The sequence below is a fragment of the Jaculus jaculus genome, chromosome 5 (assembly GCF_020740685.1).
Source record: "Jaculus jaculus isolate mJacJac1 chromosome 5, mJacJac1.mat.Y.cur, whole genome shotgun sequence".
Classification (NCBI taxonomy): domain Eukaryota; kingdom Metazoa; phylum Chordata; class Mammalia; order Rodentia; family Dipodidae; genus Jaculus; species Jaculus jaculus.
Window position 1 is genome coordinate 137,791,894 of NC_059106.1, and position 138,885 is coordinate 137,930,778.

At 48.5% G+C, this 138,885-nt stretch overlaps 7 protein-coding genes and 1 pseudogene across 15 annotated transcripts in view; 3 read left to right on the top strand and 5 right to left on the bottom strand.

The window, feature by feature from the left end:
* Positions 1–1,018: 1,018 nt before the first annotated feature.
* On the bottom strand, positions 1,019–55,023 carry LOC101593771 (endothelin-converting enzyme 2). 6 transcript variants are annotated; one of them, XM_004654330.2, is made up of 20 exons: positions 54,740–55,023; positions 42,494–42,777; positions 18,454–18,537; positions 17,974–18,109; positions 17,579–17,794; positions 16,776–16,900; positions 16,537–16,683; positions 16,314–16,379; positions 11,862–12,050; positions 10,315–10,457; positions 9,820–9,934; positions 8,510–8,620; positions 4,305–4,403; positions 4,129–4,206; positions 3,569–3,672; positions 3,311–3,421; positions 3,122–3,189; positions 2,750–2,940; positions 2,560–2,655; positions 1,019–1,882 (listed from the first exon to the last, which is right to left on the bottom strand). In XM_004654330.2, the coding sequence occupies exons 1-20, from the start codon at positions 54,921–54,923 to the stop codon at positions 1,706–1,708; spliced, it is 2,724 nt and encodes a 907-aa protein (XP_004654387.2). In that variant the 5' UTR covers positions 54,924–55,023; the 3' UTR covers positions 1,019–1,705. The 6 variants fall into 6 exon arrangements, with proteins under 6 accessions (XP_004654387.2, XP_045006761.1, XP_045006762.1 ...); XM_045150826.1 differs by lacking the exons at positions 42,494–42,777; positions 54,740–55,023 and adding an exon at positions 19,179–19,439 and having other exon boundaries at positions 2,750–2,955; XM_045150827.1 differs by lacking the exons at positions 42,494–42,777; positions 54,740–55,023 and adding an exon at positions 18,797–18,918 and having other exon boundaries at positions 2,750–2,955; positions 10,315–10,397.
* LOC123460935 lies at positions 33,931–34,969 on the top strand (annotated as a pseudogene).
* Camk2n2 (calcium/calmodulin dependent protein kinase II inhibitor 2) lies at positions 38,916–40,221 on the top strand. The gene is made up of 2 exons (XM_004654332.2): positions 38,916–39,238; positions 40,103–40,221. The coding sequence occupies exons 1-2, from the start codon at positions 39,070–39,072 to the stop codon at positions 40,171–40,173; spliced, it is 240 nt and encodes a 79-aa protein (XP_004654389.1). The 5' UTR covers positions 38,916–39,069; the 3' UTR covers positions 40,174–40,221.
* Positions 55,024–55,372: 349 nt separating the features above from the next.
* On the top strand, positions 55,373–63,870 carry Alg3 (ALG3 alpha-1,3- mannosyltransferase). Of its 2 annotated transcripts, none has more exons than XM_004654333.2 (9): positions 55,373–55,772; positions 58,555–58,654; positions 58,750–58,897; positions 59,011–59,171; positions 59,615–59,735; positions 60,496–60,701; positions 60,853–60,929; positions 63,382–63,526; positions 63,624–63,870. In XM_004654333.2, exons 1-9 carry the CDS (start codon positions 55,577–55,579, stop codon positions 63,784–63,786), a joined length of 1,317 nt encoding a protein of 438 aa, XP_004654390.1. In that variant the 5' UTR covers positions 55,373–55,576; the 3' UTR covers positions 63,787–63,870. The 2 variants fall into 2 exon arrangements, with proteins under 2 accessions (XP_004654390.1, XP_004654391.2); XM_004654334.3 differs by having other exon boundaries at positions 55,381–55,735.
* A 77-nt stretch (positions 63,871–63,947) lies between these two features.
* Vwa5b2 (von Willebrand factor A domain containing 5B2) lies at positions 63,948–75,677 on the bottom strand. Its single transcript, XM_045150824.1, has 17 exons — positions 75,259–75,677; positions 74,935–75,092; positions 73,392–73,523; positions 73,095–73,219; positions 72,118–72,282; positions 71,196–71,306; positions 70,908–71,116; positions 70,715–70,826; positions 69,877–70,062; positions 68,227–68,398; positions 67,832–68,133; positions 67,251–67,428; positions 66,811–67,164; positions 65,302–65,439; positions 65,125–65,205; positions 64,871–65,031; positions 63,948–64,784 (listed from the first exon to the last, which is right to left on the bottom strand). Exons 1-17 carry the CDS (start codon positions 75,399–75,401, stop codon positions 64,236–64,238), a joined length of 3,276 nt encoding a protein of 1,091 aa, XP_045006759.1. The 5' UTR covers positions 75,402–75,677; the 3' UTR covers positions 63,948–64,235.
* A 22,636-nt stretch (positions 75,678–98,313) lies between these two features.
* On the bottom strand, positions 98,314–109,231 carry Abcf3 (ATP binding cassette subfamily F member 3). Of its 3 annotated transcripts, none has more exons than XM_045150686.1 (22): positions 109,095–109,231; positions 108,731–108,878; positions 108,507–108,586; positions 107,599–107,645; positions 107,291–107,388; positions 107,077–107,199; positions 106,668–106,934; positions 105,942–106,022; positions 105,791–105,850; positions 105,641–105,697; positions 105,508–105,530; positions 105,339–105,394; positions 105,021–105,221; positions 104,852–104,928; positions 100,889–100,933; positions 100,677–100,809; positions 100,027–100,115; positions 99,834–99,925; positions 99,521–99,653; positions 99,290–99,377; positions 99,028–99,200; positions 98,314–98,656 (listed from the first exon to the last, which is right to left on the bottom strand). In XM_045150686.1, the coding sequence occupies exons 1-21, from the start codon at positions 109,165–109,167 to the stop codon at positions 99,042–99,044; spliced, it is 2,130 nt and encodes a 709-aa protein (XP_045006621.1). In that variant the 5' UTR covers positions 109,168–109,231; the 3' UTR covers positions 98,314–98,656; positions 99,028–99,041. The 3 variants fall into 3 exon arrangements, with proteins under 3 accessions (XP_045006621.1, XP_045006620.1, XP_004654394.1); XM_045150685.1 differs by having other exon boundaries at positions 98,314–98,720; XM_004654337.2 differs by having other exon boundaries at positions 98,314–99,200.
* Positions 109,232–112,909: 3,678 nt separating this feature from the next.
* Ap2m1 (adaptor related protein complex 2 subunit mu 1) lies at positions 112,910–122,138 on the bottom strand. The gene is made up of 12 exons (XM_004654339.2): positions 122,015–122,138; positions 119,962–120,078; positions 118,118–118,383; positions 117,094–117,176; positions 116,712–116,717; positions 116,408–116,543; positions 116,172–116,313; positions 115,136–115,255; positions 114,909–115,044; positions 114,716–114,813; positions 114,123–114,234; positions 112,910–113,500 (listed from the first exon to the last, which is right to left on the bottom strand). Exons 2-12 carry the CDS (start codon positions 120,033–120,035, stop codon positions 113,366–113,368), a joined length of 1,308 nt encoding a protein of 435 aa, XP_004654396.1. The 5' UTR covers positions 120,036–120,078; positions 122,015–122,138; the 3' UTR covers positions 112,910–113,365.
* Positions 122,139–123,352: 1,214 nt separating this feature from the next.
* The window catches only part of Dvl3 (dishevelled segment polarity protein 3), a 21,546-nt gene continuing 6,013 nt past the window's right edge, over positions 123,353–138,885 (bottom strand). The window contains exons 2-16 of the mRNA XM_004654341.2: positions 136,728–136,797; positions 135,525–135,646; positions 135,286–135,404; positions 135,031–135,166; positions 134,774–134,867; positions 134,546–134,615; positions 132,742–132,881; positions 132,517–132,593; positions 132,335–132,402; positions 132,029–132,178; positions 131,195–131,326; positions 130,853–131,020; positions 126,380–126,595; positions 125,886–126,293; positions 123,353–125,143 (exon numbers count right to left, since the gene is read on the bottom strand). Coding sequence (XP_004654398.1) covers positions 125,112–125,143; positions 125,886–126,293; positions 126,380–126,595; positions 130,853–131,020; positions 131,195–131,326; positions 132,029–132,178; positions 132,335–132,402; positions 132,517–132,593; positions 132,742–132,881; positions 134,546–134,615; positions 134,774–134,867; positions 135,031–135,166; positions 135,286–135,404; positions 135,525–135,646; positions 136,728–136,797 — 2,002 coding nt within the window. The 3' untranslated portion in view covers positions 123,353–125,111. The remainder of the gene's footprint in view (positions 125,144–125,885; positions 126,294–126,379; positions 126,596–130,852; positions 131,021–131,194; positions 131,327–132,028; positions 132,179–132,334; positions 132,403–132,516; positions 132,594–132,741; positions 132,882–134,545; positions 134,616–134,773; positions 134,868–135,030; positions 135,167–135,285; positions 135,405–135,524; positions 135,647–136,727; positions 136,798–138,885) is intronic.

Genomic DNA, 138,885 nt, shown 5'->3' on the forward strand with positions numbered 1-138,885 from the left:
TCAGCCTCCTGAGTGCTGGTGTTAATGACATGAACTACCTGGCTTTCATTATTCATCTTTTTATCCCCAGTGCCTGACTCATTATCAATGACCAACGTGCCTTCCAAAAAGTAGAATTTTGAATGTATAAATTAGTGAATGGATGAATGAATAAAGAAATGAACCACCTACCACAAATGTCTGGAACATAAGAGGCATTCAATAAATGATCCTTTCTCCTTCCTCACTGTGGAATGAGGAGTTCACATTTGTAGTTTATGCCTGGCACTTAGTAGGCCTCAATGAGCGTGTGTAGGTGAAATGGCTGACCCTCAGGAACTCTGAGCCTTTGAAGCCATGAAGAAACCCTTGTCTTGGGCTGGAGAGATGGCTTAGTGGTTATACACTTGCCTGTGAAACCTAAGGACCCTGGTTCGAGGCTCGATTCCCCAGGACCCACGTTAGCCAGATACACAAGGGGCGCATGCATCTGGAGTTTGTTTGCAGTGGCTGGAGGCCCTGGTGCGCCCATTCTCTCCCTCTCTCTCTCTCTGTCTCTCTTCCTCTCTCTCTCTCTGTTGCTCTCAAATAAATAAAAATAAACAAAAATATTTTAAAAAGAAGAAGAAAGAAACTCTTGTCTTTGCCACCGCAGAGGCTGATGCTCATTTCATGAAGTTAGTCTGCTCTCTGGCCAAAGGCTTCCCTTCACTACCGGGTGAGAACCACCCGTCTTCTAAGCTGACTTGATCCACCTTCTACCCGGACTCAGTGTTGAGGCAGCTGCACACACAGTGGAAGGAAGCTGCAAATCCTTCCAGCTGGAGAACAGGGAATGTACTGAAACCAGCCAGACTCAACTGAATTCCATTCCTCCACCTCTTTCTGTCTTCTCAGGGCTTCAAAGCTCAGTGTCCTGGATCTGGTGAGTGAATAAATTCAGTGTCTAAAGAATTTCTAGCACATTGTAGTATCTCAATAAACATTGGAGGGATGAATAAACGAATAAAGGAAAACAGGACTGAAGGACGAGACAAGCTGACTGATGTGGGTCTATTTATTGGCAAAAAGTCCTATAGGGTCAAGATCACACCCTCCCCATCCTCTTCCCTGTAAAAATAAACTGTCTTTCCCTCTCCCTGCTGTATTTGCTTTCCTATTTGGTCCAGAGAGAATCAGTCACCCCCCTAAGAGCTGTGTCCTGAGACATAGGAACCAGCACCCCCACCCCAGACAGACAAGGCAGCAGGAAGGCTTTTCAAGCCCTTGGCCTTACACTTGGAGTTCAGTTGCTCTGTCCATGAAAGGGTTGGTAGCAGAACTAGGAGCAGCAGCACAAGGAGTATGGGTGAGAGGCACCCCTGAGGGTGGCCCTGAAGGGAGATGAGTTAGCCTGGGGAGAGACAGGGAGGCACAGCCCCATTCCTGTCCCCGTGGCCCCTAAACTCAGTGAGTTTGGAGACAAAAGAGGCAGACTCCTTCCTATGGAATAGCACCCCCACTTAGACTTCCTCCAGGCAAGGTGAAATATGGAAGGATGTCACAGTGAATGGTGGGGCTCTGCTGGAGGTAGGGGCACCCCAAAAGCAGAGGCACTATGTGGTGGTAGAGAAGGGGCTAGACTCATGTCATCTGTGGTGTGGAGAGACTGGGCCCGGCTCAGTTCACCTCTGCTTTCTCCTATCTTGGGAGCCCCAGGCCCAGTCACTTCTTTCCTGACCCAGGTCTACCACACCTCACATTGCTGCCCTGGGTTCATGGGTGAGCCGACAGGGCAGCCGAAGTGGTGCAGGAAGTCGCGGGAGTTGGAGAGAGTGCCCAGCACGCGGAAGCGGGCAGGGCTGTGGGGGTCGGTCACCAGCCCCTCGTGAGAGCTCTCTGGTGTGCGGACCGAGCACCACACCTGCGGGCCAGGACAGACACGGGGACATATGGTGTCTAGTGTGGAGCTCAGTGAGCTGGACCATAACCTTGGCTACAGCAGAGCCACCTTGGGGACACAAACCACCACTGCCCAGCTCCTGAGCTCAGGAGGCCTCAGGAACACTGTAAGAAGCTCAGCCAGCCAGCTACAAGGGTGCAGCACATGCCCTCCTGCCCCAGGTCCTTGAAGCCCTTCTAAACAACCTTGGACATTAGGGTGTCTGGCATGTTTGTGGCTGAGGGAAAAAGGCAAAGCCCTTTAAAGTTGCTTGCTAGGGTGCAAAGCACCTCAAGGAAATCCTGACTGAGTCCTCACTCTGCCCCTTAACTTCACTCTGTGTAGCTCTGAATAATCTACTTTATGTCCCCAAACTATAGCTTCTTCCATGTTCCCCCAGAGGTACGCGCAGGACCACTGCCCACTCCAGTCCCTCCAGCAGGCAGTCCTTCCCCGTGAGATCTGCAAAGTTTCCCTGAAGACTGTCTTCTCAGGCAGCTGTCATGGGCTCTGGGCACAAAGCTTACTCAGTATATTTCCCACACACCAATGGTGACCCCATTCCCCAGCCCCTTTCCTGCATGACTCCAACTTCTTCTAATGACTTCCTTTGGAGGAAGGATGTTGGGGGTACACTCAACTCTCCCAGGGGACCATACCTGGGCAAATCCCACGAAGAAGAGCTGGTGGTTGGTAAGGCCCACAGCAGGCAGCTGCTGCTCCTCCCCGTGCTTCCTCAGCCACATTTTATAAGCCTGGGGGAGTGGGTGGGTAGCAAGTCCACCGGGGCCTCCCCACCTCCCCCAGCACCCCTCCTTCCACAAAGCTGGGGAAGCCTTGGCCCCTCACATTGTAGGCTGCCTTCAGCCCCCCGTTGTCAGCGATGTTCTCCCCCAGCGTCTGGCGGCCGTTGAGCCTCTCCCCGTTGACCTGGTACTGGTTGTACTGTTCTTCCATGCAGGCTGTATGGTTCCGGAAGGCTGCCAGGGATTCATTCTGCCACCACGGTCGCAGGTTCCCTTCCTTGTCATACTCACGTCCTGAAAAGAACTCACCTTCGCACCCCATCAAGCAGACAGGTCACCCCTTGCCAGAAGGAGTGCCCCCACCAGCCCTGTCCCAGAGACCCCAGCGTCTCTAAGGCCTGCCCCCAACCTCCCAAGGCACTGAAGGAGCCACTGGAAATTCTAGACTGAAGGGGATGATCCTATAGGTCCCTACCTTGGTCATCAAAGGCATGTGTCAACTCATGGCCCATCACCACACCAATGCCACCAAAGTTCAGGGCCCTGGTAGATGAGGAATTCTGAGTGAGGATACGGCAGGGGAGCTTGTGAGTCTTCCCCTCCAGTGCTGCTCCCAGCTCACCCACACACCCAGGGCCCCAGCCCCCTCCTGCCCCCAACACACTTGGGGTGGTTGCGGGCATAGAAGGGGGCCTGCAGGATGCCGGCGGGGAAGACAATTTCATTTTTGGTCGGAAGATAGTACGCGTTCACCGTCTGGGGGGTCATGCTCCATCTGAAGAGGGAAGAGGGCAAGGCTGAGGCTCTTTCCTCTCCGGATGCCCCACCAGTACATCTCCTCGCCCCACGCCATTCCTTGCCCATCCCAAGAAACCTCTGTCTACCTCCCCCGCTGCCCCAGTGTCTGGCCTCCCATTCTCACTGGTCTCGGCTGGGAGGCTTACGGAGCTGGTCAGCCATCACCTTAGCAGAGAAGTTATACAGATTCAACATATTTTGGAAGAAAGAATCTTCGGAGACTTCATACTATGGGAATGGTGAGAGATAGAAAGCAAGTTAAAACGTGCTGGAGAAAAGAATATTGCCAGCTTGGCTAATCAGGACCTTTCCAAGCCTCATTTTCCTCTACTGTAAAATGGGAGTGAAACAGCTAGTAAATCACTACCAAAATTTAAAAAAAAAAAAAAACACTTATGCTGCAGGTGTGTATTCTTTCTCCACACTATCTTCTTTTGTTCTCACAACAAGCCTGTGAGGTGGGTGCTATTAGGGGTCCCATTTTTCAGGTGAAAAAAAAAAAACCTGAAGCCCAAAAGAGGTCTTGTCCAAGGCTGTTAGACAGTTGGAGGTAGAAACATAATTGAATCAGGATTGATTCAAATCCCTGTTCACTGGATAACACTGTATTGTTCTGCCGTCTGGCCCATAGGCAGGCATAGAACCAAAGACCAGTGGACCCCGACAAGGAGCCATGGTACTCACCCCATCGTAAACAGCATCTAGCTCTTTGGGCTCCAGGATGAAGTCTGGGAAACCAATCATATCATAGATGGTGTCTGCCTGAAGAGATCAATTTCAGGGTTTCCTCTCTCCTCCCAGCCAAATTGTTCCCTGTATGTTCACCTCCAGGTGGCGTCCCAACCCCAACCACGGCTCACTTTCTCCTTGGCCGCCTGTCGGGTCTTTTCATCCATCCAAACCAGGTCTCCCAGGGCCTCCTCAAAAGCAGACCGGATCTCGCTGATCATCCCCTCTGCCTGAGAGGGAGGACCCACGTCAGCCTCCTCTGGCAAGTACAGCCTCCGCGCTCCCCCATCCACCCGGGCCTTCCCGGCCTCATGAGCACGTCCAGACTCAGAGAGGCTGCATAAGCAGGAAGGGCGAGAAGGCAGCGCCGGCCCTTGCTGTCAGGACTGCTACTGTGGGTGGCTTTTTTCTAATTAATTAAACATCTTCAGCAACACTGAGTTAATTAAATTTAGTATAACTTTTTACAGTGCATTGATTTTTATCTATGAAATTAATGCACTAACAGAGAATTTGCAAAATTGAAAAGAATTAAAGAAAGCAAAACATTATGTAATGTGACAATGCAGATTGCTTCTTTTAATAGTCTGACGAGTAGTGTTTTTCCTGCCCAGATATCCAAATAAAATATAGAATTATGTTGTATAACATGTATGTATTTTTGCAACCTACTTGTTTCTAGTTAAAAATATATCTTCAGCTGAGCGTGGCTGTGCAAGCCTTTAGTCCCAGCACTCGGAAGGATCAGGAGGAGTATTGCCATGAGTTTGAGGTCAGCCTGGGGCTACAAAGTGAGTTCCATGTCAGCCTGGGCTAGAGTGAGACCCTGTCTCAAAAACAAAAATCCCCTTCTGAGATTACACATACACACACACACACATCTATGTATCCATACATTTATATACACAAACATAACTTCAGGGCTGGGGAGGTAGCTTGGTGGTAGAACACTTACTTCCCTATCATGTGCAAGACTCATTCAATTTCCAGCCCCACCAATTTTTAAATAATATATTGAAATATTTATTTATTTGTGGGGTTTCCAGGTTGGGTTTCATTCTAGCCCATGCTGACCTGGAATTCACTATATAGTCTAAGGTGGCCTCACACTCTACCTTCTAAGTGCTGGGATTAAAGGCAAGCATCACACCTGCCAACAAATTTTTTTTATTTGCATGTGTGCGTGCGTGCATGCATAAACCAAGACCTCTTGCTTCTTCAAACAAACACCAGATGCATGCATTACTTTTTGCATATGGGGATATGTGAATATTAGGAATTTGAACCTGGTAGGCTTTGGAAGCAAGCACCATCTCCCAAGCTCACTTTGTTGCTGTTGTTGTTTGTTTTTGGAGGCAGGGTTCACTTTAGCCCAGTCTGACCTGAAACTCTGTAGCCCAGGCTGGCCTCAAACTCATAGTAATCCTCCTACCTCAGCCTCCTGAGTTCTGGGATTAAAGACATGCACCACCATGCCTGGTAAAAAAAGATTTTTGTGGTGGGGGGGAGGTTCAAGATAGGGTCTCACTCTAGTTCAGGCTGTTCTGGAATTTACTATGTAGTCTCAGGGTGGCCTGGAACTCACAGTGATCCTCCTGCCTCTGCCTCCCAAGTGCTGGGATCAAAGGCGTGTGCCACAATGCCCCACTTAAATTTTTTTTAATAAAAAAAAAAAAACAGGCATGGCAGTGCACACTTGTATTCTCAGCACTTAGGAGGCTGAAGCAGGAGGACAGTAAGTTCAAGGCCAGCCTGGTCTTTATACTAAGTTCCAGGCCAACCTAAAGTACATAATGAGTCTATCTCAAAATCAAATATAAGGGCTGGGAAATTAGTTCAGCAGTTAAAGGTGCTTGCTTGCAAAGCCTGCTAGCCTGGGTTCAATTTCCCAGTACCTACATAAAGCCAGATACACAAAGTGGTACATGCATCTGGAGTTTGTTTGCCATGATAAAAGGCCCTGAAGCACCCATATTCTCTCTTTTTCACTCACACACATTCAAATAGAAAGAGAGAGAGAGGCAGATAGAGAGAACGGGTGCACCAGGGCCCCTCGCCACTGAAAACGAATTCCAGACGCATGCACCCCCTTGTGCATCTGGCTTACGTGGGTCCTGGGGAAATCAAACCATGGTCTTTAGGCTTCACAGGCAAATGCCTTAATTGCTAAGCCATTTCCCCAGCCCTAAATATTCTTTTATATATATATATATATATGGTATTTTGAGGCAGGGTCTCACTCTAGCTCAGGCTGACCTGGAATTCACTATGTAGTCTCCATTTCCCCAGCCCTAAATATTCATATATATATATATGGTATTTTGAGGCAGGGTCTCACTCTAGCTCAGGCTGACCTGGAATTCACTATGTAGTCTCAGGGTGGCCTCAAACTCACAGCAATCCTCCTACCTCTGCTTCCCAAATGCTGGGATTAAAGGTGTGCACCACCAAGCCCAGCTGAATATCTTTGTTTTGTTTTGTTTTTCAAGGTAGGGTCTCACTCTAGCCCAGGCTGACCTGAAATTCACAATGGAGTCTCAGGTTGGCCTCGAACTCACGGCGATCCTCCTACCTCTGCCTCCCAACTGCTGGGATTAAAGGTGTGCGCCACCACAACCAATCCTAGCTATTTTTTTTTTAAATAAGATTTTTAGGGCTAGACAGATGGCTTAGTGGTTAAGGAGTTTGTTTGCAAAGCCTACGGACCCATGTTCCATTCTCCAGATCCTACATAAGCCACACGCACAAAGGTGAGGCAAGTGCAAGGTGGCACATTCCCACTAGGGGATGCAAGTATCTGGAGTTTGATTGCAGTGGTTGAGGCCCTGGCGTGCCAATTCTTTCTCTCTCTAAAAAAAATATTAAAATAAGATTTTACAATTTTTATTTATTTACACGTGGAGGTGGGCATGCCAGAGCCTCTTGCCACTGCAAGAACATGAGATGTTTACACTACTTATTGCATTTGGCTTTATGTGGATGGCTTTGAAAGCAAGTGCCTTTAACCACTGACAATCTTCTCAGGTTTAAAAAGATAGACTTTTTTTTTTTTTTTTAGGGTTAGGGAGATGGCTCAAATGGTAAAATAAATAAAAGTTTTATTTAGCCGGGCATGGTGGTGCACGCCTTTGATCCCAGCACTTGGGAGGCAGAGATAGGAGGATCACCGTGAGTTTGAGGCCACCCTGAGACTACATAGTGAATTCCAGGTCAGCCTGGGCTAGAGTGAGACCCTACCTCAGGAAAAAAAAAAAAAGTTTTATTTATTTATTTATTTGCACATGTGTTCATGCATGTGTGTGTACAGGCACATGCATGTCATGGTGCACATGTGAAGGTTAGAGGACGACCGCCTTTACCACTGTCGTTGAGACAGGGTCTATTCCACTGCAAACGAATGCAAGTCTGGCTGGCCTGTGAGCTTTGGATTCTTCTGGCTCTGCCTCTCACTTTCACGTGGGATCACAGACCCACGTGCTACTTTGTGTCTAGCTTCATGTTGGTGCTGGGGAATGGAGTCCAGGTCAGCAGGCTTTGCTGAACCATCTCCCCAGCCCACCCTCTACTTTTTTTTTTTTTTTTTTGAGGTATTTGAGGTAAGCCCAACAGAATGGCCTTTTCTTTTTTTCTGAGAGATCAAGAGCAAGAGTGAATGTGTGTGAGAGAGAACTGGTGCGCCAGGGCCTCCAGCCACTGCAACTGAACTCCAGACGCGCGCACCACCTTGTGCACATATGCAACCTTGCGCTTGCATCACCTTGTACATCTGGCTTATGTGGGATCTGGAGAGTCAAACATGGGTCCATAGGCTTCACAGGCAAGCACCTTAATCACTAAGCCATCTCTCCAGCCCCCACCCTTTTTCAAAAAAAAAATTTTTTTTTATTTGCACTCAGAGATAGAGAGAAGAGAAACAGAGAGAAATGGGTGCACCAGAGCCTTCAGCTGCTGCAAACGAACTCCAGACGCATACTCCACCTTACATATCTGGCTTTACATGGGTACTAGGGAACTGAACCCAGGTCATTAGGCTTTGCAGGCAAGCTTCTTAACTACTGAGCCATCTCTCTAGCCCCCTCACCCTTTGTGTGTGTGTGTGTGTGTGTGTGAGACAGGGCCTCAATTTCACTATGTAGCTCAGAATTACCTTGAACTTTTGATCCTCCTACAGTGACCTACTATGTACTGGGGTTCCAGGGGTGAGCCACCACACCATCGTTTATGGGTCTTATGTTGTCTTGCTGGGCTAGGCATCAAACCCAGGTCTCCGTCCCCAGCTGAACAGTGAATTTTAAGCAAATAAAAAGGTGGTTTTGAAAGAATCCTGGAGACTCACAATTTCCTTGCTTTGTCGGTCAAATGTAGCCTTCACAAAGAGGGAGCCTAAAGCAAAGCCAAGGGCGTCGTCTGTATTGGAGATGCAGGTCTGCCACCTTGGTGTGCAGGACTGTAAAGGAACAAAGAGGCAAGGCCCTAGAGAGAGCTCTGTTTCCAGGGCTGGGCCTTCTCAGCTTCACGACAGAGATCCAGGCTTGGGTGCCATTCTTCCCTCCAACTCCAGGAAAAATTCAGGGTAGTATCTCACACTGCACCAACCCCAAGCAGCAAAACCTCAGTGGGAACATACATGCAACTCACCTGCTTCTCACCACTCTCCTCCTGTGTCCCTAACAGGCCTCCTTACAGTGCAGAAGTCTTTCAGCTCAGCTCTAGAACTGGGGCTCATATCTAATCAGTCTACCACACCAGAAACCCGAGCATCATCCCAATATCCTCCACCTCCTCACCTCTAATTCAATCTCACTCGTTTTTCCTGGCTCTTCTTTATCATCTATCCACCACATTGCTGCTTTCCTGTCCTACAACACTAGTTGCTCCTCTATTTGGATGCCCCCTCCCTGAAAAAAACCACTTAACACATCTCCCATGGCTTCACTTGTGAAAGAATCAGATGAGACTTCTGAATACAAAAGCAGTTCCCTTCATGCCCATTTTACCAAATTCCGTCTCTTGCTGCCCTGGTCTCAAGCTTCTGTCAGAATCCATGCAAGCCCACCAAAGCTCCTTGACACCTCAAGAACTTGCATGTGCTTTTCTTCTGCCTGGATGCCCTTCTCCCTGCTTTTTCAAGGAATTCGTTCCTCAAATGGCACCTCCTCAGAAGAGACTTTCCTGATGCCTCCCCCACTGCTCCTCACATACAGTATACTGCCTCCACCTCTGCTCAGTTACACAAAGGAAGAACCCTTATAACCAACAATATATGTGTTTGTCTACAGGCTTTCTCTGCCTGCTTAAATACAGCATCTTGAAATCATCAAAGCTGAGTGCCTTCATATACTACACAGGATAGGTATTTCACTTACATTAACTCAGTTCGTCTCCATGACAGCCTTGCAAGTTAGTCCTATTTTACAGACCAGTAAGTGGAGAACCAAAGAAACTAGGTAACATGCCCAAGGCGTGACAAGCTAATTTAAAAAAAAAAAAATGAAGGAGCTGGACTTGGAACCTAGAACAGCTTCATTCCAACTTCTGTTCCACACTGGGTACCCAAGTACCACGAGGTGAATGTGACTGGCACACTGTGAGCATGCAACCATCAGCTAGGTTGGGTCAGAAAGGTGGCAGAGCCAGGGAGCCCACCTTTTTGGTACCATAAAGGGTCTCTAGCAGCTTCTCCTGGGCCGACTCAAAGCGCTGGTCCAGGCTTGAGGTTGTCTTCTGTACCAGGTTCCAAATCAGGTAATTGTTCAGGATGCTGTGTCCAGACCAGAAAGCAAGGAGGGGCAGGTGAGGTGCTTATCCCCTCCCCCAGACATTCTCGAGGACTGTGCAGGCAGCAGGCGTCCTGAGAGGCCAGAGGGGGAAGCTACAATCCCTCTCTGGGACACACCTGCTCACAGAAGTCAGCATGGAGCAAGGGATGGGAATGAAGGTCACAAACGAACACCCTAAAACACAGCCCAAAGAAAGAGCCTAGAAGTGCTATCTTAAGGTTTGGAAGGCCCAAGACCTTACCACTCAGTCTGGCTGTGCCAGTTCGCTGTGCCTGGTCCCTGCTAGAGATCACCTCAGAACCCTAAGTGTTCTCTCCACCACCAGCACCTCAGCACGCTCCCCGCCAAACCACACACACACCTTGGTTCCGTGCGGTTGATGAGTTCTGACACTTGCTGCAGATAGTCCGTCCCATACACCACCACAGGTTCAGAGTCACTCAACTCCAGCGGTGACAGCAAGAAAGAAAGGAACTCAAGCCAGTCCATGGAGGGAGCCAGAGTCTGAAAGTAAGAACCCCTAAGGCTTCCTTGCCTTCTCATCTGGCTTCCAACAGACTCCTCTCCCTCTGAGGGGTCCTTCCCATTGCCAGGGCAAAGGTCCTGACTGCCTGGGGACCCATTCCTGCAACAAGCCCTTTTCTAGGCCTGAGCACTCCTCATTCTGGGACCACAACCACCTATCATGCAAGGAAAAACACCTTGTGTGGGACTCAGCTGGGGCCCCAAGATTCAAATGTTCTCCTAACAATTGATAAAATACCAGGTACCTAACACTCCCCCATGTAGGTAGTCTTTACGCTAGATCCTCTGCTTCCCTAATGGCTCCGTAATGGAACACTGACAGAGCTGACCTAGCAGGGGCCTCAGGAGATGCGTCCATGGCCATCTTGACTGTTTTGTGAACATCTCATCCAAGTGGTTAGACTTGTTTGCTCCTTCTTTCTTTCTTTCTTTCTTTCTTTCTTTCTTTCTTTCTTTCCTTCCTTCCTTCCTTCCTTCTTCCTTCCCACCGTCTTCCTTCCTTCCTTCCTTCCTTCCTTCCTTCCTTCCTTCCTTCCTTCCTTCCTTCCTTCCTTCCTTCTTTCTTTCTTTCTTTCTTTCTTTCTTTCTGATTTTTGAGATACGGTCTCGTTCTAGCCCAGGCTGACCTGGAATTAACTATGGAGTCTCAGGTTGGCCTCAAATGCACAGCAATCCTCCTACCTCTGTCTCCTGAGTGCTGGGATTAAAGATGCATGCCACCACATCCAGCAAACTCTTTTTTTTTTTTTTTTTTTAATGGCAGGGTCTCACACTGTAGTCTAGACTGACCTAGAACTCACTACTATGTAGCCAGCATGGCCTTGAACTTGCAGAAATCCGCTTGCGTCCAAATGTTGGGATTACAGGCATAAACTTCCATGCTTGGCTAAATAGTTGAGTGTTTATTTGAGTGAGAGTATGTGTGTGTGTGTGTGTGTGTGTGTGTGTGTGTGTGCGCGCGCGCGCACGCGCAGACAAGGGCCTCCTGCCACGGCAAATGAACTCCAGGTGCATATACCACTTTGTGCATCTGGCTTTACACGGGTATTGGGGAAATGAATCTAGGCTATCAGGCTTTACAAGCAAGCGCCTTTAACCACTGAACCAGCTCTCCAGCTCCTGGCTAAATATTTCAAACCCAATCACTCCATCTATCCCCAGACAACAAGAAAGGGACTGAAGGATGCCCTGAGAGGGATGCTTAAAATGTTCACCAGTTTACTTTCCAGGACAGCGACAGTGCATTGGGAAAGCTCAGAAAAGCAAGGAAAGGGAAAAAAAAAAAAAAAACTGGCTGCTTCAGAAGAGACCATGAAGAGAGGTGGGTAGTCTATATGAGGGGCTGGCTCCTCCCAAATGTCTCTAGTCCCCTGCCTACCCCACCTGCAGCTCCGAGATGCTCATCTTGTGGTAGATCTTCTCCTCATCACGCCGCTGGTCCTGGGGCACTGTGATGTTGGCCAGTTGGATCTCCAGCTCCAGTACCTGCTGCATCTGCTCCCGGGTGGAGGCTGGCCGTCCACCCAGCAGCATTCCCAGCTCCTCCATGTAGTCCAGGTAGGCGGTGAGCACCTGTGAAGACCCCAGTTATCCTCAAAGCCAGCTAACAAGTCCTGCCCAAGCCTGGGATCTGCCCCGTCTTCCACCTCTGCCCATTGTCTCTTCTGCCCAATGCATATTATAGATGTCTGTCCGGGTGACACTGTTTTATTCTAACACAGTGCTCACCACTGTCTGCTCTGACTCATTCATCTACCTGGGCACTTGCCTGTCATCTGCACAGTGGATGCTCTTCAAGTTACAGCAGCTGTTCCCCACTGAACCCCAAGGACCTCAATCAGGGCTGAGCACAGAACCGGTTCTATAAATGTTTGTCCAGTGGATGGTATTCTTCCCATAGTGCCTTGCCCTCTCATGTCCCAAAGCCCTGCTAAGTGTCCTAGGCCATCAGGGGTCATGTGCCTTCACTTTGAACAGCTGACTGAACCCCATGGGGAATATGCCCCTTCGAGTCACTTCTGCTTGTCAACCCGCCAGTCCTAAAACTTTCTCCTTGCTCCACTGCCACCCCCTCCCACAAGTTCAGGTCTCCAAGGTAGAGAAAAGCTATAAAAAAGAGAAGAAAAAAAACAAAAGAAAGAGAAATATGTATGAGCCGGGACAAGTGGAGCATGCCTTTAATTCCAGCACTCAGGAGCATCGCTGTGAGTCTGAGGTCACCCTGAGACTACAAAGGGAATTCCAGGTCAGCCTGGGCTACAGTGAGACCTACCTCAAAAAAAAAAAAAAAAAAAGAGGAAGAAGAAGAAGGAAGAAAGAAATGTGTACACTGATCACTTGTGAATTTAGATATTACTTTGCTAGGGGATTTACATATCATGTCGCCTCCACCACACCCTCACAGCAACTCCCTAAAGTAGACGTTAGTCCTATTTCACATAAATGGAACAAACCTGAAAAGGTGACATGCTGACTCTTATCAGCAACTACCACAGCATGTGGCCCAGACCTGAGCACTACCTGTGCCTAACGCAAACTCAGATTGCCTCATGCCCAGCTGCCGCTTGAGCTTCATGAGGACAGAAGCTGCTGGCTTTGTTTGCCATTGGCATTGTGGGCTCTTGCACAATGTCTGCAATGTAAGTGCTCGTAAGTACTTATCGAGGAAAGGGAAGAAAACATGCCAAGACATCCTCAGCTCTGCTCAGCAGCAACCCTCTCTCTGTGCCCAACTCCCAGAAACCACTTCTTATGTTGTATGTGTGTGTGTGCATGTGTGTGTGTGTAAGACAAGCTCTTACTATGTAGCCTAAGCTGGCTTTGAACTCACAATCCTGCTGCTTCAGCTTCCCAAGTGTGGAATTACAAGCATGTACCACCATGCTGGCCTTCTTCCCTGACTCGACTTGAAGCCCTATCCTGGGCTCACTTAATTGCTAACACCCATCACTTTTCTCCACTGAAAAGTTTAGATCCCTGAATATCCATTCTCTGCACTGAAAATGTTCTCCTTTCCCCCACTCTCTTTTTCATTGCTGCTGGTGTGAGAAGAGGTTTAAGTACTAACCCATCACCTAGCTTTTTTTTTTTTTTTTTTGGTTTTCCAAGGTAGGGTCTCACTGTATCCCAGGCTGACCTGGAATTCACTCTGTAGTCTCAGGGTGGCCTCGAACTCACAGCATTCCTCCTACCTCTGCCTCCCGAGTGCTGGGATTAAAGGCGTACGCCACCATGCCCGGCTTCCACCACCTAGCTTTTAAGAGGTATAGTTAGCTCAGCCAAGTGATCTCACATTACCCCTTCCTCTCCCTGCCTCCTTACCCTCAGCATAAGGACTACGTCTGACACTTGTTTGTACCTGCTATACTCCTGGTTTTTATCTGTTTTTTATTTTTTAACCCTAGCCTTCTGAACTGAATCCCCCGCCAGGTTCTGGGGAGGACTTCCAGATGGAGACAACCAATGACATGTCCAAGCCTCTTCCAAGCCACGGGCAACATGGTTCTCTGCGCTCTCAAGGTTCTCTTCTCTCCTAACTCAGGTGATGCCAAAATCACATGTCTATGCACATCACTTTGGAGTTTCCCTTTCCCTTCTTTTGAGAGGAAGCCCAAACTTATCAGCTGTGGTAATATGTGCCAATTGCCCTACAATCTGGGAGGCTGTGGCAAGAGTGCCACTTGAGTCCAGGAGGTAAGAGCAGCCTAGACTACACAGTGAGACCCTGTGTCACCAAAAAAAGTACTATGACCCTTGGGCTGGAGGGATGGCTTAGCGGTTAAGGGATTTGCCTGCAAAGCCAAAGGACCTTGGTTTGATTCCCCAGGATCCACGTAAGCCAGATGTACAAGGGAGCTCATGCATCTAGAGTTCTTTTGCAGTGGCTGGATGCCCTGACACACCCATATTCTCTCTCTCTCTCTCTCTCTCTCAACTTGCCCATTTCTGTATCTCTCTCTCTCAAATTAATAAGTGAAAATATTATTTTTAAAAGGTACCACATCCCTAAACATCCCTAAATCCTCAACTTGACCTACATATATATCTACCCAGACGGACTGGGTAACTCTCACCTCCTATTGCCTCTGTTCTTGAGTGTCGTAGGTCGTCTGCCTCGTCTCCCCTCAGCCTGTCTGAACTGCTCTCTGTACAGAGCACTGGCCCTTAGCTTCTGCCTCCCCTCCCCCTCACTCAGCTCTCTTCTGTGGCTGCCCCAACAACTACGAAGAGGACACTGTGTCACCAGCCATTTCAGGCCTTTACCATATAGAGGGCAGTGGCAATGTCATATTCACACATGTCTGCAGGTGGGTCTAGCTGAGAACTGCTCAGAAAATGTTTGTGAATGACAAGACACAGGACTCTCCAGGCTGCCCTGCTCCCCAGGATGCTCTTTTTCCCACTGCCCTGAACACCCAAGCATCTTTTTTGCCTGTCTTCTTTCTCCCACCTCTCCAACACCTTTGTCTAGATTTCTTTTTCCTTTTTACCCCCCTTTGTCTAGATTTTTAAAAAAAAAAATTTTTTTTTCATTTATTTGAGAGATAGAGAGACCGAGAGAAGAGAGAGAATGGGTGCACCAGGGCCTCTAGCCACTGCAAACAAACTCCAGACACATGTGCCACCATGTGCATCTGGCTTACATGGGTTCTGAGGAATGGAGCCTGGGTCCTTAGGCTTCACAGGCAAGAGCCTTAACCACTAAGCCAATTCTCCAGTCCGTTTGTCTGGATTTGTAAGAAGTTCCTAGAGCATCTGGCTCCCTTCGTACTGTCCTCTCTCCTGCTCTCTGCCAACTTTTAGTCTCATAAAGAAGGTGCCCACGTCCTTCAAACTTACATATCTAAAATGAGAAGCCCCCACACCCTGACTTTCTGCTACATACAGAAGCATAAGCTTGTAGCCCCACACCCCAAACCTTATAGGATCTACAGGCTATGCTTCCCCTCTCACAGATGAGGAAACAGCCTCAGAGAGACCAGTAAGTTGTAACAAGCAGCAAAGCCAAGACTGAAATCCAGGTCTGCCTCAGAAATCTCTCCTTGTCCTGTGATAACTGGTTCTTCCTACAGATCCTTGATTCCCTAAGGTCCTGTCCATTCCACCATCATTCAGGCTTAGACCTTCAATTTACTTTACCTCTTCCCTCTCTAACACCCATTTACTGAAACTCATGATTCTGCTTGATTATGCTCCTTCTTTTGTTTGTTTATTTTTGTTCTGTTTGTTTTGTTTTTTTTTTTCGAGGTAGGGTCTCACTCTGGTCCAGGCTGACCTGGAATTCACTATGTAGTCTCGGGGTGGCCTTGAACTCATGGCGATCCTCCTACCTCTGCCTCCCGAGTGTTGGGATTAAAGGCATGTACCATCATGCCTGGCTTTTTTTTTTTTTTTTTTTTTTTGAGGTAAGTTCTTGCTCAAGTCCAGGCTGATCTGGAATTCACTACATAGTCTCAGGCTGGCCTTGAACTCATGACAATCCTCTTACCTCTGCTTCCAGAGTGCTGGAATTAAAGGCATGCGCCACCACACCCAGCTTCAATATGTCTCTTGCAGCCTTAGCTTCCTAACATTCCTCTGCCATTCCCTTACCTGAGCTCTTACTGACTCAAAGCCTGGGTCCTGCAGAGACTCTTAAGTTGTCTCTAGGAAAAGTAGGAAGAAAGAACAAGGAGGACAGGGAAGGGGGAACGGAAAAGGGAAGGGAGAGGAAATAAAGGGCAGTTGGCTCACTAGGCAACTTGCCTTCCCTACTCTGACCCTGTTCACAAAAGGAAAGTCTGTGGATCAGTCAACACAGCAGGATAGGGTGTGAGTTCTGTGAATGCTTCTTACTTTCTCATTGGCAGTTCTATTTAGGTAGTAATCCCGTGAGGGCAGGAACAGCCCAGACTGGTCCACCTGCAACAGCAAGAGTTAAAGTTAAGTCTCCCTCCCTCTTAGAACCTGGGACTCCTGTACAGAGGGGACCCGGCCTGGCTTGCCTGTCTCGGGAGAGGGGAGTTTGAGCCCAGCAAAGAGTCCATGAGTCGCTCCCTCCCCTTCCCCAGCCAGGCACCTGGATGACATTGCTGTTGGAACTCTTGGAATCAGCACTGACATAGACGGTGAAGAAGGGAGTGGCTCTATAGGTCCCTGCGACTGCCTTTAGCACTTCCATGAAGTTGTTCTCATCCCAGGGCCCCGTAATGTTCCAACCACCGATCTGAGTAGAGAGCATAGGTAAGAGTCGCTGACACAGAGTCCCCCAGAGCTCCCTTCCCATCCTCTCCCAGCGTTCCCGGTGTCTGTCCCTGCCTTGTCAATGAGGTCCCGCAGTGGCTGGGCGCCCAGGGCCTCAATGCGCTCCACCTGCAGGCAGGACAGGTAGAAACGCTGTGTCTTCTGCTCAGCTTCACTGCTGGAGTTGAAAGTGGTATTCTCTGTGGGGACAGAACACACCGTCCGGGTAGCAATTAGAATGACTGCCCACAGGAGTCCCTGGCCTCACTCTGTCTCCTTTTCCATTTATACATGTGTGTGCAGATGGATGGATGTGCTTTGGGGTACTAGGACTGAACCTTCCAAGCACTCTACTACTAAGTTAAATCCCCAGCCCTCTTTCACATTTGATTTTGAGACAGTCTCACTAAATTGGCCAAGATGTCCTTTATTCTATACCCCAGGCTGTCCTTGACCCTTTGATCTTCCTGTCTCAGTCTCCCAAGTAGCTGGGATTATAAGGCTAGATTACTAGGGAGGCAGAGGTAGGAGGATCACTGCGAGTTCAAAGCCACACCACTCTGAGACCACATAGTGAATTCAGGTCTGACTGGGCTAGAGTGAGATACTACCTCAAAACATAAAACAAAAAAAACAGACAAAGAATACTGAAACAATTGTGCCTTCCCCTTTCTGTCTGTGGAGATCCTTGAAGAGGACCCTCATAATACTTAAAAGTCTACCCACTGAAACCCACGTCCAGTTTTCAGGAGCCCCCACTCTCTCTATGCATCCCTGAAGAGGTTCACCAAGCAATCTTCTTCGTTTGCGGACATTCATTGCCACTAGTAACAGGCCCTATGCCGCACACTGGCACAGCGCCTCCGACAGCGACTCACCAAGCAGGAGCTTCAGGATGGCCTGGTTCTGGTCCCAGAGGCTGTTGAAAGTGTTCCAGCGAGAATGCCCATCGGGCAGAGGGTTCCTCCGGATCCAGCCCCCACAGGAGAATTGGTAAAAGTCTTGACAGGGGCTCACCCCACGATCCAGGGACTCCAGGATTTTCCCAGCCACTTGAATGCAGGCCTCGGTGAGGCAGGTGCTACGCGATGGGTCTGTGGCAGGGGACATAATGGAAGGTAGGGATCGTCAGGGTCGAAGGGGCCCTTCTTTGGGAAGGCCATGACAGCAGGAAGTTGGGAAGGCTAGCTCCAACCAAAGAAAATCTTAGAGATCCTTCAGCCTCCAGAGCCCCACAACTATTGAGGCTGCTGACAGGTGTGGACCCACCTACCTCTATGGTACTGTATCCCCAGGGCCACAAAACAGCCCAAAAGCAGTACAGCCAGCACTATAGAGACACCTGCCAGGACCAGCTCCAGCTGTGTGTGTGAGCCAAAGAGTTGCCTTTCACTCTTCCGGAATCCCACCTGGGGAACACAGGAGGACAGAGGGCAATTGGGCTACATGACAGGGATCCACGATGACCAAAGTCCTCTCAAATCGTGAAGGAGGGATGGTTTCCACAGCCGTACAGCCAGCGGGCTAGCGGAGCTAACGCTGAGCCCAGCGTTAGCGAGGCAGGTGGGCTTGAGCCCCGAGCCTGTTTTGTGCAACGTCATGCCTTAGGATCGCCTACAGTCCTGGCACCGAGAGCAGAGATGGAGTAGAAGTGGGGACATGTGACTCTCCAGGACAGCCCACAGCTCATGGGTATGATAAACATCATGCCAGGGTTGGGGTTTGATTGGAATAGGGGAGCCCCCTGGCACACCTCCACAGCCAGAGAAGCTTCACCCTCTGCGGGGGTCTCAGGTGCCTCTTCATCGCGAAGCTTGGCCCGTTTGTACTCCATCATCTACAAGACAGTCCAGGGCACCAACCAAGGTCAGGAAGGGAGGGCTGCTGGCCCCTCGCCCATCAGGCCCCCACCCCAGAGGGCCTGCCAGGGGTCATCTGGCACCGTCTCCTGCTAGCCCCACCCCCACAAGAAGCCCATCTCGCCAAGCCCCTCCCTGCTCAACGCCACCTGTTCCCTGCGGCCGACCCCGCCGTCACCTCCTGGCCCCGTCCACCCCAGGGGGGCTCTCTCTTGGGGCTCAAGGCCCCCCACTCACATTGCCGCCGCCGCCGCCGCCGCCCAGCTCCTGCAGCGCGACGTTCATGATGGAGTTGGGCCGGGCGGCGCTTTAGGGCTCCGGAAGGCTGTCCCTCCCCGGGGCGGAGGCCCCGGCCACCCCGCAGGCTCGGCCAGCGCCCGCCATCGCCACCTCTGCCGCAGCCCCTCGACCGGGCGCGGCGGCCCCCGCCTTCCCAGGCCCCCGCCACCCCCACCCCGCGGCGGCGCCTCCCGGGGCGGGGGCGGGGGCGGGGGCGGGGGGAGGGCGGAGCGCGCGCAGCTCCCGGCCCCACCCGACCGCCGGGGACCCCAAGTCCACGGTTAGACGCCCCCCCCCCGCACCCCCAGGAGCGCTCTCCCGCAAGCCACCCATAACTTACTTTCCTTCCATCCAGGCCCCAATCCCTGCTTGCAGCTGGCTGGGTTCTCCAAATTTCAGGCCCTTTACACACACCTTAGAGAGATCATGCTTCTTGAGCTAGATTCACCCTCAAACGGGGGTCCACAGCACACAGAGCCCAGGCACACAGGCAGACAGACACACAGCCGGCCGCGGCCCACACGTACAGACACTCAGAAGCAACAGCATCTCATGCTCCCAGGAATCTAAACACGCACAAGGCACTTCAAAGTCCACTGTCGTTGAAGACACACACACACACACACACACACACACACACACACACACACACAAGCGCACACCGACGGCTGAGGCAGCACACACGCTACACACACAGCCCACACTGGTGGCACTCTTACAGGTTGCTTTAAGATGGCATTTTTACTCTCCAAGATAATTGCTGTCATCACATCATCTCTTAAAGGGAGGGTTACAGATGGTGACAAATTGGCAGGGAAAAAAACAGCCATGCACAGATATTTAAAGAAAAGACATGCTAACACTTCTAACTTGAGGAAAGCAAACGACTTTATTTGGGAGGTTTGCAGGGGGTGGGGGGGGAATTACACCAAGCAATATTTAACTGAAACTCAATAGTGTGGCATCCATGCGTATGCCATCTGCTTTCCATATTGTCATTGCTTAATCAGGCCTAGTGTGATGAGTCTGCTGCATTGAACAACGCCTACTGCCTTTTACAATTTGGAGCAGGGAGAACTGCCTCATCCTCCTCTCCCTAACCCACCCATCACAAGAGAGTACAAGAATTTGATCTCAGGCTTAAAGTAGGGTCAAACAGATAATCCATTTCTTGACTCTTGCCTCAGTTCTCAGACATCTTGCTGCAAGTGGTTCTTGCCTGGAATATTTTTTGTTTAATATTTTATTTTTATTTATTTATTTGAGAGAGAGAAAGAAAGAAAGAAGAAGGAAGAAAGGAAGGAAAGAGAGAGAGAAAGGAAGGAAGGCAGGAAGGAAGGAAGGGAGGGAGAAAGGAAAGAAGGAAGGACACAAAGAGCAAACAGAGAGGGAGAGAAAATAGGCACACAGCCACTGTAGATGAACACCACATGGATGCACCACCATATGCATCTAGCTTTACATGGGCACTGGCGAATCAAACCTGGGTCCTTAGGCTTCATAGGCAAGCATCTTAACTGCTAAGTCATTTCTCCAACCCTAGTCTGAAATATTCTTAACTTTTTAAAAAAATTTTTATTTTATTTATTTATTTGAGAGAGAGTGAATGGGCATGCCAGGGCCTCCAACCACTACAAAAGAACTCCAGAAACAGGTGCCACCTTGTCATCTGGCTTACATGGGTGCTGGGGAAATGAACCTGGGTCCTTAGGCTTCACAGGCAAGTGCCTTAAACGCTAAGCCATTTCTCCAGCCTTTTTTTTTTTTTTAAAAAAAAAAACTATTTTTGGTTTTATGAGGTAGGGTCTCATTCTAGCCCAGGCTGACCTGGAATTTACTATGTAGTCTCAGGCTGGCCTCAAACTCACAGTGATCCTCCTACCTCCGCCTCCTGAGTACTGGAATTTAAGGTATGTGTCACCATGCCTGGCTAAACTATTTTTTTATTGACAACTTCCATAATTATAAACAATGAATCATGATAATTCTCTCCCCTCCCTCGTTTTCCCCTTCACAAATCCACCCTCCATCATATCCTCTCTCCCTCTCAATTAATCTCTCTTTTATTTTGATGTCATCATCTTTTCCTCCTATTATGAGGGTATTGTGTAGGTAGTGCCAGGCACTGTGAGGTCATGGATATCCAGACCATTTTGTTTCTGGAAGATTGCATTGTGAGCAGTCCTACCCTTCCTTTGGCTCTTACATTCTTTCTGCCACCTCTTCTGCAATGCATCCTGAGCCTGAAAGGCGTGATAGAGATGTTTCAGTGCTGAGCACTCCTCTGTCACTTCTCAGCACTATGGGGCCTTTTGGGTCACTCCATAGGTCAGCACCATCTGAAAAGAGAAACTTCTCTAACCAAAAGTGAGAGTAGCATTAATATAAGGGTATGAACATTAAGAGAAGTGCTTACAGGGCAGTTGGGTGAGCATAATATATACATTTAGCCAGATGAGAGAACCCATTACATTCTTGGGGTTCATGACTTCCCCCACCATAGACTCTTTTACAAAATATTTATTTATTTGAGAGAAAGAGAGAGAGAGAGAGAGAGAGAGGGAGAGAGAAAGAGAATGGGGTGCACCAGGGCCTCCAGCCACTGCAAGCTCCAGACACATATGCCACCTTGTGCATCTGGCTTATGTGGGTCCTGGGGAATCAAACCTGGGTCCATAGGCTTCACAGGCAAGCACCTTAACCCCTAGGCCATCTCTCCATCCCACCATAGGTTTTTGATTAGGTTTTCAGTACCAGGTATGTATTCCCTCCCATGGAGCAGGCCTCCAATCCAATTAGAGAGCAGCTGGTTTTCCCCATAACAAATATGCCACTATTGCACCATTTGGCTCATCTGGCATGACTGGCCAAACTTAAGGCTTGCAGTGTCTGCTGTTGTTTATCACCACTGATGACTTCTCTTTCCCATAGGGCTGCATCAGCATAGCTTTTTCCAGCTTTCTGTCTGCTGATCCACAGGGAGGAGGTTTTCAGGTAACCACTGGCTTGATTTCACAGTGACCTTGCAGCCAAAGCATATGGAGGTGTTTTGTGTGTGTGTGTGTGTGTGTTTTGATTTTTCAAGGTAGGATCTCACTCTAGCCCAGGCTGACCTGGAATTCACTATGTAGTTTCAGGGTGGCTCGAACTCATGGCCATCCTCCTTCCTCTGCCTCCCAAGTGCTGGGATTAAACACATGTGCCACCTCCAGTGGCAGCAATGGAAAACAAGAGCCTTGGCAATGGCCCATAGTGTTTTAAGGGCTCCAGGAACCTCCCTGGCCAAGAACTCACTCACTGAAAGTTATCCCATCTCTGGCACTAAAATTTTTCTAGTAACAGTCTGTGGCTTCTTGGTGAACCATTATCCAGAAAAGTAGGTTTCCATATGCTTATTTATAAAGTCTTGACTTTTAATTAACCCTCCTCCCACCCTTCTTTTCCCCTGCCTTGTTGCCATCTGCTGCTTATACTGGGGAATCAAACTAGGGACATCAGGCTATGCAAGCAAGCACCTTTAATTGCTGAGCCATTTCTCCAGCCATGAGATGGATTTTATTTATTTATTTACTTATTAATATTTTATTTGCTTGCACACAGAGAGAAGAAAGACAGAGGAGAGACAGAATGGGCACAACAGGGTCTCTAGTCACTGCAAACAAACTCCAGATAATGCACCATTTTGTGCATCTGGCTTTACATAGGTACTGGAGAATCAAACTCAGACCAGCAGGCTTTGAAAGCAAGCTCATTGAACAGCTGAGCCATCACTCCAGCCTCAAGTGGTAGATTAGTCCTAGAACTAAAAATGAGTTCAGGCATATTAAATGTTCTATGCAAAGTCACCTATGCACATATGAAATTCATGGATTTTAAATGTTTAATGTGGGTGGGGGTTGAGAGCTGGTTCAGTGTCTAAAGTTACTTGTTTCAAAACCTAATGACCTGGGTTCAATTCCCCAGTACCCATGGAAAGCTGGATACACAAAGTGGCATGTGTGTCTGGAGTTTGCAGTGGCAGAAGGCCCTGGAACATCCATACTGACACTCTCTGTCTTTCTTTTCCTCTGTCTCTATCTCTCTCAAATAAATAAAATATTTTTTCTTTTGTTTTGATTTTTTTTTTGTTTTTCAAGGTAGGGTCTTGCTCTAGCCTAGGGTGACCTGGAATTCACTATGTAGTCTTGAACCCACAGTGTTCCTCCTCCCGCAGCCTCCCAAGTGCTGAGATTAAAGCGTGTGCCATCACAGCCGTCACACCAGCTTAAAGAAATTTTTTTAGGTATTTTATTTATTTGCAAAGAGAGAGAGAAGGGGAGAGAGAGGAAAGAAAGAGCATGGGCATGCCAGGGCCGCCAGCCACTGCAAATGAACTCCAGATGCATGTGCCACCTGTGCATCTGGCATATGTGGGTACAGAGGAATTGAACCTGGGTCCTTAGCATTTGCAGGCATTTGCCTTAACCGATAAGCCATGTCTCCCATCCTGGACTGTCTCTTTAAATAAATCTTGTTGCTTTGCTATTTGTGTTTGCTTATTCAGCTCTTCAAATAATACCTTAAGAACCTGAAAATAAAGCCGGGCGTGGTGGCGCACGCCTTTAATCCCAGCACTCGGGAGGCAGAGGTAGGAGGATCGCCATGAGTTCAAGGCCACCCTGAGACTACAGAGTTAATTCCAGGTCAGCCTGGACCAGAGTGAGACCCTACCTCGAAAAACCAAAAAAAAAAAAAAAAAAAAAAAAAAAAGAACCTGAAAATATTCAGTCCAGAGAAGACTACTGGCAACAAAACCACTTGGTTATAGCTTTTTTTCATCTTGTTTTCCCCCTTTTTCCTGGGAGCTCACTGTGGAAAGACTCTAACCAAATTTAATGTTTTAGTTGTGCTTAATAGCCTTATAATAGTATGTTTACCTTTATTTTATTTATTTATTTTGGTTTTTCAAGGTGAGGTCTCACTCTATGTCAGGCTGACTTGGAATTCACTATGTAATCTCAGGGTGGCCTCAAACTCACGGTGGTCCTCCTACTTCTTCCTCCCAAGTGCTGGGATTAAAGGCATGCGCCACCATGCCCAGCTTCTGTTTACCTTTAATAGAGATGGTTCATGTACTTCAAAAAATTTTTATACGGGCTGGAGTTATGGCTTAATGGTTAAGCACTTGCCTGTGAAGCCTAAGGACCCCAATTCAGGGTTCGATTCCCCATGACCCACATAAGCCAGATGTACAAGGAAGTACATGCATATGGAGTTCATTTGCAGTGGCTGGAGGCCTTGGCATGTCCATTCTCTATCTATCTTCCACTTTCTCTCTCTGTCCTGTTGCTCTCAAATAAATAAAAATAAGCAATTTTTTTCTTTAAATTATAGGATCCTATTGCTTATTTTATAAGGAGATAATTGAATTTTTACAAAATTGTTTCAGAAGAACTAATGGGAGTATCTCTGGCTAAAGAAGTGAAAACTTTAGTTAACTTCAGAAGCTAGTATCATTTACTCACTAACCATCAATCCAGAGGTTTGAAAATTACAGGGATAATGAAAATGCTGCACAATAGGCCTTAATTTATTTTGAGACAAACCCAACAGACTAGCCTTTAAAATTTTTTAAATTTTTCATTATTGACAACTTCCATAATTACAGACAATAAAACATAATTCCCTCCCCCCTCACTTTCCTTTTCACAACTCCACTCTCCATCATATCCTCTCCCCTTCTCAATCAGTCTCTCTTTTATTTTGATGTCATCATCTTTTCCTCCTATTATACTAATCTTCTGTAGATTGTGCTAAGCACTGTGATGTCATGGATATCCTTGTGTCTGGAAGAGTGCATTGTGAGCAGTCCTACACTTCCTTTGGCTCTTACATTCTTCCTGCTACCTCTTCTGCAATGGACCCTGATCCTTGGAAGGTGTGATAGAGATGTGTCAGTGCTGAGCACTCCTCTGTCACTTCTTCTCAGAACTATGTCACCTTTTGAGTCATCCCAGAGGTCAATGCCATCTGAAAAGAGAAGCTTCTCTAGCCAAAAGTGAGAGTACCATTAATAGGTGGGTATGAATGTTAAGAAAAGTGCTTACTGAGGAGTTTGGGGAGCATAACATATGCATTTAGCTAGATACCAGCAGGAGTTACACCCCCGAGGGCTCATGACATCCCCTATCATAGGTTTTCAGTACCAGGCATGTATTCCCTCCCATAGAGCAGGCGTCCAGTCCAATTAGAGAGTGGTTGGTTTTCCCCATAACAGACATGCCACTATTGCACCTGTTGGTTCATTTGGCCTGGCTGGTCAAACTTAAGACTTGCAATGTCCACTGTTGTTTATCTCCACTGATGACTTCTCTCCCATGAAGTTCCATGCAGCATAGCTTTTTCCAGCTTTCTGTCAGCTGGTCTACACAGAGGAGGTTTCAGCTCACCTCCAGCAAGATTTCTCAGTGGGGCTGGAGAGATAGCTTAGTAGTTAAGACACCTGCCTGCAAAGCCAAAGGACCCAGGACCCACATAAGCCAGATGCACAAAGTGGCACATGCATCTGGAGTTAATTTGCGGTGGCTGAATGCCCTGGTGTGCCTATCCCCTCTCCCTCTTTCTCTCTCAAATAGAAATAAAATATTTTAAAAAAGATTTCTCAGTGACCTTGCAGCCCAAGCACATGGAGTCTTTAGCAATAGGGTCTTACCATCCACTCATAGTGGGAAATCAAGAGCCCCAGCAATGGCTAGTAATGTTTTGGGGGAATTAGGGACCTCCCTGGCCAATAACACACTGGAAGGTATCCCATGCCTGGCACTGAAAATTTTCTAGTAACAATCTATGGCTTCTGCATATGCCACTATCCGAAAAAGTAGGTTTCCATATGACATATTCATACCCTCTTACATTTTGATTAACCTTCCCCCTTCCCTTACTCAGTCTCTTTCCCTGACCTTACTTAGGTGTTTATGCCTCCAGAAATCTGTTCTTCTACTTACATATATGCAATAGAATTCTCTTAAATCCTCTCTTCTCTTCCCTCCCTTATAGCCCCTTTCTAGCTTACTGGCCTCTACTACTGAGCTTTTTTTTTTTTTTACTTCTTTGTTTATCTTGGATATTAATCCTGTTAGGTGAATAGCTGGCAACAATTTTCTCCCATTCTGTAGGTTGCCTCTTTGCTCCATTCACAGTGTCTTTTGCTCTACAGAAACTTTTTAATTTCATGAGGTCCCAGGGGTTGATTAATGGCTTTATTTCCTGAGCAACTGGGGTTATATTCAGAAAGTCTTTGCCAATACCAATATGTTGAAGGGTTTCCCCTACATTTTCCTTTAGCAGTTTCAGAGTCTCAGGTCTGATATTAAGGTTTTTGATCCATTTGGATGGACTTGATTCTTGTGCATGGAGAGAGATAAAGATCTATTTTCATCCTCGTTCATATAGATACCTAGTTTTCCCAGTATCATTTTTTAAAGAGGCTATCTTTCACCAGTGAATATTTTTGGCATTTAAAAAAATATTTTATATGAGTCAGGTATGGTGCCGCATGGCTTTAATTCCAGCACTTGGAAGGCAGAGGTAGGAGGATCGCCATGAGTTCGAGGCCACCCTGAGACTACATAGTGAATTCCAGGTCATCCTGAGCTAGAGTGAGACCCTACCTTGAACAAAAACAAAAAACAAATATTTTTTTTTATTTATTTGAGAGTTAGAGAGAAAGAAAATGGACACACCAGGGCCCTCTACCCACTGCAAATGAACTCCACACACATGTGCCACTTTGTGCACCTGGCTTACATGGGTACTGGGGAATTGAACAGGGGTCCTTAGGCTTTGTAAGCAAGTGCCTTAACTGTTAAGCCATCTCTACAGCCCCTAATTTTGGCATTTTTGGTCAAAAATCAAATGGCTGTTAGCTGCCCAGGTTTACATCTGGGTCCTCTATTCTGTTCCATTGATCTGTGTCTGATTTTGTGCCCATGCCATGCTGTTTTGTTTTGTTTTGTTTTTCCCCTATGGCCCTGTAATATATCTTAAAATCAGGTATGTTTTGGCTATTCAAGGGTTTTTGTGCTTCCAAATGAATTTTAGAATTTTTTTTTTCTATTTCAGTGAAGAATGCCATTGGAATTTTTGTTGTTGTTTTTTCAAGGTAGGGTCTTGTTGTAGTCCAGACTGACATGGAATTCACTATGTAGTCTCAGGGTGACCTCAAACTCAAGCAATCCTCCTACCTCTGCTTCTCAAGTGAGATTAAAGACCTGCACCACCACATCTGGTTCTCAAGTTTTCATTGTGGAGTTGGAATGCTCTGTGGCTGAGAAAACGGTGGATAACGAACAGATTATGTTAGAAGCGGTGGATTGTTTTCGTAGGCATTTTTTCCACCCCCAACTTGAATATTCTCCAACAAGACACAGTACGGTGACACTATGGAAATGAACAATTCTGGATTGAGACTCAATTTTCCCATCTATAAAATGGGAACAAGGGTAGTTTCTACCTGGTGGGCTGGGGAGATAGCTCAGTGGACAAAGGTACTTGCTTGCAAAGCTGCTTATCCAGGTATGACTCCCCAGCACCCATGTAAAGCCAGACACAAAAATGGCACACGTGGAGGCTGGAGAGATGGATCAGCAGTTAAAGGTGCTTGCTTTCAAAGCCTTCTGGCCTGGGTTCAAGTCCCCAGCTCCCACATTAAACCAGGTGCACAAAGTGGTGAATGCATCTAGTTTGTTTGCAGCAGCAAGAGGCCCTGGCACTCTCATTCTCTCTCTCCTCGCAAATAAATACATGAAAGTTTTAAATTTTTTTTTAAAAGAACAGAAAAAAAAATCTTCTTTTAAATTTATTTTCATTTATTTATTTAAGAAAGAGAAGGAGAGAGAGAGAAAGAGGTGGAGAGAGAGAATGGGTGTGTCTGGGTCTCCAGCTGCTGCAAACGAACTCCAGATACACGTGCCACCTTGTGCATCTGGCTTACATGGGTTCTGGGGAGTTGAAACTGGGTCTTTTGGCTTTTCAGGCAAGTGCCTTAACCACTAAGCCATCTCTCCAGCCCTAGATAAAATCTTAAACATGTTAAAAACAAATGGTACATGTAGCTGGTGTTTGTTTGCAGCAGGAACAGGCCATGGCATGCCCATACACACATGTGCACACACAAATAAGTAAAAGAATATTTTTAAAGCTAGGTGTGGTGACACATGCCTTTAATCTCAGCACTTGGGAGGTAGAGGTAGGAGGATCACCATGAGTTCAAGGCCACCATGAGACTACCTAGTGAATTCTAGGTCAGTCTGGGCTTGAACAAAACCCTACCTTGAAAAAAAAAAAATATATATATATATATATACACACACACACACACACACACACACATACATATACATATTTAAGAATAGTCCTTACTTCAAAGGGTGGTTCTAGAAATAAATAAAACATTATATGTAAAGTGCTTAAAACAATGCCTGGCACATAAAGGGTATGTTATAATTTAATTTGTTTTTTTTGTTAATTTTTATTTATTCATTTGAGAGTGACAGAGAGAGAGAAAGAGGCAGAGAGAGAGAGAGAATGGGCACGCCAGGGCCTCCAGACACTGCAAATGAATTCCAGACGCGTGCACCCCCTTGTGCATCTGGCTAACATGGGTCCTGAGGAATTGAGCCTTGAACCAGGGTCCTTAGGCTTCACAGGCAAGCGCTTAACTGATAAGCCATCTCTCCAACTCTTAATTTGATTTTTCTTAAACATGTTATTTATTTATTTGAGAGTGACAGAGAGAAGGAGAGAGATTGAGAGAGAGAAAGAGAGAGAGAGAGAATGGGCATGCCAGGGCCTCCAGCCACTGCAAACGAACTCCAGATACATGTGCTCCCTTGTGCATCTGGCTAATGTGGGTCCTGGAGAGTTGAGCCTGGAACCGGGGTCCTTAGGCTTCACAGGCAAGCGCTTAACCACTAAGCCATCTCTCCAACCCCCTTAATTTGATTTTTAAGGTACTATATTTTGAATCTAGTGCCTTGCATATGCTAGGCAAGTGCTTTGGACTATATCTCCATTACCCCCCTTTATTTATTTGAGAGAGAAAAAGAATGAACATACCAGGGCCTTTTGCCACTGCAAATAAACTCGGGATGCATAAGCCACTTTGTGAATCTGGCTTTCCATGGGTACCAGAGAATCATACGTGGGCCAGCAAGCTTTGCAAGCAAGTGCCTTTAACCACTGATCCATCCTTCCAGCCCTTTAAAAAGATGTTTTGAGGATGTGCTGGAGAGATGGCTTAGCAGTTAAGCCACTTGTCTGTGAAGCCTAAGGACCAGGTTACATTCCCCAGTGCCCACATAAGCCAGATGCACAAGGTGGTGCATGTGTCTGGAATTTGTTTACAGTGGCTGAAAGCCCTGGTGTGCCCATTCTCTCTCTCTCTCTCTTTCTCTTTCTTAAATAAATAAATGTAAAATATTTAAGAGCCGGGGGTGGTGGCACATGCCTTTAATCCCAGCACTTGGGAGGCAGAGGTAGGTGGATTGCTGTGACTTCAAGGCCACTCTGAGACTGCAGAGTGAATTCTAGGTTACCCTTGGCTACAGTGAGACCCTACCTTAAAAAACAAAACAAAACAAAACAAAACAAAAATTTAAATGTTTTGTAGAGTGCTCTGCAATACTGTCTTCCAGACACACAGTGCTGTAGTATGCGTGATCTCACAGTGGCTGATGCTACCTACACAAGACCTGCATAAGAGGGGAAATTGATTATATCAAAATAGAAGAGAGACTACTTAGAAAGAATAAGAGATTCAGGGGAGAGCAAATTTGGGAGGAGGAAAAGGAAGACTAGTGGGAGGGGTTTATGATCATGGCATATTGTTTAAATGTACCAAAGTTGCCATAAAAACTTTAAAAATGGGCTGGAGATATGGCTTAGCAGTTAAGCTGCTTGCCTGCAAAGCCTAGGACCCATGTTCAACTCCCCAGAACCCATGTAGGCCAGATGCACATGGTGGTATATGCATCTGGAGTTCATTTGCAGTGGCTAGAGGCCCTGGAAGACCCATTCTCATTCTCTCTCTCTCTCTCTCTCTCTCTCTCTCTCTCTCTTCCCCCTTCTCTGACTCATAAATAAATAAGTGAATAAACAAAATATTTTAAAAAACATTTTTGAGACAAGATCTCACTAAATTGTCCAAGCTGCCTGTAAACTTGCAATCCTCCTACCTCAGCTCCTCAGCAGCTGGGATTACAGGCTTGCACCATCAGACCCAGGTGATTTTAAATAAATTTTTTGTTTATTTTTATTTATTTATTTGAGAGTGACAGACAGAGAGAGAAAGAGGGAGAGAGAGAGAGAATAGGCGCACCAGAGCCTCCAGCCACTGCAAACTCCAGACACACGCACCCCCTTGTGCATCTTACGTGGGTCCTGGGGAATTGAGCCTCGAACTGGGGTCCTTAGGTTTCATAGGCAAGTGCTTAACTACCAAGCCATCTCTCCAGCCCCATTTTTAAAATAATTTTTTTTTGTTTATCCAGTTGATTTTATTTTTGTTTTTTGGAGACAAGGTCTCATGATATAGCTCTGCTGGCCTAGAAGTCACTATATTGCTCTGGCTGGTCTCAAATTTGTAGCAACTCCCTACCTCTGCCTCCTACATGCTAGAATTATAGCTATGCATCACCATGTTCAGCTATTTTATTTTAATTATAACCATTCAAACCCTGTAACTAAGAGTGAGAATTGTAAGGCTGAAGAAAGTGTGTTCTACTTTTTTGATGGCAGAGCAGACAGATGGGCGCTAGATTAGTCAGGGGTTCCCTAAGAAAAGAGCTTTCACATCCAGTCCTGCCAGATCTGAAGCCTCAGGAAATCTACTTGGCATAAGTCTTAGGAGTTGTTCGTGTTCACTTTGATGTCAACATGACATCATAGCATTTGCTTCTTTCCCTTTGCTGTCCCCAAGACTAGATGAATGAAAACATGGCATGAGCCACACCTCAGGAGGCTGGGGCTGAAGACTTCCACGTGGAAGGCCTGCATGGGCAACTTAGTGAGACCCTGTCTCAAAATCAAAAGTAAAGCTGGGCATGGTGATGCACACCTTTAATCCCAGCACTCGGGAGGCAGAGGTAGGAGGATCACCATGAGTTCGAGGCTATCCTGAGACTACATAGTGAATTCCAGGTCAGCCTGGGCTAGAGTGAAATCCTATTTTGAAAAACCAAAGCAACAACAACAAACCCTCAAATAGAGGGCTGAAGAAATGGCTTAGTGGTTAAGGTGCTTGCTAGCAAAGCCAAATGTCTAGATTCATCCTCAGTACCAACATTAAGCCAGATGCACAAGGTGGCACATGTATCTTGAGTTCCTTTACAGTGGCTAGAGACCCTGGTGTGCCTATTCTCTCTCTATCTGCTTATCTCTCTCTCTCTTAAATAAATTTTTTAAAGTATTTTTAAAAAACTCAAATAGGGCTGGAGGGATTGCTTAGTGGTTAAGGCATTTGCCTACCAAGCCAAAGGACCCAGGTTTGATTCCCCAGGATCCAAGTTAGCCAGATGCACAAGGGGGCGCAAGCGTCTGGAGTTCCTTTACAGTGGCTGGAAGCCCTGGCGCACCCACTGTCTCTCTCCCTCCCTCTTTCTCTCTTTCCTTCTTTCTTTGTCAAATAAATAAATAAATATAAAATATTTAAAAAGAAAAACTCAAATAGAAGCCAGGCATGGTGGCACACACCTTTAATCTCCAGTACTCGGGAGGCAGATGTAGGAGGAACACCGTGAGTTTGAGACCACCTTGAGACTACATAGAGAATTCCAGGTCAGCCTGGGCTAGCGTGAGACCCTATCTTGAAAAAAACCACAAACAAACCATCAAATCTCAAATAGAGCTGAGTGTGGTGGCATGTGTCTTTAATCCCAGCACTCTGAAGGCCAAGGTAAGAGAATCACTGTGAGTTCAAGGCCAGGCTGGAGCTAAAGAGTGAGTTCTGGGCTGGAGAGATGGCTTAGCGGTTAAGCGCTCGCCTGTGAAGCCTATGGAGCCGGGTTGTAGGCTCAGTTCCCCAGGTCCCACGTTAGCCAGATGCACAAGAGGGCGCACGCGCCTGGAGTTTGTTTGCAGTGGCTGGAAGCCCTGGCGCGCCCATTCTCTCTCTCTCTCCCTCTATCTGTCTTTCTCTCTGTGTCTGTCGCTCTCAAATAAATAAATAAAAAAGAACAACAACAAAAAAAAAAAGAGTGAGTTCTGAGGCTGGGCATGGTGGCACACGCCTTTAATCCCAGCACTTGGGATGCAGAGGTAGGAGGATCGTTGTGAGCTCGAGGCCACCCTACCTCTGGAAAACAAAAAACAAATAAAAATTTAAATAGTCCTAGTTTATAATTTTATTATATGTTTTGTATTTATCACTTGATTCTGGTGGGGGGGGGAGTTGTTTGTTTTGCTTTTTTTTTTTTTTTTTTTTTTGGCTTTTCAAGGTAGGGTCTCACTTTGGCTCAGGATGACCTGGAATTCACTATGTAGTCTCAGGGTGGCCTCGAACTCACGGCAATTCTCCTACCTCTGCCTCCCGAGGGCTGGGATTAAAGGCGTGCGCCACCACGCCCGGCTTTGCTTTTTTTTTTTTTTTTTTTGAGGCAGGGTTTCACTCTAGTCCAGGCTGATCTGGAACTTACTCTGCAAATCTAGGCTGGCCTCAGATTCACAGTGATCCTCCTACCCTGGCCTCTGTAGTACTTCAATTAAAAACATGCATCAAGCCGGGCGTGGTGGCGCATGCCTTTAATCCCAGCACTCGGGAGGCAGAGGTAGGAGGATTGCCATGAGTTCGAGGCCACCCTGAGACTCCATAGTGAATTCCAGGTCAGCCTGGGCTAGAGCGAGACCTTCCCTCGAAAAACCAAAAAAAAAAAAAAAAACATGCATCAGCCGGGCGTGGTGGTGCACACCTTTAATCCCAGCACTCGGGAGGCAGAGGTAGGAGGATCACCGTGAGTTCGAGGCCACCCTGAGACTACATAGTGAATTCCAGGTCAGTCTGGGCTAGAGTGAGACCCTACCTCAAAAAAAAAAAAAAAAAAAAAACAACAACCCATGCATCAGGGCTGGAGAGATGGCTCAGCTGTTAAGGCGCTTGCCTGTGAAGCCTAAAGACCTGGGTTCAATTCCCCAGTACCCATGGTTTTATACAAGATGCACAAAGTGGAATGTTCACCTGGAATTTGTTTGCAGTGGCTGGAAGACCTGGTGTGCCATTCTCTCCATCACTCTTCTCTCTTTCTCTGCTTAAAAATAAATAAAAATATTTTTTTAAAAAAACATACATCATGGGGCTGGAGAGATGGCTTAGTGGTTAAGGCTCTTGCCTGAGAAACCTAAGAACCCATGTTAAACTCTTCAGATCCCACGTAAACCGGATAGATGTACAAGGTGACACAAGCAGCAAGGTCTCACATGCACACAAGGGGGCGCACGCGTCTGGAGTGCTACTGCAGTGGCTGGAGGCCCTGGCGTGCAAATTGCCTCTCTTGCTCCCATTCTCTCGCGTAAAAAAAGGCCAGGCTGGGGGGAGGAAGGGAATTACTATGGATATTGTTTATAATTATGGGAGCTGTCAATAAAAAAGAAATTTTTAAAAAGGCCAGCCTGTTGAACTTGCCTTAATTTTTTGTTTTGTTTTGTTTTTTGTTTTTTGAGGTAGGGTCTCGCTCTAGCCCAGGCTGACCTGGAATTCACTGTGGAGTCTCAGGGTGGCCTCAAACTCACTAAGATCCTCCTACCTCTGCCTCCCAAGTGCTGGGATTAAAGGCATGCACCACTATGCCCAGTTTGATTACTTCTTAAAATTACAAGCACGTGGAGCTGGAGAGATGGCTCAGCAGTTAAAAGCACTTGTTTGCAAAGCCTACAATCTGGGTTCGATTCCCCAATACCCATGTAAAGCCAGGTGTACAAAGTGGTGCATACATCTGGAGTCCATGTGCCATGGCAAGAGGCCCTAGCATGCCCATTCTGTCTCATTCTCTCTCTTTCTTTAATACATAAAAATAAAAAACTGTACAAGTACAATGCCGTCATGATGATAAGAAGAAACATTAATGGTCAGTACTGACAATGATAGGGAAGGTCTGGAGGAGCTTCTGGAAGGTAATGCTTGCTGGGAGATGGAGCGTCATATGCTCCAGTGGGGTAGCACTGCTAAATTGCCCATACTCCAGTAGATAACCTCCCACACATGCTCATGTAAACAACCCTAGTTAAACTCAGTGAGACACGCAAGCGCACGTGCGCGCACACACACAGACATGAACATAGGAGACTAGCTGGGAAGAAGGGGTTTAATGGAGCCGAGTGTGGTGGCTCACACCTTTAATCCCTGCTCTCTGGGAGGCAGAGGTAGGAGGACGTGGATTTGAGGCCAATCTGGGGCTTCAGGTCATCCTGGGATAGGGTTGAGAGTCTACCTCAGTAAAAACACACACACACACACACACACACACACACAAGAATAGGTTTTCAGAAAACTCTAAGGCTGAGGAGGAATTTATGGAGAAGACCATGGGCAGCCTTTAAACAGCACAGATGCAGTGTCTGTGGACAACTGCATGAACCTGGTGGTAGAGGCCACCATGGAGAATCTGAAGGAGTTCTTCCAAAGGCTGGACAGCGTCACTGCTGAACACACTAGCTTTGCTAACAACACTTCTGCTTTGTAGATCACAAGCATAGCCAGTGCCTCCACCAGACAAGACCAATTTGCTGGTCTCCATTTCTTCAACCCTGTGCCCATGATGAAGGAGACAAAGTCTCGGGAAAGCATTCTGTTACTAAGGATACTCCTGGGTATATTGAGAACCATCTCTTGCTGCCATACCTTGAGGGAGCTACCAAGATGCATGAACAAAGTGATGAATCCGGGGAAGTCACTGACATGGAGAAGTTGGGGAGCTGAGTACCCCATGGGTCTATTTGAGCTTCTTGACTATGTTGGACTGGACATTTCAAAGTTCATCTTGGACAGGTGGCATGGAATGGATGTGAAGAACTCTGTTTCTGCCCATTTCTTCCCTGAAGAGTCTGGTAGCTGAGGGGACGCGGGGCAAGACTACGGGAAAAGGACTTTCTAAATACAAATGATGTGGAAAGAGCCTGACTGGCACCTCCAGTCAATGGTGAGCCGCGGATGAACATGGCCTAGACCTCCTGGCTGAGGGGTGCCCCATGCTGCCCAGTGAGCCTGCCATTGCAGTGTATCTGATGTAATTGTTTTACTAGTTGCAGTAATAAGAAATTCCTCCACTGAAGACTAGTTCCCTTGTTTAGCCTGTTCTTTTCTGAGTGTTCTCTCAAAAGCTCTACCGCCTTGGTGCCTTGCAGCAAACATTTTTTATGAACTGTTTTGTAGAGCACTAGCTAAAGTCATTCACTGGTGTCATCTGAGAAAGTACGCCTGTGGTTGTCAGGTTTATGCTGGGCATCATACCCCTTAGGCACCTAAGGGGCAGCAGCCAGCAACTCTGAGTGTTGCTTTTCTCAGAACATTTTACTGCCTGCAGCTTTGAACCTCACCCAATATTCTGGGTATGACACAAGATTTTAGGTCTTTAGTCATCATGTCAAGACCCTGCTCCCGGAGTGCTGGGGTGTCAAGACACAGCTCCTGGAGCACTTGGAAAGCATGTGCTTGATTTGCAGGAAGAGGTCTGTCTTCATGGGTAGTCAAAGCCATGGGTCTTAACTGTGTCGTTTTTCTTCTGTTTCTCATGAGAAATCTGTGCTGCAAACTGCCAACAAATTGACTCTAAAAAAATGCAATTATAAAAAATTGTTCTTTCAACCAGGCATTGTGGTACATGCCTTTAATCCCGGTACTTAGGAGGCAGAGGTAGGAGGCTCACTGTGAGTTTGAGGCCATCCTGAAACTATATAGTGAGTTCCAGGTCAACCTGGGCTACAGCGATATACACTTCCTTGAAAAACAAACAAACAATATATAGTTTTTATTTATTTGCAAGCAGACAGAAGAAAGACAGACAGAGGGAATAGTCACTACAGGGTCTCCAACCACTGCAAATAAACTCTAGATGCATGCACCACTTTGTGCATCTGGCTTTAAGTGGGTGCCGGGGAATCGAACCTGAGTCATTAGGCTTTCGAGGCAATGAAATCTTTTAATCTGTGAAAATTAAAATATAAATAAATGTGTAATTTAAAAAAATGTTTTTCACAGCCGAGCATGGTGGCGCATGCCTTTAATCCCAGCACTCAGGAGGCAGAGGTAGGAGGATCGCCATAGTTTAAGGCCACCCTGAGACTCCATAGTGAATTCCAGGTCAGTCTAGGCCAGAGAGAGACCCTACATCGAAAAACCAAAAAAAAAAATAAATAAATAAATAAACCATATTTTTCACATCCTGTGGGTTGGTTGAATGGGTTTTCAGGACTAACTAACTCTTCAAGGGCTGGATAGTTTAGAATGACTTAAAATTGCCTCATTTGTATTTCTGGCTTCATCTGAGGTAACTGAACCCTACGTAGTTATCTTCCGATAACCGAGCTACTTTATTCATATAATGGCCTTAAGATTCTCAGCAACAAAAGAGGGGGACATGCCTCAGTACACAAGTATCTGCCTCATCACATTTGCTAAGCTAAGCAGTGTCCCCAGTACGCAAGGCAAATCTCAAAGTCAAAGTCAGACTCAGAGATAGTGAATAGACTCTGCTTCTTTATTGGAGGAGCTACAAAATACTAAGGCAAATTTTCCTTACATTTGTTCATCCAGTTCTATTTAAAATAGTGAATGGGCTGGAGAGATGGCCTAGCAGTTAAGGGGCTGGAGAGACGGCTTAGTGGTTAAGGCACTTGCCTGTGAAGTCGAAGGACCCAGGTTTGCTTCCCCCATATCCACACACACCAGATGCACAAGGTGATGCATGCGTCTGGAGTTCATTTGAAGTGTCTAGAGGCACTGTCGTGCCCATTCTCTCTCTCTCTGCCTTTCTCTCTCAAATAAATAAAATATTTAAAAAATATATTTGGAGATGTCCCAGCAGTTAAGGTCCTTGCCTGTAAAGCTTAACGACAAGAGTTTGATTCCCCAATACCCATGTAAAGCCAGATGCACCGTGGCACATGTGTCTAGAGTTCATTTGCAGTGACTGGAGGCCCTGGTGCCCCCATTCATTCTCTCTCTTTGCCTGGCATGGTGGTGCACATCTTTAATCCCAGCACTGGGGAAGGTGAGGTAGGGGGATGGCTGTGAGTTAGAGGCCAGCCTGAGACTAATTTGAGTTATAGCAAGACCCTACCAAGAAAAGGTCAGATAAGTACACATGTAATGCACACAGGTGGGGGTGGGCCTTCCTTGTTTCCTGAAATACACCAGTGCAAGCAAAATGTTTTTAAACATAATTACGGAGCCTTTAATTCCAGGTCATTCAGAAAATAGCAGTCAGGATTGAGTCATTGCTGTACAACTTCCAGTGGAGAAGAAGGTGTTATGGGCTCTGTCTAAGTGACCCCGAGCTTCCCGTTTCTTGACCTTCGAGGTGTCAGGGTCCCTCTCACTAAACACAACCCAGCCACCAGGATGGAGCAGATGGCTTGACAAGAATGGCTGGTCAGGCCTGGAGGCAGATGCCAAGGAGTCCGCTACACCTCCCCGCTACCACAAAGGTCCCCAGCACTTCCAGAGAGCTGTCACCCTTACATTTAACACTCGAAGCCTTCAGCGTGGACTAAACCAACAGGGTCATTATTACCCTTATCAGCGCTGTCGTCACTGTGAGTGACGGTGAGACATCCCCTCCCTCCCAAGGCCAGCGATTGCGCCAGAGCCTTCGCGTGCTGGCGTGCAGGTGACGCTAGCGCTGATTGCCAGCAGGGTAGAGGCGGGGCTTTGGGGGTGACCAGAGGTAAAGCGAAGCGGGCGTGTTCCGGTCCACGGAGGGGGGTGAGAACTCTCTTGCGATCCCCAGCAACAAGGGCGGGGGACGCGCTCGGCCCCTCGGGACCTGCTGGCGCGCGCCGCGTCCTGGGCACTTCAGGCTTCCCTGCGTCACTCGCAGCCCCGCGCCTCCGCCGCAAACCAGAGAGCCTCCAAGGCAGGAGGAACCGCCGGGAGCTTGGAGAACAGATTTTGGCGCCAACAGCGGGCCTAGGGTTGGCGAGGAGTCGGCTCAGTTGCGCGCTGCCACCGCGGAAGGACCCTCTCCTGAGAGGCCAAATCACTATCCGGAGACAGAGACACGGCCACATACCCAAGGGGCACAGGAACAAAAAGGGGCTTGGGGAGATGGCTGGGCGGCCAAAGGCGCTTTGTTATCAAGCCTACCGGGCTGGGGTCAATTCCCCAGCCACGCCGTTCGTTTGCAGTGCAGTAGACCGTGGCGCCACCAAACACACAAACTGTTTTACAAAGGCAAAGCCCAGAATAGAGAGGTACAGATGCACTGACGAAGCAGAGACGCACGGAGGCAACGACAAATAAGCAGCCGAGGACGCTGGAGACAAGCGCGTAAATAGGCTGAAGGCGCGCGGGGCGCGAGGGCACCGCCCCCAGCTCTGAGCTCTTCCCGCGCTCCTGCGCTCGGTGCGGTCCCCACGCTGCTGGGGTGGGGGGGATCGACAAGCCCGCCACTCTCGGCGCTCCGCCCCCAGGCCCCTGGCACCCCTCTCCAAGCCTTGGCGTGGGACCCTACCCCAGGATCCAGGCTCGCTCCCGACCTGGCCGGTGTCGGCCAGCTCCGGTCGGTGGCTGGCACGGTTCCTCCCTTTGCCCCCGCCAACAGACCCACGTGGCGGCCGTTCCCCGCCACTACGCAGGAACCTCCCACCTCCGCTCCCGCCCCTCCCTGGACCGCTGGGCGCGCTGGAGCCCCTCCGCTCCGCCTCTTTCTCCTGGCCGCTGCCCGCCCCGCCTCTCCCGCGCCCCGCCCACCGTGCTCTGCCGCAGTCGGGCGCTCATCGTCATTCCTCTCTCGCCGCCGCCGCCCCCGTCCCCCGCCCCTTGCCCTCGCCGGGTCCCGCCGCTACCGCCGCCGCCGCCGCCGCCTGCCCAGCGGCCCGGGAGGCGGAGGCGCGCGGGGGAGGAGGCCCCGCTTGGCTCCGCAGTCCCGGATGCTGCATGACTTCATCCTTCCGCCGGCTCCCCTGCTGAGCTAGGGCCGGTCCGGCAGCTAGCCCGCGCCCCGCCGCAGTCCCTCGCCCGCCCCGTGCCCACCCCTGCGCCGGCCATGTCCGAGATCCTACCCTACGGCGAGGACAAGATGGGCCGCTTCGGCGCAGACCCCGAGGGTTCCGACCTCTCTTTCAGCTGCCGCCTGCAGGACACCAACTCATTCTTCGCGGGCAACCAGGCCAAGCGACCCCCCAAGCTGGGCCAGATCGGCCGAGCCAAGCGAGGTACGCGGCCCGGGCCCGGAGTCGCCGCCTGACCCAGAAACCCTGCGCCGGGCGTCCCCTGGCTGCCGTTCCCAGCCAAGTGGCCGCAGCTCTTGCCGCAGACCAGTGCAGCCAGCCGTTCTCTCGCAGGGTTGGGGGAGGGTCCCCGCTACAGAGTTGTCCCCCTCTTCCTTTCTCCCGGGAATACAGTGTCCCAGATTCGATGTTCGCCACCTCTGGAAAAAGCCCTGGCACCTGGGCGAGGGGGGAGGGGCCAGCTAGGGTCGGGGCTGCTTGGAAGCGGCAGCAGCACAGTGGGCCGATTCTTTAAGATCCACCGACCGAATGGGTGGACGCTACAAAGAAAGAGCCTTCGGGTCGAGAAGGGGGTCCGAGGGCAGTGTAGGAGGCCAGGGGCTCAGTTGTTCTGGTTATTTGCAAGGGGAGGGGACTGGGTGCCAGAACTAGAACCGAGATTCGAGCGGCAAGAGGTTCAGGTAGCAGAGAGGGTTGGACCAGCTGAATGTTCCGGTTTTGGACCCGATTTTGGGGAGGGGGGTTCTCTGCTAAAGGAGGGGGGAGTCCGTGGGCAAGTTTCTGATCAGTTCAGATGGAGGAAGGCTCAGGTGGCGGGAGGCACGGTTCCGAAATAACTGGCGCCTTTGGAAGAGGGGCGTTCCACTCTAGGGAGAGAGGCGATCTGTGGGACCCCGGTTGGGCGGAAGGTGGGAGCGCCCGCAGCAGACTTTAGATACGGAGGGCATGGGGTTCCCCCGGGGTGTCGCCGGGCCATGGGCAGTAGCTGCGCGATGCGCGAGGACGAGGAGCCCACTCTTGCCACCGCCCCCTGAGGCCTCGCAGCTGACGCGCTTTCTCCCTGCGCAGTGGTGATCGAGGATGACCGGATAGACGACGTGCTGAAGGGGATGGGGGAGAAGCCACCGTCTGGAGTGTAGACGCGCCGGCTCCCGGCCCAGCCCCGCAGCGGCGAGGAGCGCGGGCCCGCGATGCGGCGGCCGGCGCCCCCCGCCCCGGACAAGGCGCCCGCGGGCGGGGGCTGCAGGGCCACCCCGCCGCGGGGTCAGGACCGCGGCCGCCGCAGCCAGGTGCTCTGGAGCTGTCCGCTTCAGCACCACGGCGGCGGAGTGGAGCCGGCGGGAGCCTGCCGCGGCGCTCAAGCACTTTAGAACCTCGGGCCGCAGCTCCACCCCGCACACTGGAACGGACACAAACCTGCAGCCCCCAGCCCTTGGCCTGCCCCCTCCCGCACGGCTCCTCTGCCCCGCCCCCTCCGGCCAGCCTAGTCCGCAGACCGGGCAACTGACAGCGTCGGACCGCGCGGCCAGGGATGTTTGGCTGCGCATTTGCATGAGCTTTCCACCCACCTTCGCCCAGCCCTCCAGGCCGTTCCTCAACCGCACCCCTGTCTGTCGTGACCCCAGCCTCTTTTTAAGGGACTTCCTCAGCACATTTGTATTTTTATATCCGATTATTTGTTTACTGGCTCCGCTTTATGGTTCACGCCCTCTGCCGACAGCCTCCACCGTGCTCTTCTGCGCCTGGCAGATAGGACTGGTGTTGAGTCTAAGGTGGGACAAGCCCCCAACATGGTAGCCAACCATATGGCCAGTCTGCCCAAACCTGACCCCAGGAGGCTCTCTGGCAGACCTCTCCCTCCCAGAGTCTCACCTTCCAAGGGCCCATATCTGGTTTTACCTTGAACCCCTTCATTCTACCCATGGGAACTCAAATGGGGACTGCTCTGTACCTTTGGATGACACCTATGGACCTGGAGATGTTCTCAACCCAGGGTTGTCCTTTGTAAATGTTTCTCCATCTTCACTGTACCAGGAGTGTGTGAATAAACACAGACCTCCGTGTGTGCCCATGTGGGCACGCGTGGCCAATGCTTTGGTCTGCTGCCTCAGTCTTAGGAGCTAGGCCACAATGGGAGGGGTGAGTAGTTGAGAATCTCAGGGGCCAGGTTGATGGCGGGAGAGGACTACCAAGTGAACATGGGCAGGGGAGCCTGACCAAGGAAAAACATTGCCATGTGACTGCCTTAGGTCCAATACCACCTAAACAGGACAGGGCACCTGAGTTGGTGGAGCTGGAATCAGAGGCATAAAGCAATCTAAGTGGAGAGTCTTCAGCCTCTTGCAGATAAATCCCGGGTTGATGTGTCTCCAAGACTATTGGTGTGCAGAGGGGCTGTATTGAGCTTTACCCCCAAAGGATGAATCATTGACTGGTGTGGAGAAGGAGGAAGTGGGGAACACACAGAAATAAGGAACCCTAGAAGGAAATGAGAAACCTGGGATTTGGAACCTCATTGGATCCACACTGTATTGGTTCTCATGGGCTTGATTCCACCAGCTCTGTCTTGTACACGAATCCTCTGAGAGTCCAGCACCTTGGAATCAATCCCCAGCCCTAAGATGGGAACTCCAACTCCATAGGAGCCCAGGGCAAAATGGGAAGGAGGGCCATAGGACTATGCTTCTGGCCTCACAGCTGAATGGCACTGAGGAAATCTTCATGATCTGAGTCCTGGAGGAAGCAGGGTGAGGTGGGAGGGCTGGGGGTTGAGAAGATCTGGGCCCCTAGGGCCAGTTGGGTGACACTGAGCTCCCTGCCCTTCTGCATGAGGTAAAAGTGGAAGTGAAAGCCGCTGCCGTAGGTGGCATGAGTCAGAGACCAACCATAGCGAGCTTGAGCGTAGTGTCTCGTCCGAAAGTGGGGGCCCGCAGAGGTCATTGAGATGAATCGGCCCCCAGGGACCAGCACTCGGCTCACCTGCTGGGCAGAAGATGAGAGGCCATCAGTAACAAGTCACCTCCAGGTCCTCACCACTTCATACTACTCAAGATGACCTCCCAGTCAAACCTCAGATAGTACTCAACATTCAGCAGCTCACACTGCCAAAGGCAGAGTAAGACATCCCCTCTTCCTGACTGTTCTGGGCCCTTGGAGCTGTATTCTAGACAGCATAGACATGCAGGAGGCATTGCTTTCCTGCTTGGTCCCAGTCTGTGTCATCTGTCTGGAGCCTGGCTGCTACCTCATCACTATGCAAGCCAGTTGCCACCCACTGCCTACTCCAGCCTTCTCTAATCCTAACCCATCTTAACCTTCCCTGTTCTTCAGAAAATCATAACCCTGAGGGTGACTCACCAACTGCTCTGAACCTCACTTCTTGACTTGCATATTCCAATCACCTGAAACTTGAGCCCTTCACCCCCCACTTCTCAGTCTGGCTTCTTACTGCTTCCTCACCTCGTTCAGCACTTGGTCTACAGTACGGATGCCTTCAGAAGATACATTCCAGGGATCCCGCTCCCCAGCCAGCAGGGCATCCAGTGTACCCTTCTCGAGCACCACATCAAAGGAGCCACTGGGGAAGCCCAGTGTCCGCACATCCATGGTCTCCCAGCACAGACTCGGTACATCGGAATAGCGAGCTTGCATGGCAGCTATCACTACTGGCGAGTAATCCACGCTGGTCACATTGGGGAAGCCTCCAAGGAACAGCTCATAGCTCAGGGCACTGTTTCCGCAACCTGGCATGGGTGACAAAAGAGCTATGTTAGCTTTGGTTTTCACCTTCCCTGGATTATGCCTCCATTCTTGGCCCAATTTTCTCTATCCAAATCCCTTAATTTAGGAGTGCAGACAAAAAGCATGAACCTTGGAATCACACAGATCCTGGCTCTATCATCACTAACTGTGTGAATTAAGGTAAATTGCTTTAATATCAAGAACTTGGATATCCTTCTCATGAAAATAACACTCAGTAGCTAGCAGACATGCAGGTTGTAGTACACTAAATTTAAAAACCAAAATTTCTAGGGAGAGCTGGTTGTGGTGGCACATGCCTTTAATCTCAGCACTTGGGAGGCAGAGGTAGGAGGATAGCTTGAGTGTGAGGCTATCCTGAGACTACATAGTGAATTCCAGGTTAGCCTGGGCTAGAGCAAGATCCTACTTCCCAAAACCAAAAATAAAAATAAAGCCATAGAAAAGCTTTTAACTCCTTTTTTTTTTCAAAATATTTTTATTTATTTGCAAGGAAAAAGAAAAAGAGAATGGGTGCAGCAGGGCCTCTGGATTTACATGGGTACCAGGGAATGGGTCATTAGGCACTGGGATTAATACCACCATCATTAAGGCCATATTAATGCCCTAAACTCTTAACTTTTTAGAGGATTTTGGAAGATATCAACCACTGGAAGATTTCATATCAGGGTTATAATTTTACTTGGATGTCCAAGGAAGAATTAATGAGCCAAGAGGAAAGAGGTGGCAACATGCAGTGGAGCCAATCCCTTGTAACTTCACGTATGTGCTAAGTGTTACATATTGAGCTCTGCCGATGAGCAAGAGTGCCTGCTGCTAGGGAGACAGCTCAGCTGGTACGGCAGCCTAGCATGGACAAAGCTCTTATTGAATCCCAGTACCACATGTATCAGCATGGTGGTGCGTGCTGATAATCCCAGCACTCAAGAAGTGGGGGCAGGAGGATCAGAAGCTCAAGGTCATCCTTGGCTACACAGCAAGTGTGGGGACAGCCTGGGGTACTTGAGACCATATCTCAAAAATTAAAAAAAAATGCTGCCAGGCATGGTGCCACATGCCTTCAATCCCAGCACTCGGGAGGCAGAAGTAGGAGGATCGCTGTGAGTTTGAGGCCACCCTGAGATTACATAATGAATTCCAGGTCAGCTTGGCTAGAGCAAGACCCTTCCTCAGAAAAAAAAACAACAATGCTGTCAAGAAGCTTGTGTACTGATGTGACCAAATGCACAGTCAGCAACTTCCATATAATAAGCATATCACTAGGGAAAGTTGTTGGATCACCTAGGAGGGCAGCTGGCCCTACCTCAATGAGGTCAGGCAAGACTTTCAGAGGAGCTGACAAACAAGCAGTGTCTTTGGGGTGGGGTGAGAATCACAGCATTTGGAAAGTACCAAGAGTAGAGTCTCAAAGAGGACAGGGTCAGGTTAGAAAGGAGGAATGAGATTATTAAAACATGGATTGACAAAACCAATGGGCATGACTACTTTAGAAAGCCCAGTGTTGGGCTGGAGAGATGGCTTAGTGGTTAAGGTGCTTGCCTGCAAAGCCAAAGGACTCAGGTTCAATTCCTTAGGATCCATATAAGCCAGATGCACAAGGTAGTACATACATCTGGAGTACATTTTCAGTGTGGCTGGAGACCCTGGTGCGCCGATTCTCTTTATCTGCCTCTTTCTCTTCCTCTCTCTCTCTCTCTCTCAAATAAATAAATAAACATTTTTAAAATATGTAAAAAAAACAAATCCTAGTGTCCTCTTTCTAGCCCTTTAGTGGCCAGTCGCAGGCTGAGAAGAGGGCTGGGTAACAGCTCTCAGCAGTCCCGCATGGAGATCCCTCACTCTTGGAATTAGGCTGCTTTGAATCCTCACTCATCTCCCTAAGAGGATCACCGCATCAGTTGCTGGGATAGCCCTAATCTATCAGAGCCTGGCACCTGGACAAAGCATCCAGCGGCAGCTGGCCAGTCCTCAGTAGGCCCTGGGGATCACAGGAAGCACGGCCTTACTCAGGAAAACCTAATGCTGCAGCTACAACAAGCATAGTAGACACAGTACAAGATACTGGCAAAGAGACCATAACTCCCAGCACCACAGAGAGGAAAGCAATGAAAAACCCAGAAGACCATAACTCAGTTCCAGGCTGAAATCTCACTGCACTCTCTTCCCTTTTCCTTTCCTTTCCCCATTTTCCTTTTGTTTCCTTTTGTTTTATTTCCTTTCCTTTCCCCTTTTTCCTCTCCTTTCCTTTATCCTTTTTCCTCTCTTCTCCTCTCCTCCCCTACCTTCCCCTCCCCTCTCTTCCCCTCTTCTCTCCTCTCATTTGACAGAGAGAAAGAATAAAGTGCACCAGGGCCTCCAGCCACTGCAAATGAACTCCAAAAGCATGTACCACCTGTGCATCTGGCTTATGTGGGTCCTGGGAAAGCAAACCTGGGTCCTTAGGCTTCACAGGCAAGTGCCTTAACCACTAAGCCATCTCTCCGGCTCTCCTCTTTCCTTTTCTACAAGAGGACATACTTCATGAGAACATGACCAAGGACGAAGGAGATGGCCAATCATGCTTACAAAGCAATGATTTCTGATTTCTTTTTCTCCTCCCCCCCCTTCTTTTTTTGAGACAGCTGGCCTGGAATTCACAGTGATCTTCCTGCTTCAGCCTCCTAAATCTTGGGATTGCAAGTATCACCAAGCCTAGCTAGTGACTTCTCACTTCTGCTTCAGTAATTTAGGACCTACAATTAAGACAGAGTACAAGAAGGCCTTGGCTTCCCAAGGTGGGGCCTTAGGGAAGCACAGTCCTGAAGTGACCCAAATCTAAGAACGTAGCAGTATCACATGGGGGCCCAGAACTAAAAGAATGCAGGACATTGTAAGTCTGAATGCCAAGTCACTGACAGCAGGAAAAAGGACCATCACGCGGACTGTCCAAAAAAATCCAATGGTCAGTCCCTTCTCTTAGAAATTGGGATGAGTGGGGCTAGGAGATGGTTCAGCAGTTAAAGGTGCTTGCTTGCAGCCAGGCATGATGGTGCATGCCTTTAATCCCAGCATTTGGGAGGCAGAGGTAAGAGAATTGTTGTGAGTTTGAGGCCAGCCTGGGATTACAGAGTGAATTCTAGGTCAGCCTGGGCTAGAGTGAGACCCTAACTTGAAGGAAAAAAGAAAGAAAGAAAAATGATGATGAGTGTAGTCGTACATGCCAGTCATACCCACTTGGGAGGCTGAGACAGGAGAACTGCCACAAGTTTGAGGCAAGCTATATAGCCAATACCAGGACAGCATAACCAGAGCTACCCTGCAAGATCCTGTTTAAAAGAAAGACAAAAGCCAGGCGTGGTGGCGCACGCCTTTAATCCCAGCACTCGGGAGGCAGAGGCAGGAGGATCGCTGCGAGTTCGAGGCCACCCTGAGACTCCTTAGTGAATTCCAGGTCAGCCTGGGCTACAGTAAGACCCTACCTCTAAAAAAAAAAAAAAAAAAAAGAGGGGGGGGAGAGAGACAGACGGGGGGTGGGGGGGAGGGAGGGAGGTAGAATTTGGAAGCTAGATTATGATGAAATGACACCTGTGAAACATGGAGATCACACAAGGACAGAGAATCGGAGAAGTTAATGGCAGCAGAGCTGGAACAGCATCCACATGCATCCTTGCCATTAGGATACTCCAGTTATACAGGCCAGAAGCACAAGTCCTCAAGCAGAGGATACTATTTTCTGAACAGTCTTAGAAAACTATCTCTCTGACTCCCATTTTTTTAAATTTAATTTAATTTCATTTTTTATCTTTTCACAATTTTTATTAACATTTTCCATGATTATAAAAAATATCCCATGGGAGACTTCCGGTCAAGATGGCGACCGCCTAGCTGCACTACAGACAACAAGGAAAAAAAAGATAGATGCAGATCCTAAGAAGAGAGCTGCCCCAACATACCTCAAAAGGGGCCCAACTGAAACTAAGGACAACTGGCGAAATAAGCAAGGGTGATGTTTTCCTGTGAACCGGATACCAGCACAAAGGGGAAGGAGATCAACGTAGAGAAAAATCAACTCCTACCAAATCAGAGAGCCAGAGCCTCAGAGGCCCCCAACAGCTCAGCACTGAAGCAGACCAAAAATGAACCCAACATGGCTCAGGGAAATTTTGTGGAAGAGGGGGCGGAAAGAATGTCAGAGTCACATGTTGGGTCATGATAAGCAGAGACATTTATCATACCAATAACTGGGGGCTAACTCCACAATGCACGACCCATTTTCATTAACAAGGAGGGTCTAATGGGAGGGAGTAGATCACAGATGAGCCTAAATAATGGTACCAAACTGCCTGTATTTACTGAAAAGAAAACTAATAAATTAAATTTAAAAAAAATATATCCCATGGTAATACCCTCCCCACCGCACTTCCATTTTCAATAATAGTAACAACAAAGGCTGCAGATATAGCTCAGTGGTAGTGCTTGTCCAATATGTTTAAGGCCTGTTTTTTTTTTTTTAACATTTGCTTTCTATTTATTTGGGAGAGAGAGAGAAAGAGAGAGAGAGAGAGAGAGAGAGAGAGAGAGAGAGAGAATGGGCACACCAGGGCATCCATCCACTGCAAACAAAATCCAGATGCATGCGCTACCTTGTGCATCCTGCTTACATGGGTCCTGGAGAATTGAACCTGGGTCCTTTGGCTTTGCAAGCAAGCACCTTAACTGCTAAGCCATCTCTCCAGCCCAAGGCCTGGGTTTTATCTGTGGTACAAAGCAAGAAATAAGTGGTTCAAAAATAATGTGAGGGAAAAAAAAAACAATGAGAGGGCTGGGAATGTTAGCAGAATGCTTGCCTAGCATGCACAAAGCCCTGGGGTTCAATTCCCAGCACGAAGTAAACAGAGTAGTGGTGCATGTCCGTAACCCTAGCACTTAGAAGGAGAGGCAGGAGGAGTTCAAAGCCAGCTTCAACTACATAGTGAGTTAGTTACAGGGCAGCTTGGGTTATAGGAGACCCTGCCTCAAGAAAGAAAGAAAAGGAAGGAAAGAAAATCCTATTCTTTTCCTAATTTTTATTTATTTATTTGAGGGGGGGGAGGCAGAGAGTAAGACAGAATGGGTACACCAGGGCCTCCGGCCACTGCAAACAAACTTCAGATGCATGTGCACTCTTGTGCATTTGGCTTACATGGGTTCTGGGGAATTGAACTAGGGTCCTTAACCACTAAGCCATTTCCCCAACCCCAAAAGAAAAACCTATTCTTTTTAAGAGACACTTTCCCTGTATAGTGGAAGAGAACCTTAAACTTCTAATTCCCCTGCCTCTACCTCCCCTAATACTAGGATTACAGGCCTGTATAACCACTCCTAGTTTATGTAGTACTGAGGATCAAACCCAAGGCTTCATGCATGCTAAGCAAGCACTCTACCAATTAAACTATATCCCTACCCCAGAAACATTTCTTTTTTTTTTTTTTAATTTTTATTAACATTTTCCATGATTATAAAATATATCCCATGCAGAAACATTTCTTAAAAATGATAGCTAAAGCTGGGCGTGGTGGCGCATGCCTTTAAAAATCATAGCACTTGGGAGGCAGAGGTAGGTAGATCATGAATTTGAGGCTACCCTGAGACTACATAGTGAATTCCAGGTCAGCCTGGGCTCCAGAGAGACCCTACCTTGAAAAACCAAAACAAACAAATAACAACAACAACAACAAAAAGATAGCTAATAATCTCAGCACTTGGCTGGCTGAGGTAGGAGGATCACCATGAGTTTGAAGCCAGCCTGGGATAGAGAGTAAATTCCAGATCAGCATAGCCTTGAGTGAGATCCAGCCTCAAAAAATAAAAAATAAAAAAAGCTGATACTTATTGAACATCAAGTATTATACTAAGTGCTTAACAAGAATCAACTTGGATTATTTTCATTATACATCCATGTAGAAAATAGTATTTTACTACTACTGTTTTCTAGGTGGATAAACTGAGGAAAGTAGATAAGGAACTTTCCAAGGCCACATGGTCAGAGATAGAGCTAATATTTGGGCACCAGCCTGTCTTACTCCAAAGCCAGAGCTCTTAAACCACTATGCTCAACTGCTAGCTTTCAAGAGGCCCACTCACCTTCAGTAGAGTCCACCTTTACAGAAGGACCATTAAGCTGTCAATCATGATGTAACTGAAGAGGTCTAGATGCTTCTCTGCTATGTGTTGCACCATGGAACCGCAGAACTGGAAGCTCTAAAGTGGGTGATTAGCCTTTATTTTTCCCATCGTTTACTTGCCCATGCTGTGACCAGATTCTCGGCAGTTCCTTTAGCAGTTTTAATATGCTCCTAGGTTTGGGTGTGTGTTTGCCTCTGACAGTATCTGTGAGACTTCAGGTTGAAACTGTCCTGGGAAAGTTCTACCTGAGATAACAGTTTTGTTTAGTTTCTTCCCTTTTCTATTCTCACTAGTTTCTCCTGGACCTGTTATCAGATGAATGAATTGGACATGATCCTCTTCTCCAATTTATTTCTGGAGAGACCAACCTAAGACAATGACCCACAGGAGGATCAGCAGCTCTTTTTTGTTGCTGTTATTTTGAGGTAGGGTCTCACTCTAATCCACACTGACCTGGAATTCACTATGGAGCCTCAGGGTGGCTTCAAACCCACAGCAATCCTCCTACCTCTGCCTCCTAGTGCTGGAACTAAAGGTGTGTACCACCACACCTAGCTAGTACCTCTTTTTATAAATAAAGTTTTGTCTAGGTGTGGTGGCTCAGGCCTGTGCTCCCAGCACTCAAGTAAGTGAACCTCTGAGTTTCAGGCCAACCAGAACTACATAGTGAGAACTGGTATCAAAACTAAAGAAAAAGGGCTGGAGAGATGGCTCAGAGGTAACCCAGGCCCCAAAAGTCAAATGCTGCATGTTTTCTTCTCTCATATGTGGATCCTACCTACAAATGTTTAGACTTGTATGTGAGTTGGAGTAAAAATCAGCCAGGCGTGGTAGTGCACAACTTTAATCCCAGCACTCAGGAGGCAGAGGTAGGAGGACTGCCATGAGTTTGAAACCACCCTAAGACTACACAGTGAATTCCAGGTCAGCCTGGGCTAGAGTAAGATCCTACCTCAAAAAAACAAAAAAACAACCCCCCCCAAAAACAATCAGGAACAGAAGCTAGTAAGCTAGAAAAGGGCTGCAAAAGACAGAGGAGAGGGGAGGACTTAAGGCAAGGGTATTCAATATATGTAAGTAGATGAACAGATTACTGGCAAGGCAATGGCGTAAGTAAGGTCAGGGGAAGGGATTGAGTAAAGAAGGGTGGGGAAAAGCCAGGCATGGTGACACAGCCTTTAGTCCCAGCACTCTGTGGAGACAAAGGTAGGAGGATCACTGTGAGTTCGAGGCCACCCTGAGACTATATAGTGAATTCCAGGTCAGCCTGGGCTAGAGCAAGACCGTACCTTGAAAAAACAAAAATAAATAAATAAATAAAAAGTTTAAGAGGGTATGAATAAGCCATATGGAAACCTACTTTTTTGGACAACAGCACACCCAGAAGGCATAGGTTGTCAGTAGAAAATTTTCATTGCCAGGGATTGAAATCCATCCAGCGAACTATTGGCCAGGGATGTCCCTGATGCCTCCAAAACATTACAGGCCATTGCCAAGGCTCTTGGTTTCCCACCAGGAATAGAAGGTAAGACCCTACTGCTGAAGACTCCACATACTTGGGTTGAAAGGTCACTGAGAAATCCTGCTGGAGCTGAGCTGAAAACCTCCTCCCTGTAGACCAGCTCACAGAAAGCTGGGAAAAGCTGCACTGCATGCAGCTCCATGGAAGAGAAGTCATAAGTGGAGATAAACAACAGTGGACACTGCAAGCCTTAAGTTTGGCCAGCTAGGCCAAATGTGCCAATGGCTACAATAGTGGCATGTCTGTTATGGGGAAAACCAACCGTTCACTAATCAGACTGGAGTTCTGCTCCACAGGAGGAAATGCCTGGTACTGAAAACCTACTCAAAAACCTATGATGGGGGAGGCCATGAGCCCTACGGGTATAATGTCTACTGGTATCTAGCAAAATGTATATATTATGACCACCAAACTACCCAGTAATCACTTTTCTTAACATCCATACCTATATATTAATGCTATTCTCACTTTTGGCTAGAGAAGCGTCTCTTTTCAGATGGTGGTGACCACTACTATGACTCGCACCAGAGTTCTGAGAAGTGACAGAGGAGTGCTCAACACTGAAACATCTCTATCACACCTTCTAAGGCTCAGGGTCCATTGTGGAAGAGGTGTCAGAAAACATGTAAGAGCCAAAGGAAGGGTAGGACTGCTTTACAATGCAATTTTCCAGACACAAAATGGCCTGGATATCCATGACCTCACAGTGCCTGGCACTACCTACAAAAGACCCTCATAATAGGAGAAGATGATGGCATCAAAATAAAAGAGAGACTAATTGAGAGGGAGAGGGGATATAATGGTGGGTGGATTTGGGAAGGGGGAAGAAGGGAAGGGGAGAGAATTATCATGGTTTATTATCAATAATTATGGAAGTTCTCAATTTTTAAAATGTTAAAAAAATAAAAAGGGCTGGAGAGATGGCTTAATAGTTAAGGCACTTGCCTGCAAAGCCTAATGACCCAGGTTCAATTCTCCAGTACCCATGTAAAGCCAGACACACGAGGGGGCGCATGCATGGGTCTTCAGACTTTGCAAGCAAGCACCTTTAACCACTGAGCCATCTCTCCAGCCCCACCTATTCTTGTTCATGTATTATCTATAGCTGCGTGTCAACTACTACCGCAAAACTGAGTGCTTGTGACAGAGATAACAAAGCCTAAAATATTTACCATCTGGCCACATTCTGAAAACGTTTATAGACCCCTAACCTAGAGCATGCCTCTTAATATTTGTCACTCACCTTTAAGGGTTGATTTAATAAATTAGAGGGACTAGCACATTGCCTGGCGCTGGACGCTCTTCTTCTATCTGATGACATGGAATGTAGCAACTAGTCCTCCCCAAGTCGTGAGTCCTCTTCTTAGATCCTGGAGATCTAAGCTCTCTGGAAAGCTCTAACTCCGGAATTTTAGACTTTTCACTCCCTCCTACCCAGAAAACAATACCTTCCAGTCAAGTAGATTTTAAGACAGTGTTACTCTGCCAGCAGCCAGCATGAATTCAGCTTTGGAGCTGCTGAAAATAGATTCCTGATGCCAAGCCTGGTAACACATGCCTCTAATTCCAGCACTTGAGAGGCAGAGGCAGGAGGGTCACTGTGTAGCCTAATTAGTGGGTTCCAGGTTGGCAGGAATACATAACAAGATCCTATCTCAAAAAAGGGGAGGGAGGCTGGAGAGATGGCTTAGTGGTTAAGGTACTTGCCTGTGAGGCCTAAGGACCCAGGTTCAACTCCCCAGTACCCACATAAGCCAGATATACAAGGTTGTGCATACATCCAGAGGCCCTGGCATGACCATATTCTCTTTCTCTCTCTATCTCTTTGTATCTCAAGTAATTAAACAAATATTAAAAAAAACAAATAAACAATAAGAATTAAATAAAATATCAACATAAAGGGGTTGGGAGATGGCTCAGTGCTTAAAGCACTTACTTTTAAAACCTGAGGGCCTGGGTTCAATTTCCCAGTACCTATGTAAATCCAGATGCACAAAGTGGCATATGAATCTGGGTTCATTTGCAGTGGCAAGAAGCCCTGGTGTGCCCATCTTCCCTCCCTCCCTCTCTCTCTCTCTCCTCTCAATTTTTTTATTTTTTAATTGATTTTTTGGATTCTCGAGGTAGGGTCTAACTCTAGCCCAGGGTGACCTGGAATTCATTATGTAGTCTCAGAGTAGCCTCAAACTCATAGCAATTCTCCTCCCTCTGCCTCCCAAGTACTGGAATTAAAGACATACACCACCACACCCTGGGTAAATAATTTTTTAAAAAAGATATAAAAATAAAATAAAAGAACCAGATATGGTGTCACACACCTTTAATCCCAGCATTTGGGAGGAAGAGGGAGGAGGATTGCTTTGAGTTCAAGGTCAATTTGAGATTACATAGTGAATTTTAGGTCAGCCTGGGACAGAGTGAGACCCTACCATGAAAACCCAAATAAATAAATAAATAAAAGAAGCAAAAATGAAAGGGGGAAAAATAAAAGAAACAAAAATAAAGGAAGGAAGGGGGGAAGGAAAGGAAAGGAAAAGAAAGGCAAAGAAAGGAACAAAACCAGGAATGGTGGTATATGCCCTTAATCCCAATACTCTAGAGGCAGAGGTAGGTAGGAGGATCACTTTGAGTTTGAAGCCAGCCTGGGTCTACAGATTGAGTTCCAGATCAGCCTGGGCTAGAATGAGACTTTACCTCAAAAACAAAACAAACAAACAAACCAAAAAAAAAAAAAAAAAAAAAAAACAACCAGGAAAGGAAGGGAGGAAGGAAAAAGAAGAAAGGGAAAGAAAATAGATTCCTGAAACCCATTTTGGACTTCCCTGGAATTAGTTTCTCAGGGTAGAGTCTAGCTTAACAATTGATTTTGATGCACATGAAAGCTTGAAAAACATAGCTGTATGTTAAATCTATAAATAAATACATGAGTTTACAATCATAGAATTCAAGAAGCTGTTTAGGGCTGGAGAGGGCTTACTGGTTAAGGCGTTTGCCTACAAAGCCAAAGGATCCCGGTTCAACTCTCCAGGACCCACATAAGCCAGATGCACAAGGGAGCTCATACATCTGGAAGTTTGTTTGCAGTGGCCGGTGGCCCTGGTGTGCCCATTCTCTCTCCCTCACTCTCTCTCTCTCCCTCTTTCCCTCCCTCCCTCTTTCTCTCAAATAAATAAATAAAATATATATTTTTTAAAAAAGCTGTTTGCCTCTGGTAGGGAGAGGTTATAGGGAGTCTACACAGAAAACCGTGAATGTACATGGGGCTATTTAGCCAGACATTTTTCTCGATATCTCTTAAGCTCATATAAACATTTTGGCAGGTGTGTATTCATACTAAGCCTTTTCTCTGGTCCCTGTATACAGACTTTTAAAAAAATGTGTATTTTATTTATTTATTTATTTGACAGAGAAAGAGGTTAAGAGAGAATGGGCGCACAGGGCCTCCAGCCACCGCAAATGAACTCCAGACACATGAGCCCACTTGTGCATCTGGCTAATGTGGGTCCTGGGGAATTGATCCTGGGTTCTTTGGCTTTGAAGGCAAATACCTTAACCACTAAGCCATTCCTCTAGCCCCCTGTATACAGACTTTTACAGATAAAATGAAAACTCTAATTGGAAGGAAACTGCTCAAATTTCAGTAAGAACCTCCAGCGGCTGACAGTGGGAAATAACCAAGGGCGCAGTTGCACCTCTCAGGGCCTCGCCTTGCGTCCTAGCATTTCTTTTCATAGGGAAACACCATTGTCAGTTGCAATCTCCCCTCCGTTATCAACGGGTGTTTTTCTTACCCTCGCTTTACTTTGGGTTTAAGAGTGTCAGTTAAAGCACAGGGTGGTCGTAGCTCTGACTGACAAGGGTTCCTGGTGCCCACACGTGTGAAAAGAAAAGTGCTAGGCATTATGTTCAAAGTGCCTACAACGTGCATTATTCCATAAGAAGTTGCGGTCCCATTTCTAGAAATGAAGCCAGCTCACAACAGATTGACGGCTTGTCCTAAGTTATGCAGACAATTAGCGTTGGGACTTAAAGTGGGTTCTCTTAGCTCAGCTCTCCATGGCCTCAGGCAACCTCCCGGGAGTCGGGGACAGTGTCAACCCAGATGCTGGAGCACCAAGGGGGACCTCTTGGCTAAATACAGATGGATTGTGAGGTTCTGGATCACGGCTCCCAACTGGGACGCCCACTTAGCTGAGAAATCAGAAGAGAGGAAAGCGTAGCGTGGGCAGCGCAGAGCAGACCAGCGCTGCCTGGGCGGGCGGGCGCCCGGCACTACCCACCTAGCACGAGGATACGGTCTTCGGGCAACAGCTCCGGCTCTAGGAGGGCCCGGAAGGACGAGAAGTCCCCGAACCACTCGTAGGGGCTCAGGTCGGCCGAGCCTTTGTAGCGCTGGTCCCAGTATTGGACCTCGCAGTACTCCAGGTTCCGCTGGGGAATCGCCGGAGCCCCGGGAGAGGCCATGCTCGCTGCCCTTCCGCAGCGGCCCGGCCTAGGTGGCCAATCACGTTGCTAGAAGGTGGGAGGCGGGGCCTGTGGCTCCGCCCACCACGGGTTGCTCAACACAAACACGTGGAACTTCCGCTTTTTCCCAAGCTCTTTTTCGAAAACCCTCCGGCTGGGAAACCTCCTCTCCTGGATCCTGAGCCTTTCAGCTGCTCTGGCCATCTGCTGTAGGGCCGCACTTCCTGGTGACCGAGTCTCACTCAGGCTCATCTCTTCGTCCTCTCATGTTTAGTGCTCAGCTCGAACAACTCCTTCATTAAGAAGCCGGGTTTAAGGGCTTAGCCCTCCGCGGTTAAGGTGCTTGTCTGCAAAGCCTAAGGACCCCGGTTTTAAGGACCCACGGAAAGCCAGATGCACAAAGTGACGCATGCACCTAGAGTTCGTTTGCAGTGGCTGGAAGCTCTGGTGCGCCCATTCTCTGTCTTCTCTTTCTGTGCTTGCGAATAAATTTAGAGAGAGAAAGAGGGGGAAGGGAGAGAGAAGAAGCCTGGTTTAGGATTCCTTTCTTTCCAAGCCGTTTTGAGCACCTGGAAGCTCCGAAGGAACACGGAACCAAGTGTCAGCGTTACTACGCTGGGGTGGAGGGACCACAAAAGCGGCGCACCGTCAAGATGGCAGCTGGGCTGCGGAAACGCGGCCCGGCAGGTTCCACAGTCCAGGTAGCGGGACCCTGGAGGCAATGGCTACAGCGCGCCTGGCAAGAACGGCGCCTACTGCTGAAGGAGCCGCGCTACACGCTGCTAGTGGCCTCCTGCCTCTGCCTGGCAGAGGTGGGCATCACCTTCTGGGTCATTCACAGGGTGGCATGTGAGTGCGCTGAAGGGTAGGGAAAGGGAGGGAGGGAAATCCGAACCCCTGACTTAAACTGAATCGCAAACCCAAATCTCAAAGCTAGATTCTAGAGCATTTATTCCCCATTTCCAGACCCATATCCTTTCCCCAAGACCGAGCCCACTTGTCAGAAAATGCAATCATGAGACGGGCGTGGTGGCACACGCCTTTAGTCCCAGCACTTGGGAGGCAGATCTCTGTGAATTAAGGCAGCCTGTGTTAGAGTGAGACCCAACGTCGAAAAACCAAAAGAAAAAAAAAAAAAAATCATAATCTCGCTTCTGTGTTGAGAAGGCTACCATAGAAAGTGTGCCCTGTGTTGAATATACAGCCTATCAGGCCAAGCAGCAGCCTGGAAGTCAGTTTTGGTAGAATTAATGTGCTGCTGTGCCTTTGAACAAGTCAGTTCCCCTCCCAAATCTTGTTTTGTTCTCATAGATTTAATTGTTAGGTTTTAAGAGTTTCTTCGAAACGATGACATTTTTGTGACCATTTGAATCCATTAGACATTATTGGCTCCTTTTCCAGCTGAATCATACACCGTGTTTAAGGCAGCTGGGTTTCTAGCTAAAAATGGTTCATTGAGTACATTTGTTTTTTATTGTATGCTAAATATACAGGGGTGAATACGAGGTATTTCCCATTTGGACATGTTTCAGGCAGTAAGAATGCATCATATTCATGATAGCAATAAGACAGGACAGCATAAAGGATGTAAGGAGGCCAAGCAGTGGTGGTGGCACGCATTTATAAGTACAGCAACTGGGGAGATTGAGACAGGTGAAGACAGCCTGGGGCACATTGTTCAGACCAGCCTGTCCTACATAATGAGACTGTGTCTCAGAGGGAGAGTGTGTGGTCGAAGGCCTGAAGAGTCAGAGAAAGTTTAATAGTGCCATCTTTGAAAAATAGAAACTAGCCAGGTAAGGAGGCAGAGGGGAAGGGAAGAGTCCTATAGGTAGACTGAATCTTATATCAAAAACCTGTCTTGGCCGGGCATGGTGGTGCACACCTTTAATCCCAGCACTCAGGAGGCAGAGGTAGGTGGATTACCATGAGTTTGAGGTACCTTGAGACTACATAGTGAATTCCAGGTTAGCCTGGATTAGAGTAAAACCCTACCCTCAAAAAAAAAAAAAAAAAAATCCTGTTTTGTTGTTATTGTTGCTGTTGTTATTTTTTTTTTTAATGGGCATCGTGAAATCCACACTTTAGATCCTAGAATTTGGGAGGTAGAGACTAGAGGATTGCTGCAGTTCAAAGCCAGCCCCAAGATACATAGCAAATTCCAGGCCAGCCTCAATTTTGAGACCTTGTGTCAAAAGAATAGAAAAGGAGCCATGTGTGGTGTTTCACACCTGTAAGTCCAGCAGTTAAGAGGATTGCCACAAGTTCGAAGCCAGATAGGGCTATATGTGAGTGCCAGGCCAGTCCAGCGAGACCTTGTTAGGGTTTGTTTTTTTGTTTTTTTTTTTAAGGGTCTGGGGAGATGGCTCTGTGGTTTAAGGCACTTGCTTGCAAGCCTGCCAACCCAAGTTCAATCTTCCTCAGCACCCATGTAAAGCTGGAGGCAAAGTGGCACATGCATCTGTAATCCCAACACGCCTACAGCACTGGGAGATGGAGCCAGGAGAATCTAGAAGCCTGAAAGCAGCAGCAAGAGAGAAACCCTGTCTCAAAAGAAGGTGGAAGGAGAGGAGAAACACCACAAGGTTGTCCTCTGACCTCCACATGCACAGCGTGGCACACACATCATATACATACGTACACAAAGACACATAAACACACATAACGAATAAAAACATTTAAAAGAGGAAAAGGGGTGGAGAGATGGCTTAGTGGATACAGCTGTGCAGCTGTGAGAACCTGAGTTCAGATTCCCAGCATGTACGAGGTGCCAAATGTGGTGGTACACAGTTAATCCCAGTGTTAGGGAGGTGGAAACAGGTGGATCCCTAAGGCTCACTATCTATCTAGCTGAATCAGTTCAGTGAGAGACCCTGTCTCAAAATAATGATAATGTCTCATGTCACTGAGGAAGACAACTGCATCAACCTATGACCTCCCCACACAAGTGGCCCCACATGCCTATGAACATACATGCACATGTGCCAGAAAAACCCAAAGGGAGGGGGAAGTGAGGTGTTACATGCCTATAATCCCATCAGGGAGGCAGAAGCAGGAAGTTCAGAAGTTCAAGGTCATCCTTGGCTGCATAATGAGTTCTAGGCTAGCCTTGGAAACATGAGACCCTGTCTCAAAAAAAAAAAAAAAAACATTTGGGTGGCTAAGATAGAAGGATTGCTGTGAATTCAAAGCCAGCCTGAATTGCATAGTGAGTTCTAGGTCAGTCTGGTTTAGAGTGAGGCTCTGCCTCATTTAAAAAAAAAAAAAATACAAGACACATCACACACACAAGTAAGTAAAAGAAAAAGAATTTTTTTTAAGCCTAGTTTCTTTAAAGAACTGAAAATGAGAGAAGAGTATATCACTATGTTACCCAGATTTATGATACTCCTTTTGGAACATAGGAAAGAGAATGGATTTGGAGTGGGATGAGAAATCATTACTGCTGTTGTAAATCTCGAGTTTGAGATGTCTGTGTTCACCCAGAGAATGTCACATAGGCAGTTAAAATAGGGGTTCATGATGGAAGAAATCCTAAGAATGAGCTGGAACACTGTGCTTTGATGGCACAAGGGTTGGGGCAATTGAGTTGTGGACTCAGAAGTAATCAGACCATCTTGTCCTCTTCCAGACACAGAGATTGACTGGAAGGCCTACATGGCCCAAGTGGAGGGCGTCCTCAATGGCACATATGACTATACACAGCTGCGGGGTGACACTGGACCGCTTGTGTGAGTGGGTATTGGAGGCTTGGGGAGAATGTGAACCTTCCTGGGTACCAGGCTGATTGTCCTGACCTAGGTTCACATTCCCTCTCATTTTCCAGCTACCCAGCTGGCTTTGTGTATATCTTTATGGGGCTGTACTATGCCACTGGCCAGGGCACTGATATCCGCATGGCTCAGAACATCTTTGCTGTGCTCTACCTGGTCACCTTGCTCCTCGTTTTCTTGATCTACCACCAGACCTGCAAGGTGAGTCCGTGCTACCAGGACTAAGACGGCCTTTGCCTGAGAGGGTGCGTGGTGTGGGGGCGGCTCACGCTTTTAGAGGTCTGACCTTTCTCCCTACTGCACCCAACCCTTAGGTCCCTCCGTTCGTCTTTCTCTTCATGTGTTGTGCCTCTTACCGTGTCCACTCCATCTTTGTGCTGCGGCTCTTCAACGACCCAGTGGCTATGGCGCTGCTCTTCCTTAGCATCAACCTCTTCCTGGCCCAGCGCTGGGGCTGGGGCTGCTGCTGTTTCAGGTCAGCACCTCTCCTTCTGGCCCCCTCAGTGGCTTCTGGCATTTCTGTCTCCCCAATTTTCTGCAGCAGAGGGAATAAGGGAGTGGCGGATAATGTAGATCACTTGAGGCCTCACCAGGTAAGTCCAGGATCTGTCGAAAGTCTCTCTTTCCTCATGCTGTACCTCTCCACAAACGTGTCTTCTTCCCAGACGGCATCCGTTGTTGGAGTTGGTCCTTGCCAATTGTAAATATATCACTCAGTATGTGTTTGTTCATTCTGGAAATAGGGACTGGGTGTCTGTCCTCCCTCCAGCCTCTTCCAAGGCTACCTTACTCACCTTCAGCAGTAGTGTAGACCCTATCCTAGTGCTTGCCAGCCTAAAGAGAGGGGTCTCTATGGGGGTGCATGGGGCACACAGCCCTGGAGCTGATCTCTACCTTCCTCTGCCCTGCCCACCCCAGCCTGGCGGTCTCTGTGAAGATGAATGTGCTGCTTTTCGCCCCTGGCTTGCTGTTTCTTCTTCTGACTCAGTTTGGCTTCCGTGGTGCCCTTCCCAGATTGGGCATCTGTGCTATTCTTCAGGTACCTTTCCCTTACCCTTTCCTCACTGATGGAAAAGACTTCTTGTTGCAGTCAGGTTCGCCTCGCTGGTAGAAATCACCCAACCAAGAGCAGCTTCTGGGAAAAAGAGATTTATTTTGGTTTACAGGCTCAAGGGGAAGCTCTACGATGGCAGGGGAAAACGATGGCATGAGCAGAGGATGGACATCACCCCCTGGGCAACATAGATGGACAATAGCAGCAGGACAGTGCCAAACACTGGCAAGGGGAAACTAGTTATAATACCCATAAGCCTGCCCTCAACAATACACTCCCTCTAAGAGGCATTAATTCCCAAATATCCATCAGCTGGGAACCTAGCATTCAGAACACCTAAGTTTATGGGGGACACCTGAATCAAACCACCACACTTCCCTTCAGGCTTCCTGGAATCTCTTGGAATTTCCTCAAAGCCAGCAGACAGGGGTTTCGAATGCATTCTGAAGCAGGTAGCCTATGTCTCTGCTTTAGAGTCTGACTGTTGAATTCAGCTGGCCTCTGAGAGGCTTCCTGGTTCCATCTACTTAAGACCTAAGACCTGGTGTGTTATTACCTGTCTCCTTAGCTTTCTTGGTGTCAGGCTCTGGCTTGACATGGTGTGGGGGTGGAGGGGAGGGAGGGCTTCTGCTACGTCTGGTGAGAGTAAGGGAACTTCCGAGGCCTCTACCTCACTTGTCTCAGTGATCAGCATGAAAGCTGGGGCAAGCATTGGCAGCTCTGCTGACCTCACACTGCTCTGCAGGTGGTGCTGGGGCTGCCCTTTCTGCTGGAGAACCCTGTTGGCTACCTATCCCGCGCCTTTGATCTTGGCCGCCAGTTTCTCTTCCAGTGGACAGTGAACTGGCGCTTCCTCCCTGAGGCTCTCTTCCTGCATCGAGCCTTCCACCTAGCCCTGTTGGCCACCCACCTAGCCTTGCTCGTACTGTTTGCCCTCTGTAGGTGGCACAGGTAAGAAACGAGGGTCAGTGGTATGGGCATATTTGGGAGGAGTGGAGAGCCTGGGCCTTAGTAGCTACCTAAAGGAGATTAATCTATGGGTGAATCTAGAGTTTGGCCTATAATAAGGGCTTATTGAAATGTCTGAATGGCTTCTCCCCAGGACAGGGGAAAGTATCCTGTCTCTGCTAAAGGATCCTTCCAAAAGGAAAGTTCCACCTCAACCCCTCACACCCAATCATATCCTTTAAATTATGGGAAGGTAAGTTTTGAACTCTCCAAGTACAGATGAAATCTGAGTCTGGTAGCCTTGGATAGCTGGTGACCAGGGGGAGCTGCATGGGGAGGCTAGAGGGCAGCCATGAGCGTCATCCTTAGGAACACTGCCACCTGCTTTGAGAGAGGATCACTTCTTGGCTTGAAGTTCATGAGTTAGACTAAACCCCAAGGATTCTCCTATTTCCCCTCTCCAGCACTGGGATTACAAGCACATGCCCTCCAAAGCTGGCATTTTTACATGGTATGAAGATAGACTCATGTTTGTGAAGCAAGCACTTTACTAAATGAGCTATTTCCCCAACCCACATTTTATTTTTATATTTATTTATTTATTTTTTTTTTTCGAGGTAGGGGCTCACTCTAGCTCAGGCTGACCTGGAATTCACTATGTAGTCTCATGGTGAACTCAAACCTGTGGTGATCCTCTTACCTCTGCCTCCCAAGTGCTGGGATTAAAGGCATGTGCCACCCCACCCAGCCTTTTTTTTTCTTTTTCTTTTTCTTTTCTTTTTTTTTTTTTTTTTTTTTTTGAGGTAGCATCTCACTCTAGCCCAGGCTAACCTGGAATTCACTATGTAATCTCAGCCTGGCCTCCAACTCATAGCAATCCTCCTATCTCAGCCTCCTGAGTGCTGGGATTCAAAGTGTGCACCACCAGGCCCTGCATATTTTATTTTTCTGAATTTTATTTATTTTGGTTTTTTGAGATAGGATCTTGCTCTAGCCCAGGCTGACCTGGAATTCACTATGTAGTCTCAGGGTGGTCTCATATTCACAGCAATCCTCCTGGCTCTGCCTCCTAAGTGCTGGGATTAAAGGCATGCACCACCACACCCAGCCACATTTTTTAAAATTTTATTTTTATTTATTTATTTGAGAGAGAGAATGAGAATGGGCATACCAGGGCCTCCAGCCACTGCAAACCAACTCCAGATGTGTGCACCACTTTGTGTATCTGACTTATGTGAGTCCTGGGGAATCGAACCTAGGTTCTTTGGCTTTGCCTAAAAGCAAAGCACCTTAACTGTTAAGACATCTCTCCATCCCCACATTTATTTTATTTTAATTAATTAATTGATTTTTTTTTTTTTTTTTTTTGAGGCAGGGTCTCACTGTAGTTCAGGCTGACCTGGAATTCACAATGTAGTCTCAGGGTGGCCTCGAACTCTCAGCAAGCCTTCTACCTCTGCCTCCCGAGTGCTTGGATTAAAGGTGTATGCTTCACTTTTTTTTAAATAAAAAATTATTTGCATGTGTGTGTATATACACATACATATACATATATATCTATATGGGAGTATCAGGGCCTCTTGCTGCTAACAAACTTCAGACATATCCACCACTTTTTGCATTTGGCTTTACATGGGTACTGGGGAATTAAATCTGGGCTGGCAAGCTTTGAAAACAAAGCTTTAACTGCTGAATCATCTTCCTAGCCTCTCTGTATTTTATTTGGTTTTACAAGGTAGGTTCTCACTCTGTCCCAAGCTGATCTGGAACTCACTCTGTAGTCTCAGGCTGGCCTTGAACTCACAACAATACTCTTACCTCTCCCTTCTGAGTGCTGGGATTAAAGCTGTATGCCACCACACCTGGCTGTATTTTATTGTTAATTCTAAATATTGAGCCATCATGAGTGCAACCTTCTGCCTGGTACCATCTGAAGATTCCACACATCCTGACACTTAAAGCTCAAAGAGATCTTGGAATAGGGTGGTACTCATCTTAATTTTATAGAAGACAAAAATTAAGGCTTTAAGATAGTAAGTACCTTGCCCCCTAGTGAGAGAGGGATCCAAATTCCTTAGGACTTACAGCCCCAAGGATTCTTGTCTCCCTGTTAGACTGAGGAGCAGGTCCCAAAAGGCTAAGAAACTTTTACGAGGCTTGCATGTAGGAATGGCAGAACCAGAGTGCTTTCTGGAATCTCCCCTCCCCCTACCAAATCTTTGCCCCTGTTTTGTTTTTTAATTTTTTTTTGTTCATTTTTATTTATTTATTTGAGAGCAACAGACAGAGAGAGAAAGAGGCAGATAGAGAGAGAATGGACGTGCCAGGGCCTCCAGCCAGTGCAAACGAACTCCAGACGTGTGCACCCCCTTGTGCATCTGGCTAACGTGGGTCCTGGGGAATCGAGCCTTGAACCAGGGTCCTTTGGCTTCACAGGCAAGCGCTTAACTACTAAGCCATCTCTCTAGCCCCTTGTTTTTGTTTTTTGAGGTAGGGTCTCACTGTAGCCCAGGCTGACCTGGAATTCACTATGTAGTCTCAGGGTGGCCTGTAACTGACGGTGATCCTCCTACCTCTGTCTCCCAAGTGCTGGGATTAAAAGTGTGCGCCACCACGCCTGACATTTTGCCTGTTTTGAACCTTGCCCTTCCAGTTCTTGCCCTTGGCCTTAACCATCACATACAGATTGTTTCCACCCTCTTTACTTCCAACTTCATTGGCATCTGCTTTAGCCGTTCTCTCCACTACCAGTTCTACGTCTGGTATTTCCACACACTGCCCTACCTCCTGTGGGCCATGCCTGCACCCTGGCTTACACACCTGCTCAGGTACTGCTGGGACAACCTGTTAGAGTGGGGAGGAATAGGAAACTCCCCACCCTAAGGCTGTGGCCAAGGGAGGACAGAACTCATTTCTCATCTCCAGGTTGCTGGTGCTGGGAGTCATTGAGCTCTCCTGGAACACGTACCCATCTACGTCCTGCAGCTCTGCTGCCCTGCACATATGCCATGCCGTCATCCTGCTGCAGCTCTGGCTCGGCCCTCAGTCTTTTACCAAGAGCATCCAACCTAACAAGAAAGCCCAGTGAGATCCACCTCTTTTCAGGACCCTTGCAATCCAGGATCATGGGTGGAATGGACTCTGCCCTTCCAAATAAACCTTACCAAGCCCAGCTCTGCCGCCTGCATGAAGGTAGTAGCAGATAGTGCCTAGGCCAAGCTGTGAGGGGCATGTGCTCAGCAGGTAACATCAGGCAGTCCTAAGAGGCACTTTATTGCATAGGATTTGGAGGGTGTGGCTCTCTTCCGGTTCCCGTATGCTGCCGAGAGCTCAGAGCACACGGGAAGGAGTACAGGGTGGAAGGAGAGGGAAGAGAGCACGCAGGCACTTTTTGTGGGGGTAAGGGGGCTGTAGGGAGGGAATGAAAAGCGATGGAGGATGGCTGACACCAGCCTGTTCCTTCCCAGCACCGAGTCCGGCCCTGGGTGGCAGTGACTTGAGTTTGTTGGGGTCCACAGCAGGAACTGCAAGCGGCCCTCACACATTGGCTGGGCTGTAACACAGTAAGTGTAGCTGTAGGTTCTGGTCCCAGTGGCGCAGTAGCAGGAAGAGCCCCCGGGCGGCAGCTTTGAGGGCATCCAGGTCGAGTCCATCGGGCAAGTGCTGGGCCCGCAGCCAGCAGTCAGCCTTGGCCGCCGTCAGCTCCCACTCACCGATGGCTGCTGCGCAGCGGTGCTCCAGCCACGCCAGCGCCACGGCCGTGGCCCAAGTACGGCCCCGCAGATCAGAGCTGCCCGGCCCTTCCACCCCCTCAGAGGCCTCCGTATCTGAACCCCGCCCACTATCCGCCTGGCCTGGACCCCCAGAGCCTGAATTGGGGGATGGGCTGCAGGAGGCCGTGGCACTGTCACCTCGGCCAACACTAGGGCCCAGAAGTGCCCAGGGAGACGAGGCTGAGGTGGGGCTGAGGCTAGCACGGTGGGCAGCAAAGGGTGAGGCTCGGCACAGGCGCTCCCGCGGGATGCGCACAGCAGAACAGAAGGACTCATCCAGCCGGAAGGAGCCTGATGCCTCTTGCAGTCGCACCTGAGGAGAGAGGAGGTGGGGGGAGAGGCGAGCTGAGACGGTGCCCTGGCTCCGGCCACACCGCCCTCCACCTCCCGAGTCCTCACCAAGGTCAGATAGTCGTGATTGTTGCCTTCACTGTCCTCACTGGCTTGGCCCTTAAGCCTGGAGGAAGGCTGGAGGGGCAGGCTGTGCAGACCTCTGGTAGGAGTTGGGAGCTCCCCTGAAGCTGACCTGGAGTTGTCATTTTGGTCCAGGTCCCGGGTTCCTGCAGAAGAACCCCTCTGAAGTGCTGCAGTGGGATCACTCAGTGGCAGCAGATGGTCTAAACTCTAGCCCGCTCCCCACCTGTGAGCCATACCTTTAGAGTGGACCACTGTGGGTGGGGGAGCTGCAGCTAGATGGCCCTGAGAGACAGAAGTGCCTGGAGGCTCAGCCAGCTCTGCAAGAGCACAGGGGCGGTGTTTGTCTGTTTGTCCCAGTGGATAGCCAGTGAGGTGAGAGCCACACCTTTGAGGTCACTAGGCAACGACCTTACCTGAACTCCACACCTGCAGGACTCCAGGCAGGACCTCCTTAGTAGTAGCATCCACAGCAACTGGGCAGGTGAAGCAGGATGGGACAGAACTGGCCTTGCTTGTCTGAAGGGCTCGGAGCCTGGACCTCCGGGCATGGCCTGCAAATTGGGAGCCACACACTAAAACCCCCACCCTCTAGAGAGGGCTGCATAGAAAACATCAGAATGTTCCCCACAGTTCTTCCCTCTGTCTTCTTTTGAACAGAGTGAGTAGTCATGTTCGGCCCAGAACTGGCTGTCCCCAACTTTAACAAGAAATGGTCAGGTTTAAACCCTCAACCCATAACAGGATTAAGACCCTTTTGCCACTCAGAAACTCAATGGTTTTGTTTTTTCCCAAGGTCTTGCTATGTAACTGGCATGTCTGGAGCTCAAGTTCATAGGTGATCTTTCTGCCTCTGCCCTGTAAGTGCTGGGAATACAAGCTGCAGGTGTGTGTGTTACCACGCCTATCTTGTGTATTTGTGTACTGTGCATGAATGTACATGTACTTACAGGTGTGCACATACATGTAGAGGCTAGAGGTCAATGTTGAGTGTTTCATTTGGTTGCTTTACATTTTACTGTTGATTTTTTGTTTTGTTTTTTGAGGTAGGATCTCACTGTAGCCCAGGCTGACTTGGAATTCACTATGTAGTCTCAGTGTGCAATTTCACAGCAGTCCTCCTGCCTCATCCTCCCCAAGTGCTGGGATCAAAGGTTTGTGCCACCATGCCCAGTTTCATTTTACTGTTTTGCGACAGGATTGCTCATTAACCCAGAACTTATAAGCCCCAGGGAACCTCCTGTCTCTACTTCCCCAGCTCTGAAATTATAGGATTGCACTGCCTTGTCCAGCAGTTTTATATGGGTGCTGGAGATCTAAACTCAGGTCATCACGCCTATATGGCAAGTGTTTTTACCCACTGAGCCATCTCATCATTTACCCCTCCTTGACGGGGTCTGACTGTGTAGCACAGGTTGGCCGAACACTCAATCCTGCCCTAGCCTCCCAGGACTAGGATTACAGGCACGTCCATGCCTAGTGCATTTTCCAACCCTCATTTCAGCATTGTCTAATAGAACTTTCCAAAACAATGAAAATGGTCTATGTCTGCATGATCCAATATGATAGCCTTCAGTCACATGTGACTGTTGAGCACTTCAAGTGTGGCTCGTGATACTAAGTGCCTAGGTGCTATTTTATTATGATAGGATCATATTATCCTCCATATTGGCTGCTCAAAAACCTACCAATTTGGGACCCCAAATTGCAGATATGCTTGCAAGAGTATATAATTTCACTCTCAGCTTCCTTTATTTTCACTTTTTCTCATTGTTCTGCTTATTTTTTACCCTGTCAATGTGTTGAGCATAAGGAACACATTGGGAACAAAATGAGGAAGAGAGAGTGACCTAACATATAGATTTCTACTTTGCCACCATCTGTCCCATGCTTTTGAGCCCTGGTTAGGCCCACTAGCCACTCACTCTGGTCAGCCGTGGAGTCGGCCCCTCCTCGGAGGGCCAGCTGTTCGTTGTCCCGGACCACAGAGGCTGCTGTCAGCCGGTGGAGTGCTTGGTCCCACGCAGCTTCTCTCACAGGGGGTGATAGGGGTTGTGAGCCATCCCTAGGCCCACAGAGTGCCTCCAGCCCAACACTCACCTCCCAGCACATGGGCTGCTTCCCACACAGGGCCCGGATCACCACATGGCAACAGGGGGCCTGGGGAGGCAGTGGCTCAGCTGGAGGGGCTGATTCCACATTGGGTGGCACAGCCGAGAACAAGAAGGGTGGTTCCATCAACATATCCCAGTCCATGGGGGCTGGGGAGAGCAAGTTTCCTGGGGGGAAGAGATGTTGGATATTTTAGGCTCAACCTTCCTGTGGACTCCTTGTCAGAAAACCTAGCTCCCCATCCAACCCTTACCTGAATCATCCAGGCCTTGACCCAGCTGTTGGCCTGATCCGTCCGGTACTGCATCGAGAGAGGGGTGCCGAGGTCGGCTAGGGACTGGGTTTGCCTGGCCTGGGGGGGATGAGAGACTTCGGCCAGCCAGAGCTGCTCTTTGCTGCCGGCCTAGTACCTCAGCGCTCAGGGCTGCCACCTGGGTGGGACATGCAGAGGGGTGGCGGTGGTTACTGGCCAAGGAATGCAGAGCTGCTGCATCACAAGCATACAGCTGGCTACGTGCCCTTTGTCATCTAACTACTCCCTGTTTTCCCAGCCCAGGTTGTTTCTTGACTCTGTTTCTGTCTTTGTCCAGCTAACTTACTCATTCTTCCTGACATGGCTGTTTCCTAACTCCCCTGACAGAGTTAGGCATTCTGACTCTGGGCCCCCACAGTACCATGTCCCCGTGCTCATCACTGCTTGTGTGAGCTCATCATCGGAGATTGACCATCTCTCTAGCTAGACTTCATAGTATACATGCGCAGTGTCTGGCACACAGCAGGTGGTAAGTAAATATTTGCTGCTTACCTGGAGGACTAGTGTGGGCTGGGCCTCACCTTGAACGGAGCTCGCGGAGGTGCAGGCAGGGGGCAGGAGCAGGAGCCTGCAGGTTCTTCCCAAGCTAGGCTGCGGCGCCCCTGCTGAGAAGGGGGGTCCAGAGGAAGACTGCCAGTGCCCTGGGAGCCTGGAGACTCACTGCTGCTGGTGGAGCTTGGGCCTGGCTCAGGGCTGGCAGAGCAGTGGGTGAGCACATACTGCTCCCGGATATATGAAGATTGAAAGATGCGACGCCATATGGCTTTGTCAGACGAGGGATTGGGTCCGGGGTCGGTCACAGGGTCTATGAGAGCATCAGTACCTGCCACAAAGCAAGAGGATAGACCCCAGCCCTGACACGCACACACTCCACTGCCTTGTGTAGTGCAGCCCCATAATCTGCCAGGTCACTCACTCTGCTCTGAGTCTCCAGCAGCCCAGGAGCTGAGTAGTTCTGCTGACATAGTGGCTGTTCCCAGTGGCTGCGAGGTACCTGTGGGCTCAGTGCCAGGACTGGTGGCAGATGGTATCTCCTCTGGGGATGGAAAAACTGAGCCACCCAAGCTCTGCCAGCCAGGCTCTTGTCCCTGGGGAAAAATGGCATTGAATTAAAAAATGGTTGTAGCTACATACTTCCTCTTTCTAAGGACAATTTTACGATCGGGTCATAGCAAGTAAGAACTAATAATCTAGGGCTGGAAAGATGGCTTAGCAGTAGAGGCGCTTGCCTACAAAACCTAATGGCCCAAGTTTGATTCCCCAATGCCCACATAAAGCCAAATGCAAAAGGTGGCACATGCGTCTGGACTTCGTTTGCAGCAGTTGGAGACCCTGTGTGCCTATTCTTTCTCTCCTCTATTCTATCTGCTTCAAAATAAACAAAAAGAACTAAAAAGCAGAAGTGAAAGATCAGTATTAAGGAAGCATAGGCTGGACATGGTGGCACACGCCTTTAATCTCAGCACTTGGGAAGCAGAGGTAGGAGGATCACTGTGAGTTCAAGGCTAGTCTGAGACTAACTACATAGTGAGTTCCAGGTCAGCCTGGGCTAGTGTAAGACCCTACCTTGGGGGAGCGGGGAAGGGAGAAAAGCAGGAAGCATGCCTATTCTAGAAAGATACAGCTTTTCTCTCTTTCTCTCTCTCTCTCTCACACACACACACACACAAAACCGACAATGATATGGGCTGGAAGATGGCTCAGTGATTGAAGGCACTTGCTTGCAAGGCCTGCAGCTTGGGTTTGATGCCCTATGACATAAAACCAGATGTATGATGTGGCCCGTGCATCTGGAGTTTGTGTTCTGTGGCAAGAGATCTTGTATTCTCTCTCCCTCTCAAAATTATTTTTAAGACCAGGTGTGGTGGCGCACACCTTTAATCCCAGCACTTGGGAGGCAGAGGTAGGAGGATCATAGTTCAAGGCCATCCTGGGACTACATAGTGAATTCCAGGTCAGCCTGGGCTAGAGTGAAGCCCTGCCTCAAAAAATAAAATACTGATTTTAAAAAATCATCATTGTGCAAAAAGTTAAAAAAATACAATATCTCAAATATATGGAAGATCCTACCAAGAATACTCAAGCCTCCCTCATTACCATAACCTATAAAACACAAAGGAGGAAATGGGCTCAACAAGGTCAGTGACTTGCACAAATCAAACGGCTAGTCAGTAGCGGTTGGGCTCTAGTTGACACCTATGTTAAGCTCATCTCTTATCAACGTTACAGGACTTTACCAGATGATACTTTCTGTAAGCCCTCTGAGAGGGCTGGGAAGATGGCTCAGCAGTTAAAGCACTGCGTTAAGTAGTTTTGACAAAAACCTCACTACAAGTGATGGGACTGTTTTATTTTGCTTTAGTGACCTTGGTGAAAACTAACTGCAGTTCTCTACAGGACAACGCACTGGAAGGCTTCATGAGCAAGGCAAGATGCAGTCACTGTGGGAGTCCCAGGGCAATCTGTGTGGTCCTAGGAAACCTAGAGCACTCTGCAAAGAGACACAGGGAAGAAGGGAAGGGACTTGCCACCCAGGCCCACCTACCGCACCTCAGCCCAGTCATACCCGTGGAGGGCAGGGCCGGAAGCCATCCACCCTGAAGAGTGAACAGTAACTGAGCAGCTGGTCCCCAGGGTACAGTGCTGGGATCTCCCGGGGGGTCAGCAGTGCCTCCATGGCATCAGGCACAAACCAGTCCACAGAGATGTCACTCAAAGCAGGTTCCAGTGCCTTCCGCAGAGCCTGCACCAGCTGCAGGTAAGGCCAGAGGGCACAGGAGAGACAAGTATGTCATAGGCAGAGCAGCAGTCTTCCCTTCCCCTCATGCTCTCTGCCTGCCCTGGGCTATGGGGCGCAAGATCAGAAGAAGGTGGGTTGGAGCAAGTGAGAAGGTTGAGCGCTCAGACCTCAGGGCTTGGTGTGTCTCCTGGCCCGAGCAATGCCATGTGGATGAAACAAGACTTTTTGAGGATGAGGCTCCATTCCAGGGCATAACATATTGAAGGGATAGTCAGAGAGTGTGTCCCCCGCGCACAAACTTTTGGCCTTCCTCAGCCCTCTCCCCGTCCAGTAACACCAACTTTTTGATTAGCATCTCAGGAAGAGGAGAAATTGCCCCACCAGGTCTGTTTTTAAACTCCATTATGTAACTTGGAGGGAAATCAAGAGTTGAGAACAGAGCTGGAGAGATGGCTTAGCAGTTAAGGCACTTGGCCTGCAAAGCCTTAAGACCCAGGTTCCATTCCCAAGTACCCACGTAAGCCAGATGCATAAGGTAGTATATGTGACGAACTCATTTGCAGTGATTTGAGGCCCTGGTGTGCCCATTCTCTCTCAAATAAATTTTTAAAAATTTATTTATATATAGAGAGAGAAAGAGAACAGGGCCCAGGTTCAAACTCACCATAGGCTGCAGTCTCTCTCCAGGCCTCAGGAAGTAGGCCTGCCCCCTGCTGAGGACAGATAACCCTTGTAGCAGCTGGTGGCAGGCAGGCCACACCCCAAAGGAGAAGCATCTGACAGGGAAGAGAAGCAACTGTGACCCAAGAACATGTTGAGGGGCCAGTCTTAGCTGCCTGGCTCTGCTTCCATCTTACCTAGCTGCTCCTCTGTGCCACCTCATGAACTCCAGGGCTTGGTGGGTGGTGGCGGCCACAGGTGAGGCAGCAGTGAGCAAGAACAGCTGCCGGGGGTGGGCCTTGTGCTGGGGCTGCCCCAAGGCCCAGCCCAGCCCCGCCAGCACATCAGGAAGACCACTCGTGGTCTGCAGGGTCTCAATGCTCTCGCAGATCAGCTGCACAGTGTCCTGGAAAGAGAAGGCACAGGCTGGGCTGGGCTGAACTGAAACAGCTCCATGAAGCCCTCACAAGCTGACCTATACTCACATCATTGCAAGGCCGGCTCTCTGGGAAGAGTGGCTGCACTGACATCCCAAATGTGGCCAGGTTGACAAGCGTCTGAGCTGGGAGGGACTTCATAGCCAAAATAATGGCATCCTGGGAGGGTCAGGGAAAGCAGCATGAGGTGAGCCCCACAGGCTCTGATAGACTCCAGATTGCTTGTCCTCTCCAGGCTGTGGTTTAAAAAAGGTTTGGGGAGATGACTCAGTGGTTAAAGGTACTTGCTCTGCAAGCCTGTGATTGGAATTTGATCCCCAGCACCCATGAAAGCTATAGGCAAAAGTGGCACATGTGTCTGTGATCCCAGTGCACCTACATCAATGGCAGATAAGACACATGAGAATCCCAAAGCACACAGGCCAGCTAGTCTGACTTTCTCAGTGGCAAAAACAAGAGGGAACCTGTCTCAAAACAAAAAAATCTGGGCATGATGGCACACATCTTCAATCCCAGCACAGGCAGAGGTAGGAGGATCAGGTCAGCCTGGGCTAGAGCAAGACCTACCTTGAAAAGCAAAAACAAAAAATCAGGGCTGGAGAGATTGCTCAGAGATAAGGCACTTGCCTGAAAAGCCTAACAATCCTAGTTCAATTTCCTAGTATCCACGTAAACCAGATGTACAAAGTGGGTTTGCAGGGGCTAGAGACCCTGGTATGCCCATTCTCTCTCCCTTACCCCCCCTCCCTTTAAATCCAGTACTCTGGAGGCAGACATAGAAGGATCACTGTGAGTTTGAGGTCAGCCTGGGACTACAGAGTGAATTCCAGGTCAGCCTAGGCTAGAATGAGACCCTTGGGGATTGAAGGGAAAGAAAAAGAAAAGAAACAAGGGGATTCGACCTTGAGAAGCTGCCCCAGCCCACCTCAGCCTGTTGCCTCACCCACACCTAGGGCTGCCCACACCTAACCCCACAGGCCTTGTGCACTGCGCTGCTGCCATCCAGCAGGAAGAGGATCTCCCGAGTAGCTGTGCCCAGGTGTCCAGGCCTAGGGCTCAGGTCTGGGCAGAAGCTTAGCGCCAGCACAGGGTTCAGCAAGATGTCCTTATGGAAGCGTCTCTGCAGGAACCACACCTAAGCACAGGAGCCTTGAGTTAGCCTGGGCCAGGTTTATTGTAGCTCTGCCTTAGCTGGGCAGAGGGACCCAGCCTTGGGACCTTTCTATATCTGATTGACCTAGGGGTATTTCTTTTTTGTAGTAATCTGAATAAAGGCAAGTGGCAGTGCTCTACCTTTGTCAGACCTGGCCTCCACTCTCAGATCTATCCCTAGAGGGACTTACATAGGCCCTCCTGTGACAATACTCAGGAGCCCTCTGTGATGATAGGGGCAGCTATTAAGAGAGCTTCCTGGGCTGGAGAAATGGGCTTGCTTGCCTGCAAAGTCTAAGGACCCATGTTCTACTCTCTAGATCCCATATAAGCCAGACACACAGGGTTGCACATGCACACAAGGTGGTGCATGCATCTGGAATTTGATTACAGTGGCTGGAGGCCCAGGTGTGCCAGTTCTGTCTCCCAATATCTCTCTCTCTCTCTCTCTCTCTCTCTCTCTCTTGCTCTTGCATTAAAAAAAAAAAAAAAAGGAGCCAGGCATAATGGCACATGACTTTAATCCCAGCACTTGGGAGGCAGATGTAGGAGGATTGCCATGAGTTCAATGTCACCCTAAGACTACATAGTGAATTTCCAGGTCAGCCAGAGCAAGACTCTACCTTGAAGGAAAAAAAAAAAGCCAGTCTGATTGGCTTACCCAAATAAATAAAGAGAGCTTCCTGAAAACAGAGGTCCCCACCCATCCAGACATGAGGCTGTCTGTCTGCTCCTCATGTACAGTTGTAGCTAACACACTGAAACACTCCACCAGTCTGAGACCCCATGTAATACCTGTTGGTCCCCATCACTGTCCCTTCGCTGTAGCCTCTGGAAATCCCGGCGGGCCCTCACCTGGGTCTCATACTCTGCTGAGCTCAAGCTGCCACACTCCAACATCAAGTGTGGCTGATGGGGCTCTGAAAATAAGGGACACAACTCCGTCAGGGGAATCCGGGCTTCTGGACCCCAACTTTTCAACCCTTTTGACTGAAGAGGGCCCTCCAGGTCCAACCTCCCTACTCCACAAGGCCCACTCTCACAGGTAGTTCCTGAGAACAACAGAGCCGGCTGTGTGTCCCCATCTCTCACCACTGAGGTGCAGTAGGATCTCCAATGCCCGATCACACGGGTGGCCCTCTGCTAGTGTGACACAGATAGTGGTTGCAGAACTGGCATGAGGGGGTGCATCTGCCCGCAGGGAATGAGAGGGGCTCTCCAGGCCTGAGAGACAGAGAAGTAGGGTGGGCAGTCACCTCACTCCAAGCCCCAGATCACAGGAATTGCATTCCCAGAAAACAAGTGATTCTGGTTGATTCAACTGAGCTCCGAGTCTGATCTACAGGGTCATAGGGACAAGGAAGGACCTGCCTGCTTTCAAGGGTTGGGATGTGGGTTCACATGCGCACACACACACCAAATTCACTCTGTCACTTAGGCTGGTTCCATTGTAACTGTTTCTCTTGCAATTGGTGAATGAAATAGTGTGATATATAAATAAGTTACAGCTGGGTGTGTTAGTGCATGCCTTTAATCCCAGCATTCAGGAGGCAGAGGAAGAAGGATGGCTGGAAGTTTGAGGCCACCTGAGACTACGTAGTGAATTCCAGAGCAGCCTGGGCTAGAGTGAAACCCTACCTTAAAAAAAACAAAAAAAAATTTTTTAATAAGTTACATTGATAACTCTATGGTGGGAGATCTGGGAAGATTGCTCAGTGGTTAAAGCAAAGCCTTGTTTGCAAAGCCCGGTGGCCTGGGTTAGGTTCCCCAGTACTACAGGTAAGCCAGATATACAAAGGAGTGCATGTGTCTACAGTTCATTTGCAGCAAGAGGCCCTACTGGCACTCTTCATTTTTCTTTCTCTCCTCCTCATAAATAATAGCAGGGCTGAAGAAATGGCTCAGCAGTTAAGGCACTTGCCTACAAACGCTAAGGACCCAGGTTCAGTTCTTCAGTATCCACAAAAAGCCAGATGCACAAGGTGGCACATGCATCTGGAATTCATTTGCAGTGGCTACAGGCCCTGGCATGCCTATTCTCTCTATCTATCTGCCTCTTTCCCTTTCAAATAATAAATAAATAAATAATTATAATTTTAAAGTAATAAAATCTAATATGGGAACCAGATGATGTTCTAGATCACCTGTATAATGAGTTCAAGGTCAGTCTGGGTTATATGAGACCCTAGCCCTCTAGGTCTCATATAACCTGTCTCAAACAAACAAACAGACAAAAAAAGGGGGGGGGGGCTGAAGAGATGGCCGAGTGGTTAAGGCACTTGCCTGCAAAACCTAAAGACCCAAGTTTGATTCCCCAGAATCCAAATAAGCCAGATGCACATGGTATTGCATGCATTTAGAATTCATTTGCAGTGGCTAGAGGCCCTAGTGTGCCCATTCCCACCCCCTCCTCCTAAATAAGTCAATAACATAGATAATACAAAACAACAACAAAAACCTAGCATGGGAGTTGTTAGGTAGAAGTGGCCAGGGGGCTCTCCCATGGTAAAACTGGAGGTTCCTAAGACTTATATCCCTGTCTTCTCTTTTCCTCGGTTCCTTCCATTTCTTAGTCTTGAATTTTCATTTCCAAGCCTGTCACACTGAGAGAGTAGGCCAGGCCAGATGCACCCACCGGCCAGCAGGCATGGTCCAGTCACCAACATCTCAAAGGAGAAGGTATATGGGGCAGGACAGTAGGCAGGGCCCGAGAACACATCTGGAGGGACAGCTGGCTGCTCCCAGGCTGGCCCTTCCTCCTGAGGGCTGTCCACTCCAAAACAGCTGGTGGAGCTGGAAGGGAGAACAAGGAGGGTTGCTGGGCTACTATGAAGGCACACTGCCCTCTGGCTGACGGGCCCCCAACTATCCTCACCCTGTCCATCCCCTGGGGCCCCCTTATCTGCACTAGACCCAGAGAAGCTGAGGAAGGGATGAAGAGAATCACCATAGGCCCAACCTGTCGTCACAGAGCCCTGGAGGTCTGGAGGGCCCTGATGGGCCTGCCTGGGCCAGTGGGGTGAGCACAGTGGGCAGGGCCACATGCAGCACCCCATCAGGCCTGGAGGGCAGCTCCCGGCTGCTACACAGGGTCACTGTCATGGTGCCGGCCGCAGCAATGAAGCCTGTGGGCAGCACCAACGTGGATCGGGCCTGGGCCAGATCCAAGACGAGATGACCTGTGATGAGTGAGAAAAGGGTTCAGACGGATCTAGAAGCAGAAGGGATGGGGGGAAATCTTGATGGGAGTGGGCACTGAGTTACAGAGCCTGCACAAGGAGACACATGAGGCAGGATGATACGGGAGGTGGGTGATTGTAGAAGAGGCAGGTCAATGGTGGAGGGATCCAGCTGTCACCAGGCAAGAAAGCAAGGACATCACAGCTGATGGAGGACTAAGAAGAGAAAACCATTCATTCCCAAGGTCCTATAAGGACCCACAATCTCTGCCTTGCTTTCCCTGCCTGTTCCTTCCTTGTCAACCTGTGGTCATATTTCCTAAAGGAGTTCTTACTATAGACTGACACCTTCCCTCAGGTCTGGGACCCAATCTATTCACATCTCTGTTCACAAACAGCCAGGAAGCCTCTAATGTCCATCGTGATGGTTCCAGAAGTTTCTACATTCTGGAAGAGATTGGGGCAGCAATCTGGATGTAAAACTGTATTTGTATACCATGTACTGGCTTTATTCTAAGTGTAAGATTCTTGGAGGAATGGTGGGGTTGTGGCAGTCTCCCATGCTATATGATGTGGATACCATATACATAGTCTGGCCTCAGTCCACTCTCCAGCACTTCCCCCACAATAGTATTTTCCAGAAATACTTGCTAAATAAATGAAGGAAAGAAAACAAGGGCTTCTATTCAAGCCAGCTGAGGCCTGGTTTAGTGGGAAGAGTACAGAGCCAGGTGCTGAGTCTCTTAGCTTTGTGATTTTTGTGTCCACTGAAGATCCTCCTGGGAGCTGTAGTGTCTTCATCCTTAAAATGGTGATCATAATTGTATGAGGAATAAATGAGATGGTATATACAAAGTACCCAATATATAAGCAGCTGTTACTATTATTTTTATTGCCTATGAAATGGACAAGGGCTAGAAAGTTGTCTCAGCAGTTAAGGCACTTGCCTGCAAAGCCTAACAACCTAGGTTTGATTCCCCAGTGCCCATGTAAAGCCAGATGCACAAAGTGGCACATATATCTGGAGTCTGTTTGTAGTGGCTAGAGGCCCTGGCACACCCATATATTCTCTCTTCTCACTCTCTCTCTCTTTGTGTGTGTGTAATAAATAAAATATTCTAGCTAGGCGTGGTAACACACACCTTTAATCCCAGCACTCAGGAGGTAGAGGTAGGAGGTCTCAAGGCCACCCTGAGACTACATAGTGAATTCTAGGTCAGCCTGAGCTAGAGTGAGACCTTGCATGGAAAAATAAAATAACAAAACAAAAAATAAAATATTTTTTTCAAAGGGATAAGGAAGCAACATATGACATACCTATCCCAGATTCCAATAAGATATCAGTACCTGAGCTTTGTCAACTCAAAATCACTACAACATGGGTTCCTATAACTTATTTACTAACCTTCGTTTATGCCATTACCCTACTCTCTACTTCACCAACTTCTACCTTTCCTTTCTGTCAACTGCCAGCTCCTCCTTGTGGAACATTCCTAGGTCCCAAGGCCAGACCTTACTCTTGCATCCAACCACCTGCCGGGCTCAGGCCAACTCTCAGCACCTCTGGATTCTGTTCCTGTTCTTACCTGATAGTGAGTTACGTGGGCAGGAGTCACATGAACAAATAAACTGAAGAGTGACGTACAAACCACAGAATGTAACACAGCGGGGCTTTCATCTTCTCCCCCAGCACTCACTGGCCTCTTCGTATCAGGTTTTGTATGAGATGCTGGGACTTGGAAATGACCAAACCACAGCCCTGGGCTCAGGAGCTGGCGTTTGAGAGGGAGGAGCCCACATGCAGACCTGTGGCAGTTCTCCCTTAGCAAGTGCTATGAGGTGGCACAACAGGTTAGGGAGGAGGAAACGAGAGTTTTCCAAGGACAGACATTGGAGTGCCTCTTAAAGAGCACATTCAAATATGCCAGGGAAGAGAGAGCAGGAACAGTGACTATGGCACCTGGTGTGAGAGGAAAGCTAGAGGCTAAATGGAATGAGAACTTGGCCTATTTGGCAAAGACATTTCCAACTGGGTCCAAGAACCAGTCTAAAAGACGAAGGTCTTGAGAAGAGGGGCTTGGACAAGAAGGATCCTCTTTGCCAGACTCTGGAGAGGGCCACCAGGGCAATAATGGTCGGTGCTACCCAGTAAGCTTGGTGCTGCCTGCTGTAACCTCAGGCTAGGCCTGGCCCACATTCCTCCAGCACCAGGTCCAGTCGAGGTGCCCAGTCCACCACTGGTGAATAAACGGATGAGTCAATGAATCAAACAAACAAACAAACAAAACAGCGCCTGGAGGAAGAAGGGAAGCAAGGCGGATGCAAGAACCCGAGCTGCTGAGCTGCGGCTGCGGCCCGAGAGCGCAGGTTGCCGGCATCGGGACTCACCCTGCGCGCAGCGGCGGGGCGTAGAGCTCCCCAGTCCCGGGCCCAGAGCGCGGCAGCAGGCGGCATGCGAGCGGCGCCGGCTCTGAAGCTGGAAGGAGACGCGCCGTCCCGCCGCCTCGGCCTCGAAGCCAGACACCACCTCGGCCTCAGCCAGCGGGTACACGAACACGCCTGCAGGCGGGGGAGGGCGGGAAACGCCGCGTCGAACCCGCGCCTGGCACTAGCTCCTACCGCCCCACGCCCGCGCCAGCCCGCGCCTGGCCTCACCGTCCACCGGCTGCGGTTGCGGGTTGTGGTAGGTGAGCCGAGCCCGCAGACTGAGGCAGGGTCCGTTGGCGCATGCCCGGACCCAGGAGTCCGTCAGGGGCAGCGGCGTCCAGGTGGAAGGGCAGTACAAGCCGGGCATGGTGCCCGGAGGCCGGCCCTGCCTGCGACGCGCACCCGCGGGTGGGTGGATGGATAGATGGATGGCTGGATGCTCAGGACGCCTCACCCCGCGCTCCTCCTGAAAGCCACTTTCCCGAGCCTAACCCAGGCTCCGGGAGGCAGAGTCCTGCAGGGGACGGCAGAGCTGAGCCCCAGGCTCCCCCTCACACCCAGGCTGACCAGTGTCGGGGGCAGAGGAGAAGGGGAGGGGCAGGGATGGGTGAGGTGGGCATCCTCGCCTGTTACCTGGGAACCCGGGTGGAGCGCAGCTGGGCGGCGCGGGAACCGGTAAGTGGAGGGTTAATGATTAACCACGCACTTGGGGCGCCCGGCCGTCCCGCCGCTGGCCCCCGGGGGGGCGCGGGGGCGGAAATCACAGCTGTTCCCGCCCCGGGCCGTGGGGCCTCACCCCCGCCCTCGTACCTGCCGCTCTCCTCCAGGCTCCCCGTGGCGGCCAGCTGTCGGAGGTGGCGCAGGTGGAGAGACAGGGAGATGCTCTGGGTGAAGAGCGAAGGTTTTAAAGGGCCAACATCCTCCCAGGGGTCCCTCGCCCAGCAAGGGACACTTGGGGGCAGGGCGAGAGCGAGAGCAGAAAGGACTGCAGTCTTATCTTTCCCTGGCCTTTGCTGACTGGGTTGCAGAGAGGGGCAGCAGGCGGGGTTGGGGGGCAGCAGGTAGCGAGCAGGGGGCAGGGGAACGAAAGGAGGGCATCTCTGCCTCGGAGCTCGGATCTCGAGAGGTGACGCAGCAGCGGGGAGTCCATCCGAAGCGCCCACGGCACCGCTCCCCGCCCTGTTGGAGCTTCTCGGGGAGTAGTCACCACCTCCACGGGGGGGAGGGGTGATGCGGGCTGGGTCCCGGGGGGGGGGGTCGCAACCCTCCCTCCCGGCAGCCCCGAGCCTCACCCGTCGCTGGTCGGCGGAGTTCTGGGTGCGGCGACCCGGCTCGGGTGGGTGGAACCGCCTCCGCGCTGCGAAGCCGCACGCGTGCCCACACCTGCGGGGCGCAAGCCCGGGGCCACGGCGGAGACCGCGTGAGGACCCGCGAGCCGCTGTCCCGCCCCGGTTCCCGGGGGCCGCCCCCCACCGCCCGGCTCCGCCCCGCCCCGCAGCTGGGGGAGGCGGGGGACCGTACAGCCCCTCGCCTGGCGGCCGCCGCAGTGCAGGGACAGCGTCCAGGCCTCCGCACAGCCCCCTTCCGTGCGGGACGGGGCCTGCGCCTGCCAGGCAGCCCTCCGGTGGTCCCCGCTCCAGCCCGCCCACCACCGCCGCTGCCAGGCAGCCCTCCCACCCACTCCCCACGGCTAGGGAAACACCCGTCCCACCATCCTTGACCATGCCTCTCCCCCCGCCCCCCAGGATGGACCCTTTTCTTTACAAAGTTGTCTTTAATTACTGCAGAACCCCCGCCCCCTTACACACACCCCTTCCCCGAAGGTGTCTCCAGCTTGTTTGCTGACTAATGAACCCGCTCACCTCACGCGAGGGTCCCCATCACGGCAGCGACTCCCTCCACCCGGAAGCAGCGCGCACTGCCTTCTCTGCAGTGCCACCTCCTGCCTCGGGACTGGAGAGGCTGGCGGGATGGCTTTCCTCGCTGGAGGGCCTTGGCGGGGAAGCCTTCCGTGCACCCTTCTTGGGGCTGCCACCGCCCCTGTCGGAGCAATGACGCCCAACTATCAGTGCAGCGCCCGAGGAAATGACATCCTTGCTTGTTTTGACAGATGTGTGCGTGTATGTGTGTGTGACAGGTTCCACTGCAAAATTAACTCCATCCTGCTGATTGCAATTACCATCACCACACTAGCCCCAAAGGAATCAATCCCCCGCCTCCTTGCGCACCTGAGCCCTCAACTCGATCCCTCATGTCCGCTAACACCACTTAGCAGGGCAAGACAGCCTTTCTTTCTCAGAAACATAAGGTACAAATGCACAAGGTCAATACAGACCGCAGACACTTGTCACACTGAAAACCACAAGGAGCCCCAGCTAGATCCCAGCTCTCTCCTTCCTTCCTTCCTTTCTTTTCCTTCCTTCCATCCTTTATTTATTTATTTTTGGTTTTTTGAGGTAGGGACTTGTCTAGCCTGGGCTGACCTGGAATTCTCTAGTCTCAGGGTAGCCTCGAACTCATAGTGATCTCCTACCTCTGCCTCCTGAATGCTGGGATTAAAGACGAGTGCCATCATGCCTGGTGAAAAATATTTTATTTTATGGGTGGGTGGGGTGATGCTAGGTCTTTTGCTGCTGCCAGATGCTTGCATCACTTTTTAAAAAAATATTTGCAAGCAGAAAGAGAGAGCGAGCGAGCATGTCAGGGCCTCTACCTGCTGGAAACAAACTCCACTTTGTGCATCTGGCTTTGCATGGGAAGACCTCTGTTGTTCTCCCCACCGACTGACATCACGGAACCATTCCACTCTCCACCCAGTGCATCAGCAGCAGCTCCTGGGGCCTTATGCTTTTCATAAAGAATATGAAGTTTCCCGGGTGTGGTGGCGCACGCCTTTAATCCCAGCGCTTGGGAGGCAGAGGTAGGAGGATCGCCGAGAGTTCGAGGCCACCCTGAAACTACATAGTGAATTTCAGGTCAGACCGAGCTAGAGTGAGACCCTACCTCAGAAAAAAAAAAAAAAAGAATATGAAGTTTGTTCCCTCTGGGGTCTGGCCCAAGCCATAGGGACATGACCAAATGCACCAAAATGATTGGCATTGTGGGTAATTATGGGAGCTGTTATGGTGCCTCCTATTGGAAAATGGTGAAGAAAATGGAAATCAGTCAGCATGCCAAAGACACTTGCTCCTTCTGTGTCAAAACCAAGATGAAGAGATAGACTGGACTGGACTGGACTGTGGGCATCTGGCAATGTGGTTCCTGCATGAATATAGTGAGTGGTGAGGCCTGGACCTACAACAGGACTTCCGCTGTCACAGTCAAGTCAGCCATCAGAAGGCTGAAGGCATTGAAACCAGTAGAAACACTCTCATTTGAGACATCTGTAGCCTACAATAAATGATTAACTTATGTTTGTGGTTAAATATAACAGACATTTTGCTATTCATTGCTTTTGTTTGTTTGTTTGTTTTGGTATTTGGAGGTAGGGGCTTGCTTTAGCCCAGGTTGAACTGGAATTCACTATGTAGTCTCAGGGTGGCCTTGAATTCAAGGCAATCCTCTTATCTCTGCCTCCAGAGTGCTGGCATTAAAGGCATACTGCATTGCATTCTTACTATACTTTCCAAAGTTGTTTTTTTTAAATTTTTTTGTTTATTTTTATTTATTTGATAGTGACAGAGAGAGAAAGAGGCAGATAGGGAGAGAAGAGAGAGAATGGGCATGCCAGGGCCTCCAGCCACTGCAAACGAACTCCAGACGCTTGCTCCTTCTTGTGCATCTGGCTAACGTGGGACCTGGGGAATCGAGCCTCGAACCGGGGTCCTTAGGCTTCACAGGCAAGCGCTTAACCGCTAAGCCATCTCTCCAGCCCTCCAAAGTTGTTTTTTTAAGAGATGGGAGGAGCCCAGACTGGTCCAGATACTAAAGCAGGCCTGTCTTTGCTGCTAAGTTCTGTCAGCTCTCACGTTGGAGGGTACTGTGGTACTTTGAATGTATGGCCCCACAGACGCAGGCTTGAATCTTGAGTCTTCAGTGGACAGAGCCCTCCTGGGAAAGTGGTATGCCACTGGGATAGATCTTGAAGTTCAGCCCTAAGATGTGTTTGGGGACAGACCTCAAGTCCAGCCCTAAGTGTGTGGAGAGCTAGTTTCAGTTCTGGCTGTTTGTGCTTGTTGGTGGTGCTGGCTGTTTGCTGGTGTCTCTGTGCTACAATCTGCGGAAATGAGCCAGCTTCTCCACCATTGATAGTGTTCCCCAGGATCTGTAAGCCTGAAACAAACCCTTCCCTCCCATAAGCTGCTTCTGGTCAGGTGTGCATCCCAGCCAGGAGAAGCTGATGGCAACAGGCATATATTTGCTTTTTTTTTTTTGCCCGCTAAAAAAATAAAAGTTGATTGTTTGCTCTATGTTGGGTGTTCTCTCCAGCACAAAAAGCAAAGCTGTTGTCTCAGTTGTGATTGGAGTGAATTCAGGAGGATCTCTCAAAAACACAGAAGAATCTCTTTTTCTCTGTGAATTATTTATAAGTAGCCAGTTTGATGCACCATACCTCTGAGTCCTTCAACGTTCATTACCTGCTGTCAGTGATGGTCTCCTGCACAACCTCAGCATAACCACCTGAACCAGGACATTAACAACAATATATCTTTACCTTCTAATCCTAACAGTTCAGGTTTACCTAGTGCTTTCTTTCTTAATATTTTTGTTTATTTATTTAAGAAAGAGAGTGTGTATAGACATGCCAGGGCCTCCTGACACTGCACACAAATTCCAGACACATGTACCACTTCATAATCTGGCTTTATGTGGATACTAGGAAATTGAACCTGGGTCATCAGGCTTTGCAAGCACACCCAGCTCCTATTACTTTTTTTTTTCTTTTTGGTTTTTCGAAGTAGGGTCTCACTCTGGTCCAGGCTGACCTGGAATTAACTCTGTAGTCTCAGGGTGGCCTTGGACTCATGGCAATCCTCCTACCTCTGCTTCCCAAGTGCTGGGACTAAAGGCGTGTGCCACCACGCCCGGCTTTCCTATTGCTTTTTTAAAACAGCTTTATTTTATACATACATACACACACACACACACACACACACACATATATTATTTTTGAGGTAGAGTCTCACTTTAGCCCAGGCTGATCTGGAATTCACTCTGTAGTCTCAGGATGGTCTCAAACTCACAGCAATCCTCTTAGCTCTGCCTCCTGAGTCCTGGGATTAAAGGCGTGTGCCACCATGCCCAGCTAAAATACGTTTACTTATTTGCAAGGAAACAGAAAATGGGCATGCTAGGGCTTCTTGCCACTGCAAACAAACTCCATATGCATGCTCTACTTTGTGCAACTGGCTTTATGTACCTGGAGAGATGGTTAAGGGTACTTGCTTGCAAAGTCCAAAACCCTAATACCCACATAATTCCAGATGCATAATATGGTACATGCATCTGGACTTCATTTGCAGTGGTAGGAGGGCCTGTTGTGCCCATCCCTTTCTCTCTCATTCTATCTCTTTCTCTCTCCAAAAATTTTATACACACACACACACACACACACACACATCTTCATGTGTCTGGCATTCCTGGTAAGGGAGAGGGGAGATAGAGAAAGGCTCCCTCCCATAGGGAGAAGTCTGGACACACATACACATGCACACATGGAACAAAAGCATAAGAGCCTGTCACAACCAGCTTTACAGACACAGAGGAAGCTCCATGATGACAGGGGAAATGATAATATGAACAGAGGGAGGGTGGACATCACCTCCTGGCCAACATCAGGTGCACAACAGCAGCAGGAGAGTGTGCCAAACACTGGCAAGAGGAAGCTGGATATAATGCCCATAAGCCCTTCCCTAACAATACATCACCTCCAAGAGGCTCCAATTCTCAATTTGCCACCAGCTGAGAACCTAGCATTCAGCACACATAAGTTTATGGAGCACACATGAATCAAACCACCACACCACCCTTGGTCCCCATAGACTGATAACTATCTACAATGTAAAATCCAATGCATTCAGTTCAACTTTAAAATCCCCATAGTTTGTTTGTTTGTTTATCGGAAAGAGAGAGGCAGATAGAATGGGTGCACCAGGGCCTCTAGCCACTGCAAACGAACTCCAAGTGCATGTGTCACCTGTGCATTTGGCTTATGTGGGTACTGGGAAATTGAACCTGGGTCTTTAGACTTCACAGGCAAGTGCCTTAAGCATTAAGCCATCTTTCCAGACTCCCCATAGGTTTTAATTCATCCCAATGATGTTCAAACATCCCCAAAGACCAAAGTCTTTTAACTGAGCTGTAATTAAATATATATATCCATAATGGCAGAGAATAAATATTCACACTGCAAAAGATGGCATTGGAAAGGCCAGGCATGGTGGCACATACCTTTAATCCCAGCATTCAAGAGGCAGAGGTAGGAGGCCTGCCTCAGATTACATAGTGAATCAACCTGGGCTATATGGAGACCCTACCTCAAAAAAAAAAAAAAAAAAAGAAAAGAAAAAAAAGAAAAAAAGAAAAGAAAAGAAAAAAGAAAAAGAAAGATGGCATTGGATATAACAAAGAAAGATTGAAGCAATACAAGATTTAAACAAACAGGGCAAATATAAATTCCATAATTATAAGTCTGACAACTCTAACTAGTGACAATTCTCCAAGTCTAATAATTCTAATCAGTGACAACTCTCTGAAGTTCCAATTCTGTCCCTCTAGCTAGGCTACTCACAATCCAGGAAAATTTCATGTGGTGCCCACAGTATTCCTTGGCAGCCATCCCATAGTCTTGGCATCTCCATTAGGTCTCCATTGCAACCACAGTTCATCCTCACAGCCCCACTGCGTTCCACACAGGTAGTCTAAGTCTGCATCATACTGCCAATGGCAATTTCCAAAAAACAAAACCATTGTGCAAATTCAATGACCCTTTCTTTCCTGCATTTGTTATCCTTCATAATTCCTGGTGGGCTACCAATTTGTTAATGGGGAGGGGAGGAAAGTAAGTCTGACTTTGAAGAGCAGGACACTCCTTCAGTATTCAGCCCTTTCAAAAGACTGCATTCTTTCTGTTGTCGCAGTGCAGGTCAACTGGGTCAATCTCAATGGCTGTAATCTTTCTTACAGTTACAGGTGAATGGGCAGAAGTTTTGACCCAAAGATTTCTTTCTGTGCCATATCCATTGCTTACACTGGTCCATTTCTATGCAATGCAACCCTGCACAAGTTCTTAGTATAGGGACATAACAGCAAGCCTCTCACACAAACTGCTTCTAGTCCAGTCCAGGCAAAGCTCTTTCTCATTGTCATAAGCCAAACCTCACAGTCCATAGTTTTTTTTTTGTTTGTTTTGTCTTGATTTGATTTTTTGAGGGAAGGTTTCACTCTCCACAGTCCATAGTTCTTACTAAATTCAGATCTTTTAACTCTGACCAGAACAGTCCATCAAGCAGTACTTACCACACAGGATGCCTCTTAGACCAAGGTTTCAAATTCTTCCACAGTCTTCCCTCAAATCAGTTTCAAAAGGCCAAAAGGCACATAGTCAGTTTCCTAGCATCAGCAACCACACCTCTCCATACAAATTTATTGTTGCAGTCAGCTTCAAGATGCTGCACAAATACCTGATCAAGAGTAGTTTGTGAGGAAAGGGGTTTATTTTGGCTTATAGTCTTGAGGGGAAGCTCCATGATGACAGGGGAAAATGATGGCATGAGCAGAGGGTAGACTGATTTATCACCTCCTGGCCAATATCAGCTGTACAATAGCAGCAGGAGAGTGTGCCAAACACTGGTAAGGGAAACTGGCTATAACATCCAAAACCTACCCCCAAAATGCATTACCTCTAGGAGGTTCCATTTCTCAAATTGTCACCAGCTGGGTACCTAGCATTCAGAAAACATATGTTTATGGTGGACACCTGAATCAAACCACCACAGAGCCCAAATCACGATTCCCCCTCACATAAGATATTAGAGACCATTAAGAGATAGTGAAGGACTCAGAGATTAAAGAGATATGGGCTGCAGAGATGGCTTAGTGGTTAAGGCATTGCCTGCAAAGCCAAAGGACCTTGGTTCAATTTCCCAGGACCCAGGTAACACAAGAAGGCGCATGCATCTGGAGTTTGTTTGAAGTGGCTGGAGGCCCTGGCATGCCCATTCTCCCTCTCTCTCTCTCTCTCTCCCTCTCTCTCTCTCTCTCTCAAATAAATAAATAAATATATTTTTAAAAAAAGAAATTAAAGAGATATCATCCATGTAGCAAAGAAACATCCAAAACAAGGCAGGAATGTGCATGAACAAAACAAAACCTCCACTTCCTCAGCCTGGCTGGGGAGAGGGAGAACTTAGCAAAGCAAGGACCAGAAGAATGAAAAGCAAAGAGATTTCCACACACATGCTAAGCCTGTTTATGGATTAAATGCCAATTAGGATAAGCCTCACCATCAGACTCAGGTGTGTAAAGAAGAGACCTAACTAATTGGCAGGCTCAAGAGGCTGACTCAGGAGGGGCCAGGCCACAGGTGTGCTAAACTCAGGAAGAAGCAGGAAGCTGTTACTGAGGGTATTACTTGCAGCCATCTTGGTGAACTAGGTTGAGTAATTTATATATATATATATATATATAGATATAGATAGATAGATATAGATATAGATAGATATAGGTAGATGTAGATATAGGTGAATGAGCTGGGTGTGCTGCAATCCTAGCATTTTGGAGGTTGAGGCAGGAGGATCTCAAATTTGAGAGAAGCTTGGGCTACATAACCAGATTCTGCTTCAAAAAAAATAAATAAATAAAAATAAAAATAAGAGGCAACAACCATCCAGCCACAATGCCAGGGTCTGGTTTTATCCTTCCAGGAATCTTAATTCTAGGAAAGGGGACTCCGTTTGAATTTAAGGAAAAACAAGTCTTGGGAACTCTTTTGGGCAGAAAGACATTAGGAGAAGCCAGGTCCTTCTCTGACCTCTAACAAAGTAGAGACTTCAAGGGAAGGCTCTTGCTTTTACTTTTGGGGAGCTTTGTTACTCCTAAACTGCCTCAATCCCACCACCTCTGAAGAAACAACCCTAACTGCCTTTAGGAAATTGGGTGATTACAGGTCTGGTTGAGTGGGGTTGTTGGGTGTGTACCTAGTTACTTTTTCCCCTTTGGAAGTCTTTCCCCTATACATAAATTCCAGTCAAATTAATGCACATTAGGTTCTTTTTTAAAAAACTTTTTATTGACAGATTCCATAAGTATAAACAATAAAACCATGATAATATCCTTCCCCCATTTCCATTCCTCCCTCTCAAATCCACCTTCCATTGAACCTTTTCCCCCTTCCAGTTCTCTTCTATATTGATGTCATATTATGAAGGTCTTGTGTAGGTAGTTTCAGGCACTGTGAGGTCATGAATATCAAGGCCATTTTGTGTCTGAAATATTGCGTTGTAAGCAGACCCATCCTTCCTTTAGCTTTTACATTCTTTCTGCCACTTCTTCTGCAATGGACCCCGAGCCTTGGAGGTTGTGATAGAGATGTCTCAGTACTGAACACTCCTCACTCACTTCTCAGCACTATGGTGAGTTTTGAGTCACCCCAGTGGTCACCACTATCTGAAAAAAGAAGCTTAGCTAAACAAAAATGAAAGCAGAATTAATATATGGGTGTAAACACTTTAAAAAGTGCTTGGAAACCAGGTGTGGTGACGCACACCTTTAATCCCAGCACTCAAGAGGCTGAGTTCGGAGGATCACTGTGAGTTTGAGGCCATCTACATAGTGAATTCCGGGTCAGCCTGGGCCACAGTGAGGTCTGACCTCAAAAAAGAAAGTACTTACAGGGCAGTTTGGTGAGCATAATATATGCATTTAGCCAGACAAGAGAAGGCATTACTTTCCTAGGGCTTATGACTCACCAGCCATAGGCTTTTGACTAGATTTTCAATACCAGGCATGTATTCCCTCCTGTGGAGTAGGTCTCCAGTTCAATTAGAAAGCAGTTGATTTCCCCCATAACAGACATGCCACTATTATACCGTGTATCAGTTGGCACATTTGGCCTGGCTGGCCAATCTTAGGGTTTGTGAGGTCTACTGCTGCTTGACACCATTGGTGACTTGTCTTTCCCAAAAGGCTGCCTGCAGCATAGCTCTTCCCAGCTTTCTGTCAGCTGGTCTACAGGAAGGAGGTTTCCAGCTCAGCTTCAGCTTGATTTCTCAGTGACCTGCAGCCCGAGCATGTGAAGTCTTTAGCAACAGGGTCTTACCATCTAGTTCTGATGGGCAACCAAGAGCCTTGGCAATGGCCTATAATGTTTTGGAGGTGTCAGTGACCTCCCTGGCCAACAACTCACTGGAAGGTATTCCAACCCTGGCATTGAAAACTTTCTAGTAACAATATATGGTTTCTGGATGCACCATGATCCAAAGAAGTAGGTTTCCATATGGCTTATTCATAACATCTTAAAGTTTTTTGAGGTAGGGTCTTCCTCTAGCCCAGACTGATCTGGAATTCACAATGTAGTCTCAGGATGGCCTCAAACTCACAGTGATCCTCCTACCTCAGCCCCCAGAGTGCTGAGATTAAAGGCTTGTGCCACCACACCCAGCCTAACATCCTAAATTTTTTTTTAATATTTTTTTGTTCATTATTTATTTATTTATTTGAGAGCGACAGACATAGGGAGAAAGACAGATAGAGGGAGAGAGAGAGAATGGTCGCGCCAGGGCTTCCAGCCACTGCAAACAAACGTGGGACCTGGGGAACCGAGCCTTGAACTGGGGTCCTTAGGCTTCACAGGCAAGCACTTAACCGCTAAGCCATCTCTCCAGCCCTAACATCCTAAATTTTGATTAACCCTCCTCCCAGCCATCCTTTACTCAATCCCTTCCCCTAACCCCACTTAGGCCATTTCACCCCCAGTAATTTGTTCCTCTACTTACATATATAATTGATACCCTCCTGCTGTAGTTAGTTTCATATAGCTAGCAGAAGACAACCAACCAAGAACACTTTAGGGAAGGAAAGAGCTTATTTTGACTTACAGACTCGAGGGGAGCTCCATAATGACAGGGGGAAATGATGGTATGAGCACAGGGTGGATATCACCTCCTGGCCAAGATCAGGTGGACAACAGCAGCAGGAGAGTGTGCCAAACACTGGCCAGAGAAAGCTGGCTATAACACCCATACGCCTGTGCTCAACAACACACTGCTCGCAGAAGAATCCAATTCCTAAATTGCCAAAAGCTGGGACTTAGCATTCCGAACACATAAATTTATGGGGAACACCAGAATCAAACAACCACATTCTGCCCTGGCCCCCATAAACTGATAACATGACACAAAATGCAATGTATTTAGTTCAATGTTAAAAATCCCCATAGTTTTTATTAATCAATCTCATTGCTGTTCAAACATCCCCATAGACCAAGATCTTTAAAATATTTTTTGTTTTATTTATTTATTTCAGAGAATTAGAGAGAGAGAGAATGGGCGTGCCAGGGTCTCCAGCCACTGCAAATGAACTCCAGACAGGTGCACCCCCTTGTTCGAGTGGGCTGGAGGGATGGCTTAGCAGTTAAGGCCTGCAAAGCCAAAGAATCCTGGTTCGATTCCCCAGGACCCACGTTAGCTAGATGCACAAGGGGGTGCACACATCTGGAGTTCACTTGCAGTGGCTGGAGACCCTGGCATGCCCATTCTCTCTCTCTCTCTTTCTCTGTCAAATAAATAAATAAAAATAAAATATTAAAATATATATTATTTTTATTTATATTTGAGAGAGAAAGAAAAGAGACACAGAGAGAGAGAGAGACTGAGAGAGAGAGAATGGGTGTGCCAAGGCCTTCAACCACTGCAAATGAACTCCATAAGCAAGTGCCACCTTGTGCATCTGGCTTACATGGGTCTTTAGATTTGCAGGCTAGTGCCTTAACTGCTAAGCCATCCCTCCAGCTCAGACCAACTCAGTCTTTTAACTGAGCCATCATACAAAAAAAACAAAACAAAACAAAAAACAAACAAACAAACCATAATGGCACAGAATAAACATTCACACTGCAAAAGATGGCATTGGACATAGCAAAGAAATACAAGATTTCAAACAAACAGGGCAAACATCAAACTCTGTACTTTCAAGTCTGACAACTCTACTCAGTGATGAGCTCCAAGTCAATTCTAACCAGTGACAAGTTTCTGGAGTTCCAGTTCTGCCCCTCCAGCTAGGCTACTCACAGTTCTAGAAAACTTATCCAGTGCTGGATGCTCTCCTTGGCAGCCATCCCATAGTCCTGGCATTTCCCTTGGGTCTCCATGGCAACCCATGCTTCATCCTCATGGCTCCAAAAAAACCTGCTTCACATTGCCCATGGCCATGTCCAAAAAACAAAACTGTATTGAAAATTCAATGACCCTCTCTTTCCTGCATTCATTATGTTCCATAGTGCCACGTGGGCTACCAAGTTGTTAATCCAGGGAGGAATAAAGCTCACTTCAAGAGCAAGACCCTCCTTTAGCATTCAGACCCCTTCAAAAGAGTCTGCATTCTTCCTGCTGTCCCAGTGCAGATAAGCTGGCCCCAATCTCAATGGTTGTATTCTCTCAAACAATTATAGCTGAATGGGCAGCAGTTAGGGCCCAAAGATTTCTCTCTTTGGTCTGTCCTTCCTCCCTTCCTTTCTTCCTTCCTTCCTTCCTTCCTTCCTTCCTTCCTTCCTTCCTTCCTTCCTTCCTTTCTTTCTTTCTTTCTTTCTTTCTTCTTTCTTTCTTCCTTTTTGTTTGTTTTTGAGGTAGGGTCTCCCTCTAGCCCAGGCTGACCTGGAATTCACTATGTAGTCTCAAGGTGGTCTTGAACTCACAGTGATCCTTCTACCTCTGCCTCCCGAGTGCTGGGATTAAAGGTGTGCACCACCACGTCTGGCCTAGATTTCATTTCTTTCTGTTTCCTCCTTTCTGGAAGACCTTAGTCTCTCCTGCTCCTCTGATGTGTTTAATGATAACTTATACACTTTTCAGTAGAAGAGTATATTTTGATGTTTTTCTGCTTATTTTCCTCCACAGACTTTGGCATGGCTATACTATGCTGCCATCTTATCCAGCAAGATTGACATTTTCACAATGTTGATTCTTCCAATCCAAGAACATGAGGTGTCTTCTGCAATTTTTCACTTGAGTGTTTTAAAGTTTTCGTTGTAGAGATCCTTCACTTCTTTGGTTAGGTTTATTCCAAGGTACTTTATTTATTTATTCATTTATTTTTGGTGAGGCGATTGTGAATGGGAGTGATTCCCTGATTTCATCCTCAGCAGTTGTTAGTATATAGGAAGGCTACTGATTTCTCTGTGTTTATTTTGTATCTTGCTATGTTCCTAAAAGTATTTATCAGCTCTTAGAGTTTTCTACTAGAGTCTTTTAAGTCCTTTGTGTATAGAATCACATCATCTGCAAATAATGTTAATTTGATCTCTTCCTTTCCAATTTGTATCCCTTTTATGTGTGTCTCTTGCCTTGTTGCAATGGCTAAGACTTCCAGTACTACATTAAATAAAAGTGGGGATAGTGGACACCCTTGTCTTCTTCCTGATTTTAGTGGAAAATCTTCAAGTTCTTCCCCATTTAGTATTAAGTTGGCTGTAGGTTTGTCATAAATAGCTTTTATTATTTTGAGATATATTCCTTCTGTTCCCTGTTTCTGTAGGGCTTTCTATCAAGAAGGGATGTTGGATTTTGTCAAATGCCTTTTCTGTATCTATTGAGATGATTATGTGATTTTTGTCCTTCAGTCCATTTATATAGCACATTACATTTATTGATTTGCATATATTGAACCATCCCTGCATCTCTGGGATAAAGCCTACTTGGTAGGGGTGAATGATCTTTTTGATATACTCTTATATTCTCTTTGCCAATATTTTGTTGAGAATTTTTACATCTATGCTCATGAGGGAGATTGGTCTGTCGTTTTCTTTTTTTCTTTCTTTTCTTTCTTTCTTTTTCTTTTTTTTTTTTTTGTTCTGTCTTTGTCTACATTTGCTATCAGGGTGATGCTGGCTTCATAGCTGGAGTTTGATGGTATTCCTTTCTTTTATATTTCATGGAAAAGCTTGAGAAGCATTGGTGTTAATTCTTCCAGAAGATCTGGCAAAATTCACCAGTGAATCCATCTGGGCCTGGACTTTTTTAAGTTGGGGTATATATTTTTTATAACTTCTTGGTTCCCCATACTTGCTTTAAGTCTATTTAAGTGGTTAATCTTATCTTGAATTAATTTTTGTAGGTCATATAAATCAAGGAAATCATCCATTTCTTTCAGATTTTCTAACTTAGTGGAGTATATGTTCTTAAAATATATCCTTATGATTTTCTGAATTTCTTTGGGGTCTAATGTAATGGTGCCTTCTCCAGCCCTAATTTTGTTAATTTATATCTCTTTCTTTTGGTCAGTTTTGCTAAGGGTTTATCAATCTTGTTTATCCTTTCAAAAAACCAACTCTTCCTATTGTCCCAACACAGGTCAGCTGGCCCAATCTCAAAGGTTGTAATCTCTCAAACAATTGCAGCTGAACAGGCAGAAGTTTTGGTCCAAGATTTCATTTCTGTGCCATATCCCTCTGCTCCTATAACTCCATTTCTATGCAGTGCAACCCTGCACAAGTTCTCAGGACAGGGGCATAACAGCAAGCATCTCACACAAACTGCTTGAATCTTATGCCAGACAAAGATCTTTCTTACCCTCAAAAGCCAAACCCCACCGTTCATACTTCTTACTGCATTCAGGTCTTTCAACTCTGACCAGAATGGTCCATCAAACTGTAATTACAGAGCTGCAAGGTGTCTCTTAGGCCAACATTTCAAATTATCCCCCACTCCTTTCTCTAAAATCAGCTCCAAAAGGCCAAAAGCCACACAATCAGGTTTCTATCAGCAACAATCCCACTCCTCTGGTACCAACTTTACTGTTGCAGTCAGGTTTGCATTCCTGGCAGAAAACACCAACCAAGAGTAGCTTGTGGAAAAAAAAAAAAAAAAGGTTTATTTTGGTTTACAGATGAGAAGATCCATGAGGGCAGGTGACAATAATAGCATAAGCAGAAGGTGGATATCACCTATTGGACAACATCAACTGGACAACAACCACAAGAGAGTATGCCAAACACTGGCCAGAGGAAGCTGGCTAGAACACCCATAAGCATGCCCCCAACAATACACTGCCTCCAGGAGGCTTTAATTCCCAAATTGCCATGAGCTAGGGCCCCAGCATTCAGAACATATATGTGTATGAGGGACACCTGAATCAAACCACCACATCAGCTTTATTTTGTTCTTTTTTATTTTATTTGATTTTTAAACATAGGGTCCACTCTAGCCCAAGTTGACCTGAAACTCCATGCTGTCCCAGGCTGGCCTCAAAGTCACAGCAATCCTCTTACCTCTGCCTCCAGAGTGCTGGTATTAAAGGTGTGGGCCACCACATCTGGCTTCTTTCTTTTTATAAATAATTATTACTTTTATGGCAGTAATTATTTTTCTAGGAGATGTTAGTCATGTAATGAAAATGTCTTTCTCAAAGTGTAATTTTAAGAACTAAGTGTCTTAAAGAACAATTACATTTTCCACCATTCATAAAGAAGGCATAACAGTAGCCACTACACCCAAGCCTTAGGCTAGCCTGTGAGAGCACAGTAACATAGCTCCTGCCCCTTGAGAGTCACAGTCTATAGGACACAGGTCAGAACAAAGGTGACTCCAGAACAGTATGCCAGGAGCTAGTACAGGGAACATGCCAGCTGTCCTGAGAGCATGGGGAAACGCAGGGAAGTTTCCTCAGAGCTGTCAGGGCACATGGACTGCAGGCTCAAAAGCCATCATCCAAGTTGAAAGAGCAAGGTCACATTCCTGCACATGTACCCTTCCACTTGGTTACAGGTACTTGCTTGAAAAGTCTGCTGGCCTGGGTTTGATTGCTCAGTACCCATGTAAAGCCAGATGCACAAAGTGGCACATTCATCTGGAGTTCGTTTGCAGCAGTAGGAGGCTCTGGAATGTACATTCATTCCCTCTCTGCTTGCAAATAAATTTTTATTTATTTGGTCTTTCGAGGTCGAGTCTCACTCTAGCTCAGGCTGACCTGGAATTAACTATGTAGTCTCAGGGTGGCCTTGAACTCATGGCGATCCACCTACCTCTGCCTCCCAAGTGCTGAGATTAAAGGCATGTGCCACCATGCCCAGCACAAATAAATTTTAAAACAAAAACAAAAAAAGATTCTGATGGATTAAGGTGGCTGGTGCCTTTGTTGTTATTTTGGGAGACACTGTAGCCCAAGCTGACCTGGAATGCACCATGTAGTCTCAGGTTGGCGTTGAGCTCACAGCGATCCTCCTACCTCAGCCTCCTGAGTGTTGGGTCTAAAGGTGTGTGCCACCACTCCTGCCATATTTTATTTTCCCACATTTTAGTTATTTTGTGTTTTTGCGGTAGTCTCGCTCTAGCCCAGTCTGACATGTAATTGACTATGTAGTCTCAAACCTGGGAGCTAATGAGAATTTATCAAAATTTATAACAAATCTCAAGACAGTAACATTACATGGAAGTGAACCACTTGCTGACTGTCCTGGGCGCCTTCTGTATCTGAGGGACCCATGATGGCTTTCTGAGGACTAGCCAGGTTACCTGAGGTGTTGGTGAGTAGCTGGGCCAATTGAGGCAGAATTTCAGTGAAGACTGCAGCCTAAGGCCTCTCATCCTAGCCAGCCCAATGGGCTTAAAGTCCAGATATGGGCAGAGCAGCTCCAGGGTGAGTAGATGTGGAAAGACTTGTTCCCAGCTGGTTGGGATTAGCCCGAGGACTGGGTTGGCTACCATGATGTAATGGAACATGAACAGGAGGTGTGCCCAACCTTTTGACATTATGACACAAAGTGATCAGCTACAAAGTTCATGCTCGAGAGCTGTCAATAGAGCCACACACAAAATCACAAAGTCTCATGTTAAGTTTGCAGCTTTGTGTTGGGCCACATGTACGCTCGACTGCCAGGGGGCACAGGTTGAGTCTGTCCGAAAGTGCGAGCCCTTCGGTGTACGGCTCCTTTCCTCCTGCCCTGTGCTTTCTAAAATGGGGCAAGTTGTCAACTTCCCACTCCTCTGGACGGCTAACTCTCCTGCCACGGCTCCTCTCACCTCTCGATGTAATTTGTGCACACCGTCTTCCAGAATTCCTGCAGCGCAGACCTGTCACCACGCACATGAGCTCTTCACGGCTGTCCTGGAGTTGTGGAGACTGGCCAGCGCGGCCTCGTACGTTGAGGTCTGTGCTGTACCAGCGCGCACAATGGCAGCTTGCTTTCCTCAAGCCCAGACTGGTCTTATTCATTCAGAGGAATTTCTTTTCTCACAATCCTTGAAATCATAGTCTAGGAGACTGTTTTTTCTTTTTGGGTTTTTCGAGGTAGGGTCTTATCTAGCCCAGGCTGACCTGGCATTGACTATGTAGTCTCAGGGTGGCCTTGAACTCATGGCGATCCTCCCACCTCTGCCTCCAAAGTGCTGGGATTAAAGGCGTGTGCCACCATGCCCGGCTTACAAGACTCTTTCTGAATGTTTCCATATTGTACTTGGCAACCAATCCTCACAGTAGTTCTATAAGCTGAGTACTTGTTCAAAAGGTTAAGTGATTTGTCTTGGTTACTCAGCTTTTACTGGTGGCCTCTCCTATTAACTGCCAGTAAGAGCTGAGACTTTCCGTTATCCCAGCTAACTCCAGGGCTCTTGAGTGTTCTTCCAGGGGTCCCAAGGACTGGGAGAACTCCCATGGTGTTGACACACTGGAAGGGATGCTGGGACTAACCATGGCATAAGTCTTATGACTACCAGACACATCTGTCTGTGGGCTTGAAGTTGTAACAAAGAGGTCAGCACTGCCAAGAACCCATAGCCACAGGCAGGGCAAGCTGCTGGCTTCATCACACCCGTGCCTTCCCTGTGGCAAAGAGAGCCTCCATTTGGATCTGAAATGTAATCCAAAGGCTCATGTGTTGGAGGCCTGGGCCTCGATGCAGTAATATTCAGATGTGCATGTCTGTGTGCAGGTGTACTCCATGTAGAGGGTTACAGGACAGCCATGGCTGTCATCAAGAACACTGCCCCTTTTTATTTTGGGGCTGGAGATATGGTTCAGTGGCTAAGGAGCTTTCTTGCAGAGACGGATGGCCTGGGTTTGATTTCCCAGTACCCATGTAAAGCCAGATACTCAAGTGATGAATGCATCTTGTTGGCAGCAGCAAGAGGCCTTGGCACACCCATCCCTTCTCTGTCCCTTTTTCCTTGCAAATAATTTTTTCTTTAATTCCAGCACTCAGGAGGCTGAGACATGAGGATCACTATAAGTACAAGGCCAGTCTGAGAGTACATAGTGAATTCCAAGAAAGCCTAGGCGAAAGGGAGACCCTACCTCAAAACAATTTTTTTCTTTTGCTTTTTTTTAAGTTAGGGTCTCACTCTAGCCCATGCTTACCTGGCATTCCCTCTGTAGCCCCAGGCTGGCCTCCAACTCATGACAACTCTCCTACCTCTTGCTTTCTGAGTGCTGGGATTAAAGGCACGTGTCACCATGCCTGGCAACTGTCTCTATTTAGAGACAGGATCTTTCAGTGGTCTTAGTTGGCCAATTAGGCTAGACATTAAACCCCAAGATCTTCCTCTCTCCACCTCCTCAGTGCTGTGATTACAAGCATGTACACATTTTTACTTGGGTACTGGCGATTGAACTCAGGTCCTCTGCTTACAAAGGCAAGCACATTATGGACCAAGCCATCTTCCCCTCCCCCGAGAGGTGGGGCTTTTAGGCAGTGATTGGATCACAGGGGCTCTTGTCTCATCTCATCCTTGGGCTACTGGGAGAGGATGGAAGCTTAGGATGTGGGTCTGGCTAAAGGGAGGCATGCCCTTGGGCTTGGGTTGTCCACCTTGAGCTGCTCTGCCCCACCAAATGCTATCTGCTGTACCATGAGCCCAGAAACAGTCAAGTGTATATGGACAGAAACATCTGAAAGCATATGGCAAAAACCATGGCTTCTACACTATCCTTTACCTCCACAGGTTTATCTCCCCCAAGTTACCTAGACCCCAGCACCCTGTGTGAGCTGTGACTGACTACACTCTTCAGGACACTAGGGCACTGCTTCTGCAGACTTTCCCACCACTGAAAGCAGTATCTCCATTTTAATGTGCTCTACATACTGATCAAGTATAGCAGCAAAATCCTTGAGAAATCACACTTACAAACCATACTCCTTCTTGTAAACATTGCCTCCCCCCACCCTCCTGAGTTAGAGAGATGTCTCAGTGGTTAAAGGCACTTGCTTACAAAGCCTGATGGCCCGGGTTTGATTCCCCAGTACCCATATAAAGCCAGATGCATCAAGCAGCACCTGGGTCTGGAGTTTGCAATAGAAGGAGGCCCCGGGCACCCATACTCTCTCTGCCTCGGCCTAAAAACATAAAAATATACTTAAAAATATTTAGCTGGGTATGGTGGTGCACTCTTTTAATCCCAGAATTTGGGAGGCAGAGGTAGGAGGACTGATGTGAGTTTAAGGCCAGCCTGGGACTACAGGGAGAGATCCAGGTCAGCCTGGGGATAGAGTGAGACCCTACCTCAAAAAAAAAACAAAAATAATATAATAATAATAAGGGCTGGGGAGATGGCTTAACAGTTAAGACACTTGTCTGTGAAGCCTAAGGACCCAGGTCCAATTCCCCAGTACCCTTGTGAGTGAGATGCACAAGGTGTCACTTGTGTCTGAAGTTTATTTGCAGTGGCTAGAAGCCCTGCACACCCTCCTGACCCTCTCTCTCTCAAATAAATAAATTAAAAAACAAAATACATTGCATCCCACAACCCATTTATTTTATTTTATTTTTGTTTTTTGAGATGGGGTTTCATTCCGGCCTAGGCTGACCTAATTCACCAGTCTCAAGTTGGCCTTGAATTTACAGTGGTACTACCACCTCTGCCTCCTGAGTGCTGGGATGAAAGGCTTACACCACCACACCTAACTATTTTTTAAAAAATATCTTAGTTATTTATTTGAGAGAGAGAGAAAGAGGCACATAGAGAGAATGGGCGTACCAGGGCCTCCAGCCACTGCAAACAAACTCAGATTCATGCACCACCTTGTGCATCTGGCTTTATGTGGGTATTGGAGAACTGAACCCTGGCCCTTAGGCTTTGCAGGCAAGCACCTTAACCACTGAGCCATTTCTCCAGCCTGGCTTCCTGACTTAAAGATGGCTTAATTTGTAGAAGAAAAAAAAAGTGTGTCCTGTTTCTTCTCAGTAGACTCTTCTCAATTCTTCACTCCCCCAGGGCCCTCCTACATGGTTAGAGGGAAAATAAAGAGTATGTAACCACTGGAGCAAACTGGAAACAAAGATGTTTTCTCTTGAACCCTGAAGATCTAGGTCAGAGAAGCAGGGGAAGCCTGACCGGAGTGCCCTGGAGAAAGCAGGTGGTAAACCGTGTGAGGGCAGATTCAAGAACCAGGTCAAGCTCCTGAGCAGCAGGGGTGGAGACAGCAAAGTCCAACACCCTCTCAGTGAGGCTGAGTCCAGGCTAGGGTAAAAGCACCAGTGATCCCAATGCTCTGTTCTCCACTTGTCCAGCTCAGTTCATTCAAGGGGCAGGCAGATGACCTCAATACCCCAGCAGTCCTGATGACATCTCCCGGCAGGGGCAAGGATGGTACTACTGTTGCTTCCTCTGTGTGATTGATACAGACGCCAATCAGAGTCCACGACACTCACAGTAGGCAACCATGGCAACCCTGCCCAGCAGCAGCAGAGATGAAGCCAAAGAGATGCAGGGGGAGATTTAATTTACATAGCAGCCATGCAGGGTCCTGTCAAGCTGGGGCAATGGCAGTATTTATAACCCCTTCCCCCAGGACACTGTCCTCACAGGGCCCTTGGATGGGTCCCCCCACATTGTGCAGAGGATGCTCCAGTCGAAAGGGAAAGAGAAATTTGGAAATAAGGCTGTCCTCAAATAGGAGAGTCCTAAGCCTGGATTGGTTGTCTACAAGTTGGCCCAGGAGTCTGCAAGACCAGTCCATGTCTTAGCACAGTCCTTACTTAGCTTGGTGGCCCTAGAGGAAGCCTTCCCGGCGGAACTGTTCCTGGAGGAGGGCACGGTACTGGTCAAATCCCCCCTCAACCCGGGTGATGCCGCCTCTCTCGCACACCCACAACTCCTGGCACACCAGCCGGATGAAGCGCTCATCATGGGACACCAGAATCACACCACCCTGAAAAACAAAAGAGGAGGTACTCAAGGGACAAAAGCCAAGGGGTGCTGAGGCCTGGGGAAAAGCAGTCAGGCTGAAGGGATACTCACCCTGAACTTGTTGAGTGCATGGCCCAGAGCCTCAATTGTCTCCATGTCCAAGTGGTTTGTGGGTTCATCCAGAATGTAGAAGTTGGGGCTGGAGGGCAGAACACAGAAGATGGGTAGTTAACAGATGGAGTAGGTGGGGAAAATGAATTCCTGTGATACAACAACAAAAGAATTTTCTGCTCATCAAGAAGGGAAAATGGATGCTAAGAGCTCTAGAAAATGAGGTCTTACCAGGGCATAGTCATCTGAGCAAAAGCTACCCGGCTTTTCTGGCCACCAGATAAGCTAGCAACAGGGCGCATGGCCAGTTCTCCAGAGATGCCATACCGGCCCAGTTGGTGACGATATTCCTCCTCAGATCGTCCTGGAAAAAGCCCTCAGTTCAGATGAGCTCTTGGCCCTAACTCCTTCCCTTACCCTCTAGCCCTGCTTTCTCAGTGCCTATATTCTTATACCTATACTGACTGCTATACTGACTCCAAGGCAGGCCTAACTGCAGGGGCCAGCCTGTACCCTTCTGCCTCATATCCTATCCCCAACACACCAGGAAATTTGCGTGCCAGCAGCTCCACAGCACTGACATTCAGGTCCAGCTGCTCCACGTGGTGCTGGCTGAAATAGCCAATCTTCAGATTCCTGCAGAAATGAAGGTAGAAAGGTGGAAGACACGGACTATGCAGGGATGTGGGTGGCATGAATGTGTGAGTGTGCACATGCAGTTGGTGATGGCATCTTACCTGTGGGCGTGCCTGATGCCTCGAACAGGAGCCAGGTCCCCCATAAGCAGCTTCAGCATGGTAGACTTCCCAGCGCCGTTCTCCCCAACCTTACATAAGAAGCACGAGAGTGCACGTGTCACAGGACACGGAAGGAAGGAGGCTAAAGGGGCCCCAGATAGCCCCAATCATTTGTACAACCAAACACCAAGGAATTACAATGACCAGTAAGGTTACAAAGTACATCAACACTCGAGTAATCTGCTAAGGGATGAAGATTTACTCCTCCCCAAAACTAGGTGAGGAAGATGTTACTTTCTTTAGAAAAAAGAAACTTCTGGAAAGCAAGCTAGGGAATGGCACACTCAGGATCTAAACCCTGACCCTGAAATCTGTGTTCTTGCCTCAACATCTAATGGTTGGCCTAACTCAGAAGTGAGCACAGAAATGTCAATTAGTGCTCTATACGTACATAAAGATGCCACTTGCCAGTTTTCTCATCTCTGAGGGAGGCCCTGAGATAAAAGAAGGCAGAAGCAGGATAAACACAATTTCTTTTGCCCAAACCCCACCCCCATTCCTCTGCACTCTTCCTGACACAGCTCTGGGATTGGCCCAATCCAACTTGCTGGAGACTACGGCCAGGCCATGGGAATGACGAGCAAACATACCACACATATGCGAGACTCGAGATCAGCAGAGACGGACAGACGGCTGAAGATGATATGCTTAGGATCATAGTAGAAGTCCACCTCATCCAGCTGCAGAATTGGTGGTGAGAACTTCTCAAAACCATCAGGGAACCTGCAGGAAGTGCAAATGTGGAGTGTGGGAGTAGCCAGAAATAGGAGGTCCCCATCAGCAGCCCCAGATTAGCACTCACTTCAACACGACCTCTGATTCCTTGTCAACAGGCTTCAACTCTGGTCTGAGAGGAGAGATGGAGAAATTATTACTTTAAAAAAGTAACTTTAGGGCTGGAGAGATGGCTTAGTGGTTAAATGCTTGCCTGTGAAGTCTAAGGACCCCAGTTCGAGGATCTATTCCCCAGGACCCATGTTAGCCAGATGCACAAGGGGCGCACGCATCTGGAGTTCATTTGCAATGGCTGGAGGCCCTGGCACCCATTCTCTCTCTCTGCCTCTTTCTCTTTCTCTGTCTGTCACTCTCAAATAAGTAAAAATAAAACAAACAAAAAAAGTAACTTTAAGTGGAGTGTGGTGGTAATACACACCTATAAAGTCAGCACTCGACCTAAGACAAGTTGGAGACTAGCCTGAGCTACACAATGAGACCCTGTCCCTCTCCCCCATCCCCACCCCCTAAAAAACACTTGGTGTTTTGTGAGGCATGGTCTCATTCTAGCCCAGGCTGACTTGGAACTAACTCTGTAGCTCCAGGCTGGCATAGAACTCACCATGATCCTCCTGCCTCAGCCTCCTAAGTGCTAGGATTAAAGGTGTGTGCCGCCCCACTCAAAAACCCACTTTATGGGCTGGAGAGATGGCCCAGTGGCCCTGGTCTGATTCCCTAGTACCTGTGTAAAGCCAGATGCACAAGGTGGCACATACATCTAGAGTTCATTTGCAATGGCAAGAGGCCCTGGCATACCCATACTCACTTTTTCTTCCTCTACCTACCTCTTTCTGTGATACTTTCCCTCAAATAAACAAAACAACCAACCCATTTTCCTATATCTTGGAGTGAGGCTCAGATAAAGAGTGCTTGCCTTGTGTATGTGGAGCTCAGCTCAATCCCAGTACTGCAACAGAATAGTTTAGCCCGTGTGGCAGTGCTTGTCTATAATTCCAGAGCCTGTCAGGCCAAAGCAAGGAAGTTTGAGGCTACCCTGGGCTACATGGTAGGATACTATGTGGAGCAAGAAAGAGGATGCAGTATAAGGATCATGAGTTCAGGGTCAGCCTGGGCTACATAAACATTTGAGGACAGCTTGGGTTATCTAGTGAGATCTTGACTTAAAGAAAATTAATAAAACTGTTATAAAATGGCTTATCTGTACCAAGTGTGGTGGTGCACAACTTTAATCACAGCACTGGGGAGGCAGAGGTGGGAGGATTGCTGTTAGTTTGAGGCCACCCTGAGACTACACAGTCAATACCAGGTGAGCCTGGGCTAGATTGAAACATTATCTTGAAAAAACAAAACAAACATAAAAAATGGGGCTGGAGACATGGTTTAGTGGTTAAGGTTCTTGCCTGTGAAGCCTAAGGACCCAGGTTTGAATCCCTGGTACCCATGTAAGCCAGATGCACAAGGTGGTGCATGTGTCTGGAGTTCTTCTGCAATGGCTGGAGGCTCTGGTGCACCCATTCTCTCTCTCTCCTATCAAATAAATAAATTATTTTTAAAAAATAGTCTGAGCTGGGTGTGGTGGTGCACGCCTTTAATTCTAGCACTAGGGAGGCAGAGGTAAGAGGATCACCGTGAGTTCAAGGCCACCCTGAGACTACATAGTGAATTCCAGGTCAGCCTGGGATAGAGTGAAACCCTACCTTGAAAAACAAAAATAAATGGTCTGAGACAGGGTATGGTGATGCATGCCTTTAATCCCAGCACTCAGGAGGCAGAGGTAGGAAGATCACAGTGAATTCAAAGCACCCTGAGCCTACACAGTAAATTACAGGTCAGCCTGGGCTAGCAAAAGACCTTACCTCAAAAAAAAAAAAAAAAAAGTCTGGCCAGAGGTTGGAGAGATGGCTCAGCAGTTCAAGATGTTTACTTGCAAAAGCTTAACAGCATGCCCATGTAAAGCCAGAAGCACAAAGTGATACATGCATATGGAATTTATTTGCAGTGATCAGAGGCCCTGGTGTACTCATTCCCCCTTTCTTACTCTCTCTCTGCTTATAAATAATAAATGGGGAAAAAAAAAAAAAAGGCCCAGCCTAGGTTAGATTCCCCAGTACCCATGTAAAATGCACATGATGGTACATACATCTAGAGTTTGTTTGCAGTGGCTAGAGGCCCTGGTGCACCTATTCTCTCTCTATAAGTAAATAAAAAAAAATATTTAGCCAGGTGTGGTGGCACACACCTTTAATCCCAGCACTCGGGAAGTAGAGGTAGGAGGATTGCTGTAAATTTGAGGCCACCCTGAGACTACATAGTTAATTCCAGGTCAGCCTGGACCAGAGTAAGACTCTGTCTTGAAAAACCCAAAAATAACTAAATAAAATAAAATAAAATCTAAAAATGGTCTGGGCTGGAGAGATTGTTCAGTGGTTAAGGCACTTGCCTACAAAACTTAACAACCTGGGTTCAATTTCCCAGTACCCACATAATGTAAAGCCAGATGCACAAAGTGGCGCATGCATCTGGAGTTCATCTGCAGTGGCTAAAGGCCCTGGCACACCCATTCTCTTTTGGTCTTTCTGTCTGTGTCTTTCTCTGCTTGCAAACAGATAAATAAATCAATGGCTTGGCCAGAAGTGGTGGTAGTAATGCCAACATTGGGAGGCACAAGCAGGTACCTCTAGAGTTTGAGACTAGCCTATAGTACAATGCAAGATGAACAAAACAAACAAACAGGGGATGTAGCTCAGTTGACAGAGTGCTTGCCTAGCATGCACAGGGCCCTGGGTCAGTCCCTAACACTGTGTAAACTGGGTGTGATAACACATGCCTGTAAATCCTAACACTTGGGAGTAGAGGCAGAAGGACTAGGAGTTCAAGGTCATCTTTATAGAAAGCTTCCATTCAGCTGGAGATATATGATGAGATCCTGTCTCAAAACAAACAAAATCCAATCACTTGGACTGGCAGATCCTCTAAAACTTGTCAGGCACCTCCTTAGTACAGTAGGCAGTGTGTCAGTCTCATAAGAGTTAAAAGTCAAACACGAGATTACCACGTAAACCAACAAAACTACTCCTACTTATGTACCCAAGTGAGATGCAAAGAGTGCTCCTGAGGATGTCATCCAAGAATGTCCTCTGGTCGCCGGACCCAAGCACACACAACTGTGTGTGCACAAGTATTAAAAAAAAAAAGAAGAAGAAAAAAAAGAACCAAGTGTGGTGGTGCGTGCCTTTAACTGGGAGACAAAGATAGGAGGATTGTGGTGAGTTTGAGGCAAGCCTGAGACTACATAGTGAATTTCAGGTCAGCCTGGGCTAGAGACCCTACCTTGGAAAACAAAACAAAACAAAACAAACAAACAAAAAAAGATGGGTGCTTTGTAACAAGTTTTGCTTTACTAAAAAAGAAACCTGCTAAATGCATAAACTATGTTCATCAAACTGCCTGGGAGGAACTTTTCTTAATGTTCATATTCATATATTAATGCTACTCTCACTTTTAAAGAATAAAGAAAAAAAACCCAAGAAATGAAGTATTGATATACAGTATCAATAAACTTGGGAAACATGTTAGGTAAAAGCGAAGGCAGGGCTGGGGCTACAGCTCGGGGGTAGCCAGTTGCCTAGTATGTGTGAGGCACGAGATTCATCCTCAATTCAGGGAGCAAAAAGAAGCTGTGCATCAACATGAACCCATTTAGATGAAATGTCCAGATTAAGCAAATACATAAAGTAGATTCTTTTTTTACAAGCAGGAAAAGTTTCAGATAGCTCAGGCTGACCTAAAACTTACTCTGTGATTCCAGGATGGCCTCAAACTCACAGCAATCCTACCTCAGCCTCCTGAGTGCTAGGATTAAAGGCATGTGGGGCCATGCCTGACCTAGAAAGTAAGTCTGCAACTGTCTAGGTGAGATTAGTCAAAGTTGGCTGATAGCCAAGGGAGACCATGAATGGAAGGGTAAGGAACACCTTGCAAAATGACAGAAGAAATGAAGAGAAAAGGCCTGGCTAAAGACTGTACTCACAGCTTCTCCAGCATCTTGAGTTTACTCTGCACTTGCGAGGCTCTGTTGGCATTGTAGCGAAACCGGTCAATGAAAACCTATAGGTGGAGAGTGGGGACCAGTCAAGCTCTAATCCCCCAACTGACACCCACAGGATGACTGCCACCCTTTGTCCTGCCTGTCCCCACACCTGGATGTGCTGGCGATACTGCTGCTGGGCCTCATATTCGCGCTGCTGATTAAGGAGACGCTCCTGCTTGCTCTTGATGAAGGTTTCAAAGTCCCCCCGGTAACCATCTAGTCGCTGACTATGCAGGTGGATGATGTCTGTGGCGATGGCATTCAGGAAGTTGCGGTCATGAGAGACCACTAAGATTGTGGAAGGCCATGTCTGAGGAGTCACAGGATGGCAAGCCCAGTTGGGAAGGGAAACCAAGCTCCTAAGGCCCCCAAGTGTCTTGGAGGTGGAGTTTTCCCAAACCTACTCCAGAGCCTTCCCTAAACTCACCTGCAGGTAATTCTCCAGCCACAGAATGGCTCTTACATCCAGCATGTTTGTGGGTTCTAGAGAGAAAGTGGGGGAACACATACTTGGGATTGAAGGGACAGAGAACTAAGAACAAGGAAGCCACCACTTTTGTTCACCCCAAAGTCAGAATGCCCCATTTCAAACTCACCATCTAACAGCAGAAGATCTGGCCTATGAAAAAGAGTACATGGCATGAAGTTTTAGGTCAGAGATTCAGTGTTACAACCCAAGAGCCATGGCCCATCCTCCATTAGCTTCATTCATAGGCCTAAGAGACTCACCTGGCAAACAGAGCCCGGGCCAAGGCTAGTCTCATCCTCCAGCCACCTGAGAACTCCCTAAAAACAGACATACATTAGGGGGAAGTGTTCATCAAGGCAAATGGACAGAGCCAATGCCATTCAGAACCAATACTGGTGAGGTCCACTCACCGTGTAGGCTGCTGCTGCATTTTAGGGGTAAAGCCAAGCCCAGCAAGAATGACTGATGCCCTAAGAATGAAAAAAATTGAAGAATCCAATTGGAACAGTTCATAGGAAAGAAAGGTAAAATATGGCAGAGGGAGCAGTAATTTTAAAATACCTGGCAGGTGCCTTGTCAGCCTCAATCTCCTCCAGTTTGGCATAGATTTCTGCCAGCCGTGCAGCTTCTGAGCCCTCTGCCCTGGGAAGGAGAAAGAGTAACCATCCTAAGTTGAGGCAGTGTAGAAGGACATCCACACCCTCTATATATGGAAAGTAGGCCGTTGGCTGCCTTATTGCTGGGACAAGGGTGGTGCACACCTTTAATCCCAGCACTTGGAGGCAGAAGTAGGAGGACTGCCATGAGTTTAAGGCCACCCTGAGAAAACACAGTGAATTCCAGGTCAGCCTGAGCTAGAGTGAGACCCTACCTCAGAAAAAACAAAAACCAAAAACAAACAAACAAAAAGGGCTGGAACGATGGCTTAGTGGTTAAGGAGTTTGCCTGCAAAGCCAAAGGGTCCTGGTTCAAGTCTCCTGGACCCACATAACCCAGATGCACAAGGGGGCGCATGCATCTGGTGTTTATTTGCAGTGGTTGTAGGCCCTGGCGTGCCCATTCTCTCTCTCGCTGCCTTTCTCTGTCTCAAATAAAATATATTATAAAAAAATAATAGACTTCTGGCAAGGACTTGCATAAGTTAGCAAGGGTAACAGGCACCAGGGAAAGAACAAGGGCTGTCAAGTGCCAAAGCTATGCTCCTCATAGGATGGCCGTATGAATCATGGGGGCATTCTGTGAAGGAAGGACAGCTACTGCTTGTGTGCTCTAGCCTGGAACCCTCACCTGCCGGCAGCAATCTGGGCGCTCAGCTCGCGCTCCTGCCGGAGCAGATCTTCTCGTATGCTGTCGCTCTCCAGTACACTCTGTAGGGCAGGGGTGTCATCTCCAGCAACCTCCTGCTCTACATGCAGCAGGGAAATGTGGGCTGGAACCCGCAGGCTCCGGGTAGCCAGCATCTTCAGCAGCGTCGTCTTCCCCAAACCATTCCTTCCTACCAGCCCATAGCGGCGGCCCCATGCCAGGTTCACGTCCGCTCCAGCCAGCAGTACCCTGCAAGAGACCAAGAGTGCTCTAGAAACAGGTGCAAGGCCAGTTTCCACACAGGATTCTAACCTTGTTTAGGCCCATTTCATCCTTCAGATCCCCCCTTAATTGGAAAAAAGAAACAGCATGTGGCCTGCCATTTACTCACCTATCACCAAAAGACACATCAAAGTTCTCAATTCTTACGTCGTAGGATTTGTTCTTGCCAGATGATTCCAGCCGACTTTCCTTTCTGCTGCCCGCCTGGCTAGCTGATGCCTCTTCCAAGACTCTTTTAAAGGGAGAAATGAACAGCTTTCAGGGCTCCCAGCCATCCTTGAGTACCAGCAGAAACTGCTCTGCTTTCTTCTTCCTAAACTCACAGAGGGTTGCTGGTCTTCAGGGTTTCCTTCTCTGAGCGTTTCTCCTGCTTTGCCTTCAGTCGCGCTTCAGCCTTCTCCAGCTTCTTTGCATTCACCGTCTATGAGAATTCCAAACACAACCACTTCATCCTGAGGCACAGGCTCAGAAAGCAGCCCCAGAGACCACCTCGAGTAAACTTTTACAACTTATCCATGAGGAACAGAACCAAGACAGACACCTCAGAACTCTCCCCCAAAGTTACTCCACCATTTACATGGTCAACTCTCACACCCATCATACATACAAAGCCCTCCTTTCTCCTCCTCACCGAGGACTGTTCCCTCTTTAGCAGTCCTGGAAGTTTGGTGTCACAGTCTGTAAGTAATAGGAAAAGCAGTCAACGTCTCCCTGAGGTAATGGAAAGGAAACTTAACATTTTGAATGACTAAGAAGCAAGAACAGAAAAGTCTGGGGTCTCACTCTAGCCCATGCTGACCTGAAATTTACTCGGTAGTCTCAGGTTGGCCTTGAACTCATGGCGATCCTTCTACCTCTGCCTCCCAAGTGCTGAGATTAAAGGCATGTGCCACCACACCCAGCCAGAAAAAATTTTAAGGTAACTGTTAAAATACTGTGAAAGCACTTGCTGCACAAGCATGAGGGCCTGAGAATGCCTGACTTCTCTTCCCCAGCACCCACGGAAAAACAGTTGGGTGTGGCCAAGCATGTCTGTGATCCCAGACGTGTAGGGAGCACAGACTAGAGACTTGCAGGGGCTCCTGAGAATAAGCAAGCTCTGGGATCAGTGAAAGCCTCTATCTTAAGACAACATGCAGATGAGTAATAGCAGAAGCCACTGAAGTTCTCTTCTGGCCTCTGCACGTATGTGTGTAGATATACACATGCATGCACACATCACACATACTACATATGCAAAGACAGAAACCTCGCGTGAAAGAACACAAACTCTTATAAAATCATGCTGGCAGTAAGTTACAAAACTGAAGTCTGTTTAGCTCCAAGGCTTATATGCGTTCTACCACACCAAACAGTTTGGAGAACGCTCTAACCCTGTTCTCTTCATCATAAGTTCTTTTACCCTCACAAACATGTCACCTAGCATCTACAACCCTTGTTCTGTAGAAAAGACACGGAAGGAGTCCAGAGCTGCAGGACGCAGGTAGCTGGAGATAGTGGCAGAAGACAGCCAGTTCAATAACCCCTAACTGTTCTTACCATAGTTTTCCATTATCTTTGACAACTGGATGGGAGCGTCCAGTAACACCTGGCTGTTGCCCTGGCTCTGCGGCTCAGCCCTATGTGGGTAGAGGACAGAAAGTGCAGTTAGGAGTTGAGGAAAAAGACACACAGCCACCAGACTTACCCCTGACCCCTCAATCTCTCATCTGGTATCCGTTTGCCCCCTTCTGTCCCCATCAACCCCATTCCCTGACACGTACAGGCGTAGTGTGTTGTACATGCGCTGACACACAGCTCTGATGCCCGCGTCATCCTTGCTGTCCCCGGACACCTCTTGCAACAGTTCCCCCACGGCTTCCACCAGGTCGTCCACGGACTCGAAGTCGGCGCTACCGCTGTGCAAGATGCCTGGGCCGGGGATGGCAGAAGGACGAGGTCACCAGGTAGGGCGCATGCACCAGCAGGTGGTGGGTCTGAACGCCGCAGAGGGCTCCAGACCCAGCCCACCGCCCTCCCGACCCGCGGTCACGCAGAGGAGAGGCCTGGCAGCACCGCCCGCCCGTCTCCAGCCTTCCTCCCGACCTGCACGTCGCCTCCGCAGCCCGTCCAGGCGGCTCCACTCACCGGTCACGTAGTCGAAGACCTGTCCGTCAATTTCTGGGAACTCGCTCCGCAGGATTTCCGCGCAAGTCGCCATGTTCCCGTCGAGACGGCGTCTGCGCAGTCGCGGCGAGACCTCGGCCTAGGGCCGTCCCCCGGCCATTCCCCCGAAAGCGCACGCCTCCTCCCAGGGCGCATGCGTAGCCGCGACGTGACGTAAGAAAGAGGAGCGCAAGGAGCGGGCCAGGGTGGGCGGGGTCAGAGACCCGCTCGCGAGCTCCTCCCTTAGTGCCGCACGTGCGGCGGAACCGGAGTCCCGGACGGGATCACTCTAAACGAGCGGGGCGCGGAGCTCTGGTGGTCTTGGGGAGCCTTTCGGGAGCCCAGCGGCGGCCAGGGGTCCTGTCTTCTCTCCAGGCGCGTCCCCAGCCGCGCGCCCACCTCAGCCCAGTTTAAGCTTAGTTTTGCTGACTCACGCCAATTTCTTGAGCGCCTAAATCGCCTCCGGCTCAATCCAGACCTATGCCAGTTTCCTTTTGTCCACCTCTTATTTTCAACCTGGTGCTAACCAGCCCTACCCATACTTGCTCTGGGCTCAGTCCTTCCACACTTCCTAAGAGTTCAGCCGATCCAAAGGCCAAGAAAACCGGATCATTGGGGGCCAAAGAAATGACTCAGCAGTTAAAGGCACTTGCATGCAAAGCATGACACCCCCGCGGTTTGATTCCCCACTACCCACGTAAAGCCAAATACACAAAGCAGTGCATGGGCTTGGAGGTTTTTTTTTCCAGAGGCTGAAGGCCCTAGCAGGTGCCCATACAGTGTATCTGTCTGCCTCTTTCTCTTTCAAATACACACACACACACACACACGCAATTTCATTGGCTATTTATTCCCCATGTAGCCAAAGATGATTTTTGTTCCGATGTCATAAAGCTCATATCTTCCTGCTCCTCCGAGTATCCAACGTTCCCAAGTGCTAGGTTTATAGGCATGGGCCACCACACCTAAACTGCTCACTCACCTATCTGGATTAAGCATTGCCACATTGAGCAGCCACTCCCAAGTAAAATTTTAAGACATAACTGAGCAAGCCCCTATATTTACAATCATAGTACTTAGGAGGATGGAGAGTTTGAGACCAACATGATGGAATATAGTAAGACTTGCATTAAAAAAAAAAAACAAGCCGGGCGTGGTGGCGCACGCCTTTAATCCCAGCACTCGGGAGGCAGAGGTAGGAGGATCGCCATGAGTTCAAGGCCACCCTGAGATGACAGAGTTAATTCCAGGTCAGCCTGGACCAGAGTGAGACCCTACCTCGGAAAAGCAAAAAAAAAAAAAACAAAAAAAAACAAAAAACAGGACTGGAGATATGGCTTAGCGGTTAAGCGCTTGCCTATGAAGCCTAAGGACACCGGTTCGAGGCTCTATTCACCAGGACCCACGTTAGGCAGATGCACAAGGCTCACTCATCTGAAGTTCTTTGCAGTGCCTAGAAGCCCTGGTGCGCCCATTCTCTCTCTCTGCCTCTTTCTCTCTGTCACTCTCAATAATAAAACACACAAAATAAAAATAAAAAAATAAAAAAATGGGGGGGGGGGAGATGCCTTAGTGGATAAGGCATTTGCCTGCAAAGCCAAAGGACCCTGGCTTGATTTCCCAGGACCTATATAAACCAGATGCACAATGTGGTACATGCATCTGGAGTTCATTTGCTGTGGCTAGAGACCTTGGCATACATACATTCTTTCTCTGCTTAAAAATAGATATATACATATTTTTAAAGTATGTCTAGCCAGGTATGGTGGCACATACTTTTAATCCCAGCACTTGGGAGAAAATAAAGTATGTCAAGTGATAATACAGGATCACAACTGATGAATTCTAGTCAACAAAAGTGTAAGGTTGAATGCCGGGCGTGGTGGCACATGCCTTTAATGCCAGCGCTTGGAAAGCAGAGGTAGGAGGATCACCATCAGTTCAAGGCCACCCTAAGACTACACAGTGAATTCCAGATCAGCCTGGGCTAGAGTGAGACCCTGCCTCAAAAAAAAAAAGTGTAAGATTGAAAGCCAGGCATGGTGGCCCACGCCTTTAATGCCAGCACTTGGAAGGCAGAGGTAGGAGGATCACCATGAGTTCAAGGCTACCCTAAGACTACATAGTGAATTCCAGATCAGCCTAGGCTAGAGAAAGAGACCCTTCCTTGAAAAAAAAAAAAAAAGTGTAAGATTGAGAAGAAAATGGTTTCTAAGACTCAAGATGCTTTAGGCAACTACATTGGATCCTAATGCAAAGTATGGAAAATTTTACAGGATACCTGGGCAAAATGAATTCATACTGGCCGTGAGTTGATCATCATTCAAGTTGGGGTGTAAAGATGGCTCAGTGGTCAAAAGTGCTTAACTTGCTTGCAAAGCCTGCTGGCTGGGATTCAATTCCAAAGCCACCCACATAATCCGACTTGTTTACATTGCTAAATGGTGTGTACCTACACCCACATGCATATGCATATACACACACACAAAACTGTTTAAGTTGGGTGATGGAATGTGGGGTTTGTTATCTATTCTACTGGTTAGGTCTGAAGGTTTTATTTTTTATTTTTTGGCTTTTCAAGGTAGAGTCTTGCTTTAGCCCAGAGTGACCTGGAATTCTATGCAGTCTGAGTCTACACATACTCCACACATGTACACAGTTTAAAAAAAAAAAAAAAGAAGGTTGAAACCAAACAAGGTATTATAAATGGTGAGGATAAAATTGCTCTTTATCTGTCCTAATATACCTGCAGGATATATGAGACTTTTCTTCAGGGACTCTTGAGGGGTGAAAGTATCTACTAAAGGAATTTGATAAGATGCATGAAGAAAACAAAATCTTCCTTATGGCCATTAATGAACCAGGATTCAGGCACCCTGGCTAACCGAGCAAAGGACATAACTAGGAAGTGAGTTTTTCAGGATGGCTGTAGGACCAAATACAAACCTTATTCAATTAGTGCTAATTCAGAAAACAAACAAACAAACTGCCTCCCACACTTAATCGGTGGAGGCAATAGGATTCTGAATTCACAACCAGCTGGCCCTTCACAAAACAGCAGGGAGTGGGACACAGGCCTGAAATCCCAGCACTTGGGAGGCAGAGGCAGTAAGATTGTCAGAAGTTCAAGACCAGCCTGGTCTACACAAAGTGATTTCCTGTCCAGCCAATGCTACAAAAGACCTGTCACACCACACAAGAACACCTACAACAAACAAAACAAAAACCTGCCTTAGAGTGAGTTAGGGAAAGACTTCACCGGGAACATAGGCCAGGTGGGACTGCATTCCCTTGATAGTTGTTTTCCTTAGGGGAGCAGGAGACCTGGACCTACACCCACGAGGCTTGCAGGGTCCAAAGCAGAATACAAGAGCCTTTAATCCCAGCACTTGGGAGGCAGAGGCGGGAGGACTGCTATGAGTTCAATGCCAACCTGAGACTACATAGTGAATTCCAGGACATCCTGGGCCAGTGTGAGACCTTACCTCAGAAAACCAAAATAAATAAATAAGGGAGTGGGCTGGAGATATGGCTTAAGGTGGTTAAGGTGCTTGCCTGCAAAGCCAAAGGACCTAGGTTCCATTCCCCAGAATCCATGTAGGCCAGATGTACAAGGTGGCACATGCGTCTGGAGTTCGTTTGCAGTGGCTGGAGGCCCTGGCACACCCATTCTCTTTTTCAAATAAATGAACAAAGTTTGTTGTTGTTTTTTTTAAGAGCCTTGAAAGCATTCAGAATACAAAATTTGACTCAAAAAGGGCAGTATACAGTTTCCGTATCAACACTTAGCCAACAACTCCATTCTACAGAGTTTATTGGATTTTTCACTGGATGAAGTCACACGTGTACAAAACAAAGCTCACACTATCCCACAGCAGAAGGGAATGAGGGCTGGGGATCCATTACTGGCCTCTGGGGGAACTCCAAGGTGAGGGGCAGTCAACCCTTTCACTCCAGAAGTATGGCCACAGGGGTGGAGAGGAGCAAGGCCCATCTGGGTTTGGTCACAAAATACAGAGGCTGGCCCTAGGTCAGAACAGATGGAAGAGCAAAAGCCCTCAAAACCACCCTGCCCAGGAAGCCTAGGGTGGGGACTGCTTCACCAGTCCCACTGTCATGTGGTTGGTCCAGACCTAGACTTGGGCTGATGCAAAGGGAAGGCAGCAAAGCAGAGGGAGGAGACACTGATGTGTGGTGGCAGCTGGACCTGTGGAAAGGGGGAACTGGCAGGTGGGTTAGCTGCCACTAGGCAACTAGCAGCGGGTTTCATAAATGCCACTGCGGCCAATGTAGCGCACCCATTTGATGACATCGTGGTCACTGTAGTTCAGCTTCGGTTCAAACACCTTCAGGTAGCGCACCTTGAGGCCAGAAGGTGCAAATGGCACCTGGATGGGAGACAGATGAAGTTAGCAATGTGGCCATCCTCTCACAGCTGCTCTCCCCTGGCAAGTTCCATAGTTCAGCCCCACCTTATGTACTACAGATGTTTTTGAATGGTTGGGGTCCTGAAAGCAACTGGGGGAAGCTGGGGTGGTGGGAAGCCCTCTAAGAGGAAAGCTTATCCGAGAGTAGCAATTATCTTCGGTTTAAAGTCAGGCCCCACTTGTGATAATTTGAACCAATTCCTTTAATTATCAGGATTCAGCAACCCGAGGACTGACTTAGAACATTCTGATCCTTCTCAATATTACGGACTTGAAAAATAAAGTGGAGAAAATTATATGTCTGACAAGCACAAAGCAAAGTCAGCTCATTGTCTTGTCTGTAAGGAAACTTGCAATCTTGCCCAACATTCAAAGTCTCAATTTTTCTAAAGAATTGTTTTGTGACAAGCCAAGAGAGTCAAAGCTTTTTATCAGAGTAGACTTCAACTTCTATTAGGAGGCTTGAAGAGGAATGGACCTATAAATTCAAGACGTTTCCCCACTCCAAGCCGCCTTCTTCATCTAAGGCACAGAGACTGATCTCAAGGGCCCACCAGGGTGCTAGACCCTTCCTCGGCCATACCTCAAAGTTCATGGAAATGGGAGGTCGAGCCCATTTCTTCTTGTCATTGGTGGGCAGTAGCTCAATCTCTGCACTGATCTGCGATTCCTTCATGCCTGCCATGCGCTTGATCCTAGGAACATAGGGGTAAGGGGCAGCTATGCATGGGGTAGTTTGTAGGAGTTTCAAAGTCAGGGCTTTCCATTTCAGGGTAGGGGGCAGGAGAAGGGAGGGAGGGAGGAGGGGAGAGAGAGACAGAACACCTAGGAGCTTGTGGAAGGTGCCAGGACGAGGAAAAATGGTCAGGACCCGATAACTATTTGCTTTTACTCCTTTAGTAATTGGGGTTGTAGTTTCTGCTTAGACAGATGGTAAATATCCCTTACCCTGACCGTCTGCTTTAGACATACCACAAGACCAAGTGGGAAATGCTGAAGCCTCTTGGGAACATGAGCACATATATGAGCTCAAGTGCAGGTGTGCGAACATATACAAGTGTGGGGATCAGCAACACAAGCACAAGCTCCTAGAGAAGCAGGTACACTTTTCACACCCACAACCCACATGAGAGGACAGAGGTACACTATGGCATCTTGGGCCTCTCAAAGACTCACTTCCACACAATGGCGTTCTCGCTGGCCTTGTATTTGGCTTTCCCCTTCATGCAGATCACCTGCACCCCACTCGTGTTCAGTGGGGTTGGGATCCTCACCTAGAAGTGATATACCAATCAGAACTTGGTCAAGCCCTAACAGCAACCTTCCTCATTCCTCAACATGTTTTCCTCCTTAGCTCCCTTGTTCTCACCTCAATCTTCTGGGCTAGGAGTGAGGGCTTGAAATTGGACTTGATGACCACCTTGACCTCCAGTTTGGTGCGCCCCACTTCCCTCACCAGTGGGATCACCCGGAAAGGGAGGATGATGTCCTTGGTGGTGCGATACCTTGGGAGGTGGAGACCAAGGTTGGCACAACAGGCTCTGTCCCCTTGCCCGTCCCCCAGCAGCAGCCCTGCCTCTTCACAGCCCCTGGCACCTCATGAGTTCAAACTCGCCATCTGGTGGAATGAAACTGATGCTGCGCTCAGAGTCAAACTTGCTGAGCCGCACACACTGGTGGAAGGTGCAGTCATCAATGGCAATTGATTGCTTCCCACTGCAAACAGAACCAGGAGAGCGTCATGTTGATACAGGAGGAAGGGCAGTTGTCAGGCTGGAAGACCACCTACCCCACACTGGCCCCATAGGCTCTGGAAAGCTGCCAAAATTCAGCTTTCTTTCCTTTTCTCAGTTGTGTTTTTTTGTTGTTGTTTGTTTTTGTTTTTTGGGATATAGAGTCTCACTCTAGTTCAGGCTGACCTGAAATTCACTATGCAGTCTCAAGCTGGCCTCGAACTCATCGTGATCCTCCTACCTCTGCCTCCCGAGTGCTGGGACTAAAGGCGTGTGCCACCACGCCCAGCCCCTTTTTTTTTTTTTTATTTCTGCTGTACAACCTTTCAAATTTTTAAAAATATATTTGTTTATTTGAGAGAGAGAAGGAAGCAGAGAGAGAACAGGCACACCAGGGGCTCCAGCCACTGCAAATGAACTCCAGATACATGCGCCCCCTTGTGCATCTGGCTTACATGGGTCCTGGAGAGTTGAACCAGGATCCTTTGGCTTTGCAGGTTTCTTAACCCCTAAGCTATCTCTCTAGCCCCCTTTTTTCAGTTTTTGAGAGACAGGGTCTTACTATGTAGCTCTGGCTGGCTTGGAAGTCACTGTATAAACCACACTGGCCTCAAGTTTGTGGCACTGTTTTTTAATAAAGAATAATATCTGCAGCCAGGCGTGGTGGTGCACACCTTTAATACTAACACTCAGGATGAGGCAGAGGTAGGAGGATAACCGTGAGTTCGAGGCCACTCTGAGAATATAGAGTGAATTCCAGGTCAGCCTGGGCTAGAGTAAGACCCTACTTCGAAAAACAAGCAAACAAAAAACACAAAACAAATGGAATTTGTGGTTCATCAGGCCTTACTGAACACTAGGCCTGCCCTCTTTCCCTCCAGGTTCCCTGATTCAAGTACCTTTTTCCTGTTTCATCAGCTGTGCCTTTGCCCTGCTTTTCAATGACGATCTTGTCATTCATCCCAAACTTGCACTCAGGCATGCCACTCAGGTAACTCTTCATTACGACCCGGCCTGACACATGGGCACTCAGCACCTGCCCTGGTAGGAGAACAGATAAACAGGGAGCAGCTGAGTCAAGTAGGCAGGCCCAAGATCCTACTGTGGCTCCCTTCCATTATGAGAAGGCCCTTACCCTGTGGGGACATTAGCAGGTTTACACTCTCCAGAACATCCAGAAAGAGCTCATTCCGGCGATACTTGATGCCTTCCCGCCGCCAGCCAATCTGCCCCGTCACCTGGCTGGTGATCTGAGACTGCTCTTCTTTTGTCTACAGGGAATAAAGACAAACAGCCAATGGTCTCACTCCTCTTCCCTTTCTATCACTCTCTTTTCATATGCCAACCTCACCATGCAACCCACCCTCCTCTACAAGCCCTACAGGGCACAGCTTATAGGAATGGAGCAAAGCCAGGTAGAAGCTGAAGGAACAACTTACCTGATGCTGAGGCCAGCAGGGTTCCATCAGGAAACAGCCGGGGTGGGGAGCAGAAAAAGAGGAAAATGTCATGAGGCTTGGATCCAAGAGGACAGCCTACATGCTCTTCTCCTGAGGAACAGCAGGCTTCCAAAGAAGCCCACACTTCCTGCTCTACTGCAGAAGAAACCATTTGAGCTGCATTCCTGGTAACAGAGATGCTGAATTGGCTGCTCCTTGAGTGGGAGGGCCATCTAGGGCAAAACAGGCCTGCAGCCATAGCAGGAGGCTCAGGCCAGGACTTCCTGTTATGGGCAGGCTCATGAATCAGCTTGGGCAAGGCTGGGGACCAGCAGGGGTAAAGCAAAGTTGGGTTCCAACCCACCAGGTACAATACAAGTACCTGACTCTTGATGCCCTGCTGAGTAATGAAAGTCTTCAATGCGCCTGTCTCTGAGTTCTGTGGGTAGCCAAAGTCCAAGATCTCTGCAAAAGGAAGGGAATTATCAGCACTTAGATAAAACCAAAGACGCCTTCATTCTAGTCCTTCCTTTAGCCTGTTCCCAAAGCCTGTGCAGGATTACTTGCAACAAGGACTTCCAGCTTTGCAGCATTTGGTCTTTGATTTGTTCTTCATAATAAAGTTTTATTCTTTTTTTTTTTTTTTTTAAAAAACTTATTTGAGAGACAGGGAGGAAGGGGAAGATAAAGATAGTGAGAATGGGCACACCAAGGCCTCTAGCCACTGCACACAAACTCCAGATGCAAATGCCACCTTGTGCATCTGGCTTAGGTGGCTCCTAGGGAACCGATCCTGGGTCTTTAGGCTTCACAGGCAAGTGCTTGAACCACTAAGCCATCTCTCTAGCCCAGGTTTTATTCTTTTTAAACAAATCACAGGGGAAAATCACATAGTCAATAGGTGAGAGGTTAAGATGCCCTGAGGTCTCATTTTCTCTAGAAAACAAATGCTGATAAGGGAAGAAATCACTATTACACAATGAAAGGAGTAAGATAAGAATACATCCCAAGGTACCTCTAAGATTTCTCCCTCTCCCAGGCTCTGAAGTACTTGTTGAGACAGAAAGCTGGGAAGACAGTCAGTGAGCTAAGGCCCAACCCAAATGACAAACATGACAAGAATATAGGAAGCTCAGCCATCCAACTCTATAGCCAGGTTCTTATCCCAGGAAGGACCAAAAACTTGCTGACCCCCACCTGCTGGCCTATTTCTCTGTTCCACTTCAAAGCAACCATTTGGTCTGGGTTTGAACTGGTCATCTTAAAAACATAGTGATCATAACCCAAGAGACCGGATACATAGGAAACAGTTTGAGAGTTTGCTGAAACCTCGGACCTACTCTGGCCTTCAGGCCCCACCCAATTAGGCTAAGCCCCACCAAAGCCAACAGTCCCGCCTGTCTTACCATCCAGCAGCTCATATATGAGCACAAAATTGTTCTTGATGTTTTCCTCGCTGATCTTGCCAAAATAAGCGGCCATTACATCACACATCTTATAGAGGAATTCGAAGACCATGGCAGCATTGACATTTTGCTTCGTGACAGCTGCCAGCCAGATGTTGGACCGCTTAACATGGAAGAAACTGGTACGAGCGATGTTTGTGACAGGGCTGCGCACCTGCTGCCGTGCATGAATAACATTGACCCGGAAGGCATCCACTGCATTCCTCCTAGGGGAAGAGGATGCATGGAGGCTGCTTAGCACCCAGCCAAACCTCACCCCACCCTCCACATTGCTGACTTCAGACTCGTACTCAAAAGTCAAGGCCTACCCACAGGGTAGTTCCCATCTTACGGCTCCCAGTGGAGACATGGGAGGAGAGCCTGCACTGGGTTAGTATCTGAAGGCCATGAGAAACAGGGAAGTCAAGTGGCAATGATGGGAGGGTAGCTATAACTTCAACAACTTGACTCCCAGGCCTGGCCCCAACTTCCAGTTATACACTAACTGCTACCTCTCCAGCTTCCCAGTAAATTCCAGGCCCTACAAAGAAAGAGACCACTAGTGAGCCCATGGGTGGGGAAGCTGAACAAAACCAGTGTAACCTCACAGAAGGATCTAATCTACAGGGTGAGAAGTACCAAGGGGCAATGGAGCTGCCACTTATTCTTGCCCAGGATCTAACCCCAGGGCAAGTTCAGATGACAAGGGTGAAGGAAAACAATGAAGGCAGGGCCCTCCCACCCGCCTGTACCTGGGCGGCAGCTTGACAGGCTGCTTACCGATTGCTACAGCAGCCAATGAGATGGGATGAGAGAAATGACGCCAGCAAGAGGAGGAGAGTGACAGCAAGGAGAGAGTGGGTTAGACACACAACATACCAGGGAGGGCAGCAAACACAAGATGGAAGCAGAAGTGCAACAAAAGCATGCAAGGTGTCATATGACCCAGCCTTGGCTTAACCAGAGTCACCAAGGTGGGAGAGGCACAAGAGGGCAGAGCCCAGGCCAGGCACTGCCACAAGTCTGGCTCAGCCTCACCACCAATCAAGGGACAAACAGCCTCAAAGACAAAGCCAAGCTAGCCCATCAGCCAGGGAGCCAAGGAGGTAGGGATCCCACAGCAGTCCCATTCTGTGACAACTGATCTCAACTTCTTGGAGGAAGAAAAATAGGATAGTAGGAACCAGAGGGGCCTAACCTCATTAAAGCAGCTGAGGCTAGTACAGGCATCTCCGGAAAGAAATATGGCATGCATGGCGAGGCAGAGTAAGAAGTAAGGCTGTAACTTCTTGTTCAAGTCTGAGGGAGGGTCGCGAGGACATGGAGCTGTTCAGGTCTACCTACTCAGATGGCCCACAGAGTACATCAAGCTTGCTCACAACCTCTCCTCCAGGGAAAGGCCCAGAGGAACTGAAATCAGCTGAGTCAGCAGCCTAGAAAGGCTTTCAAGGGAGTCTAGGAAAGGCTTTCAACTTAAGAAGGGTTTTGAGAGCAAGAGTTAGGTAGATTAGTACCCATAGCCTGGCACTAACCCCACCCACTGGAGAAAGAGCTTCCTCCTGAAAGAACCAACCTACCCTGTAAAAGCACTCATTTCCAGCAACCAGGTCTGTAACTAAGAGACACAGGAGGTAGGAAGGGCAGCATTTTCTAAAGCTGTGACAGGCCATCATTCCGCAGGTCCCAGCCTGGCTGTCAGGACAGTGCCACCAGTCCTAATGGGAGCCAGGCTATTCTGCATGCTGGGTCTGAGGGGCTTGGGGGCCGGTGTGAAGGCACAGCTGACTCAGCCAGGGGAGACTCACCCGATGTCATCTCTGTAGACCCGGGAGATGAGCACCTCCCCTTTGTGATTATAGATGAATAAGCCTCCAATCATGGCGGCAGCTCAGTCTCTGTAGCCCATCGCTCTGAGAACAGACCTAGGACAGGTGGGGGCAGGGTAAGAGAAGTCTTCAGAACCCCAGCCAAGATCCCCAGTGGGGCTGTGCGGAGGTCACTGGCTCAGCTTTTTTCCTGACTCAGTCCTCTAGCAAGTGACCCTGCACCCTTCCCAGGCAGGCCCCTCCCCCTCAGCAAGGCTCCAGTTCCTGTTTATCCCATACTGGATGGGAGAAAGAAACAGAACCCCTTAGGTCCAGAATTCTAAAGCCACTCTGACCCTCCCTTTTCTGGGGCTGAGCCAGAATAACCCCCCATCCTCTCTTCACAGCCCTTTCCAGGGCAGACTCTGGCTGAGCCTCCAAACAGTGAGTCACTGAGGCCTGCCTGCGGCTGCAGGAATGGCGCTAGGAATTACTCCAGCTGGCTCAGGCCTGGAGCCCCCAGGCACAACCTCTTAGAGCCCTGTTTCTCAGGCACCACCACCCTAAACTTCCAGAAGTCTACACATTCCAGGCAAGGGTGTGCAGTGTGTCCTAGGGGAGACAAGGGAGGCCTTGGGGCCCAGCATGGCTCTAAGAATGTGGCCTAAGCAGGCACATCTCTCTCAGGCAGGTAGAGAAGCAAGCAAGAAGCAAAGGGAACAGGCACCAGCACTGGGAAGCTACACTTCAATGACCCAAGCTGCTTATTACAGTTACCTCTAACCACCCTGCCCCTTTCAGAGTTCCAGAGCACAATGAAAATGAAGAGCGCGTGCAGATTTATAAAATTAACAGGTCAAAACTGTGACCCCCACCCCCAGACCCACCAAAGAACTCAATTCTGATCTGTGTGTTCATAAGCAACGGGCAGGGATGTCGGAATACCTGAATTATCTTTAAGTATCTGGGTCAAACTAATTGAGACTGTTTGAGAAAAGGGGTTAATTTGGTTCTAGATTTCCTGGATAGGCCCAGGTATTAATTTCCCAGGGTAAGTCTAGCAGACGTCCCCAAACTGGAAAATAAAGCCTTCCTGTGTCTTTCACTGTCACACGGACCGGTGACAAATCTCTCAAGGTAGTGGACACAGTCTATCTCTCAGTTCTCAAGAAACTGGGAGAAAATGCAAAATGGAGATGGAGTCTTGGGCAAAGGACCAAGTCCACGGGTATCAAATCAAGTCGTGGGTAGCTCAGGCACGAGAACCAGAGGTTGGATTCTGAACTGGAATGGAGTAGTGACGGACTGGCAATAATTACCAGGATTATATTCAGATGATCCCATAGCCTCAAAAACTGCGGGTGGCAAAGGGGGGGGGTTCCCTAAAGGAAAGCCACTATCTATGGCAAAGGTCAAAGTTTTGAGAAAGGAAAACCAGCAGAGATTGACGGGGGGGGAGGGGAAAAGTGAGGGACAAGGTCTACTCTATGGTCATGAGGGATTGGTGCGTTTTTCTCAGGCGGGGATCTGGGGAGACATCGCTGGCGAAGAGTTGGTACCATGGGGTGCGGGAGACTGTCACAGGTCTGAGGAAGAAGAGGCGTGGGGTGAAGTGGAGGGCGGGGATACCGCACGGTGCGAAGCCTGTCACCGTCCAAGGAAGCGGCATACGGGGATGTCACTGTCTCGGAGGATGGGGGTGGGGGATTTGTTCTTGAGCAGAGCGGGAAGAGCCGAGGGCTGCGGGGGAGGGGGGAGTTGTCACGATTCTAGGGAAGGGGCGCCGCGCGGCGTCCCTGCTCCAGGATTCTGGCCGGCGGCTCGGACGGAGGGCGCCGCTCCGCGCCCGCACTGCAGCGCGCCCAGGGCGCCCCACGCCCGGTCGTCGGCTCCCTCCCTCCCGGGTCTGGAGGCTGGGCCACTCCCGGGTGTGGGCAGCTAGCTTCGCGCCCGGCGCAGTGCAGGCGAAGGCAAGGCTGAGCGGCGGCACAGGCGACCCGCGGCACCTTCTCCGACCCCGTAAGGACCTCTAAAATCCAGACCCCCAGCTTACCTGGCGCCAGCGGCCCCCTCCTCGGCAGGCCTAGCCACTCTCGGAATCCCAAGATGTCCGCCCGCCCCCTGCTCGCCCGTCCGCGGCCTCGGCTTTCACTGCAGTGCCTCGGCCCCGCCCCGACCTCGGCTACGCCTGCGCGCGCGCTCCCGCCTCCCGCGCGGACTACAACTCCCAGCAGCCCCGCGAGCATCTGTCTGTCTGACAGCTCCCCGACTCCCCCCCCACGGCTCAGCGAAACTACAACTACCGGCTGTCTTCGAGACGTTGTCCGCGCCGGCCCTGATCGGAAAACACGTCCTCGCAAACACCGCCCCATTCATTCCATTTTCCTCGCCGAGCATTCCGGGAAGTGGAGTTTCTGCAATGCTCCCTGCCTCCCCACCCCCACCACAGCTCCTAGTTCGATGTTTTCCGAATGCTTCAGAGAATTAATGCTGCTTATTGAAATCAATAATTTGTCTCTGCTGTCCAAGGATTTATTCCCACGTTTCAATCACACACACTTGGCAGAAGTGAGCTAGTGCTGAATTTACTGCTGACACCTTGATTCTCCCAAGGTTTTCTGATGTTTGGTTCCAGCCATTAGACCTAATCAATGATTAAGATCCAGGGAGAAGGGTTGGGTGGGAGGCCACCCAGGGAGGCTGATTTTTGGCAGATACTACTTAGTGCTTTCCTCAGCTATACCTGTGACTGTGTGTGGTTTCTACTCACTGGCATTTTCTTAGAAAATGGCTACAGTTAGTTGGACATGAGACTCAAAGTCCCCGCTGACAAACAGAATTACTATTCACATCCAAGCGAAGAGGTGGAGGCAGAGCCAACACCTGAACACAGGCCTGCCTAGTTCTTGCGGAATCCGAAGAAAATCCACCGGCTCTTTGACTGTTTTGGTAGTGAGGAAGGGCAAGAAAGGAAAAAATCTGGTTGCTAAACTTACTGTCCCTAGCAACCTCCTTTCAGAAACATGGTTGTAGCAGAATGATGACCTGGCATTTCTCAAATCACAGTAGTCACATTATGATGTCTGTGAATGACCAAAGCCAAACATATCTAACACTTGAACGAGTATTCAAGGACAAATATATACACACATACACACACACACACAAATCCCCCCCCCCCCTTCCAGGCAGGGTCTTATCCTAGCCCAGGCAGACCTGGAATTCACTATGTAGTCTCAGGGTGGCCTCACCTCTGCCTCCTGAGTGCTGGGATTAAAGGCATGAGCCACCACCCCTGGCTCATTTCTACCTTTGAAAAGCTTTATCTTCCAAACCAACCCTATATACCTGCAAATTTGGGGTAAATTATAATAATAATGATAATAGATAATAATAATAATAGCTACCATTTATTGAGCACCTACTCTATTGTGTGCCAGGCACTATGCTAGGCACTTTTCGTACAATATCTAATTTTAAATCCTCACAACAACCCTGTGAGGTAGGTATTATTATCATTTTACATACAAGAGAACTGAGGCTCAGAGAGATTAAATAACTCTTATCACGTAACCAAAAGCAGAACTGGAATTCAAATGAAGACCAATCTGACTTCAAATCCCATGCTCTGGTAAATTAGAGGTAAAGGGAGAGAACAGCTAAATTCCAGAAAGATTGTTGAGTGTAAGGATGTGATATGCTAATAAGATACAGGAAAAAGGAACTTGAGCCCATAAATATGTCCAGCTGGTTGGCTTATGTAGATTGTGATGATGGTCACCAGGACAAGAATTCTAGGGGAACACATGTAGCTAGGGACATTCGATGAGCCCACAGGGACATGTCTGTGGAGATATGGAGTAACAAAAACACAGACCTAAAGACTGGGGGATGTCAAGGTTAGAGCTGTAAATTTTGGAATTGCCAGCGTATCAGCAGCAATTGAGGACATTAGAATGGATGACACCATTTGGGGAAAAGAGAAGAAAGAGAAATAGACCATGGGAGAATGGAGGCAGTGCCACCCCAGGCATGAGCACTGTGGAAGAAATCTCGAGATCAGGACAAGGCAGAGTCAGACAGGGAAATATGAAGCTTCCAGAAGACAAGCCAGACTGAGTCATACTTCCAACACAGCCCTTTGTTCACCAAAACCCTAGGAAATATTTGTTAAGTGGTTCAATGCCAAATGTGCTGATCTCAGTTTGCCAAAGACTCTTCATCTTTGGTTTTTTGTTTGTTTGTTTTTTGTTTTGTTTTGTGCTAGAGATTGAATTCAGTATCCCAAGCATGCTAGGCAAGCACTTTGCCACTGAGCTATATCCCCAGCTCAAATGTCATCTCACTCTTGACACCTTCACCCTGAAAATACAGAGCCTGCATGAGTCAGGAGAATTTATAGCAGAATTTTAAAGAGAAAGTTTTGATTTGTTTAAGGTGAAAAGTAAGGTAAAAAATAATAACTGGACCTCAAGAAGTCCCAGGAGTCCTTTTGCCCAATTTCAACTGATTTGTGGTTTCCTTTGTTTTGGGGTGTCACAATGAATATGAGCATAAATAAGGATACATAGGAGCTGGAAGGGAGTAGAGAATGACCTGTCAATCACCTAGAGAACCCAGCCTTCTGCTGAGCCCAGCCTGAGCCTCAATTTATGAGCTTTATCCAAGCACAAAGATGTTGGGAACATCTGTGGGAGACTGGAGGGCTATGAGGAAGGCAAGAGGAAGTCAGGGACCAGCCCACTACCTAGGAGAAGTCTTGGAGAGAGGGTCCAGCCCTCTGGGAAGGGACCAGCCCTGAGGCTTATGAGAACTTGCATAGGCACGTGTGTGGTGTGTGTGTGTGTGTGTGACAGACAGAGAGAGACAGAGAGAGAGAGAGAGAGAGAGAGAGAGAGGGAGGGGGAAAGGGAGGGGGGGAGGGAGGGAGACAGCGAGAGACAGAGAGAGGGCAGGGGAGAAAGAATACATTCTTTTACCCTCTCTGAAAAGAAAAGGGTCTGTCATGCATGGATGAAGCAGGACCCTCCCCAGAGGCCTAGTGACCTTGATGTATGGGTGTGGGGGCTGGACATCCTTGGGAAGCCCTGAGGGGCTGCTGAAGCAGGGTTCCTGGTCTCCTCAGAGGCTGGGCCTCCTTTGCTGGGGGCTCACAGAAAGTCAAACAGCCCGTAATTCTTGGCTGCTCCAGGCCCAGAGAAAATTGAGGGAGGAAAAAAAGAAAGAAATGTTTCAGGCCCAGAAGTGAGAGAGCAGCCTGCTGGTTAGTAGTGTTAGATGGGATCTGAAGGAACCAGCACACAGGGCAGGCAAGGGGCAGGGCGTCCAGCGGAGATGCTCCCTAGAAGCTACTAGCAGCTCAGGCACCTGAGGGGCCCTCTGGGTTTCTGACTGTGGCTTGGTACAGGCAGGAACAGATAGCAGAGATGCCTGTAGGGGACAGTTAGGAAGGACAGATGAAATGACTAGCTCTTTTGGTGTCAGTACTGTGGATTTGCACACATGCTTGAAGGGGTGGATAAAAGGGTAACTGAGGGAAAAACAAGGGCATAAGGTGAGCAGGGCTCCCAAGGACACCACTCCTAAATGTGAGGGTGGGCAGGGGGAGTAAGCACCAGCAAGTCCACAGCCAGGGACCTGAAGATCCTGGGAAACCCTGCGCAGCGGTTAGTGGGCAGGAAGATCAGCTAGGCCAGAGACAGGTTAGGGACTGCAGCCCGGATGAGTAGGTACACCTCGAACTCGCACTGCGCCTAGCGAGCAGTTAGCATGCCTGGATTTAGTTCCGTTTATTTCCCTTTCAGGTACCAAAGTAAAAAAAAAAAAAAAAAAAGACTGGTGGAGAGAGGGACGCAGCCGGCTGGGGTGGGGTGGGACGGCAGTGGGGGAGAGACCGGCTCACATCACATCCACAAAGAACTCACTGGGGTTTCCCATTGCCATGCGGAAGGACTGTCTGCTGGCCGTCAGTTCCGGGGGCACTGAGGCTAGGTCCCGGCCCGGAGGGGCTCCGGGGGGCCCCATGGCTGCAGGCGGCGGGGGCATCATCAGCATCGGGGGGCCGTAGAGAGGGGGCACCCCGGGAGGGCCGTAGCTCGGGTGCGTGTGGTGGCTGCGCAGGCTGCTGGTCAGCGAGTGGTGGCTGCGGTGGCTGTGCTCGCTGGCCGCTGGGCCCGAGCGCTCGCTGGCCGCCCGCTCGCGGCCCCGCAGGCTGCTGCGCGTGGTGTGGTCCGACTCGCTGCCGCTGCCACCCGACTTGGAGTCCCCGGCCTTCGGGTCCTTCTCCTTGCGCCGGTCACTGCCACTGCGGTTAGAGCCGCTGCTCCGACTGCCTACAGGAAGACCAAGCAAGGCCGCGATGGGGGTGAGTGGGCTGCCCCGGCCCCACCGCGGCTCCCTTCCCGGCCCCCTGCCTTACCTTCGCTGTGCTGGCTGCTGGCGCTGCCCCCTCCATAGCTGTACCCGAGCTCCGGGAAGCCCGGGTGGGGGTTGTAGGGGTGCGGAGGTGGTGGGTATTGGTAAGGGAATGCCATTGGCCACGGGGCGGCCCCGGGGTGCGGCAAGGGGGCCAGAGTGTCCTGGTCAGAGGCGCCGCTGGAGCCATCGTGGTCATGGAGAGACAGGTTGGCCATGTCTGTGAAAGGATGGCTCAGTGAGTTGGTCTTCTCTGTACCCCCACGAGAGCGGTCTCGCCCCCATCTAAGTTACACTACAGTAACAGTGGTAGTTTTGGACCAGCATGGGAGGCCCTGGCCCAAACCTTCTACTGACCCCCTTGGCCACTCCTCATAGTCCCACAGCTAATCCCCATATCCAACCTTGTTTCTTCCTTAGTAGGCTGGAAGAAGGAGCAAAACACTATTTTGGAGCTTATACCTGTAATCTCAACACTGAGGAGGCAGAGGTACTATGGGTGTGGGTTTGAGGAAAGCCGGGTGTGGTGGGAGGCAGAGCTAGGAGGATCGCCATGAATTTAAGGCCACCCTGAGACGACATAGTGAATCCCAGGTCAGCCTGGGCTAGAGTGAAACCCTACCTCGAAAAACCAAAAAAAACAAAAACAAATAAACAAACAAAAACCTATGAGGCATGGTGGCACACACATTTAATCTCAGCACTTGGGAGGCAGAGGGAGGAGGATCGCTGTGAGTTCGAGGCTACCGAGACTACATAGTGAATTCCGGAATGAGACTCTACCTTGAAAAACCAAAAGAAGAAAATAACTACAAACCTCAACTCTTTGCCACTTTCTCTTCTTTTTAAAATATTTTTATTTATTTGCAAGCAGAGAGCAAACTAGAAGACATACAAGGGAGAATGGGTCTGCCAGGACCTCCAGCTACTGCAAATAAACTCCAGATGCATGTACCACTTTGTGCATTTGGCTTATGTGGGTACTGGGGAATTGAACTTGTGCTGTTAAGACTGCAGGGAAGTGCCTTAACCACTGAGCCACCTCTGCAGCGCCTCTCTCTCTTCTGTTCAGAGGCTAGGAGTTGGAACGTGGAGGGCTGAATGAAGTGCTGAAGACTCCAGGTGCTGCTATGCAGTAGCCTGACTCACTATGTACCCTGAACAGCACTGTGTCTCCTGCAGAGACTGCCACAAGGTCATGAAGGCGGTATTCTTTCCTTTTCCAGGGGAGGAAAGTCAAATCCAAAGAGGCTGAATAAGCAGCATGAGGTCAGTCTAAACTGTAGGCAGAACAGAAGCTGCGAGTTGCTTACACTTGCCTGAGTGCTCCAGGTGAGGTCATTAGTTAGGAGCCAGAAGTTGTTTGGGAAAGCTTATGTGAAATTGCACTTGGGAGGCAGTGCTTCTAGAAGGATCTCCATGAGTTCAAGGCCAGCCTGGAACTACATAGTGAATTCCAGGTGCCTGGGCTAGGGTGAGACCTTACCTCCTCACAAAGCCAAGAAACAAACAAAAAACTTCAGAGTGCACTGGCCACAGGAGGAACAAGCCTGTAATTCTAAGACTCAGGAAGCAAGAGGATGGTCGTCAAGGGCATCATGTAGACTACATAGTGAGACCATGTCACAAAAAAAAAAAAAAAAAGTCCAGAATGAGACATGGTGGTACATAACCCCCCTTGGTAAGTGTGTATTTCCCAGCACTTGGGAAGCTAAGGCAGGAATATGGAGAGTTCAAGGCCAGCCCTGACTATGGAGTATGGAGTGGGGGTGTGGGGGCGGGGAGGCAGAATGAACATTCGGTCTTTCATAGTCCCCTTATGAAAATCCCTTGCCCTGATCACATTGCCTAGTGCTGCTGTAGCGGGTGGGAAGGGCCAGAAAGAACAACCCGAGTGTTTCCTATGTGCCCTGTGTACATCCAGGCCAGACACAAACTCACTCTGCCAACATTATTTTATTTCATGGCTATTCACCAACTGCTCCAAAATGTGTACTCCCTAAAGGCAAGGCTGTCCCTACCACTGCTTGAACTGCCTTGAAGGAAAAACAAGAGGTTCATCACTTGCCTGAGACACCCTTTGCTCACAGGAATAGAAACTCAGAGATCTGTGAATGCCTTAGAGACTACCTGCCCCACTAGGAAAAAACCCTTCTACTAGTCCTCCAGCCCAGCCTTGCAGGGAGAAGCTTGGGGATAGGTCTGGGTAGCCTGTGGAGGTTGCCAGACAAACCACCAACCTGTCTACAAGCCAGCAGTAGCATGCAGGTGGAAGAAAAGCAGTGGCTTTTCTATATTGTATGTATTTCCTACATTCTATATTGGCTCACTCATACCTAAAGAGCTATTGATGACTGAGCCTGCAGGTGGAGAAACCAGGTAGGTCCAGGGAAGCAACATTTTTTTTTTTTTAAGCAAAGGCTTAAAAGCTTCAGGTGTGGGATGGAGAAATGGCTTAGCGGTTAAACGCTTGCCTGTGAAGCCTAAGGACCCCGGTTCAAGGCTCGGTTCTCCAGGACCCACGTTAGCCAGATGTACAAGGGGGCGCACGCGTCTGGAGTTCGTTTTCAGTGGCTGGCGCCCACTCTCTCTCTCTCTTTCTCTCTCTGTTGCTCTCAAATAAATAAAAATGAAAGAAAAAAAAAAAAAAGCTTTAGGTGTTCATAGAGGTCAGAGCCAGGACTGACTTCTGCTAATGATGATAATAAAAGCCAAATTCAGCGAGTCTGACAAGCTATTGAGGGAAGATATGCTTTAATTACTAATACTAGAAACTGAGGAAAAAAAAAAGTGTGTATCTTAAGTGTTGGGGAGATGGCTCAGCAGTTAAAAGTGCTTGTTTATAAAAGCCTGCTTGCTGGCCCAGGTTTAATTCCCCAGTACCTATGTAAAGCAAGATGCAAAAGTAGCACATGCCACATGCATCTGGAGTTCATTTACATCTTCAAGAGGCTCTGGTGCTTTCTCTCTCCCACTCTCTCTCTTCTTGCAAATAAGTATTTTTAAAAGGGGCATTTAGGCCAGGCGTGGTGGCATACACCTTTAATTCCAGCATTCAGGAGGCTGAGGTAGGAGAATCACTGTGAATTTGAGAGGATAGCCATAGACAACATAATGAATTCCAGATCAACCTGGGCTAGACCAAGACCCTACCTCAAAAAAAGAGGAGGGGGGGGATATCTTAAAATCAAATATATAAATAGTGGGCACTTTTTTTTGAGGCAGGGTCTCAGTCTAGCCCAGGCTGTCTTAAAAGGCAAAAGGAGAGGGCTGCCATCCTGAAACTGTCTTCTGGCCTCCACACGTATGCCATGGTACGTACACACACACACACACACACACACACACACACACACGACTGTACAGGGGGAAAAAGGGCCAGGCATTGTGGTACATGCTTTTAGTTCCAGCTCTAGGGAGGCTGGGAGGCTGAGGTAGGAGCATTGCTGTGAGTTTGAAGCTAGCCTGGGGCTACAGAGTGAGTTCCATGTCAGCCTGGGTTAGAGTGAGACCCTGCCTCAAAAAAGTAAATGAATATAATAAAAGGGTTAACCCTTGTAAGGCAGTGGCATCAGTAGGCTGAGAGAAGGCTCCTTAGTGGTTGCTGGGGATGAGTCTCAGATTTCATTATAAGTGCTGTTGTCTCTTCTGAGGACAGTATCCATAGCTTAAGAAAGGAGGGGGAAAGTCTATATTCTCAAGATCAAGTCTAAACTCCTTGGTATAGCTTGCATATATATCTCTGGATAGCTTCGGATAGCTTTTCCAGCTTTATTCTACTGCACAGCTCACTCTGAGGTCTGAGAAGGATATGGAGTTCCTGACCAGACCTACATCTCTGCCCTGATGGAACCCGACTGCTTCATGGACATAGGCTAAGCACTGTTTAGCTTTGCTGAGGCAGTGTTTTTGGAGCATCACATACCCAGAGCAGCCCAGACAGTGGGAAGAGCAAGGGCTCTGGAATCAGAAGACCTGAATCCAAAGCCTAACTCCTTTGCATCTGAGACCTGGGGTAAACCATTTCACACTGATAAGACAGGAATTCTCCCCAACCTCCCTGGGAGTGGGGTTGGGGGTTATGATGACTGAGCAAGACAGTAAAATGACACTTTAGAAACCACTGGCACCATGCCAGGCTCAACAGGAAGATGTAGTGCCAGCGTAGACTGGGCTGTTGCCATCATAGGATTCTCAAGGTTTAGGCCCGGACCCAGCTCTGCTGTGCTCATCCAGGTTTCCTAGAGTCTGCTACTACACCCCTGAGTACCTCCCCACCCCCAGCCAGGAGACAAGAGTGGGGAGTGCTGGATGTGGAAGCACACTCCTGTAACCCCAGCCTTCAGGAGACTGAAGCAGGAGGCCTGCTGCAAGTTCAAGGTCAGCCTGGGCTACACAGTACTAGTCCAGTTCAACCTGCACAGCAAGACCCTATTGCTGAAGGAGTGAGGGGAAAGGGATGGGGGAAGACACGTACTGCCACAGAGGTCACCAAAGATGTAGTAGCACTGCTCAGAGAAGGTGATCTTGTTGACAGTGTGGCGGATGAAGCCGGCTTTCAGCAGGTTGCTGGCATACTTGCGGGCCTCCCGCCGGTCAGTGAAGCCTTCCACATTGTGGTATAGCCAGTCCACCACATCTGAGCCTAGGGATAAGGCTATCAGTTGATTTGGGTTCTCCTGGCCTCACAGGAGCTCTGGGGCCAGGGCTAGTTCCCATGCAACAGCGTAGCCCATGGAAGTTTTTAGGTCCTCCCACTCTTAGCCTACCACACCCCAGGACTCTCATTCCGTCCTTCACCCCATCACAGGGCTCTCACCGATGAATGCATTGGGAATGGTAATCTTGAGCCACATGCGGTCTCGAACCTCCAAGCCTGATTCAGGGGAGGCCATGGCTTTTACAATGGCAGCCATGTCACTGTGGATGGACAAGTGGAAGTCATCTAGGCCTGGGAGTGAGAGACAGAATAGTGAGGCACATAGGGACTCTGGAGTTAGACAGATCATGAGTTTGTATTCCAGCTCTACCAATGCTGAAAAAAAACCTGATTTCCAGGACACTAAGTTTCCCCTTCCATATAAATGGGGATTTTAAAGTTTACATAATATTTGAAGGATAGTTCAATGATTTTATGAAGTTGCTGAGCAGTGTAGACATGCATGTTACAACAGTAAAAATGACAGCCATATATTGAATACTGCAGACCAAGATAAAACTCCACTTAAACCTCATTAGGCCCACATGAGTTTAGGGAAGTATATATTGGTAATTCCATTTTATTTTATATTTACTTATTTATTTTGAGGTAGGGTCTCACTGTAAGCCAGGCTGCACTCTGTAGCCCTCAGAGTGGCTTTGAACTCACAGTGATCCTCCTACCTCAGCTTCCCAGTGCTAGGATTAAAGGCATAGCGCCACCATGCCTGGCTTTGGACTTCCCATTTTTTGAGAGAAAAATGAGGCTCATTGTGTGCTTAATATAGGTTCAGCAGAAAACACTGTGTAGTAAGGATCTAACTGCTTGTTGGGGGGAAGGGTGCAGTTTGAGATAGTCCCCTCTGAGGTTCTCCTTGATGCACAGATGAGTCCAAATCACTCTCTCCCTCCCAAAGCCATCTGCTGAGCCCAAGCAATAGGCTTGGGTACTCACGCTCTGTGTCGGGGATGGAGCTGGTAATAGAGGAGCTGGTGGAGGTGATGGTGCTCAAGGAGGGGCTCATGCCATAGGCAGGGAAGGTGCCCGTCATGGCTGCGGTGTGAGAGACCCAGGCTGCAGGGTCAATGGGCCGGATGGGTTCACCTGCAGGAAAGATGAGGGAGGAGACATGGGCTACCTACTCTGACTATTGCTTTGCTTATTAGGTAGGTGTGAAGTTCAAGACAAAATTTAGGAAAGGAGGGAAAGATTTCATGTACACCAATACTAGCTTTAGGGACAAGTCTCTCCACTACTTACTCCTGGGCAATGTGAAGCAACCACGTGGACTTGGGTCCCAGCATTTGGCTACAGTTAGGGTGATGGGCCTGAAAACAACGGTGTTCTAGTGAAGACATGATGCATGGAGGCCAGACAATGCTCCTTGCCTGATAGCCAGAAATGCCTGCCCCCTCCTCCCCAACATCCCATTCCATCCGTACCCCGGCTTGTGCACAATCTCCCGCAGTACTCGTACTGCATCGTCATTACTCATGTTCTCAAAGTTGATCTCGTTTACCTGAGAAAGAAGACCAGGAGTGAGATCACACACTGTGTTAGGGAGAGGGGTAGAGGAGTTGGGATTGAGGGGGAGGAAGTCTTCCTCCAGATGGTCGGGACTTCTCCCACTCCCCAGCCATATTACTGCCCAGGGAGGGCAACGATACCTGTAATAGCATATCTCCTGGCTCGATGCGTCCATCAGCCGCCACAGCCCCACCCTTCATGATGGAGCCGATGTAGATGCCACCATCACCACGCTCGTTGCTTTGGCCCACAATGGAGATGCCCAAGAAGTTATACTTTTCTACAGGGAGTAATTTAACACCTTAAGAGGGGCGAGGTTCCTACCCAAATCCCCCCCCCCCCCTTGTTAGCAAAGGGCAGAACAGGACATGGACTGACATTTCACTAACCCTAGCCTGCATACATTACTAGATAGTGTGTGCTTCACCATGCTCCCATTTCTCCTGTTGGCCATGAGGGACTCTTAGTCTCACTTTACAGAGCAAGCAAATGATTTAAGTGACTTTTCTTCTTTTCGTGTGTAGTTTTTCGAGGTAAGGTAGCTCTAGCCAAGGCTGACCTGGAATTCACCATAATCTCAGGGTGGCCTCGAACAAGGTAATCCTCCTACCTCTACCTCCTGGGTGCTGGGATTAAATGCATGTGCCATCAAGCCTGGCTTTAAATGACTTTTCTAAGCCAGTAAGTAGCAGGATTTAGATTCACATGTAAGTTCCCAAGTTATGCTCCTTTTGCTATATCCAGCTGTCCCCTAAAGAGTCAGGGGGCTGTGAACATGGCTCAGCAGTGAAAGGTACTTGCTTGTGCCAGGCATGGTGACACACACCTTTAATCCCAGCACTTGGGAGACCTCAGAGGTAGGACGATCACTGTGAGTTCGAGCCCACTCTGAGACTACATAGTGAATTCCAGGTCAGCCTGAGCTAGAGTGAGACCCTACCTCCTACCTCGGAAAAAAAAAAAAAAAGAACAAAAGTTGTATGAATGTCTGGTATTCGTTTGCAATGGCAAGAGGTACTGGTGCCTCCATACATACATACATGCAAATAAATAAGTAATATGTTTTTTCAAGGCAGAGTCTCAGTCTGATCTGAAAATCACTTTATATCCCTAGACGGCCTTGATTTCACAGGGATCCTCATATGTCAGCATCCCAAGTACTGGGATAAAAGGCATGTGCTAATTTAGACAGTAAAGAGGGAAGCCAGACGTGGTGGTGCACGACTTTAATCCCAGCACTTGGGAGACACAGGTAGGAGGGCCCTACCTCAGAAAAAAAAAAAAAGGGTAGAGGGGCTGAGGAGCTGGGGAGATGACTCAGCGGTTAAGTCATTTGCCTTCAAGGCCTAACAACCTAATTCAATTCCCCAGTAGCTACGTAAAGCCAGATGCACAAAGCGGTGCATGAATCTTAAGTTCATTTGCAGTGGCTAGAGGCCCTGGCACACCATTCTTCTCCCTCCCTCTCTCTCTGTGTTTGCAAATAAATAAATAAAAGAAAATTAAAAAAAAAAGTAAAGAACATTTTGAGAGGCAGAGGTACGAGGACTGCTGTGAGTTTGAGGCTACCCTGAGACTATATAGTAAATTCCAGGTTGGCTGGACTAGAGGAAGATCCTACCTCAAAAATAAATAAATAAATAACTATTAAAAAGTAAAGAGAAATCAGAGAGCAAGGACACAACAGCTAATGATGGGAAGGGCAAGAGGTCTTGGAACTCACTTCCTTCGGGAAGCCTTTCAGGATGGCATTTTCTGCTTCCACATGTCTCTGTGCTTATGTCACAGGCCTGGTCATTGGACAGTGGCTTGACCAAATTACCCATCAGTGCTAGGGATGGAACCCCAAGGCCTCGTGCTCCCACACTGAGCTCTACCCGAGGTAGAGCTTCCCAGAAGCCCTTACGTCTGCTGGCCTCTGACTTTCTGCCCGTGCGGACTCACCCATGTTGAGGGTGACCGTGATGATGTTGAGCGACATGGTGGAGTCCGTGATACTGCTGAAGGACGAGGACTGGAAGAGACAGTGGCCCTGAGCACCAGGTAGGTGTGCTGGGAACTCGCTACCCTCATCTGCTCCGTCCTGGGCACACCCTCACCCGCCAGGGCTGCGAACACTGCACCGCGGCCGCCGGCCCGCTTGGGGAGGCGGCACGACCCCAGGCTCCGTACCCGCTCGATCCGGGACACCTTCTGCTTCCGCCGCCGCCTTTTGTGTCTCCGCATGAGGCGCGAGGCGCTGCTCTGCTCCGTGGAGCTGCTGAACCTGCGGGGCCCACAGTCGTTCCCCACCAGGCTGGCCCAGCTCGGCCCGCGCGGCACTGCGGGGCCCAGGCCCCCCACTCGAGGACCAGGACCGCAGCCCTCCCGAGCGCGGCCCCCGCAGCGCCCGGCACCGCCCCCCAGCACCTGGGAAAGCCGAGCCCCACCTGCTGGTGGAGTCGTCCTCGTCCGAGTCGAAGAAGCTGGTGGTCTCCAGCTCGCTGCTCATGAGGGTGGACGAGCTGTCGTAGCCGCCGGGCTCGCGCCGCCGCTCTCCCTTCGCGGTGCCATTGAGCCGGATGGCTGCAAGGGAGGCGGGCAGCCGGGTCCACACAGGGCCAGGGCGGGGAGGGGGAGGGCAGGGGGCGGGCAGGGCGCTGCCTGGAAGCCGTGGGCAAGGCTGAGGGCCGGGGAAGACACACCATGCTCCGGGCCGTCTCTTGCGTCCCTCTGGCGCGGCCGCTCCCGCTGGGCAGATACCAAGGAGTCTGTCTCGGTGTCATTGTCCAAGTTCTCCTGACTGCCCCCACCGGCATGAGGGCTGCAGGGAAAGGATGACTTGGTAGGGGACAGAGCAGGCTGGGGGCTCCCTCCCCCAGCCCTGGGCTGATGTGAGGTGGCCCTCCCCCAGGGGCTCTCCCCACCCTCAGGTCACACTCACTGGAAGGATGGAGGTCTGGAGTCCCCAATGCCTCCAGTGCGCTCCATAGGTGGTGGCAGCTCTGGCGGGTTGTCAGCACAGAAGGGGGCTGTCTCTTGGTGAGAGCCCTCCGCTGACACCAGCTGATGAGAAAAGAACGAGTGGGTACTATGTCACAGGGGCACCAGGTGCCAGGGAAAGGGAGATGTTGGCCTCCAGCAGGGCACAAAAGCTTGGGGAGAATGAACCAAGAAAAAGAGATAAGATAGAGAGATGGCTTAGCAGTCGAAGCCAAATGACCCACGAAAGCCAGATGCACAAGGTGATGCATGCGTCTGGAGTTTGTTTACAGTGACTGAAGGCCCTGGCATGCCATTTCTTTCTTTCTTTCTGTCTGCCTTTCTTTCCCTCCCTCCCTCTTTCTATCTCTCAAATAAATAAAATAAAATTTTTTTTTAAAGATTAAAAAAGCCAGGCATGGTGGCACACACCTTTAATCCCAGCACTAGGGAGGCAGAGGTAGGAGGATCAAGGCCCCTCTGAGACTACAGAGTGAATTCCAGGTCAGCCTGGGCTAGAGTGAGACCCTACCTCGAAAAAACAAAACAGGAAAAAAAAAAGAAAAGAGATAGGGCTATGCAAGAACAGCTGCCCAGTTGTGTGTGGGAGAGACACTGGGAGGTATGGGTTGGTAAAGTGGAGAGAGGGCAGAAAAATAAAGGTTACTGCCACAGGTATAAGTTTCCAGTAGCTATCTAGATGGGCATAGGAGACCTTTTCTTCTACTTTTTTTTAAAAATTATTTATTTATTTATTTGAGAGCGACAGACACAGAGAGAAAGACAGATAGAGGGAGGGACACAGAATAGGCGCGTCAGGGCTTCCAGCCTCTGTAAACAAACTCCAGACGCGTGCACCCCCTTGTGCATCTGGCTAACGTGGGACCTGGGGAACTGAGCCTCGAACCGGGGTCCTTAGGCTTCACAGGCAAGCACTTAACCGCTAAGCCATCTCTCCAGCCCAAACTACTTTTTTTTTTTTTTTAATCCCCACGATGTTTCCATGTTTCCCCTTCCCACCATCCTCTGGCTTTTCATTAAAGGCTGAGAAACTTGGGGTAAAAAAGGAAGAGTCAGATGCGGGGGTACAAAGCCACCAACTTTAATGTCAGCTGTGCTGTTCCTCCCTCCAGCCCGCACAGGGACACAGCTCAGAGCGCCTTACCCAGGATACTACGCGGCCATTGAAGCAGGGTAGCTTGGCATTGTCATCGGAGATCTCCTCTTTCACCACCCTGTGGGGAAAGGGGGAGGTCTGAGAGAGCTCTCTGGTGAAGGAATGGAGGACCCTCACAATCCCAGTTGTCCTCCACCTGAAGCATGGAATCAAGCCACCAGCACAGGATTATTGAAATATGAGGAAGTGACTCAGGTAGCTCTTGAGCACCAACAGGGAGACAAGCCCTGTCTAGACTGGCTACCGTGCTGGTGCTGGAGAAGAGAGAAAAGAACGAATGGGTACGACGTCACGGGTGCTAGCGCTGGAGTATCCTCGGACGTCAGGTGATTACAATTTACAGCAGAGACTGCTGTCCCTGTGCCACTCCCCAGGAACTCCGGAGTGCTTTTCCAACCCCAATAAGACTTTTCTGGGATATACCTTTTTTTCCTTTCCTTCTGACCTCCAAGTTGGCAAAAGGCACTATCACTATTACTGTTCTTCCCTTCTCAGCTAAGAACCTGACATTGTTGTGGGAGGAGTGGGCAAAGAATTTAAGGAAATAGAAGGCAGAGGTAGGAGGATTGCTGTGAGATCAAGGCCAGCTGGGATTACAGAGTGAGTTCCAGGTCAGCCTGAGCTAGAGTAAAACCCTACCTTGGAAAACCAAAAAAAAAAAAAACAAAAAACAAAAAAAAAACAAAGTAGAAGGCATCTACAGAACATCTTCATATGCCAGTAGCTGACATGATGGTACCCACCTAAAGTCCAGCACTGGGAAAGATGAGGTAGGATAATGTGAGACTAGCCTACATTATAATGGAGACACAGTCTTTAAAAATAAAAATAGGGGGGCTTGCCGAGCAAGGTGGCGCATGCCTTTAATCCCAGCACTTGGTAGGCAGAGGTAGGAGGATCACCATGAGTTCGAGACCACCCTGAGACTACATAGTGAATTCCAGGTCAGCCTGGGCTAGAGTGAAACCCTACCTTGAAAAAAAAATAGGGGGGCTGGAGAGATGGCTTAGCAGTTAAGTGCGTGCCTGTAAAGCCTAAGGACCCCAGTTCGAGGCTCGATTCCCCAGGACCCATATAAGCCAGATACACAAGGTGGCGCATGTGTCTGGAGTTTGTTTGCAGTGGCTAGAGGTCCTGGTGTGCCCATTCTCTATCTGCCTGCCTCGTTCTCTCTCTGTTGCTCTCAAATAAATAAGTAAAAATAAACAACAAAAAATAATAATAAAAATAGGGCTGGAGAAGATGGTTTAGCAGTTAAGGCATTTGCCTGTAAAGCCAAAGGACCCCGGTTCAATTCCCTAGGACCCACATAAGCCAGATGCACAAGGAGGTACATGCATCTGGAGTTCATTTGCAGTGGCTAGAGGCCCTGGTGTGCCCATTCTCTCACTCTCTACCTCTTTTCTCTCTCTCAAATAGATAAATAAAATATATTAAAAATAAAGCCAGGCATGGTGGCACACACCTTTAATCCCAGCACTCGGGGAGGCAGAGGTAGGAAGATTGTCGTGAGTTTGAGGCCATCCTGAGGCTCCATAGTGAATTCCAGGTCAGCCTAGGCTAGAGTGAGACCCTACCTTGAAAAACAAAAACAAAACAAACATTTATATAAATAAATAAATAAATAAATAAAGTACTGGGTGTGGCGGCACATGTCTTTAATCCCAGCACTGGGAGGCAGAGGTAGGAGGATTGCTACGAGTTCCAGGCCACCCTGAGACTACATAGTGAATTCCAGGTCAGCCTGAGCTAGAGAAAGACCCTACCTTGACCCTACCAATAAATAAATAAATAAACAAATAAATAAAAATAAAGGGTCTGTTGAGATGGCTTAGCAGTTAAGGTGCTTGCCTGTGAAGCCTAAGGACCCAGGTTTGATTCCCCAGTACCCATATAAGCCAGATGCATAAGGTGGCATATGTGTCTACAGTTCATTTCAGTGGCTGGAGGTCCTGACATGCCAGTGTTCATTCTTCCTCACCCCTGCCAAATAAAATAAATAAAATAGGGCTGGAGAGATGGTGCTTGCCTGTGAAACCTAAGGATCCAGGTTTGATCCCCCCCGGAACCAAGTAAGCCAGCTGCAAAAGGTGTCACATGGGTCTGGAGTTCGTTTGCAGTGGCTAGAGGCCCTGGCACGACCATT

Excerpts from the sequence above, each read along its gene's own strand:
- Vwa5b2 (XM_045150824.1), bottom strand. The coding sequence starts at position 75,401 with ATGACAGTGACCCTGTGTAGCAGCCGGGAGCTGCCCTCCAGGCCTGAT. Across the intron at positions 75,093-75,258 it reads CCAGGGCTCTGTGACGACAG|CTCCACCAGCTGTTTTGGAG; the intron begins GTTGGGCCTATG and ends TCTCCCTTCCAG. Across the intron at positions 72,283-73,094 it reads ACAGTGATGGGGACCAACAG|GTGTGGTTCCTGCAGAGACG; the intron begins GTATTACATGGG and ends TCCTGTGCTTAG.
- Ap2m1 (XM_004654339.2), bottom strand. The coding sequence starts at position 120,035 with ATGATTGGAGGCTTATTCATCTATAATCACAAAGGGGAGGTGCTCATC. Across the intron at positions 116,314-116,407 it reads CCTGCTAATGTCCCCACAGG|GGCAGGTGCTGAGTGCCCAT; the intron begins GTAAGGGCCTTC and ends TTCTCCTACCAG. Across the intron at positions 115,256-116,171 it reads GCTGATGAAACAGGAAAAAG|TGGGAAGCAATCAATTGCCA; the intron begins GTACTTGAATCA and ends TTCTGTTTGCAG.
- Camk2n2 (XM_004654332.2), top strand. The coding sequence starts at position 39,070 with ATGTCCGAGATCCTACCCTACGGCGAGGACAAGATGGGCCGCTTCGGC. Across the intron at positions 39,239-40,102 it reads GATCGGCCGAGCCAAGCGAG|TGGTGATCGAGGATGACCGG; the intron begins GTACGCGGCCCG and ends CTCCCTGCGCAG.
- Abcf3 (XM_045150686.1), bottom strand. The coding sequence starts at position 109,167 with ATGGCGACTTGCGCGGAAATCCTGCGGAGCGAGTTCCCAGAAATTGAC. Across the intron at positions 108,587-108,730 it reads ATGTACAACACACTACGCCT|GGCTGAGCCGCAGAGCCAGG; the intron begins GTACGTGTCAGG and ends CTACCCACATAG. Across the intron at positions 99,378-99,520 it reads GCTCAGATGACTATGCCCTG|CCCCAACTTCTACATTCTGG; the intron begins GTAAGACCTCAT and ends TCTGCCCTCCAG.
- LOC101593771 (XM_004654330.2), bottom strand. The coding sequence starts at position 54,923 with ATGGCCTCTCCCGGGGCTCCGGCGATTCCCCAGCGGAACCTGGAGTAC. Across the intron at positions 18,538-42,493 it reads TAGACCAAGTGCTGAACGAG|ATGATGGAGTACAAACGGGC; the intron begins GTGAGGAAGCAG and ends ACTGTCTTGTAG. Across the intron at positions 16,901-17,578 it reads CATCCTGAAGCTCCTGCTTG|AGAATACCACTTTCAACTCC; the intron begins GTGAGTCGCTGT and ends CTGTCCCCACAG.
- Alg3 (XM_004654333.2), top strand. The coding sequence starts at position 55,577 with ATGGCAGCTGGGCTGCGGAAACGCGGCCCGGCAGGTTCCACAGTCCAG. Across the intron at positions 59,736-60,495 it reads GCATCTGTGCTATTCTTCAG|GTGGTGCTGGGGCTGCCCTT; the intron begins GTACCTTTCCCT and ends ACTGCTCTGCAG. Across the intron at positions 60,930-63,381 it reads TCAACCCCTCACACCCAATC|AGATTGTTTCCACCCTCTTT; the intron begins ATATCCTTTAAA and ends ACCATCACATAC.